General features: G+C 47.7%; 10 protein-coding genes, 1 long non-coding RNA gene and 5 pseudogenes across 17 annotated transcripts; 11 read left to right on the plus strand and 5 right to left on the minus strand.

The window, feature by feature from the left end:
- Window positions 1-6,265: 6,265 nt before the first annotated feature.
- On the plus strand, window positions 6,266-7,535 carry LOC129632281 (protein FAM32A-like; annotated as a pseudogene).
- Window positions 7,536-8,313: 778 nt separating this feature from the next.
- On the plus strand, window positions 8,314-12,537 carry LOC129632316 (zinc finger and SCAN domain-containing protein 5B-like). Its single transcript, XM_055553832.1, has 5 exons — window positions 8,314-8,400; window positions 8,868-9,335; window positions 9,625-9,831; window positions 10,769-10,922; window positions 11,296-12,537. The coding sequence occupies exons 2-5, from the start codon at window positions 8,958-8,960 to the stop codon at window positions 11,940-11,942; spliced, it is 1,386 nt and encodes a 461-aa protein (XP_055409807.1). The 5' UTR covers window positions 8,314-8,400; window positions 8,868-8,957; the 3' UTR covers window positions 11,943-12,537.
- Window positions 12,538-13,241: 704 nt separating this feature from the next.
- On the plus strand, window positions 13,242-41,697 carry LOC129630768 (putative zinc finger and SCAN domain-containing protein 5D). Its single transcript, XM_055551257.1, has 3 exons — window positions 13,242-13,376; window positions 39,392-39,542; window positions 39,905-41,697. Exons 1-3 carry the CDS (start codon window positions 13,242-13,244, stop codon window positions 40,627-40,629), a joined length of 1,011 nt encoding a protein of 336 aa, XP_055407232.1. The 3' UTR covers window positions 40,630-41,697.
- Window positions 13,762-15,889, plus strand: LOC129632326 (uncharacterized). The gene is made up of 3 exons (XR_008704465.1): window positions 13,762-13,879; window positions 15,273-15,422; window positions 15,694-15,889. It is a non-coding gene; the product is annotated as an uncharacterized LOC129632326 (long non-coding RNA).
- LOC129632269 (zinc finger and SCAN domain-containing protein 5B-like) lies at window positions 17,028-21,507 on the minus strand. Its single transcript, XM_055553781.1, has 5 exons — window positions 21,436-21,507; window positions 20,212-20,718; window positions 19,726-19,932; window positions 18,449-18,599; window positions 17,028-18,085 (listed from the first exon to the last, which is right to left on the minus strand). The coding sequence occupies exons 3-5, from the start codon at window positions 19,876-19,878 to the stop codon at window positions 17,628-17,630; spliced, it is 762 nt and encodes a 253-aa protein (XP_055409756.1). The 5' UTR covers window positions 19,879-19,932; window positions 20,212-20,718; window positions 21,436-21,507; the 3' UTR covers window positions 17,028-17,627.
- LOC129632250 (zinc finger and SCAN domain-containing protein 5B-like) lies at window positions 22,400-26,267 on the minus strand (annotated as a pseudogene).
- Window positions 27,643-29,598, minus strand: LOC129632290 (protein FAM32A-like). 2 transcript variants are annotated; one of them, XM_055553814.1, is made up of 2 exons: window positions 29,467-29,598; window positions 27,643-28,936 (listed from the first exon to the last, which is right to left on the minus strand). In XM_055553814.1, exon 2 carries the CDS (start codon window positions 28,918-28,920, stop codon window positions 28,573-28,575), a length of 348 nt encoding a protein of 115 aa, XP_055409789.1. In that variant the 5' UTR covers window positions 28,921-28,936; window positions 29,467-29,598; the 3' UTR covers window positions 27,643-28,572. The 2 variants fall into 2 exon arrangements, with proteins under 2 accessions (XP_055409789.1, XP_055409788.1); XM_055553813.1 differs by having other exon boundaries at window positions 27,643-28,966.
- Window positions 41,698-47,394: 5,697 nt separating the features above from the next.
- LOC129632291 (protein FAM32A-like) lies at window positions 47,395-49,354 on the plus strand (annotated as a pseudogene).
- A 1,374-nt stretch (window positions 49,355-50,728) lies between these two features.
- Window positions 50,729-54,272, plus strand: LOC129632244 (zinc finger and SCAN domain-containing protein 5B-like). Its single transcript, XM_055553750.1, has 4 exons — window positions 50,729-51,147; window positions 51,437-51,643; window positions 52,583-52,736; window positions 53,110-54,272. Exons 1-4 carry the CDS (start codon window positions 50,770-50,772, stop codon window positions 53,754-53,756), a joined length of 1,386 nt encoding a protein of 461 aa, XP_055409725.1. The 5' UTR covers window positions 50,729-50,769; the 3' UTR covers window positions 53,757-54,272.
- An 888-nt stretch (window positions 54,273-55,160) lies between these two features.
- LOC129632240 (zinc finger and SCAN domain-containing protein 5B-like) lies at window positions 55,161-59,702 on the plus strand. 4 transcript variants are annotated; one of them, XM_055553743.1, is made up of 5 exons: window positions 55,161-55,269; window positions 55,991-56,497; window positions 56,778-57,017; window positions 58,113-58,263; window positions 58,626-59,702. In XM_055553743.1, exons 2-5 carry the CDS (start codon window positions 56,153-56,155, stop codon window positions 59,270-59,272), a joined length of 1,383 nt encoding a protein of 460 aa, XP_055409718.1. In that variant the 5' UTR covers window positions 55,161-55,269; window positions 55,991-56,152; the 3' UTR covers window positions 59,273-59,702. The 4 variants fall into 4 exon arrangements, with proteins under 4 accessions (XP_055409718.1, XP_055409719.1, XP_055409720.1 ...); XM_055553744.1 differs by having other exon boundaries at window positions 56,778-56,984; XM_055553745.1 differs by having other exon boundaries at window positions 56,778-56,984; window positions 58,113-58,152.
- A 6,033-nt stretch (window positions 59,703-65,735) lies between these two features.
- On the plus strand, window positions 65,736-67,706 carry LOC129632276 (protein FAM32A-like; annotated as a pseudogene).
- Window positions 67,707-69,008: 1,302 nt separating this feature from the next.
- On the plus strand, window positions 69,009-72,903 carry LOC129632248 (zinc finger and SCAN domain-containing protein 5B-like). Its single transcript, XM_055553753.1, has 4 exons — window positions 69,009-69,510; window positions 69,800-70,006; window positions 70,944-71,097; window positions 71,471-72,903. The coding sequence occupies exons 1-4, from the start codon at window positions 69,133-69,135 to the stop codon at window positions 72,115-72,117; spliced, it is 1,386 nt and encodes a 461-aa protein (XP_055409728.1). The 5' UTR covers window positions 69,009-69,132; the 3' UTR covers window positions 72,118-72,903.
- A 934-nt stretch (window positions 72,904-73,837) lies between these two features.
- LOC129632231 (zinc finger and SCAN domain-containing protein 5C-like) lies at window positions 73,838-78,330 on the plus strand. 3 transcript variants are annotated; one of them, XM_055553725.1, is made up of 5 exons: window positions 73,838-73,913; window positions 74,632-75,138; window positions 75,418-75,624; window positions 76,750-76,900; window positions 77,264-78,330. In XM_055553725.1, exons 2-5 carry the CDS (start codon window positions 74,755-74,757, stop codon window positions 77,986-77,988), a joined length of 1,467 nt encoding a protein of 488 aa, XP_055409700.1. In that variant the 5' UTR covers window positions 73,838-73,913; window positions 74,632-74,754; the 3' UTR covers window positions 77,989-78,330. The 3 variants fall into 3 exon arrangements, with proteins under 3 accessions (XP_055409700.1, XP_055409702.1, XP_055409703.1); XM_055553727.1 differs by having other exon boundaries at window positions 76,750-76,789; XM_055553728.1 differs by having other exon boundaries at window positions 77,172-77,308.
- Window positions 78,331-83,733: 5,403 nt separating this feature from the next.
- On the minus strand, window positions 83,734-87,782 carry LOC129632237 (zinc finger and SCAN domain-containing protein 5B-like). The gene is made up of 4 exons (XM_055553732.1): window positions 87,329-87,782; window positions 86,833-87,039; window positions 85,739-85,892; window positions 83,734-85,365 (listed from the first exon to the last, which is right to left on the minus strand). Exons 1-4 carry the CDS (start codon window positions 87,704-87,706, stop codon window positions 84,719-84,721), a joined length of 1,386 nt encoding a protein of 461 aa, XP_055409707.1. The 5' UTR covers window positions 87,707-87,782; the 3' UTR covers window positions 83,734-84,718.
- Window positions 87,783-89,134: 1,352 nt separating this feature from the next.
- LOC129632296 (protein FAM32A-like) lies at window positions 89,135-91,064 on the minus strand. The gene is made up of 2 exons (XM_055553816.1): window positions 90,943-91,064; window positions 89,135-90,397 (listed from the first exon to the last, which is right to left on the minus strand). Exon 2 carries the CDS (start codon window positions 90,370-90,372, stop codon window positions 90,034-90,036), a length of 339 nt encoding a protein of 112 aa, XP_055409791.1. The 5' UTR covers window positions 90,373-90,397; window positions 90,943-91,064; the 3' UTR covers window positions 89,135-90,033.
- Window positions 91,065-94,299: 3,235 nt separating this feature from the next.
- On the plus strand, window positions 94,300-98,185 carry LOC129632247 (zinc finger and SCAN domain-containing protein 5B-like; annotated as a pseudogene).
- Window positions 98,186-124,681: the final 26,496 nt, after the last annotated feature.

Below are 124,681 nucleotides of genomic sequence, written 5' to 3' on the forward strand. Positions count from 1 at the left end.
TTCTTTTACACACATCCTTTTGAGTCTTCTGCTGAGCCCGTGTTTATCAAAGTAATGGGCCCTTATTCTGGAACTGCATTAAAGAGAGAGGGCCCTTTAAATTACAAAGAGAAAAAAGCAACATCAATGTCCAATGGTTCATGCAGCCTCCGGACCTGTGTGTTCACCAGGAGACCCACGTGGGCGAGAAGCCCTACAGCTGCCATCTCTGCCCCAAGAAGTTCCCCCACGACTCCACGCTGCAGGCTCACCAGAGGACCCACACCCAAGAGAAGCCTTTCTGCTGAGAGCACTGTGAAAAAGCTTTTGACCACAGTGGGAACCTCAGTGGTCACACTCTGGGCTCGAGCCCTACATGTGCCCCAAGTGTCACCTGCCTTCTGCTCCCTGGGGTGTCTCAAATCCCACCAGGAAACCCATTCGGAACCACTGGCCCAGGAATCTGCCCTCGGGTCCAAGTCCTTTCTGCTCCAAGAAGGAAATTCACAATGATTTGTCACTTCTGTAACACAAAAGGTGGATAACATGGGCAGAGCTTCGGAGGATTTTGGGTCCAGGGGCTTCCATTTACATGAATGAGGAGGATATTTGAGTGATGGCTTATCGTTCCCTTTGGATTTTGTGTTCTACTTTAGTATAGCCTGTTTCAATCCGTTTTTGCTTTCTTTTGTTATTCTTCTACTGAAAGCATGTCTCATTAGTTATCAGTACTTCATCATGAAACTGAGCCTACTGTTGACTGCCTTCCTGTTAGGCGGGACTTCACTGTAAAACTGCATGCTCCTGGCACAGAGGCCAGGTTGTCCAGTAGAATTTAAATTTCAAATAAACACATTTCTGTCAAAGAGTGTCTGCATAGTTTCTAAGACTTTTCTGCAGGGAATAGGTGATAGCCGTGGTTTTGCCCTCATGGCTGTTATTATGCTGAGATAGATTCACTCACTCCATACTTGTTCGGGGATTTCTTCCCGAGGTGTTTAGAAAAAGGAAGGCTTCCGAAAGTAATAGGTGTCATTCCTTTTTCCTATTGGTGTACAACTTCAACTCTTCAGAAAGGCTATTAGAAATCGGGTCTTCTCTCACCTTAGCTCATCAGCTGATTTTAGAAAAGCGTTTGGAGACTTTTCTCACAAGAACAGAAAAGACGAGAGGAGTCAAACCGATCTGGCTCCCACCACCATGTCTCTAACTCCGTCGAACCCTCCAGGCAGTGAGACCGAAAATTCACGAGATCATTAAAACCAAGCCGTTCACCCCAAAATGCAGTCCCCAAAGTCCAAAATCAATCAAATCCAAAAGGAAACCGAAGGATTTCCCGAGCGGTCCCGCGGTTGAGACTTAGCGGTCCAGCGGGTGATACTTGGCGCTCCCGCTACAGGCGGCGTGGTTTCCTTCCGCGCTCTGGGAACTGAGATCGCACTTGCCTCCCTGCTTGGCCAAAAACAGAACAAAAAAAAAATACACAGAATCTGTCACTAAATCACTATGGAGGCCTCCCAGTGCTCAGGAGCAACTAAGGCCGCGCAACACAAGCACCGAGCCTGGGAGCTGCCACTACTGAAGCCCAGAGCCCCGAGAGCCCGGGCTCCCCACGAGAGAGCTCACTGCAGTGAGAAGCCTGTGCCCGCGACTAGAGAGGAGCCCTGCGTCAGGAGCAGCAACAAAGACCCAGCACAGCCAGAATTAATGGATTTAAAAGAGAAAATACATACCGAGGCTGAGAAACTCCTATTGAGGAATCGTAGTGATGGAGTGAGATGCCGGGCGATAAAGCAACAGCCAGGCCTGTCCGTCTCCAAAGAACCACTGATTGTGTTGAGATCTGAAGACAGCCTGAGTGTGTCGGGGGAAGGACTTTCCAGACAGTGGAAGAAAACCCTAAAACTAGACTGCAAAACCAGTTGGGCTTGGTATGGTCAGGTGTGCAAGGTGGCTGGGGAGTGGAGGAGAAGGTAGAGAGTGTGAGGAGCACTGCTCTCCGAGGGTGTGAGAAAGGATTTGGATTTGCCAAGGGAAGATTTCATGCAAGGATGGGGACAATACAGGACACAAATGGTATGGACCCAAGAGAAGCAGAAGATATTAACAAGAGATGGCAAGAATACACAGAAGAACCGTACAAAAAAGATCTTCACGACCCAGATAATCCCGAAGGTGTGATCACTCACCTAGAGCCAGACATCCTGGAATGTGAAGTCAAGTGGGCCTGAAGAAGAATCACTATGAACAAACCTAGTGGAGGTGATGGAATTCCAGGTGAGCTATTTCAAATCCTCAGGCATGATGCTGTGAAAGTGTTGCACTCAACAAGTCAAGAAATTTGGAAAACTCAGCAGTGGCCACAGGACTGGAAAAGTTCAGTTTCCATTTCAATGCCATAGAATGCTCAAACTACTGCACAATTGCACTCATCTCACACGCTAGCTAAATAATGCTCAAAATTCTCCAAGCACTCTTCAACAGTACATCAACCATGAACTCTCAGATGTTCAAGCTGGATTTAGAAAAGGCAGAGGAACCAGAGATCAAATTTCCAACATCAATTAGATCATTGAAAAAGCAAGAGCATTCCAGAGAAACATCTACTTCTGCTTTATTGACTATGCCAAAGCCTTTGAGTGTGTGGATCACAAGAAACTGTGGAAAATTGTTGGACAGGAATACCAGACTTCCTGAGCTGCTTCCTGAGAAATCTGTATGCAGGTCAGGAAGCAACAGTTAGAACTGGACTTGGAACAAAGGACTGATTCCAAATCGGAAAGGAGTACGTCAAGGCTGTATATTGTCACCCTGCTTATGTAACTTATATGCAGAGTACATCATGAGACAAGCTGGGCTGGATGAAACACAAGCTGGAATCAAGATTTGCAGGAGAAATATCAATAACCACAGACACGCAGATGACACCGTCCTTATGGCAGAAGGTGAAGAAGAACCAAAGAGTCTCCTGATAAAAGTGAAGGAGAAGGGTTAAAAATTTGGCTTAAAACTCAGCATTCAGAAAACTAAGATCATGGCATCCGGTCCCATCCTTTCATGGCAAATAGATGAGGAAACAGTGGAAACAGTGAGAGAATTTATTTTCAGGGGTGGCGGTAGGGCTCCAAAATCACTGCAGATGGTGACTGCAGCCATGAAATTAAAAGACTCTGGCTCCTTGGAAGAAAAGTTATGACCAACCTAGACAGCATATTAAAAAACAGAGACATTACTTAGCCAACAAAGGTCCAGCTAGTCAAAGCTATGGTTTTTCCAGTAGTCGTGTATGGATGTGAGAGTTAGACTTAAAGAAAGCTGAGAGGCAAAAAACTGATGCATTTTAACCTTGGTGTTGGAGAAAACTCTAGGGTGTCCTTTGTACTGCAAGGAGATCCAACCAGTCCATTCTTAAGGAAATGAGTCCTGAATATTTATTGGAAGGACTGACGCTGAAGCTGAAACTCCAATACTTTGGCCACCTGATGCAAAGAACTGACTCATTTGAAAAGAGCCTGATGCTGGGAAAGATTGAAGGCAGGAGGGAAAGGGGACGACAGAGGATGAGATGGTTGGATGGCATCTCTGACTCAATAGACATGAGTTTGAGTAAACTCCGGGAGTTGGCGATGGACAGGGTGGCTTGACGTGCTGCCTTTCATGGGGTCTCAAAGAGTCGGACACGACTGAGCAACTGAACTGAACTGAACTGAACCCATAGATGCAAGAAGTAGATGAATGGATTGACAAGGGTAAGGGAGGAGGTGGGCAGAGAATGGGGAGGGACTTTTCATGATTCACATTTTGTTCTTGGGGTGATGAAAAGAGTTGGAAGTAGACAACATTGACAGCTGCACAAAATTGTGACCAAACTCGGTGGAAGAAGATCGTACACTTTATAAAAGAGTCAAAATTGTATGTTGTGTGTTTCATGACCATAACAAGTATGTGATCAGGAACTTGATTCTCTTTGGATCCTTTTGTGCGTCCCTTCCTTGGAGCTAATAAATACCCTAGTGACAGCAAGGACATGTTTTGGGTGGACAATCTGTGCTTAACATTTCCAACGTCACTATACTACATGGAATTCAGTGTTTAAATAGGCTTCCTCGTATTTTTTTTCCCCAGAAGAATGACTGAGAGCCTTGCCTGGTGGCTTGTCTTGACCGAATAATATAAAACCTGGCATTGCTGTTCATATCCATTTGAGGAGTCTCACACACTGTAAATTTCTTGAAAGTACAGCAAAGAACAACATAGTCCCAGACTACAGAAATCAAAATCTAGGGAGCCTTTCAGACATTTCAACATTTTTTTCCTGAAAAGGTGGATGTCAGAAGAATGATGGATGGACTAAGGTCCATTCAATATGAAAGAGTGTAGCAGTGAGGGAATGGTATTGGGTATTGGGATGAGGAATGTAGAGGAGATGGAAGGGTGGAATAAAATGAAACTAGTCCTGTTCATTTATCTTTTGCCCCCATTCTTCTGAACAGTGAATACATTGCTGAAGAAAGGTAGAGGAAATCCCTTTACATAGGGGTGAATTGTCATGGGCTTCTAGAAGCATGTGCTCAACATTTTGCTAGTAAATTCCTCAGTCACTATGGCTAAAGAATGTACATTTTTTGTGGGGTCATGGAATAGTCCTAGACCACTGTTATCAGAATCACCAGTGTCTGCACCACACCAAAGCGTACTTACTGAAAAGGCAGACTGCCACCCCAAAAGTGGCACATCCCCTGCACAACATTCCAGATTCTGACTTCGTCCGAGATCTTGACATGCGGAATTTTAAAAAGGGTTGTTTAGTCGCTGAGTTGTGTCCAACTCTGCTATTCCATGGCCCACCAGGTTCTTCTGTCCATCGAATTTTCCAGGCAAGAATACTGCAGTGCGTTGTCCATTTCCTTCTGCGAGAGATCTTCCGAACCCAGAGAGTGAACCCACGTCTCCTGCATTGGCAGGTAGATTCTTTACCACTGAGCCACCAGGGACGCATAGGCGAACCAAACTGGTTAAAACTTTCAGATACCTATGCTTTGACTCCTTCCAACTCTCCAGGTAAATGAGAAAAGTATATTCTAGACCAGGAAAATCAATCTTACTGCCAAAAAGTGCACAGGCTTCCCTGGTGGTAAAGAATCTGCCTGCAATGTGGGAGACCTGGCTTCGCTCCCTGGGTTGGGAAGATCACATGGAGAATGGAACGGCTACCCACTCCAGTCCTCTGGGGTGGAGAATTCATTGGACGGTATATCCACAGGGTCACAAAGAGCTGGACATGAATGAAAGACTTTCACTTTACTTCTTTCCCAGCTGAGCCACAAGGGAAGCCCAAGAACACTGAAGTGGGGAGCCTATCCCTTCCCCAGAAGAGATTCCTGACCCAGGAATTACTCCAGCATCTCCTGCATAGCAGGCACATTCTTTACCACCTGAGCTATCAGAGAAGTCTACCACAAAACCAACATGGAGGCCTCTTGGATAAATTGGGTTTATTCTGGTGGAGTGTCCATGTGAAACTGGATCCATGGATAAACTGGATTATCTAAAATGAGGTCATATAAATGGCTTGACCCGCCCTTACACAATCACTGTGCTGATGGGGTAACAAGTAGGGACCCTTGCCATTTCCCCCGGCTCTCTATAAATAGAGATGTTTCAGACCCAGACACGCACTGATAGCCAGTCATCGACTTGAGGAGGCTGAGGGCAAGAGGGCTCAAAGGAGGTAAGTGATGAGTGAGAACATCTAAGGAGAAGGTTTGGGAAGCAATACAGAAGGAGGTGGTGGGTTTCGGAAGGCGGGTTTTCTACTCACCTTGCATCAGCTCAAAGACCTTGTGAAAGCAGTGGATCTCCCTTAAAGGGTTGACTGCCGAGCTCTCTGTGAGGGGGGAAAAACGGACTTGAAACATGTAAAAGGAACTTTGGAAATATAACGGAACACGGATCCTTCGCTTGCATAAAAGACATTTTAATTAAGAGGTCTTTCAGGCTCCCCTTTCCTGCCTCCATCTGATTTATAGGTTTATAAATCACCCTGATTTATAGGGTGTTGCCACCCTCCATGCGGTGGTGTGGTGTGGTGCATTTATTCCACAAGGCTTTCTGAACCTTGGCCCCCTGGACTAAGCAGAGATGTTCATCTGTGTTCATTTGTGTTACCCCACACACAAAAACCTCTCGGATCTACAGAGGAGAACGATATCGTCCCAATTTCCATTTCAGAAAACCGACCCCGGACTTTTGTCCTTTTAGAAATCCGAATCCAAAAATGGGCAGCATGGACTCCTACGAGCAGGTCCAAAGGGACCCCTGAAGCTCAAAGGAGTCACAGAGCTTGACGTGACCAAGCGGAAGAAGAAAAAGGGCAGAGACAAGGCAAAACTCCTGGAAACGATGGGCAAAATCCAGAAGAACTAGGAGGAGGAGCTGAGGCACCACCTCGATAAGCGGACCCCAGACCAGGTGGCCTTTGAGAAGGTGCAGGAGAAGCGACAAATGGAGAGGATCCTGAAGAAAGCATCCAAAACCCACAAGCAGAGAGTGGAGGACTTCAACAGACACCTGGACATGCTCACGGAGCACTATGACATTCCTAAAGTCAGCTGGAACAAGAAGCCGCCCCACTCAGGAGATGGAGTGTTGTCCAGGGGAAGCAGGAAGCAGAGTTGGGGTCATCTCTGGAGCCTTTGGAAACATTCTTTTACACACATCCTTTTGAGTCTTCTGCTGAGCCCGTGCTTATCAAAGTAATGGGCCCTTATACTGGAACTGCATTTAAGAGAGATGGCCCTTTAACTCTAAATTAAAAAAAAAAAAAAGTGTAACATCCATGTCCAATGGTTCATGCAGCCACCAGATCTGTGTGTTCACGAGGAGACCCACATGGGCAAGAAGCCCTACAGCAGTGATCTCTGCCCCAATAAGTTCCCCCACGACTCTATGCTGCATGCTCACCAGAGGGCCCACACCCAAGACAAGCCTTTCTGCTGTGAGCACTGTGAAAAAGCTTTCAATCACCATGGGAACCTCAGTGGCCACACTCTGGTCTTGAGCCCTACATGTGCCCCGAGTGTCACTGGCCTTCTGCTCCCTGGGGTCTCTCAAATCCCACCAGGAAACCCATTCGGAACCACTGACCCAGGACCCTGCCCGTCGGGTCCAAGTCCTTTCTGCTCCAAGAAGGAAATTCACAATGATTTGTCACTTCTGTAACACAAAGGGTGGATGACATGTGAAGAGCTTCGGAGGATATTCGGTCCGGGGGGGTTAAATTTATATGAATGTGGAGGATATTTGAGTGATGGCTTATTTTTCCCTTTGGATTTTGTTTTCTACTTTAGTGTAGCCTGTTTCAATAAGTTTTTGCTTTCTTTTGTTATTCTTCTACTGAAATCATGTCTCATTAGTTATCAGTACTTCATCATGAAACTGAGCCTGTTGACTGCCTTCCTGTTAGGCGGGACTTCACTGTAAAACTGCATGTCCCTGGCACAGAGGCCAGGCTCTCCAGTGGAATTTAAATTTCAAATAAACACATTTCTGTCAAAGAGTGTCTGAGTAGTTTCTAAGACTTTTCTACAGGGAATAGGTGATAGCCGTGGTTTTGCCTAAATGGCTGTTACTATGCTGAGATAGATTGACTAACTCCATACTTGTTCGGGGATTTCTTCCCGAGGTGTTTCGAACAGGAAGTCTTCTGAAAGAGAAAGGTGTCATTCTTCTTTCCTATAGGTGTACAACTTCTACTCTTCAAAAAGGCTACTTAGAAATCGGGTTTTCTCACACCTTAGCTCATCAGCTGATTTTAGAAAAGCCTTTGAAGCCTTATCTCACAAGAACAGAAAAGACGAGAGGAGTCAAACTGATCTGGCTCCCACCACCATGTCTCTGACTCCGTCAAACCCTCCAGGCAGCGAGAACAAAAATTCACGAGATCATTGAAACCAGTTCGTTCATCGCAAAATGCATTCCCGAAGTCCAAAATCAACGAAATCCAAAAGGAAACCGAGGGATTTCCCGCGCGCCCAGCGGGTGAGACTCAGCGCTCCCGCGGCAGGCGCCGTGGTGTCCTTCCGCCGTCTGGGAACTAAGATGGCACCTGCCTCCCTGCTTGGCCAAAAACAGAACAACAACAAAAATACACAGAATCTGTCGCTAAATCACTATGGAGGCCTCTTTAGCAAATCGTGGTTCTCCTGAGCGAGTTTCCGTGGGCAATCGAATCCCTGTGATTAAGTAAAGAGGGATTATCTAGAACGTTTCGCCCCGCCCTCACCGAATCCATGCGCCGATCGGGTAACAGGCCGAGAGGGCCGGCGTTTCTCCAGCGCGAAAGAGAGACGTGTCTCCGCCAGCCGAGTTGGAGAGCGAGTCCCCAACTGAGGAGGACCGAGGCGAGAAGGCTTCAAGGAGGTAATTGATGGGAAGTGTCTAAAGAGAACGCTAGAGAGTCAGGGCCCGTGGAAGTGGGTTTCAGTAAGTCCTGGCTTTCTGTTCCCCTTGCATTCGCTCAGAGACCGTGTGAAATCCACCGATCTCCTCCGGCCACACATAAACCGTGGTTCATTTGTGGAATCTTCTGTGAGATGAGATTGTTTCCACACTCCATGGTGGCCTGTGGGGTGGTTCATTTTTTCAACAAGGGCTTTTAAGCACCGCCCTGTGGACAGTTGTGACCACACAGTTTCTTGTAGTATAAGATGGATGGCGGAGGAGTAAGAGAATGGATTCTTGTCCCTGGTGTGAAATTCTGAGGCGGGAATACTGCCCAGTATTGGGATGAGGGATGGTAGGGTGGATGAAAATAAAACTAATTGGCTGCATTCTTTTTTCTTTTTTGCCCCCTATTTCTGAACACTGAATCTATTCCTGAGGAAAAGCAAGAGGAAATTCCTTTCGATCGGGGTCAGTTGGGCACGGACTTCTAGAAGCATTTGCCCAGAGTCCTACTGAAAAGCTCTACAGTCGGTATGGCTGAGAACCAGACAAGGGGTCGTGGCCCCGTCGCGGACAGCCCCGGAGCAGAGTCGCCGGCGTCTGCGCCAGGCCAAGACACCCGAAGGGAAAACCGCGACTCAGACCTGGAAGAGTTGCGCGTCCGCTTCAGAACGTTTAGCAGCTCGGACGAATCCGACCCCATCAAGGCTCTGAGGAGGCTCCGTGAACTCTGCGGGCTGTGGCTGAGGCCGGATCTTCACACCAAGGAGGAGATGGTGGACAGGCTGGTGCTGGAGCAGTTCGTGATGTGCATGCCGCCTGAGATCCAGGTCTTAGTCAAGAGTAGTGGTACCGAGACTTGTAAGGATCTGGAGGAGGTGCTGAGAAAGAAGCAGAAACTGAAGAAATGGGTGAGTAGGACCCTAGTGACCCTGTGAGACAGGGAACGGTGGGATGAGGGGCTGGGAGGTGGGAGATGAAGCAGAAGGATCAGAGGGCTTGGCTCTAAATCAGGGATTCCCAGAGGGGTGAGCACTTGCCTGTGGCATCACTGGAGATGTTTCTGTTGATCCTCACTTGGAGGGTGTTGGTCTTTCAAATGTCATTCCCAGGAGGTGGGCTCCTAGGGTGGGATACGCAATGAATACCTTTTTGGATCTTGTGAAGGGAGACTGATCCTATCTGAATTTTTCCTCACAGGCTGTAGTGCGTGTCCAAGGCGAGGATGTTTTGATGCCCGTCTCGGGTGTTGAGATGTTAGGATCTGAGGTCAGTGAGGGGCACAGTGAGGGAGACCGAGCCAGGGAGCCCCAGCCTACAGTCAGTGTCATCCCTCCAGACGAGGGCCAGCAGGAAAGCCAAGATGGGCAGCATCTGCCAGGAGCCAAGGACCTGTCGAGGGGGCAGGTGAGTGTGATGTCCTGACCTCCAGTCTGGGAGCAGGTAGAAGGGGGTCGGGTGGGGGTGGCTGCGGAAGTAATTGGGAGAACTGGGCAAAGGACAGGAATGGACCCACTGCCTCCAGGAATTCCCATGGATGCATTCCGTTCCCGGCATTTTCCAGCCAGTGTGAGAATGAAGACAATCCATCTTTCATAGTCCTTCACCATGAAAGCTTGTGGCCCTAAGCATGAGGGCAGAGGAGTCCTGTTTCCACAGGATGGTGCTGGGTCAGTTCATCAGGCATAAGTGCACTCACAGCGGTTTCACCCATGATGGATTTCATCAGAGGCACTTAATATTGGGGGATATTGTAAACACCTTGAATTGCATAACAAGTTCCCCGTTGGAGTCATTTTCCCCCTCAGATTTTGGAGTATGTCTGGAGAGAGTGGATTTTTTTGAAATGTGAATCGGGGGAGGAGATGCCACTGATTTCTCATTAATGGAGCTATATAGTATAGAACAGAGCTATATAGTATAACAGCTATACTGCTTGTCATCTTATTATGCCCCAGGCCACCTTCCATGACAAAGACAAATCCAGGCAAGGTATCAACAAGTGGTGAAGTCAGGAGCCCTAGAGCCAGAATCCTCTGCTTTCAGATTCAGGGCCTGGAGACTGTGAGATGAGGTGGAGAGATAGGTGCAAAGATAATTGGCAGTGCCAGCTGTGAAGTCTGGACTTTTGCCAGAGGTGGTCGGTATAGATCAAGGACTGACATGGGAATCAGAAGAGGATTGCCAATCAGGGTGATGGGAAGCAGTCAGGACATATCTCCCAAACTGATATTCAGAAAGCTGGAGTGTGAGATCAGGGTACGAGGTGGGTGGGGAAAGAGGAGACAGAGCTTGCCGTGGGCTAAGGCAGTGGGATTGACTCTGCTTGGTTGCCCTTTGTCAGGGCCAGAAAGCTCTCCCGCCAGAGACCATTCCTGAAAGAGGTGAACTGGAGGGTCAGACGCCCTCCAAGGAGTACTTGGTGAAGGACCTGCTGGAAGACACAGGAGTGACAAGAACCCTTTCATCTCAAGAGCCTGAACTTCTGCAGGATCATGGTGAGTATTAAAAACTTGGAGACTACAGGAAGTACTGCCTGCCTCCACTGATGTCCAGGAAGGGATACCCAGGATTTCCATCCCTTGGTGTTGTGGCATAGGAGTTGGGTCTTCAATGCCAACCTTCTCCATCGTCAACGTTCCAGAGTGTTTCATCAGCTAGACCCTTAGGTACTTTCGATGCTGTGAAGACTGTAGCCAAGATTAGGGATGGTTCCAATAAGACTGGCACCATGGAAAATGCTCCTTGATAAATATGTTGCTGAGTCTCTTCTTTCAGAAGATTCTGGGAGGGCAGGGAGAGAGGGGAGAGTCCCTAGGAAGGAAGTGATACTTCAAATGTGGCTCTGAACCCTTTCCTCTTGTGTTCCAGAGAGAGACGTTTCCACTCCAAGTGGATCCAGACGAGGTCCTCTGAAGAATCACAGACGTAACAAAAGGAAGCGGGAGAGCAGTCCCACTTGCCAAGACGTGGGTCAAGAGGCAGCCACGTGTTTGGACCAAGGAGAGTTCTCAGGACAGCTTGGGTCCCATTCTATTCGTTCCTCTGGCACCGTTGGACCCACCAGTCTTCCTGAGGGAGCAGAAACCCCGGGACGGGCACCCTCTGAATGCAAGGTGTGCAAAAAGAGCTTTCCTTGTCAATCTCAGCTTACCTTGCACCAGAGGACACACACAGGAGAGAGGCCCTTTCAATGCGACATCTGTGCCAGAGGGTTCATACAGCCTTCAGACCTGCGGGTCCACCAGCGGATCCACACTGGCGAGAAGCCCTACAGCTGTGATGTCTGCCTCAGGAAGTTCGCCCACAACTCCACGCTGCGCACTCACAAGAGGACCCACACCCAGGAGAAGCCTTTCCGCTGTGAGCAGTGTGACAGAGCTTTTTGCCACCGAGGGAACCTCAATGTTCACCGACGCACCCACTCTGGGCTCAAGCCCTACGTGTGCCCCGAGTGTCACACAGCCTTCCGTCAGCTGGGGACTTTCAAACGCCAACGGAAAATCCATTCCAGATGACTGGCTCAGGACCCTGCCCTCAGGTCCAGGTCTTTTCTGTTTTAATGAGAAAATTGAGAATGATTTGTCACCTGTGTGATACAAAGTGGGATGACAGGGGAAGGGCTTAGGAGGATCGTGGAACCCTGTGGGGTTCCACTCGCGTAAATTAGGATATTTGTGTGAATTAAGGTACTTGAGTGATGACATTTTTCCCTTTGGATTTTGTTTTCTACTTTGCTATAGACTATAGTTTTCTTTTTCATTTGTGTATTTTCAGTTGGAGGAGAATTGCCTTACGATGTTAAACTCTGGTTTTCTTACATGTTTTCGCTTTGTGTTGTTCTTTTTCTTCCAATGAAGCTGTGTCTCACTGGTTGTCATTACCTCATCATCAGAGTGAGGCTACTGCTGATTGCCTTCTTGTCAGGTGTGATTTCCTTTTAAAATAGGATGCTCCTAGCAGGATGGCTAGATTAAATACAGGATCACCAGTGAAATTTAAATTTCAAATAAACAAACACATTTTGATCAAAGAGCTGTGTGTTTTCTCTTCTAAGACTTTGCTACAGGTAGGTGATAGCCATAGTTTTTTCAATGTGGCCATTATTATGTTGAGATATGTTCCCCTTATACTAGTTTGGATACTGCTTCCTTAGGTATTTAGATAAAGAAGGCTTCTTAAATTGATAAGTGTCATTCTTTTCCCCTCCTGCTGCTGCTGCTGCTAAGTCGATTCAGTCGTGTCCGACTCTGTGCGACCCCATAGACGGCAGCCCACCAGGCTCCCCCATGCCTGGGATTCTCCAGGCAAGAACACTGGAGTGGGTTGCCATTTCCTTCTCCAATGCATGAAAGGAAAAAGTAGGAGTGAAGTCGCTCGGCAGTGTCTGACTCTTAGCGACCCCATGGACTGTAGCCCACCAGGCTCCTCCATCCAGTCCCTAGACTACTAAACAGTGACTTTAATGCTGAGGGAAAGCAGAGGAAATTCATTTCCATAGGCGTCAACTGGGCACCCACTTCTAGAAGCATTTGCTCAGAGTCCTACTGGAAATTTCCTCCATCAATACGCCTGAGGACCAGACATTTTTTCCGGGTTGTGGACATATCACATACAGCCCTGGGGCAGAGTCACTGGCATCCGTGCCGTCCCAGGACACACTCATGGAAGACTCAGACTGTGACCAGGAAACCTGGCACGTCCGGTTCAGAACATTTAGCAGCTCAGAGGAGTCCGACCCCGTTGAGGATCTGAGGAGACTCCGTGAACTCTGCCATCTGTAGCTGAGGCTGGATCTTCACACCAAGGAGCAGATGATGGACAGGCTGGTGCTGGAGCAGTACATGTTCTGCATGCCCCTGGAGTGCCAGGTCCTGCTCAAAGAAAGTGGGGTGCAGAGTTGCAAAGCCCTGGAGGACGTGCTGAGAAATAAGCAGAAACCCAAGAAGTGGGTGAGTAGGACCTTAATGATGGGTGTAGGAGGAGGAGACAATTGCAAGCTGCAGGAATCACAAGATAGGACCTGTGGGTTTGGATTTGTATCAGTGATTCCCAAACAGGTGAGAGAAGTTCACAGTTGGGCAATTTGGGAGATTCTTTGGTTGTCTCAACTCGAAGGCTGTCGATCTTTTACACCAAATGGGAGCTTCTATCGTCAATGCCATTGGATGCCTGAGAGCTACATTCCAGGTCTTATAGAGACTGATCTTGATTGATTTCTCCCCTCACAAACCATAGTCTGCATAAAAGGGCAGAATATCTTGTGTGCGATCCAGACATTGAGATGTTTGAAGCCAAGGCCAGTGACATGGGTGATCAGAGAGGCCCATGCGGGGAGCCCCAACCCCCCACAAAGGTCATACCTCCAGAGCATGGCCAGGAGGGAATCCAAGAGCTGCAGAATCTGGAAGGAGCCACGGACCTGTCTCGGGAGCAAGTGAGAGCATGGAAACAGGTAGAAGGGAGTCAGGTGGGTGTGGCTGTTTGAGGAATGGGGAGGTTCGGCAAAGGACAGGAATGGACGCATTGCTTCCAGGAATTCCAGTGGATGCAATCAGTTCCTAAGCATTTTTTCTAGTCAGTGTGAGAATGAAGCTAATCCATCTTTGTCCCTCTGCCATGAAAGCCTCTAGTCTTAGGAGTGGGGAGAAAGGAATCCTGTCTTCCTGACATGATGCTAGGTTCAGTTTGCTGCAGGTAAATGCACTGACAGCTGATTTACCCACGGCCACTTTGCCCAAGGGCACGTCATATTTCAGAATATGATCACTCCTTGCAACTGAAGGAGTGACTGCAAAGTGGACTCATTTTGCCCCCTAGTAGACATTGGGCTTCCCTGGAGGCTCAGATGGTGAAGAATCTGCTGACAATGCAGGAGACCTGGGTTCGATCCCTGGGCCAGGAAAATCCCCTGGAGAAGGGAATGGCTACCGACTCCAGTGTTCTTGCCTGGAGCATCCCATGAACAGAGGAACCTGGCGGCTAAAGTCCCTGGGGTTGCAAAGTGTCAGACATGACTGAACGACTAACACTTTCACTTTCGGACATTGAAGAATGAATGGAAGACAGTTGATTTGTTCAAATAAGGTTGGGTATGGGCTGCTGCTGCTGCTGCTGGTAAGTCGGTTCAGTCGTGTCCAACTCTGTGTGACTCTATAGCCGGCAGCCCACCAGGCCCCACTGTCCCTGGGATTCTCAAGGTAAGAACACTGGAGTGGGTTGCCATTTCCTTCTCCAATGCATGAAAGTGAAAAGTAAAAGTGAAGTCGCTCAGTCATGTCGAACTCTTCATTATCCCATTGACCGAGCCTACCAGGCTCCTCTGTCCATGGGATTCTCCAGGCAAGAGTACTGGAGTGCTATTGCCTACTCCGTGGGTATGGGCAGGAGATACTACTGACTTTCATGGAGTAGAGACCAAGAATACTGGTCATCAATTTCCTATGTACCGGGTAACCACCATTACAAAGATGCATGCATGCAAAGTCTCCAACAATGATGGAGTCAAGTGAGCTAGACCTAGAGTTCTTTACTTCCAGAGCCAGGGTCAGGCAGAAGCGGGTATGATTTGGAGAGACCTATGCATAGAGAAGTCCGAGTGCCAGTGTGATGTCCTGATTTGATTGCAAGATACGGTCTGAATAGATCCAGGACAGTCTTGGGTATCAGGAGATGATTATCAATCAGGGTGATGGGCGGACCAGAAGAAGTCAGGGCATATGCCCTAAAATGACATGAAGAAAGCTGGAGTCTTAGATCACGATACGAGGCAGATGGGGAAACAGGAAACAGTTTTCCATGGACTGAGGTAGAAGGCTTATTGACTCTGCTTGTTTGTCCCTTGTCAGGGCCAGAGAGCTCTCCCGCCAGAGACTGTTCCTGAAACAGGTGAGCTGGAGGGTCAGACGCCCAGGGAGAACTTGGAAAGGACCTGCTGGAAGACAGGGGAGAAACAAAAACGCTTCCGTCTCAAGCACCTGAACTTCTGAAAGGTCCTGGTGAGTATTCAAAACCATGAAATTCAGCAGAGTTAGTGACTCCGTCCTATGGTGGCATGCAGCTGGGTAGCCAGCATCACCATGCTTGGATGGGTGGGGTGGAGATCATTGTCCAGTGCCAACCTTCTCTGTCATCAACGTCCCAGAGCCCCACAGTCCAAGCTCTTAGCTTGGTTGCTTGATGGGAACTTCTCAGCCAACATCAGGGTTCCTGTGAGGCTGGCAGCACAGAAAATGCTCCTTGTTAAGTGTGGTTCTGAATCTCTTTCAGTGGATTCTGGGAGCGTAGATAATCCCTAAGCTGTGATCACTCACCTAGAGCCAGACATCCTGGAATGTGAAGTCAAGAGGGCCTTAGGAAGAATCACTATGAACAAAGCTAGTGGAGGTGATGGAATTCCAGTTGAACTATTTCAAATCCTCAGACACGATGCTGTGAAAGCTTTGCCCTCAGTGAGTCAGCAAATTTGGAAAACTCAGCAGTGGCCACAGTGCCCCGCCCTCCACAGTTGTTGGAGAAGCAAATGCCAACCCAGTCCAGTACTCTTGCCTGGAAAATGCCATGGACGGTGGAGCCTAGTAGGCTACAGTCCACAGGGTCGCAAAGAGTTGGACATGACTGAGCAACTTCACTTTCACTTTCAACAGTTGCCGGCATCGAAAATAAAGCTAACTTTCCTTTCCCCCAACCTGGCCTCTGTATTGGCTTTTAAGTGCGAGCAGCCAGACACCAATATCTATTACAATATCATCCTTGAGTTTGCCGCCCCCAACAAATTCCCAGGCTAATTAATAGAAGAAAACGCTGATTCTTTAAAAAGAAATACTTCATTTTCTCCATTCTGCTCCAAATGACCTCTCTTCATTTCTGCTGGAGGAGAGCCAGGTGGGATGAAAGAATGCTACCTTGAAGAATCTTTTCAAGCACAGACACCCTAGAATCTCAGTGTTCAAAAGAGCATTAATATTACATTACCTAACAGTTCATAATTCCAAAAGAATACAGTTACTTTAAATGCTCGAGTGGATGCTCAGTCGCTTCAGTCATGTCCGACTCTTTGCAACCCAACAGACCACAGCCTGCCAGGCTCCCCTGTCCATGGGATTCTCCAGGCAAAATACTGGAGTGGGTTACCATTCCCTTCTCCAGGGAATCTTCCTGATGAGGGGATCGAACCTGGGTCTTCTAGGCTGCAGGTGGATTGTTTACTGCTGAGCTACTGGGGAAGCCTTACAGAGGGTCGATATTCCACATAATAATGGCATGTAACAAACCGCTGCTATCATCTACTCCATATAAAGACTTTGGGGATAGGGTGGGATGATTTGGGAGAATGGCACTGACACATGTATAATATCATATATGAAACGAGTCGCCAGTCCAGGTTCAATGCACGATACTGGATGCTTGGGGCTGGTGCACTGGGACGACCCAGAGGGATGGGACAGGGAGGGAGGAGGGAGGAGGGTTCAGGATGGGGAACATGTGTATACCTGTGGCAGATTCATGTTGATACATGGCAAAAACAATACAAGATAGTAAAGTTAAAAAATAAAATAAAGAAAAAAAAATCTTTGAAGGGGAAATACACAGGACACTTGTTCGACAGAAATGTCTTTGTTTATTAGAAATTTAAATTTCACTGGTGATCCTCTTTTTCATCTAGACACTCTGCTAGGAGCATCCTATTTTACGATGAAATCTTCCCTAATGGGGGGACAATCAGCAGTGACCTCAGTTTCACAAAGAAGAAAACTAACGAGACCTGCATTCACTGAAAGAAGAACAACACAAAGCCAAAACTTATCACCAAAACACAGGCTACACTAAAGTAGAAATCAAATTCTGAAGGGAAAGAATTCACACCTAATTCATGTGAATGGAACCCCATCGGGTTCCAGTATGATCGTAAGTTCTTCACATGTCACCCTTTCATTGTATCACATAAGTGACAAATAATCCCGAATTTCTTTCTCGGAGCAGAAGGCACTTGGACCTGAGGGCAGGGTCCTGAGCCAGTCATCTGGAATGGATTTTCCGGTGGCGTTTGAAAGTCCCCAGCTGACGGAAGGCTGTGTGACACTCGGGGCACACGTAGGGCTTGAGCCCAGAGTGGGTGCGACGGTGAACACTGAGGTTCCCTCGGTGGCTGAAGCTCTGTCACACTGCTCATAGCGGAAAGGCTTCTCCTGGGTGTGGGTCCTCTAGTGAGCGCACAGCGTGGAGTTGTGGGTGAACTTCTTGAGGCAGAGATCACAGCTGTAGGGCTTCTCGCCAGTGTGGATCCGCTCGTGAACCCGCAGATCTGAAAGCTGTATGAACACTTTGGCACAGATGTCGCATTGAAAGGGCCTCTCTCCTGTGTGTGTCCTCTGGTGCAGGCTAAGCTGAGACTGATAAGGAAAGCTCCTTTTGCACACCCTGCATTCAGAGGGTGCCCGTGGGGGTTTCTGCTCCCTCAGGAAGACTGGTGGGTCCCACGGTGCCAGATGCACCAACAAATGGGACCCACGCTGTCCTGAGAACTCTCCTGGGTCCAAACACGTGGCTGCTTCTTGACCCACATCTTGGCAAGTGGGACTGCTCTCCCATTTCCTTTTGACATGTCTGCGATTCTTTACAGGACCTCGTCTGGATCCACTCATAGTGGAAACGTCTCCCTCTGGAACACAGGAAGAAAGGGTTCAGGAGACACATTTTAAATATCAGTTTCTTCTTGAGGATTCGTCTCTCTCCCTATGCTCCCAGAATCCCCTGAAAGAAATTCAGCACCACACTTAACAAGGAACATTTTCTGTGCTGCTGGCCTCACTGGAAACCTGATGTTGGCTGAGAAGTTCCCATCAAGCAACCAAGCTAAGAGCTTGGACTGTGGGACAGTGGAACGTTGATGATGGAGAAGGTTGGCACTGGACAATGATCTCCACCCCACCCATCCAAGCATGGTGATGCTGGCTACCCAGCCCCATGCCACCATAGGAGGGAGTCACTAACTCTGCTGAATTCCACGGTTTTGAATACTCACCAGGACCCTTCAGAAGTTCAGGTTCTTGAGATTGAAGGGTTTTTGTCTCTCCCCTGTCTTCCAGCAGGTCCTTCTCCAAGTTCTCCCTGGGCGTCTGACCCTCCAGCTCACCTGTTTCAGGAACAGTCTCTGGCGGGAGAGCTCTCTGGTCCTGACAAGGGACAAACAAGCAGAGTCAAAGCCATTTACCCTAGTCCATGGAAAACTGTTTCATGTTTCCAATTCTTCCTCATACCTTGATCTAAGACTCCAGCTTTCTTCATGTCATTTTAGGAGATATGCCCTGACTTCTTCTGGTCCACCCCATCACCCTGATTGATAATCATCTCCTGATACTCAAGGCTGTCCTGGATCTATACAGACTGTATCTGGCAATCCAATCAGGACATCACAGTTGGCACTCTGACTTCTCTATGCATACGTCTCTCCAAATCATACCCACTCCTGCCTGCCCTTGACTCTGGAAGTAAAGAACTCTAGGTCCAGCTCTCTTGACTCCATCACTGTTGGAGACTTTGCCTGGATGAATCTTTGCAATGGTGGTTACGCAGTAGATAGGAAGATGGCGACCACAATTCTTGGTCTCTACTCCATGCAAGTCAATAGCATCCCCTGCCTATACCCAACCTTATTCGAAGAAATCAACTGTCTTCCATTCATTCTTCAATGTCTGAAAGGGAAAGTGTTAGTCGCTCAGTCGTGTCTGACTCTCTGCAAACCCATGGACTATAGCTGCCAGGTTCCTCTGTTCATGGGATTCTCCAGGCAAGAACACTAGAGTGGGTAGCCATTCCCTTCTCCTGGGGATCTTCCTGACCCAGGCATCGAACCCAGGTCTCATGCATTGTTGGCAGATTCTTCACCATATGAACCACCAGGGAAGCCCAATGTCTACTGGGGGGCAAAATGAGTCCAATTTCGAGTCACTCCTTCAGTTGCAAGGAATGATCATATTCTGAAATATGACATGCCCTTGGGCAAAGTGGCCGTGGGTAAATCAGCTGTCAGTGCATTTACCTGCAGCAAATTGAACCTAGCATCATGTCAGGAAGACAGGATTCCCTTCTTCCCACTCCTAAGACTAGAAGCTTTCATAGGAGAGGGACAGAGATGGATTATCTTCATTCTCACACTGATTAGAAAAAATGCCTACGAACGGAATGCATCCACGGGAATTCCTGGAAGCAATGGGTCCATTCCTGTCCTCTGTCAAATCTCCCCATTCCTCCAGCAGCCACACCCACCTGAGTCTCTTCTACCTGCTTCCACTTTCTCACCTGCTCCGTAGATAGGTTCATGGCTCCTGGCAGATTCTGCAGCTCTTGGCTTCCTTCCTGGCCATCTTCTGGAGGTATGACCCTTGAGGGTGGTTCGGGCTCCGCGCATGGGTCTCTCTCATCATCCATGTCACCGGCCTTGGCTTCAGTCATCTCAATGTCGGGATCATGCACGGGATATTTCTGTCCTTGTATGCAGACTATGGTCTGTGAGGGGAGAAATCAATCAAGATCAGTCTCTATAAACCTGGAATGTAGCTTTCAGGCACCCAATGGCATTGACAATAGAAGCTCCCGTTTGGTGTAAAAGGTCGACATCCTTCAAGTTGAGACAGCCAAAAGTATCTCCCAAATTGCCCAACTGTGAACTTCTCTCTCCTGTTTGGGAACCACTGATACAGAGCCAAACCCGCAGGTCCTATCTTGTGATCCCTGCAGCTTGCACGTGTCTCCTCCTCCCACACCCATCACTAAGGTCCTACTCACCCACTACTTGGGTTTCTGCTTATTTCTCAGCACGTCCTCCAGGGCTTTGCAACTCTGCACTTCACTTTCTTTGAGCAGGACCTGGCACTCCAGGGGCATGCAGATCATGAACTGCTCCAGCACCAGCCTGTCCATCATCTGCTCCTTGGTGTGAAGATCTGGCCTCAGCCACAGATGGCAGAGTTCACGGAGTCTCCTCAGATCCTTGACCGGGTCGGACTCCTCTGAGCTGCTAAATGTTCTGAACCGGACGTGCCAGGTTTCCTGGTCACAGTCTGAGTCTTCCATGAGTGTGTCTTGGGGTGGCACGGATGCCGGTGACTCTGCCCCAGGGCTGTCTGTCATGTGTCCAGAACCCTGAAAAAATGGCTGGTCCTCAGCCATATTGATGGAGGAAATTTCCAGTAGGACTCTGAGCAAATGCTTCTAGAAGTGGGTGCCCAGTTGAAGCCTATGGAAATAGATTTCCTCTGCTTTTCCTCAGCATTAAAGTCACTGGTGAGCAGTCTAGGGAGACAAAAAAAAAAGAGAAACAATGGTTTCACTTTTTTCCACCCTTCTGTCTCCCCTACATCCCATATATTGGACACCATTGCTCAACTCATTCAATATTTCATAAAACTGTCTGGTCAGAAATGACCATAGGGCTTCCTTGGTGGTCCAGTGGCTAAGAATCTGCCTGCCAATGCAGGGGGACATGGGTTTGATCCCTGATATGGGAAGACCCCGCCTGCCTCGAAGCCTGTGCACCACAACTCTTGAGCCTGAGAGGGGCAACTACTGAACCCAAGCTGTAGACTCCCAGCTCTGCCACGGGAGAAGCCACCACAATGAGAAGCCCATACCCCTCAGCTAGAGAGTAGTCCCCACTAGCTACGACTAGAGAAAGCCCTCAGAGCAAAGAAGACCCAGCCCAGGAAAAATCAAGGAATTAAAAAACTTAAAACTAATAATAAACATATATGTAGTTTTTAAATGGCCATAGGGTGCTGCTCAGAAAGCCCTGAAGAAAACGAGCCACCTCACAGCAACATGTGTGGAAACATTTTTCTCCCCTGGCAGAAGACCTGGATTAACCATTGTTAACGTGGGGTTAGAGGAAGATCTCCTGTCACAAGGTCTCCCAGCTAATGTAAGATGAAAAGAAAGCAACATCTTTCTGAAACCCACCCGTGTGTCCTGATTTCTAGCCATCCTCCTTGGACGTGCCCACTCATCACTTACCCCTTCCAGGTCTCTTGCCTTCAGCCTCCTCAGGTCAGGCACTGGCTCTCAAAGTGTGTCTGGAGCTGAAATGTCTGTATTTATAGAGACTTGGGTGAAACTCCAGGGGTTGCAGGCCATAACCTCATCATCCCAGTGATTGGATAAAGGGCATGGAAGGAACAACTTTGCCTAATCTGGGTAGATTCCATTTCCTGTGGAGACTCCAACAGGACTAACCATTAAAGAGGCCACCATATTGGTTTGGCAGTAAACTTTCTCTAATGTATTTTATTTACTTTAGAGTTCATGGATGGCATTTCTTGGGGAAACAGATTGATTTTCCTGATCTAATGAATTTTTTCTCTCTGCTTGGAGACTGTGAAGCAGTCCAATAATTGTAATCCGATGGTTGTAATCAAATTGGGTTACCTAATCTTGTTTCTTTTCTCCTGAAATAAGTAATCAAAGACTTTTGTCTAAAATCAGCTGATGAGATCAACTGTAAGAAACCATTTCAGAGAGGCATCACAGAAACCAGAGGTTGTACACCAGTAGGGAAAAAGAGGAGAAGGCAATGGCACCCCACTCCAGTGCTCTTGCCAGAAAAATCCCATGGATGGAGGAGCCTGGTGGGCTACAGTCCATGGGGTCGCTAAGAGTCAGACACTACCAAGCGACTTCACTCCCACTTTTCCCTTTCATGCATTGGAGAAGGAAATGGCAACCCACTCCAGTGTTCTTGCCTGGAGAATCCCAGGGACAGGGGAGCCTGGTGAGCGGCCATCTATGGGATCTCACAATGTCAGACATGATTGGAGCAACTTAGCAGCAGTTAGCAGCAGCAGGGGAAAAGAATGACACTTATCAATTTAAGAAGCCTTCTTTTTCTAAATACCTAAGGAAGCAGTATCCAAACTAAACTAGTACAAAGGGAACATATCTCAACATAATAATGGCCACATAGACAAAACCATGGCTATCACCTACTGTAGCAAAGTCTTAGAAGAGAAAACACACAGCTCTTTGATAGAAATGTGTTTGTTTATTTGAAATTTAAATTACACTGGTGAACCTGTATTTAATCTAGCCATCCTGCTGCTGCTGCTAAGTCGCGTCAGTCGTGTCCGACTCTGTGAGGCCCCATAGATGGCAGCCCACCAGGCTGCCCCATCACTGGGATTCTCCAGGCAAGAACACTGGAGTGGGTTGCCATTTCCTTCTCCAATGCATGAAAGGGAAAAGTGAAAGTGAAGTCGCTCAGTCGTATCTGAGTCTTAGCGACCCCATGGACTGTAGCCCACCAGGCTCCTCCATCCATGGGATTTTCCAGGCAAGAGTACTGGAGTGGAGTGCCATTGCCTTCTCCAGCTGTCCTGCTAGGAGAATCCATTTTACAAGGAAATCACACCTGACAAGTAGGCAATCAGCACTAGCCTCACTCTGATGATGAGGTAATGATAACCAGTGAGACACAGCTTCATTGGAAGAACAAGAAAAGCACAAAGCAAAAACATGTAAGAAAACCAGAGTCTAACATCATAAGGCAATTCTCCTCCAACTGAAAATACACAAATGAAAATGAAAACTATAGTCTATAGCAATGTAGAAAACAAAATCCAAAGGGAAAAATAAGTCATAACCCAAATATCCTAATTCACTCAAATATCCTAATTCACGTGAGGGCCCTGGGTTCCACGATCCTCCTATGCCCTTCCCCTGTCATCCACACTTTGTATCACACAGGTGACAAATCATTCTCAATTTTCTTATTAAAACAGAAAAGACCTGGACCTGAGGGCAGGGTCCTGAGCCAGTCATCTGGAATGGATTTTCCGTTGGCGTTTGAAAGTCCCCAGCTGACGGAAGGCTGTGTGACACTCGGGGCACACGTAGGGCTTGAGCCCAGAGTGGGTGCGTCGGTGAACATTGAGGTTCCCTCGGTGGCTGAAAGCTCTGTCACACTGCTCACAGCGGAAAGGCTTCTCCTGGGTGTGGGTCCTCTTGTGAGTGCGCAGCGTGGAGTTGTGGGCGAACTTCCTGAGGCAGACATCACAGCTGTAGGGCTTCTCGCTAGTGTGGATCCGCTGGTGAACCCGCAGGTCTGAAGGCTGTATGAACCCTCTGGCACAGATGTCGCATTGAAAGGGTCTCTCTCCTGTGTGTGTCCTCTGGTGCAAGGTAAGCTGAGATTGACAAGGAAAGCTCTTTTTGCACACCTTGCATTCAGAGGGTGCCCGTCCCGGGGTTTCTGCTCCCTCAGGAAGACTGGTGGGTCCAACGGTGCCAGATGAACGAATAGAATGGGACCCAAGCTGTCCTGAGAACTCTCCTTGGTCCAAACACGTGGCTGCCTCTTGACCCACGTCTTGGCAAGTGGGACTGCTCTCCCGCTTCCTTTTGTTACGTCTGTGATTCTTCAGAGGACCTCGTCTGGATGCACTTGCAGTGGAAACGTCTCTCTCTGGAACACAAGAGGAAAGGGTTCAAGGGCCACATTTGAAGTATCACTTCCTTCCTAGGGACTCTCACCTCTCTCCCTGCCCTCCCAGAATCTTCTGAAAGAAGAGACTCAGCAACATATTTATCAAGGAGCATTTTCCATGGTGCCAGTCTTATTGGAACCATCCCTAATCTTGGCTACAGTCTTCACAGCATCGAAAGTACCTAAGGGTCTAGCTGATGAAACACTCTGGAACGTTGACGATGGAGAAGGTTGGCATTGAAGACCCAACTCCTATGCCACAACACCAAGGGATGGAAATCCTGGGTATCCCTTCCTGGACATCAGTGGAGGCAGGCAGTACTTCCTGTAGTCTCCAAGTTTTTAATACTCACCACGATCCTGCAGAAGTTGAGGCTCTTGAGATGAAAGGGTTCTTCTCACTCCTGTGTCTTCGCGCAGGTCCTTCACCAAGTACTCCTTGGAGGGCGTCTGACCCTCCAGTTCACCTCTTTCAGGAATGGTCTCTGGCGGGAGAGCTTTCTGGCCCTGACAAAGGGCAACCAAGCAGAGTCAATCCCACTGCCTTAGCCCACGGCAAGCTCTGTCTCCTCTTTCCCCACCCACCTCGTACCCTGATCTCACACTCCAGCTTTCTGAATATCAGTTTGGGAGATATGTCCTGACTGCTTCCCATCACCCTGATTGACAATCCTCTTCTGATTCCCATGTCTGTCCTTGATCTATACTGACCACCTCTGGCAAAAGTCCAGACTTCACAGCTGGCACTGCCAATTATCTTTGCACCTATCTCTCCACCTCATCTCACAGTCTCCAGGCCCTGAATCTGAAAGCAGAGGATTCTGGCTCTAGGGCTCCTGACTTCACCACTTGTTGATACCTTGCCTGGATTTGTCTTTGTCATGGAAGGTGGCCTGGGGCATAATAAGATGATAAGCAGTATAGCTGTTATACTATAGAGCTCTGTTCTATACTATATAGCTCTATTCATGAGAAATCAGTAGCATCTCCTCCCCCCGATTCACATTTCAAAAAAATCCACTCTCTCCAGACATACTCCAAAATCTGATGGGGAAAATGACTCCAACGGGGAACTTGTTATGCAATTCAAGGTGTTTACAATATCCCCCAATATTAAGTGCCTCTGATGAAATCCATCATGGGTGAAACCACTGTGAGTGCACTTATGCCTGATGAACTGACCCAGCACCATCCTGTGGAAACAGGACTCCTCTGCCCTCATGCTTAGGGCCACAAGCTTTCATGGTGAAGGACTATGAAAGATGGATTGTCTTCATTCTCACACTGGCTGGAAAATGCCGGGAACGGAATGCATCCATGGGAATTCCTGGAGGCAGAGGGTCCATTCCTGTCCTTTGCCCAGTTCTCCCAATTACTTCCGCAGCCACCCCCACCCGACCCCCTTCTACCTGCTCCCAGACTGAAGGTCAGGACATCACACTCACCTGCCCCCTCGACAGGCCCTTGGCTCCTGGCAGATGCTGCCCGTCTTGGCTTTCCTGCTGGCCCTCGTCTGGAGGGATGACACTGACTGTAGGCTGGGGCTCCCTGGCTCGGTCTCCCTCACTGTGCCCCTCACTGACCTCAGATCCTAACATCTCAACACCCGAGACGGGCATCAAAACATCCTCGCCTTGGACACGCACTACAGCCTGTGAGGAAAAATTCAAATAGGATCAGTCTCCCCTCACAAGATCCAAAAAGGTATTCATTGCGTATCCCACCCTAGGAGCCCACCTCCTGGGAATGACATTTGAAAGACCAACACCCTCCAAGTGAGGATCAACAGAAACATCTCCAGTGATGCCACAGGCAAGTGCTCACCCCTCTGGGAATCCCTGATTTAGAGCCAAGCCCTCTGATCCTTCTGCTTCATCTCCCAGCTCCCAGCCCCTCATCCCACCGTTCCCTGTCTCACAGGGTCACTAGGGTCCTACTCACCCATTTCGTCAGTTTCTTCTTCTTTATCAGCACCTCCTCCAGATCCTTACAAGTCTCGGCACCACTACTTTTGACTAAGACCTGGATCTCAGGCGGCACGCACATCACGAACTGCTCCAGCACCAGCCTGTCCACCATCTCCTCCTTGGTGTGAAGATCCGGCCTCAGCCACAGCCCGCAGAGTTCACGGAGCCTCCTCAGAGCCTTGATGGGGTCGGATTCGACCGAGCTGATAAACGTTCTGAAGCGAACGCGCAACTCTTCCAGTCGGAGTCGCGGTTTTCCCTTCGGGTGTCTTGGCCTGGCGCAGACGCCGGCGACTCTGCTCCGGGGCTGTCCGCGACGGGGCCACGACCCCTTGTCTGGTTCTCAGCCATACCGACTGTAGAGCTTTTCAGTAGGACTCTGGGCAAATGCTTCTAGAAGTCCGTGCCCAACTGACCCCGATCGAAAGGAATTTCCTCTTGCTTTTCCTCAGGAATAGATTCAGTGTTCAGAAATAGGGGGCAAAAAAGAAAAAAGAATGCAGCCAATTAGTTTTATTTTCATCCACCCTACCATCCCTCATCCCAATACTGGGCAGTATTCCCGCCTCAGAATTTCACACCAGGGACAAGAATCCATTCTCTTACTCCTCCGACATCCATCTTATACTACAAGAAACTGTGTGGTCACAACTGTCCACAGGGCGGTGCTTAAAAGCCCTTGTTGAAAAAAATGAACCACCCCACAGGCCACCATGGAGTGTGGAAACAATCTCATCTCACAGAAGATTCCACAAATGAACCACGGTTTATGTGTGGCCGGAGGCAGATCGGTGGATTTCACACGGTCTCTGAGCGAATGCAAGGGGAACAGAAAGCCAGGACTTACTGAAACCCACTTCCACGGGCCCTGACTCTCTAGCGATCTCTTTAGACACTTCCCATCAATTACCTCCTTGAAGCCTTCTCGCCTCGGTCCTCCTCAGTTGGGGACTCGCTCTCCAACTCGGCTGGCGGAGACACGTCTCTCTTTCGCGCTGGAGAAACGCCGGCCCTCTCGGCCTGTTACCCGATAGGCGCATGGATTCGGTGAGGGCGGGGCGAAACGTTCTAGATAATCCCTCTTTACTTAATCACAGGGATTCGATTGCCCACGGAAACTCGCTCAGGAGAACCACGATTTGCTAAAGAGGCCTCCATAGTGATTTAGCGACAGGTTCTGTGTATTTTTGTTGTTGTTCTGTTTTTGGCCAAGCAGGGAGGCAGGTGCCATCTTAGTTCCCAGACGGCGGAAGGACACCACGGCGCCTGCCGCGGGAGCGCTGAGTCTCACCCGCTGGGCGCGCGGGAAATCCCTCCATTTCCTTTTGGATTTCATTGATTTTGGACTTTGGGAATTGCATTTTGCGATGAAAGAACTGGTTTCAATGATCTCGTGAATTTTTGGTCTCGCTGCCTGGAGGGTCTGACGGAGTCAGAGACATGGTGGTGGGAGCCAGATCGGTTTGACTCCTCTGGTCTTTTCTGTTCATGTGAGATAAGGCTTCAAAGGCTTTTCTAAAATCAGCTGATGAGCTAAGGTGTGAGAAAACCCGATTTCTAAGTAGCCTTTTTGAAGAGTAGAAGTTGTACACCTATAGGAAAGAAGAATGACACCTTTCTCTTTCAGAAGACTTCCTGTTCGAAACACCTCGGGAAGAAATCCTCGAACAAGTATGGAGTGAGTCAATCTATCTCAGCATAGTAACAGCGATGTAGGCAAAACCACGGCTATTACCTATTCCCTGTAGAAAAGTCTTAGAAACTACTCAGACACTCTTTGACAGAAATGTGTTTATTTGAAATTTAAATTCCACTGGAGAGCCTGGCCTCTGTGCCAGGGACATGCAGTTTTACAGTGAAGTCCGGCCTGACAGGAAGGCAGTCAACAGGCTCAGTTTCATGATGAAGTACTGTTAACTAATGAGACATGATTTCAGTAGAAGAATAACAAAAGAAAGCAAAAACTTATTGAAACAGGCTACACTAAAGTAGAAAACAAAATCCAAAGGGAAAAATAAGCCATCACTCAAATATCCTCCACATTCATATAAATTTAACCCCCCCGGACCGAATATCCTCCGAAGCTCTTCACATGTCATCCACCCTTTGTGTTACAGAAGTGACAAATCATTGTGAATTTCCTTCTTGGAGTAGAAAGGACTTGGACCCGACGGGCAGGGTCCTGGGTCAGTGTTTCCGAATGGGTTTCCTGGTGGGATTTCAGAGACCCCAGGGAGAAGAAGGCCAGTGACACTCGGGGCACACGTAGAGCTCGAGACCAGACTGTGACCACTCAGGTTCCCACTGTGGTTGAAACCTTTTTCACAGTGCTCACAGTAGAAAGGCGTCTCTTGGGTGTGGGCCCTCTGGTGAGCATGCAGCATAGAGTCGTGGGGGAACTTATTGGGGCAGAGATCACTGCTGTAGGGCTTCTTACCCATGTGGGTCTCCTGGTGAACACACAGGTCTGGTGGCTGCATGAACCATTGGACATGGATGTTACACTTTTTTTTTTTTAATTTAGAGTTAAAGGGCCATCTCTCTTAAATGCAGTTCCAGTATAAGGGCCCATTACTTTGATAAGCATGGCCTCAGCAGAAGACTGAAAAGGATGTGTGTAAAAGAATGTTTCCAAAGGCTCCAGAGATGACCCCAACTCTGCTTCCTGCTTCCCCTGGACAATACTCCATCTCCTGGGCGGGGCGGCTACTTGGTCCAGCTGACTTTAGGAATGTCATAGTGCTCCTTGAGCGTGTCCAGGTGTCTGTTGAAGTCCTGCACTCTCTGCTTGTGGGTTTTGGATGCTTTCTTCAGGATCCTCTCCATTTGTCGCTTCTCCTGCACCTTCTCAAAGGCCACCTGGGCTGGGGTCCGCTTGTCGAGGTGGTGCCTCAGCTCCTCCTCCTGGTTCTTCTGGATTTTGCCCATCGTTTCCAGGAGCTTTGCTTTGTCTCTGCCCTTTTTCTTCTTCCGCTTGGTCACGTCAAGCTCTGTGACTCCTTTGAGCTTCAGGGGTCCCTTTTGGACCTGCTCATAGGAGTCCATGCTGCCCATTTTTGGATTCGGATTTCTAAAAGGACAAAAGTCCGGGGTCGGTTTTCTGAAATGGAAATTGGGACAATATCGTTCTCCTCTGTAGATCCGAGAGGTTTTTGTGTGTGGGGTAACACAAATGAACACAGATGAACATTTCTGCTTAGTCCAGGGGGCCAAGGTTCAGAAAGCCTTGTGAAATAAATGCACCACACCGCACCACCGCATGGAGGGTGGCAACACCCTATAAATCAGGGTGATTTATAAACCTATAAATCAGATGGAGGCAGGAAAGGGGAGCCTGAAAGACCTCTTAATTAAAATGTCTTTTATGCAAGCGAAGGATCCGTGTTCCGTTATATTTCCAAAGTTCCTTTTACATGTTTCAAGTCCGTTTTTCCCCCCTCACAGAGAGCTCGGCAGTCAACCGTTTAAGGGAGATCCACTGCTTTCACAAGGTCTTTGAGCTGATGCAAGGTGAGTAGAAAACCCGCCTTCCGAAACCCACCACCTCCTTCTGTATTGCTTCCCAAACCTTCTCCTTAGATGTTCTCACTCATCACTTACCTCCTTTGAGCCCTCTTGCCCTCAGCCTCCTCAAGTCGATGACTGGCTATCAGTGCGTGTCTGGGTCTGAAACATCTCTATTTATAGAGAGCCGGGGGAAATGGCAAGGGTCCCTGCTTGTTACCCCATCAGCACAGTGATTGTGTAAGGGCGGGTCAAGCCATTTATATGACCTCATTTTAGATAATCCAGTTTATCCATGGATCCAGTTTCACACGGACACTCCACCAGAATAAACCCAATTTATCCAAGAGGCCTCCATGTTGGTTTTGTGGTAGACTTCTCTGATAGCTCAGGTGGTAAAGAATGTGCCTGCTATGCAGGAGATGCTGGAGTAATTCCTGGGTCAGGAATCTCTTCTGGGGAAGGGATAGGCTCCCCACTTCAGTGTTCTTGGGCTTCCCTTGTGGCTCAGCTGGGAAAGAAGTAAAGTGAAAGTCTTTCATTCATGTCCAGCTCTTTGTGACCCTGTGGATATACCGTCCAATGAATTCTCCACCCCAGAGGACTGGAGTGGGTAGCCGTTCCATTCTCCAAGGGATCTTCCCAACCCAGGGAGCGAAGCCAGGTCTCCCACATTGCAGGCAGATTCTTTACCACCAGGGAAGCCTGTGCACTTTTTGGCAGTAAGATTGATTTTCCTGGTCTAGAATATACTTTTCTCATTTACCTGGAGAGTTGGAAGGAGTCAAAGCATAGGTATCTGAAAGTTTTAACCAGTTTGGTTCGCCTATGCGTCCCTGGTGGCTCAGTGGTAAAGAATCTACCTGCCAATGCAGGAGACGTGGGTTCACTCTCTGGGTTCGGAAGATCTCTCGCAGAAGGAAATGGACAACGCACTGCAGTATTCTTGCCTGGAAAATTCGATGGACAGAAGAACCTGGTGGGCCATGGAATAGCAGAGTTGGACACAACTCAGCGACTAAACAACCCTTTTTAAAATTCCGCATGTCAAGATCTCGGACGAAGTCAGAATCTGGAATGTTGTGCAGGGGATGTGCCACTTTTGGGGTGGCAGTCTGCCTTTTCAGTAAGTACGCTTTGGTGTGGTGCAGACACTGGTGATTCTGATAACAGTGGTCTAGGACTATTCCATGACCCCACAAAAAATGTACATTCTTTAGCCATAGTGACTGAGGAATTTACTAGCAAAATGTTGAGCACATGCTTCTAGAAGCCCATGACAATTCACCCCTATGTAAAGGGATTTCCTCTACCTTTCTTCAGCAATGTATTCACTGTTGAGAAGAATGGGGGCAAAAGATAAATGAACAGGACTAGTTTCATTTTATTCCACCCTTCCATCTCCTCTACATTCCTCATCCCAATACCCAATACCATTCCCTCACTGCTACACTCTTTCATATTGAATGGACCTTAGTCCATCCATCATTCTTCTGACATCCACCTTTTCAGGAAAAAAATGTTGAAATGTCTGAAAGGCTCCCTAGATTTTGATTTCTGTAGTCTGGGACTATGTTGTTCTTTGCTGTACTTTCAAGAAATTTACAGTGTGTGAGACTCCTCAAATGGATATGAACAGCAATGCCAGGTTTTATATTATTCAGTCAAGACAAGCCACCAGGCAAGGCTCTCAGTCATTCTTCTGGGGAAAAAAAATACGAGGAAGCCTATTTAAACACTGAATTCCATGTAGTATAGTGACGTTGGAAATGTTAAGCACAGATTGTCCACCCAAAACATGTCCTTGCTGTCACTAGGGTATTTATTAGCTCCAAGGAAGGGACGCACAAAAGGATCCAAAGAGAATCAAGTTCCTGATCACATACTTGTTATGGTCATGAAACACACAACATACAATTTTGACTCTTTTATAAAGTGTACGATCTTCTTCCACCGAGTTTGGTCACAATTTTGTGCAGCTGTCAATGTTGTCTACTTCCAACTCTTTTCATCACCCCAAGAACAAAATGTGAATCATGAAAAGTCCCTCCCCATTCTCTGCCCACCTCCTCCCTTACCCTTGTCAATCCATTCATCTACTTCTTGCATCTATGGGTTCAGTTCAGTTCAGTTCAGTTGCTCAGTCGTGTCCGACTCTTTGAGACCCCATGAAAGGCAGCACGTCAAGCCACCCTGTCCATCGCCAACTCCCGGAGTTTACTCAAACTCATGTCTATTGAGTCAGAGATGCCATCCAACCATCTCATCCTCTGTCGTCCCCTTTCCCTCCTGCCTTCAATCTTTCCCAGCATCAGGCTCTTTTCAAATGAGTCAGTTCTTTGCATCAGGTGGCCAAAGTATTGGAGTTTCAGCTTCAGCGTCAGTCCTTCCAATAAATATTCAGGACTCATTTCCTTAAGAATGGACTGGTTGGATCTCCTTGCAGTACAAAGGACACCCTAGAGTTTTCTCCAACACCAAGGTTAAAATGCATCAGTTTTTTGCCTCTCAGCTTTCTTTAAGTCTAACTCTCACATCCATACACGACTACTGGAAAAACCATAGCTTTGACTAGCTGGACCTTTGTTGGCTAAGTAATGTCTCTGTTTTTTAATATGCTGTCTAGGTTGGTCATAACTTTTCTTCCAAGGAGCCAGAGTCTTTTAATTTCATGGCTGCAGTCACCATCTGCAGTGATTTTGGAGCCCTACCGCCACCCCTGAAAATAAATTCTCTCACTGTTTCCACTGTTTCCTCATCTATTTGCCATGAAAGGATGGGACCGGATGCCATGATCTTAGTTTTCTGAATGCTGAGTTTTAAGCCAAATTTTTAACCCTTCTCCTTCACTTTTATCAGGAGACTCTTTGGTTCTTCTTCACTTTCTGCCATAAGGACGGTGTCATCTGCGTGTCTGTGGTTATTGATATTTCTCCTGCAAATCTTGATTCCAGCTTGTGTTTCATCCAGCCCAGCTTGTCTCATGATGTACTCTGCATATAAGTTACATAAGCAGGGTGACAATATACAGCCTTGACGTACTCCTTTCCGATTTGGAATCAGTCCTTTGTTCCAAGTCCAGTTCTAACTGTTGCTTCCTGACCTGCATACAGATTTCTCAGGAAGCAGCTCAGGAAGTCTGGTATTCCTGTCCAACAATTTTCCACAGTTTCTTGTGATCCACACAGTCAAAGGCTTTGGCATAGTCAATAAAGCAGAAGTAGATGTTTCTCTGGAATGCTCTTGCTTTTTCAATGATCCAATTGATGTTGGAAATTTGATCTCTGGTTCCTCTGCCTTTTCTAAATCCAGCTTGAACATCTGAGAGTTCATGGTTGATGTACTGTTGAAGAGTGCTTGGAGAATTTTGAGCATTATTTAGCTAGCGTGTGAGATGAGTGCAATTGTGCAGTAGTTTGAGCATTCTATGGCATTGAAATGGAAACTGAGCTTTTCCAGTCCTGTGGCCACTGCTGAGTTTTCCAAATTTCTTGACTTATTGAATGCAACACTTTCACAGCATCATGCCTGAGGATTTGAAATAGCTCACCTGGAATTCCATCACCTCCACTAGGTTTGTTCATAGTGATTCTTCCTCAGGCCCACTTGACTTCACATTCCAGGATGTCTGGCTCTAGGTGAGTGATCACACCTTCGGGATTATCTGGGTCGTGAAGATCTTTTTTGTACGGTTCTTCTGTGTATTCTTGCCATCTCTTGTTAATATCTTCTGCTTCTCTTGGGTCCATACCATTTGTGTCCTGTATTGTCCCCATCCTTGCATGAAATCTTCCCTTGGCAAATCCAAATCCTTTCTCACACCCTCGGAGGGCAGTGCTCCTCACACTCTCTACCTTCTCCTCCACTCCACAGCCACCTTGCACACCTGACCATACCAAGCCCAACTGGTTTTGCAGTCTAGTTTTAGGGTTTTCTTCCACTGTCTGGAAAGTCCTTCCCCCGACACGCTCAGCCTATCTTCAGATCTCAACACAATCAGTGGTTCTTTGGAGACGGACAGGCCTGGCTGTTGCTTTATCGCCCGGCATCTCACTCCATCACTACGATTCCTCAATAGGAGTTTCTCAGCCTCGGTATGTATTTTCTCTTTTAAATCCATTAATTCTGGCTGTGCTGGGTCTTTGTTGCTGCTCGTGACGCAGGGCTCCTCTCTCGTCACGGGCACAGGCTTCTCACTGCAGTGAGCTCTCTCGTGGGGAGCCCGGGCTCTCGGGGCTCTGGGCTTCAGTAGTGGCAGCTCCCAGGCTCGGTGCTTGTGTTGCACGGCCTTAGTTGCTCCTGAGCACTGGGAGGCCTCCATAGTGATTTAGTGACAGATTCTGTGTATTTTTTTTTGTTCTGTTTTTGGCCAAGCAGGGAGGCAAGTGCGATCTCAGTTCCCAGAGCGCGGAAGGAAACCACGCCGCCTGTAGCGGGAGCGCCAAGTATCACCCGCTGGACCGCTCGGGAAATCCCTCGGTTTCCTTTTGGATTTGATTGATTTTGGACTTTGGGGACTGCATTTTGGGGTGAACGGCTTGGTTTCAATGATCTCGTGAATTTTCGGTCTCACTGCCTGGAGGGTTCGACGGAGTTAGAGACATGGTGGTGGGAGCCAGATCGGTTTGACTCCTCTCGTCTTTTCTGTTCTTGTGAGAAAAGTCTCCAAACGCTTTTCTAAAATCAGCTGATGAGCTAAGGTGAGAGAAGACCTGATTTCTAATAGCCTTTCTGAAGAGTTGAAGTTGTACACCAATAGGAAAAAGGAATGACACCTATTACTTTCGGAAGCCTTCCTTTTTCTAAACACCTCGGGAAGAAATCCCCGAACAAGTATGGAGTGAGTGAATCTATCTCAGCATAATAACAGCCATGAGGGCAAAACCACGGCTATCACCTATTCCCTGCAGAAAAGTCTTAGAAACTATGCAGACACTCTTTGACAGAAATGTGTTTATTTGAAATTTAAATTCTACTGGACAACCTGGCCTCTGTGCCAGGAGCATGCAGTTTTACAGTGAAGTCCCGCCTAATAGGAAGGCAGTCAACAGTAGGCTCAGTTTCATGATGAAGTACTGATAACTAATGAGACATGCTTTCAGTAGAAGAATAACAAAAGAAAGCAAAAACAGATTGAAACAGGCTATACTAAAGTAGAACACAAAATCCAAAGGGAACGATAAGCCATCACTCAAATATCCTCCTCATTCATGTAAATGGAAGCCCCTGGACCCAAAATCCTCCGAAGCTCTGCCCATGTTATCCACCCTTTGTGTTACAGAAGTGACAAATCATTGTGAATTTCCTTCTTGGAGCAGAAAGGACTTGGACCCGAGGGCAGATTCCTGGGCCAGTGGTTCCGAATGGGTTTCCTGGTGGGATTTGAGACACCCCAGGGAGCAGAAGGCAGGTGACACTCGGGGCACATGTAGGGCTCGAGCCCAGAGTGTGACCACTGAGGTTCCCACTGTGGTCAAAAGCTTTTTCACAGTGCTCTCAGCAGAAAGGCTTCTCTTGGGTGTGGGTCCTCTGGTGAGCATGCAGCGTAGAGTCGTGGGGGAACTTCTTGGGGCAGAGATGGCAGCTGTAGGGCTTCTCGCCCACGTGGGTCTCCTGGCGAACACACAGGTCCGGAGGCTGCATGAACCATTGGACATTGATGTTGCTTTTTTCTCTTTGTAATTTAAAGGGCCCTCTCTCTTTAATGCAGTTCCAGAATAAGGGCCCATTACTTTGATAAGCACGGGCTCAGCAGAAGACTCAAAAGGATGTGTGTAAAAGAATGTTTCCAAAGGCTTCAGAGATGACTGCAACTCTGCTTCCTGCTTCCCTTGGACAAAACTCCATCTCCTGGGTGGGGCGGCTACCTGGTCCAGCTGACTTTAGGAATGTCATAGTGCTCCGTGAGCGTGTCCAGGTGTCTGTTGAAGTCCTCCACTCTCTGCTTGTGGGTTTTGGATGCTTTCTTCAGGATCCTCTCCATTTGTCGCTTCTCCTGCACCTTTTCAAAGGCCACCTGGGCTGGGGTCCGCTTGTCGAGGTGGCGCCTCAGCTCCTCCTGATTCTTGCGGATTCTTCCCGTCGTTTCCAGGAGTTTTGCAGCAGCAGCAGCAGCAGCAGCAGGATGGCTAGTTTAAATACAGGTTCACCACTGTAATTTAAATTTCAAATAAACAAACACATTTCTATTAAACAGCTGTGTGTTTTCTCTTCTAAGACTTTGCTACAGGTAGGTGATAGTCATGGTTTTGTCTATGTGGCCATTAGTATGTTGAGATATGTTCCCTTTCTACACGTTTGGATAGTGCTTCCTTAGGTATTTAGAAAAAGAAGGCTTCTTAAATTGATAAGTGTCATTCTTTTCCCTTGCTGCTGCTAACTGCTGCTAAGTCACTCCAGTCGTGTCTGAAATTGTGCGACCCCATAGATGGCCGCCCACCAGGCTCCCCTGTCCCTGGGATTCTCCAGGCAAGAACACTGGAGTGGGTTGCCATTTCCTTCTCCAGTGCATGAAAGGGAAATGTGAAAGTGAACTCGCACAGTCATGTCCGACTCATAGCGACCCCATGGACTGTAGCCCTCCAGGCTCCTCCATCCATGGGATTTTCCTGGCAAGAGCACTGGAGCGTGGCGCCATTGACTTCTCATCTTTTCCCTACTGGTGTACAACCTCTGGTTTATGTGATGCCTCTCTGAAATGGTTTCTTACAGTTGATCTCATCAGCTGATTTTAGACAAAATCTTTGATGACTTATTTCATGAGAAAGAAACAAGATTAGGCAACCCAATTTGATTACAACCATCGGATTACAATTATTGGACTGCCTCACAGTCTCCAAGCAGAAAAAATTTATTAGATCAGGAAAATCAATCTGTTTCCCCAAGAAATGCCATCCATGAAGTCTACAGTAAACAAAATACATTACAGAAAGTTTACTGCCAAACCAATATCGTGGCCTCTTTAATGGTTCTTCCTGTTGGAGTCTCCACAGGAAATGGAGTCTACCCAGATTATCCAAAGTGGTTCCTTCCATGCCCTTTATCGAATCACTGGGATGATGAGGTTATGGCCAGAAATTCCTGGAGATTCACCCAACTCTCTATAAATACAGACATTTCAGCTCCAGACACACTTTGAGAGCCAGTGCCTGACCTGAGGAGGCTGAAGGCAAGGGACCTGGAAGGGGTAAGCGGTGAGTGGGCACGTCCAAGGAGGATGGCTAGAAATCAGGACACACGGGTGGGTTTCAGAAAGGTCTCACTTTCTGTTCATCCTACATTAGCTAGGAGACCTTGTGACAGGAGATCTTACTCTAACCCCACGTTAACAACGGTTAATCCAGGTCTTCTGCGAGGGGAGAAGAATGTTTACACTAATGTTGCTTTGAGGTGGCTCGTTTTCTTCAAGGGTTTCTGAGCAGCACCCTATGGCCTTTTAAAAACTACATATATGTTTATTATTAGTTTTAAGTTTTTTAATTCCTTGATTTTGGCTGGGCTGGGTCTTCTTTGCTCTGAGGGCTTTCTCTAGCCGTAGCTAGTGGGGACTACTCTCTAGCTGAGGGGTATGGGCTTCTCATTGTGGTGGCTTCTCCCGTGGCAGAGCTGGGAGTCTACAGCTCGGGTTCAGTAGTTGCCCCTCTCAGGCTCAAGAGTTGTGGTGCACAGGCTTCGAGGCAGGCGGGGTCTTCCCATATCAGGGATCAAACCCATGTCCCCCTGCATTGGCAGGCAGATTCCTAGCCACTGGACCACCAAGGAAGCCCTATGGTCATTTCTGACCAGACAGTTTTATGAAATATTGAATGAGTCGGGGAATGGTGTTCAATATTGGGATGTAGGGGAGACAGAAGGGTGGGAAAAAATGAAACCCATTTGTTTCTCTTTTTTTTGTCTCCCTAGACTGCTAACCAGTGACTTTAATGCTGAGGAAAAGCAGAGGAAATCCATTTCCATAGGCGTCAACTGGGCACCCACTTCTAGAAGCATTTGCTCAGAGTCCTACTGGAAATTTCCTCCATCAATATGGCTGAGGACCAGCCATTTTTTCAGGGTTGTGGACACATGACAGACAGTCCTGGGGCAGAGTCACCGGCATCCGTGCCACCCCAAGACACACTCATGGAAGACTCAGACTGTGACCAGGAAACCTGGCACGTCCGGTTCAGAACATTTAGCAGCTCAGAGGAGTCCGACCCCGTCGAGGATCTGAGGAGACTCCGTGAACTCTGCTATCTGTGGCTGAGGCCAGATCTTCACACCAAGGAGCAGATGATGGACAGGCTGGTGCTGGAGCAGTTCATGATCTGCATGCCTCTGGAGTGCCAGGTCCTGCTCAAAGAAAGTGGGGTGCAGAGTTGCAAAGCCCTGGAGGACGTGCTGAGAAATAAGCAGAAACCCAAGTAGTGGGTGAGTAGGACCTTAGTGATGGGTGTGGGAGGAGGAGACACGTGCAAGCTGCAGGGATCACAAGATAGGACCTGCGGGTTTGGCTCTGTATCAGTGGTTCCCAAACAGGTGAGAGAAGTTCACAATTGGGCAATTTGGGAGATACTTCTGACTGTCTCAACTCGAAGGATGTAGATCTTTTACACCAAACGGGAGCTTCTATTGTCAATGCCATTGGATGCCTGAAAGCTACATTCCAGGCCTTATACAGACTGATCTTGATGATTTCTCCCCTCATAGACCATAGTCTGCATACAAGGGCAGAAATATCTTGTACATGATCCCAATATTGAGATGGTTGAAGCCAAGGCCGGTGACATGGACGATGAGAGAGACCCGTGGGAGGAGCCCCAAACCCCCGTTAGGGTCATATCTCCAGAGGATAGCCAGGAAGGAAGCCAAGAGCTGCAGAATCTGCCAGGACCCACGAACCTGTCTAGGGAGCAGGTGAGAGCCTGTAAGCAGGTAGAAGAGAGGCAGGTTGGTGTGGCTGCTGGAGTAATGGGGAGATTTGGCAAAGAACAGGAATGGACCCAATGCTTCCAGGAATTCCCACGGATGCATTCAGTTCCTAGGCTTTTTTTTCTAATCAGTGTGATAAAGAAGATAATCCATCTCTGTCCCTCTGCTATGAAAGCTTCTAGTCTTAGGACTGGGGAGAAGGGAATCCTGTCTTCCTTATATGATGCTAGGTTCAATTTGCTGCAGGTAAATGCACTGACAGCTGATTTACCCAAGGCCACTTTGCCCAAGAACACGTCATATTTCAGAATATGATCATTCCTTGCAACTGATGGAGTGACTCGAAATTGGACTCATTTTGCCCCCCAGTAGACATTGGGCTTCCCTGGTGGTTCATATGGTGAAGAATCTGCCGACAATTCAGGATACCTGGGTTCGATGCCTGGGTCAGGAAGATCCCCTGGAGAAGGGAATGACTACCCACTCTAGTGTTCTTGCCTGGAGAATCCCATGAACAGAGGAATCTGGCAGCTATAGTCCATGGGTTTGCAGAGAGTCAGACACGACTGAGCGACTAACACTTTCCCTTTCAGACATTGAAGAATGAATGGAAGACAGTTGATTTGTTCAAATAAGGTTGGGTATAGGCAGCAGATGCTATTGACTTGCATGGAGTAGAGACCAAGAATACTGGTCATCAGCTTCCTATGTACTGGGTAACCACCATCGCAAAGTTGCATCCAGGCAAAGTCTCCAACAGTGATGGAGTCAAGAGAGCTGGACCTAGAGTTCTTTACTTCCAGAGTCAGGGGCAGGAAGGAATGGGTATGATTTGGAGAGACCTATGCATAGAGAAGTCAGAGTGCCAACTGTGATGTCCTGATTGGATTGCAATATACGGTCTGAATAGATCCAGGACAGTCTGAGTTTCAGCAGATGATTATCAATCAGGGTGATGGGGTGGACCACAAGAAGTCAGGGCATATCCCCTACAATGACATGAAGAAAGTTGGAGTCTTAGATCAAGATACGAGGGAGATGGGGAAACAGGAAACAGTTTTCCATGGACTAAGGTAAATGGCTTTGACTCTGCTTGTTTGTCCCTTGTCAGGACCAGAGAGCTCTCTCACCAGAGACTGTTCCTGAAACAGGTGAGCTGGAGGGTCAGACGCCCAGGGAGAACTTGGAGAAGGACCTGCTGGAAGACAGGGGAGAGACAAAAACCCTTCAATCTCAAGAACCTGAACTGCTGAAGGGTCCTGGTGAGTATTCAAAACCGTGGAATTCAGCAGAGTTAGTGACTCCCTCCTATGGTGGCATGGGGCTGGGTAGCCAGCATCACCATCCTTGGATGGGTGGGTGGAGATCATTGTCCAGTGCCAACCTTCTCCATCATCAACGTTCCAGTGTCCCACAGTCCAAGCTCTTAGCTTGGTTGCTTGATGGGAACTTCTCAGCCAACATCAGAGTTCCAGTGAGGCCAGCCACACAGAAAATGCTCCTTGCTAAATGTGGTGCTGAATTTCTCTCAGCAGATTCTGGGAGCATAGAGAGACAGAAGAATCCTCAAGAAGAAACTGATATTTAAAATGTGTCTCCTGAACCCTTTCTTCCTGTGTTCCAGAGGGAGACGTTTCCACTATGAGTGGATCCAGACGAGGTCCTGTAAAGAATCGCAGACATGTCAAAAGGAAATGGGACCGCAGTCCGACTTGCCAAGACGTGCGTCAAGAAGCAGCCACGTGTTTGGACCAAGGAGAGTTCTCAGGACAGCTTGGGTCCCGTTCTGTTGGTTCATCTGGGACCGTGGGACCCACCAATCTTCCTGAGGGACCAGAAACCCCGGGACAGCACCCTCTGAATGCAGGGTGTGCAAAAAGAGCTTTCCTTATCAATCTCAGCTTACCCTGCACCAGAGGACACACACAGCAGAGAGGCCCATTCAATGCGACATCTGTGCCAAAGGGTTCATACAATTTTCAGATCTGCGGGTTCACGAGCGGATCCACACTGGTGAGAAGCCCTACAGCTGTGATCTCTGCCTCAAGAAGTTCACCCAGGACTCCACCCTGCGCGCTCACAAGAGGACCCACACCCAGGAGAAGCCTTTCTGCTGTGAGCAGTGTGACAGAGCTTTCGGCCACCGAGGGAACCTCAACGTTCACCGACGCACCCACTCTGGGCTCAAGCCCTACGTGTGCCCCGAGTGTCACACAGCCTTCCGTCAGCTGGGGACTTTCAGACGCCACCAGAAAATCCATTCCAGATGACTGGCTCAGGACCCTGCCCTCAAGTCCCAGAAGGAAATTCGGGATTATTTGTCAGTTATGTGATACAAAGAAAGGGTGACATTTGAAGAACTTACGATCATACTGGAACCCGATGGGGTTCCATTCACTTGAATTTGGTGAATATTTGAGTGACGACTTATCTTTCCCTTCAGATTTTGTTCTCTACTTTAGTGTAGCCTGTGTTTGTGATAAGTTTCATCTTTGTGTTGTTCTTCTTCAGTGAATGCAGGTCTCATTAGTTTTCAGTACTTCTTCGTGAAATTGAGGTCACTGCTGATTGTCCCCCCCTCCATTAGGGAAGATTTAATTGTACAGTAGGATGCTCTTAGCAGAGTGGCCAGATGAAAAATAGGATCACCAGTGAAATTTAAATTTCAAATAAACAAAGACATTTCTGTCAAATAAGTGTCCTGTGTATTTCCCCTTTCTAGATTTTTTCTTGTTATTTTATATTTTAACTTTACAGTATGTATTGGTTTTGCCATATATCAACATGAATCCACCACAGGTATACACGTTGTCCCATCCTGAACCCTCTTCCCTCCTCCTTCACTGTACCATCCCTCTGGGTCATCCCAGTGCACCAGCCCCAAGCATCCACTATCATGCATCAAACCTGGACTGGCTACTTTTTCATATATGATATTATACATGTTTCAATGCCATTCTCCCAAATCATCCCACCCCATCCCCAAGGTTTTTTTTATATGGAGTAGGTGATAGCTGCGGTTTGTTACATGCCCATTATTATGTGGAGATATCATCCCTCTGTAAGGCTTCCCCAGTGACTCAGCGGTAAAGAATCTGCCTGCAGCACAGAAGACCCAGGTTCGATCCCTTCATCAGGAAGATCCCCTGGAGAAGGGAATGGCAACCCACTCCAGAATTCTTGCCTGGAGAATCCCATGGACAGAGGAGCCTGGCAGGCTATGGTCTGTTGGGTTGCAACGAGTTGGACACGACTGAGGTGACTAAGCACCCACTCGCGCATTTAAAGTACCTGTATTCTTTTGGAATTATGAACTGTTAGGTAATGTAGTATTAATGCCCATTTGAACATTGAGATTCTAGGGTGTCTCAGCTAGAAAAGATTCTTCAAGGTAGCACTCTTTCATCCCACTTGACTGTCCTCCAGCAGAAATGAAGAGAGGTCATTTGGAGCAGAATGGAGTAAATAAAAGTATTTCTTTTCAAAGAATCAGCATTTTGTTCTATTAATTAGCCTGGGAATTTGCTGGGGGAGGCAAACTCAAGGATGATATTGTAATAGATATTGGTGTCTGGCTGCTCCACTTAAAAGCCAATGCAGAGGCCAGGTTGGGGGGAAGGAATGTTAGCTTTATTCTGGATGCCAGCAACTGTTGAAAGTGAAAGTGAAGTCGCTCAGTCATGTCCAACTCTTTGCAACCCCGTGGACTGTAGCCTACCTGGGTCCTCCGCCCATGGCATTTTCCTGGCAAGAGTACTGGACTGGGTTGCCATTTCCTTATCTAACAACTGTGGAGGCGGGGCAGACGTCTGTCCAATGGCTGACTCCCCCCACCTCCCACCCCAGACAATTAATGAGCAACAGCTTTTATAGATGGAGGGCGGGGGCTACAGGCAGAAACAGCGCAGTCAGCTCTGACAATCATCTTGAAACTGGTCATCACTGGTCTGATCAGTGTCATCTTGATTGTTGTCAATACAGTTAACCTTCAGGTCCAGGGTACATTTGTTTTCATTTCTTGGGTCAATTCTCAGAATTGTGTCTGCTTCTCTCATGGTTTCCCAGGAGGCTCAGTGGTAAAGAATCCGCCTGCCAAATCAGGAGACGTGATTTTGCTCCCTCGGTGGGGAAGATCCCCGAGAGAAGAGAATGGCAACTCACTGCAGTATTCTTGCCTGGAGAATCCCAAGGATGGAGGAACCTGGTTGGCTACAGTCCATGGGGTCAGAAAGAGCCACTTCACTTTCTTTCACTTTGCAACTCCATGCACTGCAGCACTCCAGGCTTCCCTGTCTTTCACTGTCTCCCAGGAGTTTGCTAGAACTCGTGTCCATTGAGTCAGTGATGCCATCCAACCATCTCATCCTCTGTCGCCTCCTTCTATCTCAAAGGATGTTAACTTACAGGCCCAAGATGGAGGCAACTAATTCAAAGAAGCAATATAGAATATAAAGCCTGGGTCTCTTCAGAAACAGGGGTATTAGAACCATTATCGAAGAATCAACACAAGAAATTAATACAATGAAATATGAATAAGACTTCAAAACACAGACCCAGTTAAGTACTAGTTAAGAAAAGCGAATAACAGGGCATCCCTGGGGGCTCGGAGGTAAAGGCTGTGCCTGCCAATGAGAGGACACGAGTTCCATCCCTGACCCGAGAAGGTCCCAGGGCTCAGGAGCAACTAAGGCCATGCGACACAACCACCGAGCCTGGGAGCCGCCACTCCTGAAGCCCAGAGCCCCGAGAGCCCGGGCTCCACACAAGAGAGGTCACTGCAGCGAGAAGCCTGTGCCCCACGACTGGAGAGGAGCCCTGCGTCCTGAGCAGCAACAAAGACCCAGCACAGCCAAAAATGAATGGATTTAAAAATAAAATACATACCAACGCTGAGAAACTGCTATTGAGGAAACGTGGTGATGGAGTGAGATGCCGGGTGATAAAGGAACAGGCCTGTCCGTCTCCAAAGACCACTGATTGTGTGGAGATCTGAAGACAGCCTGAGGGTGTCAGGGGAAGGACTTTCCAGACAGCAGAGTAAAACCCTACAAACTAGACCGCAAAGCCAGTTGGGCTTGGTGTGGTCAGGTGTGCCAGGTGGCTGGGGTTGGAGGAGAGGTAGAGAGTGTCAGGAGTTGTGCCCTCTGAGGGTTTGAGAAAGGATTTGGATTTGCCAAGGGAAGATTTCATGCAAGGATGGGCACAATAAAGGACAGAAATGGTATGGACCCAAGAGAAGCAGAAGATATTAAGAAGAGGTGCCAAGAATACACAGAACTACACTAAAAAGATCTTCATGACCCAGATAATCCCGAAGGTGTGATAACTCACCTAGAGCCAGACATCCTGAAATGTGAAGTCAAGTGGGCCTTAGGAGGAATCACTATGAACAAAGCTAGTGGACGTGATGGAATTCCAGTTGAGCTATTTCAAATCCTCAGACATGATTTTGTGAAAGTGTTGCCCTCAGTGAGTCAGCAAATTTGGAAAACTCAGCAGTGGCCACAGGACTGGAAAAGGTCAGTTATCATTCCAATCCCAAAGAAAGGCAATGCCAAAGAATGTTAAAACTACTGCACAATTGCACTCATCTCACATGCTGGCAAAATAATGCTCAAAATTCTCCAAGCTGGTCTTCAACAGTACATGAACCATGAACTTTCAGATGTTCAAGCTGGATTTAAAAAAGGCAGAGGAACCAGAGATCAAATTGCCAACATCAATTGGATCATTGAAAAAGCAAGAGCGTTCCAGAGAAATATCTACTTCTGCTTTATTGACTATGCCAAAGCCTTTGTCCGTGTGGATCAGAAGAAACTGTGAAAAATTGTTAGACAGGAATACCAGACTTCCTGAGCTGCCTCCTGAGAAATCTGTATGCAGGTCAGGAAGCAACAGTTAGAACTGGACTTGGCACAATGGACTGATTCCAAATTGGGAAAGGAGTACATCAAGACTGTATACTGTCACCCTGCTTATGTAACTTATATGCAGAGTACATCATGAGACAAGCTGGGCTGGATGAAACACAAGCTGGAATCAAGATTTGCAGGAGAAATATCAATAACCTCAGATACACAGATGACACGACACTTTTGGCAGAAAGCAAAGAAGAGCCAAGGAGTCCCTTGATGAAAGTGAAAGATGAGAGTGGAAAAGTTGGCTTAAAATTCAACATTCAGGAAACTAAGATCATGGCATCCAGTCCCATCCCTTCATGGCAAATAGATGGGGAAACAGTGGAAACAGTGAGATAATTTATTTTTGGGGCGGGGGAGCTCCAAACTCACTGCAGATGGTGACTACAGCCATGAAATTAAGACTCTTGCTCCCTGGAAAGAAGTTATGACCAATCTCGACAGTGCAGTAAAAAACAGAGACATTACTTGGCCAACAAAGGTCCAGCTAGTCAAAGCTATGGTTTTTCCAGTAGTCATGTATGGATGTGAGAGTTGGACTTAAAGAAAGCTGAGAGGCAAGAAACTGATGCTTTTGAACCTTGGTGTTGGGGAAGACTCTTGAGTGTCCTTTGGGCTGCAAGGGGATCCAACCAGTCCATCTTAAAGGAAATCAGTCCTGAATATCATTGGAAAATATTTCAGCTGAAGCTGAAACTCCAATTCTTTGGCCACCTGATGCAAAGAACTGACTCATTTGAAAAGACCCTGATGCTGGGAAAGATGGAAGGCAGGAGGGGAAGGGGATGACAGAGGATGAGATGGTTGGATCGCATCTCTGACTCAATGGATGTCAGTTTGAGTAAACTCCGGGAGCTGCTGATGGACAGGGTGGCCTGACGTGCTGCATTTCATGCCGTCTCAAAGAGTTGGACACGACTGAGCGACTGAACTGAACTGACCTGAACTGAACCCATAGATGCAAGAAGTAGATGAACGGATTGCCAAGGGTAAGGGGGGAAGTGGGCAGAGAATGGGGAGGGACTTTTCATGATTCACATTTTGTTCTTGGGGTGATGAGAAAGCTTGGAAGTAGACAACATTGACAGCTGCACAACATTGTGAACGAACTTGATGGAACAAGATCCTACACTTTAGAAAAGAGTCAAAATTGTATGTTGTGTGTTTCATGACCATAACAAGTATGTAATCAGGAACTTGATTCTCTTTGGATCCTTTTGTGTGTCCCTTCCTTGGAGCAAATAAATACCCTGGTGACAGCAAGTAAATGTTTTGTGTGGACAATCTGTGCTTAATGTTTCCAACGTCACTATACTACATAGAATTCAGTGTTTAAATAAGCTTCCTCGTATTTTTTTTCCCCAGAAGAATCATGACGGAGAGCCTTGCCTGGTGGCTTGTCTTGACCGAATCATATAAAACCTGTCATTGCTGTTCATGTCCATTTGAGGAGTCTCACACACTGTAAATTTCTTGAAAGTACAGCAAAGGACAACATAGTCCCAGATGACAGAATCAAAATCTAGGGAGCCGTTCAGACATTTCAACCTTTTTTTCCCATAAAGGTGGATGTCAGAAGAATGATGGATGGACTAAGGTCCATTCAATATGAAAGATTGTACCAGTGAGAGAATGGTATTGGGTATTGGGGTGAGGAATATAGAGGAGATGGAAGGGTAGAATAAAATGGAACTAGTTCTGTTCATTTATCTTTTGCCCCCATTCTTCTGAACAGTGAATACATTGCTGATGAAAGGTAGAGGAAAACCCTTTACATAGGGGTGAATTTGTCATGGGCTTCTAGAAGCATGTGCTCAACATTTTGCTAGTAAATTCCTCAGTCACTATGGCTAAAGAATGTACATTTTTTGTGGGGTCATGGAATAGTCCTAGACAGGCTGTAATCAGAACCTCTGGTGTCTGTGCCGCACCAGAGTGTACTTACTGAAAAGCCAGACTGTGACCCCAAAAGTGGCACGTTCCCTGCAGAACATTCCAGATTCAGACTTCGTCCGAGATCTTTACATGTGGAATTTTAAAAAGGGTTGTTTAGTCGCTGAGTTGTGTCCAACTCTGCTATTCCATGGCCCACCAGGTTCTTCTGTCCATCGAATTTTCCAGGCAAGATTACTGCAGTGTGTTGTCCATTTCCTTCTGTGAGAGATCTTCTGAACCCAGAGAGTGAACCCATGTCTTCTGCATTGGCAGGTAGATTCTTTACCACTGAGCCACCAGGGACGCATAGGCGAACCAAACTGGTTAAAATTTTCAGATACCTATGCTTTGACTCCTTCCAACTCTCCAGGTAAATGAGAAAAGTATTTGCTAGATCAGGAAAACCAGTCTTACCTCCAAAAAGTGCACGGGCTTCCCTGGTGGTACGAGACAGCAAAAGAGACACTGATGTATAGATCAGTCTTATGGACTCTGTGGGAGAGGGAGAGGGTGGGGAGATTTGGGAGAATGGCATTGAAACATGTATAATATCATGTATGAAACGAGTCACCAGTTCAGGTTCGATGCACGATACTGGATGCTTGGGGCTGGTGCACTGGGATGACTCAGAGGGAGGGTGTGGCGAGGGAGGAGGGAGGAGGGTTCGGGATGGGGAACACAGGTATACCTGTGGCGGATTCATTTCGATATTTGGCAAAACTAATACAATATTGTAAAGTTTAAAAATAAAATAAAATTAAACTAGAAAAAAAAATAAATTAAAAAAAAAAAAAAAAAAAAGAATCTGCCTGCAATGCGGGAGACCTGGCTTCACTCCCTGGGTTGGGAAGATCCCTCAAAGAAGGGAACGGCTACCCACTCCAGTCTTCTGGTCCGGAGAATTCCATGGACTGTATATCCATGGGGTCACAAAGGCTCGGACAGCTAAAAGATTTTCACTTTACTTCTTTCCCAGCTGAGCCACAAGGGAAGCCCAAGAACACTGGAGTGGGTAGCCTATCCCTTCTCCAGCAGATCTTCCTGACCCAGGAATTACTCTAGCATCTCCTGCATTGCAGGAGGATTCTTTACCCCCTGACCTATCAGAGAAGTCTACCACAAAACCAATATGGAGGCCTCTTTGATATACTGTGTTTTTTTTCTGGTGGAGTGTCCGTGTGAAACTGGATCCATGGATAAATTGGATTATCTAAAATGAGGTCATATAAATGACTTGACCCGCCCTTACACAATCGCTGTGCTGATGGGGTAACAAGCAGGGACCCTTGCCGTTTCCCCCGTCTCTATAAATAGAGAGTTTCAGCCCCAGACACACCTTGATAGCCAGTCACTGACTTGAGGAGGCTTAGGGCAAGAGGGCTCAATGGAGGTAAGTGATGAGTGAGAACGTCTAAGGAGAAGGTTTGGGAATCAGTACAGAAGGAGGTGGTGGGTTTCAGAAGGCTGGGTTTTCTACTCACCTTGCATCAGCTCAAAGGCCTTGTGAAAGCAGTGGATCTCCCTTAAACTCCACATTAACTACGGTTGGGTGCTGAGCTCTCTGTGAGGGGGAAACACGGACTTGAAACATGTAAATGGAACTTTGGAAATATAGTGGAACACGGATTCTTCTCTTGCAGAAAAGACATTTAAATAAGAGGTCTTTCAGGTTCCCCCTCCTGCCTCCATCTGATTTATAGGTTTATACATCACCCTGATTTATAGGTGTTGCCAGCCTCCATGCTATGGTGTGGTGTGCTGCATTTCTTCCTCAAGGCTTTCTGAACCTTGGCCCCCTGGGCTAAGCAGACATGTTCGTCTGTGTTCATTTGTGTTAACACGCACAGAGAGACCCTCTCAGATCTACAATACAGAACGATATTGTCCCAATTTCCATTTGAGAAACCTGATGCCCCCTGACTTTTGTCCATTTAGAAATCCGAATCCAAAGATGGGCAGCATGGACGCCTACGAGCAGGTCCAAAAGGGACCCCGGAAGCTGCAAGGAGTCACCGAACTTGGCGTGACCAAGCGGAAGGAGAAAAAGGACAGAGACAAGGCAAAACTCCTGGAAACGATGGGAAAAATCCAGAAGAACCAGGAGGAGGAGCTGAGGCGCCACCTCGACAAGCACACTCCAGCCTAGGTGGCCTTTGAGAAGGTGCAGGAGAAGCACAAATGGAGAGGATGCTGAAGAAAGCATCCAAAACTCACTAGCAGAGAGTGGAGGACTTCAACAGACACCTGGACACGCTCACGGAGCATTATGACATTCCTAAAGTCAGCTGGACCAAGTAGCCGCCCCACCCAGGAGATGGAGTATTGTCCAGGGGAAGCAGGAAGCAGAGTTAGGGTCATCTCTGGAGCCTTTGGAAACATTCTTTTACACATATTCTGTGAGTCTTCTGCTGAGCCCGTGCTTATCAAAGTAATGGGCCTTTATTCTGGAAGCGCATTAAACAGAGACGGCCCTTTAAATTACAAAGAGAAAAAAGCAACTTCCATGTCCAGTGGTTCATGCAGCCTCGGGACCTGTGTGTTCACCAGGAGACCCACTGGGCGAAAAGCCCTACGGCTGCGATCTCTGCCCCTAGAAGTTCCCTCACGATGCCACGCTTCACGGTTACCAGAGGACCCACACCCAAGAGAAGCCTTTCTGCTGTGAGCACTGTGAAAAAGCTTTCGACCACAGTGGGAACCTCAGTGGACACACTCTGGGCTCGAGCCCTACATGTGCCCCGAGTGTCACCGGTCTTCTGCTCCCTGAGGTCTGTCAAATCCCACCAGGAAACCCATTCCGAACCACTGGCCCAGGACCCTGCCCTCGGGCCAAGTCCTTTCTGCTTCAAGAAGGAAATTCACAATGATTTGTCACTTCTGTAACACAAAGGGTGGATGACATGGGAAGAGCTTCGGAGGATATTGGTCCAGGGGGTTCCATTTACATGAATGAGGAGGATATTTGAGTGATGGCTTATCGTTCCCTTTGGATTTTGTTTTCTACTTCAGTGTACCCTGTTTCAAAAAGTTTTTACTTTCTTTTGTTATTCTTTTACTGAAAGCATGTCTCATTGGTTATCACTATTTCATCATGAAACTGAGCCTACTGTTGACTGCCTTCCTGTTAGGCAGGACTTCTCTGTAAACCTGCAGGACCTGGCAAAGAGGCCAAGGTCTCCAGTGGAATTTAAATTTCAAATAAACACATTTCTGTCAAATGTGTCTCATAGTTTCTAAGACTTTTCTACAGGGAATAGGTGATGGCCGTGGTTTTGCCTACATGGCTGTTATGCTGAGGTAGATTCACTCACTCCATACTTGTTCAGGTATTTCTTCCCGACTTGTTTCGAAAAAGGAAGGCTTCTGAAAGTGATAGGGGTCATTCTTCTTTCCTATTGGTGTACAACTTCTACTCTTCAAAAAGGCTACTTAGAAATCGGGTCTGCTCACACCTTAGCTCATCAGCTGATTTTAGAAAAGCCTTTGAAGACTTATCTCACAAGAACAGAAAAGACGAGAGGAGTCAAACCGATCTGGTTCCCACCACCATGTCTCGGACACTGTCAAACCCTCCAGGCAGTGAGACCAAAAATTCACGAGATCATTGAAACCAGTCCGTTAACCCCAAAGTGCAGTCCCCAAAGTCCAAAATCAATCAAATCCAAAAGGAAATGGAGGGATTTCCCGCGCGGCCCAGTGGGTGAGACTCAGCGCTCCCGCTGCAGGCGCCGTGGTTTCCTTCCGCGGTCTGGGAACTGAGACCGCACCTGCCTCCCTGCTTGGTCAAAAACGGAACAAACAAAATACACAGAACCTGTCGCTAAATCACTATGGAGGCCTCTTTAGCAAATCGTGGTTCTCCTGAGCCAGTTTCCGTGGGCAATCGAATCCCTGTGATTAAGTAAAGAGGGATTATCTAGAACGTTTCGCCCCGCCCTCACCGAATCCATGCGCCGATCGGGTAACAGGCCGAGAGGGCCGGCGTTTCTCCAGCGCGAAAGAGAGACGTGTCTCCGCCAGCCGAGTTGGAGAGCGAGTCCCCAACTGAGGAGGACCGAGGCGAGAAGGCTTCAAGGAGGTAATTGATGGGAAGTGTCTAAAGAGAACGCTAGAGAGTCAGGGCCCGTGGAAGTGGGTTTCAGTAAGTCCTGGCTTTCTGTTCCCCTTGCATTCGCTCAGAGACCGTGTGAAATCCACCGATCTGCCTCCGGCCACACATAAACCGTGGTTCATTTGTGGAATCTTCTGTGAGATGAGATTGTTTCCACACTCCATGGTGTCGTGTGGGGTGTTCATTTTTTTCAAAAAGGGCTTTTAAGCACCGCCCTGTGGACAGTTGTGACCACACAGTTTCTTGTAGTATAAGATGGATGTCGGAGGAGGAAGAGAATGGATTCTTGTCCCTGGTGTGAAATTCTGAGGCGGGAATACTGCCCAGTATTGGGATGAGGGATGGTAGGGTGGATGAAAATAAAACTAATTGGCTGCATTCTTTTTTCTTTTTTGCCCCCTATTTCTGAACACTGAATCTATTCCTGAGGAAAAGCAAGAGGAAATTCCTTTCGATCGGGGTCAGTTGGGCACGGACTTCTAGAAGCATTTGCCCAGAGTCCTACTGAAAAGCTCTACAGTCGGCATGGCTGAGAACCAGACAAGGGGTCGTGGCCCCGTCGCGGACAGCCCCGGAGCAGAGTCGCCGGCGTCTGCGCCAGGCCAAGACACCCGAAGGGAAAACCGCGACTCCGACCTGGAAGAGTTGCGCGTCCGCTTCAGAACGTTTAGCAGCTCGGACGAATCCGACCCCATGAAGGCTCTGAGGAGGCTCCGTGAACTCTGCGGGCTGTGGCTGAGGCCGGATCTTCACACCAAGGAGGAGATGGTGGACAGGCTGGTGCTGGAGCAGTTCGTGATGTGCATGCCGCCTGAGATCCAGGTCTTAGTCAAAAGTAGTGGTGCCGAGACTTGTAAGGATCTGGAGGAGGTGCTGAGAAAGAAGCAGAAACTGAAGAAATGGGTGAGTAGGACCCTAGTGACCCTGTGAGACAGGGAACGGTGGGATGAGGGGCTGGGAGCTGGGAGATGAAGCAGAAGGATCAGAGGGCTTGTCTCTAAATCAGGGATTCCCAGAGGGGTGAGCACTTGCCTGTGGCATCACTGGATATGTTTCTGTTGATCCTCACTTGGAGGGTGTTGGTCTTTCAAATGTCATTCCCAGGAGGTGGGCTCCTAGGGTGGGATACGCAATGAATACCTTTTTGGATCTTGTGAAGGGAGACTCATCCTATCTGAATTTTTCCTCACAGGCTGTAGTGCGTGTCCAAGGCGAGGATGTTTTGATGCCCGTCTCGGGTGTTGAGATGTTAGGATCTGAGGTCAGTGAGGGGCACAGTGAGGGAGACCGAGCCAGGGAGCCCCAGCCTACAGTCAGTGTCATCCCTCCAGACAAGGGCCAGCAGGAAAGCCAAGATGGGCAGCATCTGCCAGGAGCCAAGGACCTGTCGAGGGGGCAGGTGAGTGTGATGTCCTGACCTCCAGTCTGGGAGCAGGTAGAAGGGGGTCGGGTGGGGGTGGCTGCGGAAGTAATTGGGAGAACTGGACAAAGGACAGGAATGGACCCTCTGCCTCCAGGAATTCCCATGGATGCATTCCGTTCCCGGCTGTTTTCCATCCAGTGTGAGAATGAAAACAATCCATCTTTCATAGTCCTTCACCATGAAAGTTTGTGGCCCTAAGCATGAGGGCAGAGGAGTCCTGTTTCCACAGATTGGTGCTGGTTCAGTTCATCAGGCATAAGTGCACTCACAGTGGTTTCACCCATGATGGATTTCATCAGAGGCACTTAATATTGGGGGATATTGTAAACACCTTGAATTGCATAGCAAGTTCCCCGTTGGAGTCATTTTTCCCCTCAGATATTGGAGTATGTCTGGAGAGAGTGGATTTTTTTGAAATGTGAATCGGGGGAGGAGATGCTACTGATTTCTCATGAATAGAGCTATATAGTATAAAACAGAGCTATATAGTATAACAGCTATACTGCTTATCATCTTATTATACCCCAGGCCACCTTCCATGATGAAGAGAAATCCAGGCAAGGTATCAACAAGTGGTGAAGTCAGGAGCCCTAGAGCCAGAATCCTCTGCTTTCAGATTCAGGGCCTGGAGACTGTGAGATGAGGTGGAGAGATAGGTGCAAAGATAATTGGCAGTGCCAGCTGTGAAGTCTGGACTTGTTTGCCAGAGGTGGTCGGTATAGATCAAGGACAGACATGGGAATCAGAAGAGGATTGCCAATCAGGGTGATGGGAAGCAGTCAGGGCATCTCCCCCAAACTGATATTCAGAAAGCTGGAGTGTGAGATCAGGGTACGAGGCAGGTGGGGAAAGAGGAGACAGAGCTTTCGTGGGCTAAGGCAGTGGGATTGACTCTGCTTGGTTGCCCCTTGTCAGGACCAGAAAGCTCTCCCACCAGAGACCATTCCTGAAACAGGTGAACTGCAGGGTCAGACGCCCTCCAAGGAGAACTTGGAGAAGGACCTGCGGGAAGACAGAGGAGTGACAAGAACCCTTTTGTCTCAAGAGCCTGAACTTCTGCAGAATCGTGGTGAGTATTAAAAACTTGGAGACCACAGGAGGTACTGACTGCCTCCATTCATGTCCAGGAAGGGGTACCCAGCATTTCCATCCCTTGTTGTTGTGGGGTAGGAGTTGGTTCCCCAATGCCAACCTTCTCCATCGTCAACATTCCAGAGTGTTTCATCAGCTAGACTCTTAGGTAGTTTGGTTGCTAGGAAGTCTGTAGCCAAGATTATGGATGGTTCCAATGAGGCCGGCACCATGGAAAATGCTCCTTGATAAATATGGTGCTGAATGTCTTCTTTCAGCAGATTCTGGGAGGGCAGAGAGAGAGGAGAGTGTCCCCTGGAAGGAATTCATACTTCAAAGGTGGCTCTGAACCCTTTCCTCTTGTGTTCCAGAGAGAGATGTTTTCACTCCGAGTGGATCCAGACGAGGTCCTCTGAAGAATCGCAGACATGTGAAAAGGAAGCGGGAGAGCAGTCCCACTTGCCAAGACGTGGGTCAAGAGGCAGCCACGTGTCTGGACCAAGGAGAGTTCTCAGGACAGTTTGGGTCCCATTCCTTTGGTGCATTTGGCACCATTCGACCCACCAGTCTTCCTGAGGGAGCAGAAACCCTGGGACGGGCACCCTCTGAATGCAGGGTGTGCAAAAAGAGCTTTCCTTATCAATCTCAGCTTACCCTGCACCAGAGGACACACACAGGACAGAGGCCCTTTCAATGTGACATCTGTGCCAAAGGGTTCATACAGCCTTCAGACCTGCGGGTTCACCAGCGGATCCACACTGGCGAGAAGCCCTACAGCTGTGATCTCTGCCTCAAGAAGTTCACCCACGACTCCACGCTGTGCACTCACAAGAGGACCCACACCCAGGAGAAGCCTTTCCGCTGTGAGCACTATGACAGAGCTTTCGGCCACCAAGGGAACCTCAACGTTCACCGACGCACCCACTCTGGGCTCAAGCCCTACGTGTGCCCCGAGTGTCACACAGCCTTCCGTCAGCTGGGGACTTTCAAACGCCACCGGAAAATCCATTCCAGATGACTGGCTCAGGACCCTGCCCTCAGGTCCAGGTCTTTTCTGTTTTAATGAGAAAATTGAGAATGATTTGTCACCTGTGTGATACAAAGTGTGGATGACAGGGGAAGGGCTTAGGAGGATCGTGGAACCCAGTGGGGTTCCACTCGCGTAAATTAGGATATTTGTGTGAATTAGGATACTTGAGTGATGACATTTTTCCCTTTGGATTTTGTTTTCTACTTTGCTATAGACTATAGTTTTCTTTTTCATTTGTGTATTTTCAGTTGGAGGAGAATTGCCTTACGATGTTAGACTCTGGTTTTCTTACATGTTTTCGCTTTGTGTTGTTCTTGTTCTTCCAATGAAGCTGTGTCTCACTGGTTATCAGTACCTCATCATCAGAGTGAGGCTACTGCTGATTGCCTTCTTGTCAGGTGTGCTTTCCTTTTAAAATAGGATGCTCCTAGCAGGATGGCTAGATTAAATACAGGATCACCAATGAAATTTAAATTTCAAATAAACAAACACATTTCTATCAAAGAGCTGTGTGTTTTCTCTTCTAAGACTTTGCTACAGGTAGGTGATAGCCATAGTTTTTTCAATGTGGCCATTATTATGTTGAGATATGTTCCCCTTATACTAGTTTGGATACTGCTTCCTTAGGTATTTAGAAACAGAAGGCTTCTTAAATTGATAAGTGTCATTCTTTTCCCCTCCTGCTGCTGCTGCTGCTAAGTCACTTCAGTCGTGTCCAACTCTGTGCAATCCCATAGACGGCAGCCCACCAGGCTCCCCCATCCCTGGGATTCTCCAGGCAAGAACACTGGAGTGGGTTGCCATTTCCTTCTCCAATGCATGAAAGGGAAAAGTGGGAGTGAAGTCGCTTGGTAGTGTCTGACTCTTAGCGACCCCATGGACTGTAGCCCACCAGGCTCCTCCATCCATGGGATTTTCCAGGCAAGAGTACTGGAGTGGGGTGCCATTGCCTTCTTCTCTTTTTCCCTGCTTGTGTACAACCTCTGGTTTCTGTGATGGCTCTCTGAAATGGCTTCTTACAGTTGATCTCGTCAGCTGATTTTAGACAAAAGTCTTTGATGACTTAATTCATGAGAAAAGAAACAAGATTGGGTAACCCAATTTGATTACAACCATCGGATTACAATTATTGGACTGCTTCATAGTCTCCAAGCAGAGAAAAAATTCATTAGATCAGGAAAATCAATCTGTTTCCCCAAGAAATGCCATCCATGAAGTCTAAAGTAAATAAAATACATTAGAGAAAGTTTACTGCCAAATCAATATGGTGGCCTCTTTAATGGTTCTTCCTGTTGGAGTCTCCACAGGAAATGGAATCTACCCAGATTATCCAAAGTGGTTCCTTCCATGCCCTTTATCCAATCACTGGGATGATGAGTTTATGGCCAGAAATCCCTGGAGTTTCACCCAACTCTCTATAAATACAGACATTTCAGCTCCAGACACACTTTGAGAGCCAGTGCCTGACCTGAGGAGGCTGAAGGCAAAGGACCTGGAAGGGGTAAGCGATGAGTGGGCACGTCCAAGGAGGATGCCTAGAAATCAGGACACACGGGTGGGTTTCAGAAAGGTCTCGCTTTCTGTTCATCCTACATTAGCTGGGAGACCTTGTGACAGGAGATCTTCCTCTAACCCCACGTTAACAATGGTTAATCCATCTCTTCTTCGAGGGGAGAAGAATGTTTCCACACATGTTGCTGTGAGGTGGCTCGTTTTCTTCAAGGGTTTCTGAACGGCACCCTATGGCCATTTAAAAACTACATATATGTTTATTATTAGTTTTAAGTTTTTTAATTCCTTCATTTTGGCTGGGCTGGGTCTTCTTTGCTGTGAGGGCTTTCTCTAGTCGTAGCTAGTGGGGACTACTCTCTAGCTGAGGGGTATGGGCTTCTCATTGTGTTGGCTTCTCCCGTGGCAGAGCTGGGAGTCTACAGCTCGGGTTCAGTAGTTGCCCCTCTCAGGCTCAAGAGTTGTGGTGCACAGGCTTCGAGGCAGGCGGGGTCTTCCCATATCAGGGATCAAACCCATGTCCCCCTGCATTGGCAGGCAGATTCTTATCCACTGGACCACCAAGGAAGCCCTATGGTCATTTCTGACCAGACAGTTTTATGAAATATTGAATGAGTCGAGTAATGGTGTCCAATATTGGGATGTATGGGAGACAGAAGGGTGGAAAAAAATGTAACCCATTTGTTTCTCTTTTTTTTTTTTTGTCTCCCTAGACTGCTAACCAGTGACTTTAATGCTGAAGAAAAGCAAAGTAAATCCATTTCCATAGGTTTCAACTGGGCACCCACTTCTAGAAGCATTTGCTCAGAGTCCTTCTGGAAATTTCCTCCATCAATACGGCTGAGGACCAGCCATTTTCTCAGGGTTGTGGACACATGACAGACAGCCCTGGGGCAGAGTCACCGGCATCCGTGCCACCCCAAGACACACTCATGGAAGACTCAGACTGTGACCAGGAAACCTGGCACGTCCGGTTCAGAACATTTAGCAGCTCAGAGGAGTCCGACCCCGTCGAGGATCTGAGGAGACTCCGTGAACTCTGCCATCTGTGGCTGAGGCCAGATCTTCATACCAAGGAGCAGATGATGGACAGGCTGGTGCTGGAGCAGTTCATGATCTGCATGCCCCTGGAGTGCCAGGTCCTGCTCAAAGAAAGTGGGGTGCAGAGTTGCAAAGCCCTGGAGGACGTGCTGAGAAATAAGCAGAAACCCAAGAACTGGGTGAGTAGGACATTAGTGATGGGTGTGGGAGGAGGAGACACGTGCAAGCTTCAGGGATCGCAAGATAGGATCTCTGGGTTTGGCTCTGTATCAGTGGTTCCCAAACAGGTGAGAGAAGTTCACAATTGGGCAATTTGGGAGATACTTCTGACTGTCTCAACTCGAAGGATGTAGATCTTTTACACCAAACGGGAGCTTCTATTGTCAATGCCATTGGATGCCTGAAAACTACATTCCAGGCCTTATAGAGACTGATCTTGATTGATTTCTCCCTTCACAGACCATAGTCTGCATACAAGGGCAGAAATATCTCGTGCGTGATCACAATATTGAGATGGTTGAAGCAAAGGCCAGTGACATGGACAATGAGAGAGACCCATGTGGGGAGCCCCAACCGCCCTCAAGGGTCATACCTCCAGAGGATAGCCAGGAAGGAAGCCAAGAGGTGCAGAATCTGCCAGGAGCCATGAACCTTTCTAGGGAGCAGGTGAGAGTGTGTAAGCAGGTAGAAGAGAGTCAGGTGGGTGTGGCTGCTGGAGAAATGGGGAGATTTGGCAAAGGACAGGAATGGACCCATTGCTTCCAGGAATTCCCGTGGATGCATTCAGTTCCTAGGCATTTTTTCTAATCAGTGTGAGAGTGAGGATAATCCATCTCTGTCCCTCTGCTATGAAAGCTTCTAGTCTTAGGAGTGGGGAGAAGGGAATCCTGTCTTCCTTATATGATGCTAGGTTCAATTTGCTGCAGGTAAATGCACTGACAGCTGATTTACCCACGGCCACCTTGCCCAAGGGCACGTCATATTTCAGAATATGATCATTCCTTGCAACTGATGGAGTGACTCGAAATTGGACTCATTTTGCCCCACAGTAGACATTGGGCTTCCCTGGTGGCTCAGATGGTGAAGAATCTGCCAACCATGCATGAGACCTGGGTTCGATGCCTGGGTCAGGAAGATCCCCTGGAGAAGGGAATGGCTACCCACTCTAGTGTTCTTGCCTGGAGAATCCCATGAACAGAGGAATCTGGCAGCTATAGTCCATGGGTTTGCAGAGAGTCAGACACGACTGAGCGACTAACACTTTCCCTTTCAGACATTGAAGGATGAATCGAAGACAGTTGATTTGTTCAAATAAGGTTGGGTATAGGCAGCGGATGCTATTGACTTGCATGGAGTAGAGACCAAGAATACTGGTCATCATCTTCCTATGTACTGCGTAACCACCATCGCAAAGATGCATCCAGGCAAAGTCTCCAACAGTGATGGAGTCAAGAGAGCTGGACTTAGAGTTCTTTACTTCCAGAGTCAAGGGCAGGCAGGAGTGGGTATGATTTGGAGAGAGACCTACGCATAGAGAAGTCAGAGTGCCAACTGTGATGTCCTGATTTGATTGCCGGATACAGTCTGTATAGATCCAGGACAGCCTTGAGTATCAGGAGATGATTATCAATCAGGATGATGGGGTGGACCAGAAGAAGTCAGGGCATATCCCCTAAAACGACATGAAGAAAGTTGGAGTCTTAGATCAAGATATGAGGCAGATGGGGAAACTGCAAACAGTTTTCCATGGACTAAGGTAAATGGCTTTGACTCTGCTTGTTTGTCCCTTGTCAGGACCAGAGAGCTCTCCCGCCAGAGACTGTTCCTGAAACAGGTGAGCTGGAGGGTCAGACGCCCAGAGAGAACATGGAGAAGAACCTGCTGGAAGACAGGGGAGAGACAAAATCCCTTCAATTTCAAGAACCTGAACTTCTGAAGGGTCCTGGTGAGTATTCAAAACCGTGGAATTCAGCAGAGTTAGTGACTCCCTCCTATGGTGGCATGGGGCTGGGTAGCCAGCATCACCATCCTTGGATGGGGCGGTGGAGATCATTGTCCAGTGCCAACCTTCTCCATCATCAACGTTCCAGTGTCCCACAGTCCAAGCTCTTAGCTTGGTTGCTTGATGGGAACTTCTCTGCCAACATCAGGTTTCCAGTGAGGCCAGCAGCACAGAAAATGTTCCTTGTTAAATGTGGTGCTGAATTTCTTTCAGCAGATTCTGGGAGCATAGAGAGAGAGAAGAATCCTCAAGAAGAAACTGATCTTTAAAATGTGTCTCCTGAACCCTTTCTTCCTGTGTTCCAGAGGGAGACGTTTCCACTACGACTGGATCCAGAGGGGGTCCTCTAAAGAATCGCAGACATGTCAAAATGAAACGGGAGAGCAGTCCCACTTGCCAAGACGTGCGTCAAGAAGCAGCCACGTGTTTGGACCAAGGAGAGTTCTCAGGACAGCATGGGTTCCATTCTGTTGGTGCATCTGGCACCTTGGGACCCACCAGTCTTCCTGAGGGAGCAGAAACCCCAGGACGGGCACCCTCTGAATGCAGGGTGTGCAAAAAGAGCTTTCCTTATCAGTCTCAGCTTACCCTGCACCAGAGGACACACACAGGAGAGAGGCCCTTTCAGTGCGACATCTGTGCCAAAGGGTTCATACAGCTTTCAGATCTGCGGGTTCATGAGCGGATCCACACTGGCGAGAAGCCCTACAGCTGTGATCTCTGCCTCAAGAAGTTCACCCACGACTCCACGCTGCGCACTCACAAGAGGACCCACACCCAGGAGAAGCCTTTCCGCTGTGAGCAGTGTGACAGAGCTTTCGGCCACCGAGGGAACCTCAACGTTCACCGACGCACCCACTCTGGGCTCAAGCCCTACGTGTGCCCCGAGTGTCACACAGCCTTCCGTCAGCTGGGGACTTTCAAACGCCACCGGAAAATCCATTCCAGATGACTGGCTCAGGACCCTGCCCTCAGGTTCAAGTGCCTTCTGCTCCGTGAAGGAAATTCGGGATTATTTGTCACTTATATGATACAAACAAAGGGTGACATGTGAAGAACTTACGATCATACTGGAACCCGATGAGGTTCCATTGACATGAATTTGGTGAATATTTGAGTGATGACTTATCTTTCCCTTCAGATTTTGTTCTCTACTTTAGTGTAGCCTGTGTTTTTGTGATAAGTTTTCGCTTTGTGGTGTTCTTCAGTGAATGCAGGTCTCATTAGTTTTCAGTCCTTCTTCGTGAAAGTGAGGTCACTGCTGATTGTGCCCCCATTGGGGAAGATTTAATTGTACAATAGGATGCTCCTAGCAGAGTGGCCAGATGAAAAAGAGCATTAACAGTGAAATTTAAATTTCTAATAAACAAAGAGATTTCTGTCAATAAGTGTACTGTGTATTTCCCTTCCAAGATTTTTTTCTTATTATTTTAATTTTTAAGTTTACAATCTTGTACTGGTTTTGCCATATATCAACATGAATCCACCACAGGTATACATGTGTTCCCCATCCTGAACCCTCCTCCCTCCTCCCTCCCTGTCCCATCCCTCTGGGTCGTCCCAGTGCACCAGTCCCAAGCATCCACTATCGTGCATCGAACCTGGACTGGAGACTTGTTTCCCATATGATATTATACATGTTTCAATGCCATTCCCCCAAATCATCCCACCTATACCCAAGATTTTTTATATGGAGTAGATGATACCTGTGGTCTGTTACATGGCCATTATTATGTGGAGATATCATCCCTCTGTAAGGCTTCCCCAGTGGCTCAGTGGTAAAAAATCCACCTGCAGCACAGAAGACCCAGGTTTGATCCCTTCATCAGGAAGATCCCCTGGAGAAGGGAATGGCAACTCACTCCAGTACTCTTGCCTGGAGAATCCCATGGGCAGAGGAGCCTGGCAGGCTATGCTCTGCATGACTGAAGCGACTGAGCACCCACTCAAGCATTAAAGCAACTGTATGCTTTTCGAATCATGAACTGTTAGGTAATGTAGTATTAATGCCCATTTGAACACTGAGATTCTAAGGTGTCTCAGCTTGAAAAGATTCTTCAAGGTAGCACTCTTTCATCCCACCTGGCTCTCCTCCAGCAGAAATGAAGAGAGGTCCTTTACAGCAGAATGGAGATAATAAACTATTTCTTTTCAAAGAATCAGCGTTTTCTTCTATTAATTAGCCTGGGAATTTGTTGGGGGTGGCAAACTCAAGGATGATATTGTAATAGATATTGGTGTCCGGCTGCTCCACTTAAAAGCAAATACAGAGGCCAGGTTGGGGGAAAGTAAAGTTAGCTTTATTCTGGATGCCAGCAACTGTTGAAAGTGAAAGTGAAGTCCCTCAGTCATGTCCAGCTCTTTGTGACCCCGTGGACTGTAGCCTCCCAGGCTCCTCCGTCCATGGTATTTTCCTGGCAAGAGTACTGGACTGAATTGCCATTTCCTTCTCCAACAACTGTGGAGGTGGGGCACACGGCTGTCCAATGGCTGACTCCCCCCACCTCCCACCCCAGACAATTAATGAGCAACAGCTTTTATAGATGGAGGGCGGGGGCTACAGGCAGAAACAGCGCAGTCAGCTCTGACAATCATCTTGAAACTGGTCATCACTGGTCTGATCAGTGTCATCTTGATTGTTGTCAATACAGTTAACCTTCAGGTCCAGGGTACATTTGTTTTCATTTCTTGGGTCAATTCTCAGAATTGTGTCAGCTTCTCTCATGGTTTCCCAGGAGGCTCATTGGTAAAGAATCTGCCTGCCAACTCAGGAGACGTGGGTTTGCTCCCTCCGTGGGGAAGATCCCCGAGAGAAGGGAATGGCAACCCACTGCACTATTCTTGCCTGGAGAATCCCATGGACGGAGGAACCTGGTTGGCTACAGTCCATGGGGTCACAAAGAGCCACTTCACTTTCTTTCACTTTGCAACTCCATGCACTGCAGCACTCCAGGCTTCCCTGTCCTTCACTATCTCCCAGGAGTTTGCTCAAACTCGTGTCCATTGAGTCGGTGATGGCATCCAACCACTTCATCCTCTGTCGCCTCCTTCTATCTCAAAGGATGTTAACTTACAGGCCCAAGATGGAGGCAACTAATTCAAAGAAGCAATATAGAATAAAAAGCCTGGGCCTCTTCAGAAACAGTGGTATTAGAAACATTATCGAAGAATCAACACAAGAAATTAATACGATGCGATATGAATAAGACTTCAAAACACAGACCCCGTTAAGTACTAGTTAAGAAACGTGAATAACAGGGCATCCCTGGGGGCTCGGAGCTAAAGGCTGTGCCTGCCAATGAGAGGACACGACTTCCATCCCTGATCCAAGAAGATCCCAGGGCTCAGGAGCAACTAAGGCCACGCAACACAACCACCGAGCCTGGGAGCCGCCACTCCTGAAGCCCAGAGCCCCGAGAGCCCGGGCTCCCAACAATAGAGGTCACTGCAGCGAGAAGCCTGTGCCCGCGACGGGAGAGGAGCCCTGCGTCCCGAGCAACAACAAAGATCCAGCAAAGCCAGAATTAATGGATTTAAACAATAAAATACATACCGGGGCTGAGAAACTGCCATTGAGGAATCGTAGCGATGGAGTGAGATGCTGGGCGATAAAGCAACAGCCAGGCCTGTCCGTCTCCAAAGAACCACTGATTGTGTGGAGATCGGAAGACAGCCTGAGGATGTCGGGGGAAGGACTTTCCAGACGGCGGAGGAAAACCCTAAAACCAGACTGCAAAGCGATTTGGGCTTGGTGTGGTCAGGTGTGCCAGGTGGCTGGGGAGTGGAGGAGAAGGTAGAGAGTGTCAGGAGTTGTGCCCTCTGAGGGTGTGAGAAAGGATTTGGATTTGCCAAGGGAATATTTCATGCAAGGATGGGCACAATAAAGGACAGAACTGGTATGGACCCAAGACAAGCAGAAGAAATTAAGAAGAGGTGCCAAGAATACACAGAACTACACAAAAAAGATCTTCACGACCCAGATAATCCCGAAGGTGTGATCACTCACCTAGAGCCAGACATCCTGGAATGTGAAGTCAAGTGGGCCTTAGGAAGAATCACTATGAACAAAGCTAGTGGACGTGATGGAATTCCAGTTGAGCTATTTCAAATCCTCAGGCATAATGCTGTGAGAGTGTTGCACTCAATAAGTCAGTAAATTTGGAAAACTCAGCAGTGGCCACAGGACTGGAAAAGGTCAGTTTCCATTTCAATCCCATAGAATGTTCAAACTACTGCACAATTGCACTCATCTCACACGCTAGCTAAATAATGCTCAAAATTCTCCAAGCACTCTTCAACAGTACATCAACCATGAACTCTCAGATGTTCAAGCTGGATTTAGAAAAGGCAGAGGAACCAGAGATCAAATTTCCAACATCAATTGGATTATTGAAAAAGCAAGAGCATTCCAGAGAAACATCTACTTCTGCTTTATTGACTATGCCAAAGCCTTTGACTGTGTGGATCACAAGAAACTGTGGAAAATTGTTGGACAGGAATACCAGACTTCCTGAGCTGCCTCCTGAGAAATCTGTATGCAGGACAGGAAGCAACAGTTAGAACTGGACTTGGAACAAAGGACTGATTCCAAATCAGAAAGGAGTACGTCAAGGCTGTATATTGTCACCCTGCTTATGTAACTTATATGCAGAGTACATCATGAGACAAGCTGGGCTGGATGAAACACAAGCTGGAATCAAGATTTGCAGGAGAAATATCAATAACCTCAGACATGCAGATGACACCATCCTTATGGCAGAAAGCGAAGAAGAACCAAAGAGTCTCCTGATAAATGTGAAGGAGGAGGCTTAAAAATTTGGATTAAAACTCAGCATTCAGAAAACTAAGATCATGGCATCCGGTCCCATCCTTTCATGGCAAATAGATGAGGAAACAGTGGAAACAGTGAGAGAATTTATTTTCAGGGGCGGCGGTAGGGCTCCAAAATCACTGCAGATGGTGATTGCAGCCATGAAATTAAAAGACTCTGGCCCCTTGGAAGAAAAGTTATGACCAACCTAGACAGCATCTTAACAAACAGAGAAATTACTTAGCCAACAAAGGTCCAGCTAGTCAAAGCTATGGTTTTTCCAATAGTCATGTATGGATGTGAGAGCTGGACTTAGAGCTGAGAGGTGAAAAACTGATGCTTTTGAACCCTGGTGTTGGAGAAGACTGTTGAGTGTCCTTTGTACTGCAAGGAGATCCAACCAGTCCATCTTAAAGGAAATCAGTCCTGAATATTCATTGGAAGGACTGACGCTGAAGCTGAAACTCCAATACTTTGGCCACCTGATGAAAAGAACTGACACATTTGAAAAGACCCTGATGCTGGGCAAGATTGAAGGCAGGAGGGGAAGGGGACGACAGAGGATGAGATGCTTGGATGGCATCTCTGACTCAATGGATATGAGTTTGAGTAAACTCCGGGAGTTGGCGATGGACAGGGTGGCCTGATGTGCTGCGTTTCATGGGGCCTCAAAGAGTCTGACACGACTGAGCTACTGAACTGAACTGAACTGAACCCATAGATGCAAGAAGTAGATGAATGGATTGACAAGGGTAAGGGAGGAGGTGGGCAGAGAATGGGGAGGGACTTTTCATGATTCACATTTTGTTCTTGGGGTGATGAAAAGAGTTGGAAGTAGACAACATTGACAGCTGCACAAAACTGTGACCGAACTCGGTGGAAGAAGATCGTACACTTTATAAAAGAGTCAAAATTGTATGTTGTGTGTTTCATGACCATAACAAGTATGTGATCAGGAACTTGATTCTCTTTGGATCCTTTTGAGTGTCCGTTCCTTGGAGCTAATAAATACCCTGGTGACAGCAAGTAAATGTTTTGTGTGGACAATCTGTGCTTAACATTTCCAACGTCCCTGTACTACATGGAATTCAGTGCTTAAATAGTCTTCCTCATATTTTTATTCCCCAGAAGAATCACGACTGAGAGCCTTGCCTGGTGGCTTCTTTTGACTGAACAATATAAAACCTGGCATTGCTGTTCATATCCATTTGAGGAGTCTCACACACTGCAAATTTCTTGAAAGTACAGCAAAGAACAACATAGTCCCAGACTACAGAAGTCAAAATCTAGGGAGACTTTCAGACATTTCAAAGTTTATTTCCCGAAAAGGTGGATGTCAGAAGAATGATGGATGGACTAATGTCCATTCAATATGAAAGATTGTAGCAGTGAGGGAATGCTATTGGGTATTGGGATGAGGAATGTAGAGGAGATGGAAGGGTGGAATAAAATGAAACTAGTCCTGTTCATTTATCTTTTGCCCCCATTCTTCTGAACAGTGAATACATTGCTGATGAAAGGTAGAGGAAATCCCTTTACATAGGGGTGAATTGTCATGGGCTTCTAGAAGCATGTGCTCAACATTTTGCTAGTAAATTCCTCAGTCACTATGGCTAAAGAATGTACATTTTTTGTGGGGTCATGGAATAGTCCTAGACCACTGTTATCAGAATCACCAGTGTCTGCACCACACCAAAGCGTACTTACTGAAAAGGCAGACTGCCACCCCAAAAGTGGCACATCCCCTGCACAACATTCCAGATTCTGACTTCGTCCGAGATCTTGACATGCGGAATTTTAAAAAGGGTTGTTTAGTCGCTGAGTTGTGTCCAACTCTGTTATTCCATGGCCCACCAGGTTCTTCTGTCCATCGAATTTTCCAGGCAACAATACTGCAGTACGTTGTCCATTTCCTTCTGCAAGACATCTTCGGAACCCAGGGAGTGAACCCACGTCTCCTGCATTGGCAGGTAGATTCTTTACCACTGAGCCACCAGGGACGCATAGGTGAACCAAACTGGTTAAAACTTTCAAATACCTATGCTTTGACTCCTTCCAACTCTCCAGGTAAATGACAAAAGTATATTCCAGACCAGGAAAATCAATCTTACTGCCAAAAAGTGCACGGGCTTCCCTGGTGGTAAAGAATCTGCCTGCAATGTGGGAGACCTGGCTTCGCTCCCTGGGTTGGGAAGATCCCTTGGAGAAGGGAACAGCTACCCACTCCAGTCTTCTGGCGTGGAGAATTCCATGGACGGTATATCCACAGAGTCACAAAGAGCTGGACATGACTGAAAGAGTTTCACTTTACTTCTTTCCCAGCTGAGCCACAAGGGAAGCCCAAGAACACTGAAGTGGGGAGCCTATCCCTTCCCCAGCAGATCTTCCTGACCCTGGAATTACTCCAGCGTCTCCTGCATTGCAGGCACATTCTTTACCACCTGAGCTATCAGAGAAGTCTACCACAAAACCAACATGGAGGCCTCTTGGATAAATTGGGTTTTTTCTGGTGGAGTGTCCGTGTGAAACTGGATCCATGGATAAACTGGATTATCTAAAATGAGGTCATATAAATGGCTTGACCCGTCCTTACACAATCACTGTGCTGATGGGGTAACAAGCAGGGACCCTTGCCATTTCCCCCAGCTCTCTATAAATAGAGATGTTTCAGCCCCAGACACGCACTGATAGCCAGTCATCGACTTGAGGAGGCTGAGGGCAAGAGGGCTCAAAGGAGGTAAGTGATGAGTGAGAACGTCTAAGGAGAAGGTTTGGGAAGCAATACAGAAGGAGGTGGTGGGTTTCGGAAGGCGGGTTTTCTACTCACCTTGCATCAGCTCAAAGACCTTGTGAAAGCAGTGGATCTCCCTTAAACTCCGTATTAACTATGGTTGACTGCCGAGCTCTCTGTGAGGGGGGAAGAACGGACTTGAAACATGTAAAAGGAACTTTGGAAATATAACGGAACACGGATCCTTCGCTTGCATAAAAGACATTTTAATTAAGAGGTCTTTCAGGCTCCCCTTTCCTGCCTCCATCTGATTTATAGGTTTATAAATCACCCTGATTTATAGGGTGTTGCCACCCTCCATGCGGTGGTGTGGTGTGGTGCATTTATTCCACAAGGCTTTCTGAACCTTGGCCCCCTGGACTAAGCAGAGATATTCATCTGTGTTCATTTGTGTTACCCCACACACAAAAACCTCTCGGATCTACAGAGGAGAACGATATTGTCCCAATTTCCATTTCAGAAAACCGACCCCGGACTTTTGTCCTTTTAGAAATCCGAATCCAAAAATGGGCAGCATGGACTCCTACGAGCAGGTCCAAAAGGGACCCCTGAAGCTCAAAGGAGTCACAGAGCTTGACGTGACCAAGCGGAAGAAGAAAAAGGGCAGAGACAAAGCAAAACTCCTGGAAACGATGGGCAAAATCCAGAAGAACTAGGAGGAGGAGCTGAGGCACCACCTCGATAAGCGGACCCCAGACCAGGTGGCCTTTGAGAAGGTGCAGGAGAAGCGACAAATGGAGAGGATCCTGAAGAAAGCATCCAAAACCCACAAGCAGAGAGCGGAGGACTTCAACAGACACCTGGACATGCTCACGGAGCACTATGACATTCCTAAAGTCAGCTGGAACAAGAAGCCGCCCCACTCAGGAGATGGAGTGTTGTCCAGGGGAAGCAGGAAGCAGAGTTGGGGTCATCTCTGGAGCCTTTGGAAACATTCTTTTACACACATCCTTTTGAGTCTTCTGCTGAGCCCGTGCTTATCAAAGTAATGGGCCCTTATACTGGAACTGCATTTAAGAGAGATGGCCCTTTAACTCTAAATTAAAAAAAAAAAAAGTGTAACATCCATGTCCAATGGTTCATGCAGCCACCAGATCTGTGTGTTCACCAGGAGACCCACATGGGCAAGAAGCCCTACAGCAGTGATCTCTGCCCCAATAAGTTCCCCCACGACTCTATGCTGCATGCTCACCAGAGGGCCCACACCCAAGAGAAGCCTTTCTGCTGTGAGCACTGTGAAAAAGCTTTCAATCACCGGGGGAACCTCAGTGGCCACACTCTGGTCTTGAGCCCTACATGTGCCCCGAGTGTCACTGGCCTTCTGCTCCCTGGGGTCTCTCAAATCCCACCAGGAAACCCATTCGGAACCACTGACCCAGGACCCTGCCCGTCGGGTCCAAGTCCTTTCTGCTCCAAGAAGGAAATTCACAATGATTTGTCACTTCTCTAACACAAAGGGTGGATGACATGTGAAGAGCTTCGGAGGATCTTCGGTCCGGGGGGGTTAAATTTATATGAATGTGGAGGATATTTGAGTGATGGCTTATTTTTCCCTTTGGATTTTGTTTTCTACTTTAGTGTAGCCTGTTTCAATAAGTTTTTGCTTTCTTTTGTTATTCTTCTACTGAAATCATGTCTCATTAGTTATCAGTACTTCATCATGAAACTGAGCCTGTTGACTGCCTTCCTGTTAGGCGGGACTTCACTGTAAAACTGCATGTCCCTGGCACAGAGGCCAGGCTCTCCAGTGGAATTTAAATTTCAAATAAACACATTTCTGTCAAAGAGTGTCTGAGTAGTTTCTAAGACTTTTCTACAGGGAATAGGTGATAGCCGTGGTTTTGCCTACATCGCTGTTACTATGCTGAGATAGATTGACTCACTCCATACTTGTTCGGGGACTTCTTCCCGAGGTGTTTCGAACAGGAAGTCTTCTGAAAGAGAAAGGTGTCATTCTTCTTTCCTATAGGTGTACAACTTCTACTCTTCAAAAAGGCTACTTAGAAATCGGGTTTTCTCACACCTTAGCTCATCAGCTGATTTTAGAAAAGCCTTTTAAGCCTTATCTCACATGAACAGAGAAGACCAGAGGAGTCAAACCGATCTGGCTCCCACCACCATGTCTCTGACTCCGTCAAACCCTCAGGCAGTGAGACCAAAAATTCACGAGATCATTAAAATCAGTCCGTTCATCACAAAATGCAATCCCCGAAGTCCAAAATCAATGAAATCCAAAAGGAAACCGAGGGATTTCCCGCGCGGCCCAGCGGGTGAGACTCAGCGCTCCCGCGGCAGGCGGCGTGGTGTCCTTCCGCGGTCTGGGAACTAAGATGGCACCTGCCTCCCTGCTTGGCCAAAAACAGAACAACATCAAAAATACACAGAACCTGTCGCTAAATCACTATGGAGGCCTCTTTAGTAAATCGTGGATTCTCCTGAGCGAGTTTCCGTGGGCAATCGAATCCCTGTGATTAAGTAAAGAGGGATTATCTAGAACGTTTCGCCCCGCCCTCACCGAATCCATGCGCCGATCGGGTAACAGGCCGAGAGGGCCGGCGTTTCTCCAGCGCGAAAGAGAGACGTGTCTCCGCCAGCCGAGTTTGAGAGCGAGTCCCCAACTGAGGAGGACCGAGGCGAGAAGGCTTCAAGGAGGTAATTGATGGGAAGTGTCTAAAGAGAACGCTAGAGAGTCAGGGCCCGTGGAAGTGGGTTTCAGTAAGTCCTGGCTTTCTGTTCCCCTTGCATTCGCTCAGAGACCGTGTGAAATCCACCGATCTGCCTCCAGCCACACATAAACCGTGGTTCATTTGTGGAATCTTCTGTGAGATGAGATTGTTTCCACACTCCATGGTGGCCTGTGGGGTGGTTCATTTTTTTCAAAAAGGGCTTTTAAGCACCGCCCTGTGGACAGTTGTGACCACACAGTTTCTTGTAGTATAAGATGGATGGCGGAGGAGAAAGAGAATGGATTCTTGTCCCTGGTGTGAAATTCTGAGGGGGGAATACTGCCCAGTATTGGGATGAGGGATGGTAGGGTGGATGAAAATAAAACTAATTGGCTGCATTCTTTTTTCTTTTTTGCCCCCTATTTCTGAACACTGAATCTATTCCTGAGGAAAAGCAAGAGGAAATTCCTTTCGATCGGGGTCAGTTGGGCACCGACTTCTAGAAGCATTTGCCCAGAGTCCTACTGAAAAGCTCTACAGTCGGTATGGCTGAGAACCAGACAAGGGGTCGTGGCCCCGTCGCGGACAGCCCCGGAGCAGAGTCGCCGGCGTCTGCGCCAGGCCAAGACACCCGAAGGGAAAACCCCGCCTCAGACCTGGAAGAGTTGCGCGTTCGCTTCAGAACGTTTAGCATCTCGGACGAATCCGACCCCATGAAGGCTCTGAGGAGGCTCCATGAACTCTGCGGGCTGTGGCTGAGGCCGGATCTTCGCACCAAGGAGGAGATGGTGGACAGGCTGGTGCTGGAGCAGTTCGTGATGTGCATGCCGCCTGAGATCCAGGTCTTAGTCAAAAGTAGTGGTGCCGAGACTTGTAAGGATCTGGAGAAGGTGCTGAGAAAGAAGCAGAAACTGACGAAATGGGTGAGTAGGACCCTAGTGACCCTGTGAGACAGGGAACGGTGGGATGAGGGGCTGGGAGCTGGGAGATGAAGCAGAAGGATCAGAGGGCTTGGCTCTAAATCAGGGATTCCCAGAGGGGTGAGCACTTGCCTGTGGCATCACTGGAGATGTTTCTGTTGATCCTCACTTGGAGGGTGTTGGTCTTTCAAATGTCATTCCCAGGAGGTGGGCTCCTAGGGTGGGATACACAATGAATACCTTTTTGGATCTTGTGAAGGGAGACTGATCCTATGTGAATTTTTCCTCACAGGCTGTAGTGCGTGTCCAAGGCGAGGATGTTTTGATGCCCGTCTCGGGTGTTGAGATGTTAGGATCTGAGGTCAGTGAGGGGCACAGTGAGGGAGACCGAGCCAGGGAGCCCCAGCCTACAGTCAGTGTCATCCCTCCAGATGAGGGCCAGCAGGAAAGCCAAGACGGGCAGCATCTGCCAGGAGCCAAGGACCTGTCGAGGGGGCAGGTGAGTGTGATGTCCTGACCTGCAGTCTGGGAGCAGGTAGAAGAGGGTCGGGTGGGGGTGGCTGCAGAAGTAATTGGGAGAACTGGACAAAGGACAGGAATGGACCCTCTGCCTCCAGGAATTCCCATGGATGCATTCCGTTCCAGCCATTTTCCAGCCAGTGTGAGAATGAAGACAGTCCATCTTTCATAGTCCTTCACCATGAAAGCTTGTGGCCCTAAGCATGAGGGCAGAGGAGTCCTGTTTCCACAGGATGGTGCTGGGTCAGTTCATCAGGCATAAGTGCACTCACAGCGGTTTCACCCATGATGCATTTCGTCGGAGGCACTTAATATTGGGGGATATTGTAAACACCTTGAATTGCACAACAAGTTCCCCGTTGGAGTCATTTTCCCCATCAGATATTGGAGTATGTCTGGAGAGAGTGGATTTTTTTGAAATGTGAATCGGGGGAGGAGATGCCACTGATTTCTCATGAATAGAGCTATATAGTATAGAACAGAGCTATATAGTATAACAGCTATACTGCTTATCATCTTATTATGCCCCAGGCCACCTTCCATGACAAAGACAAATCCAGGCAAGGTATCAACAAGTGGTGAAGTCAGGAGCCCTAGAGCCAGAATCCTCTGCTTTCAGATTCAGGGCCTGGAGACTGTGAGATGAGGTGGAGAGATAGGTGCAAAGATAATTGGCAGTGCCAGCTGTGAAGTCTGGACTTTTGCCAGAGGTGGTCAGTATAGATCAAGGACTGACATAGGAATCAGAAGAGGATTGCCAATCAGGGTGATGGGAAGCAGTCAGGACATATCTCCCAAACTGATATTCAGAAAGCTGGAGTGTGAGATCAGGGTACGAGGCAGGTGGGGAAAGAGGAGACAGAGCTTGCCGTGGGCTAAGGCAGTGGGATTGACTCTGCTTGGTTGCCCTTTGTCAGGGCCAGAAAGCTCTCCCGCCAGAGACCATTCCTGAAAGAGGTGAACTAGAGGGTCAGACGCCCTCCAAGGAGTACTTGGTGAAGGACCTGCTGGAAGACACAGGAGTGACAAGAACCCTTTCGTCTCAAGAGCCTCAACTTCTGCAGGATCATGGTGAGTATTAAAAACTTGGAGACTACAGGAAGTACTGCCTGCCTCCACTGATGTCCAGGAAGGGATACCCAGGATTTCCATCCCTTGGTGTTGTGGCATAGGAGTTGGGTCTTCAATGCCAACCTTCTCCATCGTCAACGTTCCAGAGTGTTTCATCAGCTAGACCCTTAGGTAGTTTCGATGCTGTGAAGACTGTAGCCAAGATTAGGGATGGTTCCAATAAGACTGGCACCATGGAAAATGCTCCTTAATAAATATGTTGCTGAGTCTCTTCTTTCAGAAGATTCTGGGAGGGCAGGGAGAGAGGGGAGAGTCCCTAGGAAGGAAGTGATACTTCAAATGTGGCTCTGAACCCTTTCCTCTTGTGTTCCAGAGAGAGACGTTTCCACTGCAAGTGGATCCAGACGAGGTCCTCTGAAGAATCACAGACGTAACAAAAGGAAGCGGGAGAGCAGTCCCACTTGCCAAGACGTGGGTCAAGAGGCAGCCACGTGTTTGGACCAAGGAGAGTTCTCAGGACAGCTTGGGTCCCATTCTATTCGTTCATCTGGCACCGTTGGACCCACCAGTCTTCCTGAGGGAGCAGAAACCCCGGGACGGGCACCCTCTGAATGCAAGGTGTGCAAAAAGAGCTTTCCTTGTCAATCTCAGCTTACCTTGCACCAGAGGACACACACAGGAGAGAGGCCCTTTCAATGCGACATCTGTGCCAGAGGGTTCATACAGCCTTCAGACCTGCGGGTTCACCAGCGGATCCACACTGGCGAGAAGCCCTACAGCTGTGATGTCTGCCTCAGGAAGTTCGCCCACAACTCCACGCTGCGCACTCACAAGAGGTCCCACACCCAGGAGAAGCCTTTCCGCTGTGAGCAGTGTGACAGAGCTTTTTGCCACCGAGGGAACCTCAATGTTCACCGACGCACCCACTCTGGGCTCAAGCCCTACGTGTGCCCCGAGTGTCACACAGCCTTCCGTCAGCTGGGGACTTTCAAACGCCACCGGAAAATCCATTCCAGATGACTGGCTCAGGACCCTGCCCTCAGGTCCAGGTCTTTTCTGTTTTAATGAGAAAATTGAGAATGATTTGTCACCTGTGTGATACAAAGTGTGGATGACAAGGGAAGGGCATAGGAGGATCGTGGAACCCAGGGTTCCCTCACGTGAATTAGGATATTTGAGTGAATTAGGATATTTGGGTTATGACTTATTTTTCCCTTTGGATTTTGTTTTCTACATTGCTATAGACTATAGTTTTCATTTTCATTTGTGTATTTTCAATTGGAGGAGAATTGCCTTACGATGTTAGACTCTGGTTTTCTTACATGTTTTTGCTTTGTGCTTTTCTTGTTCTTCCAATGAAGCTGTGTCTCACTGGTTATCATTACCTCATCATCAGAGTGAGGCTACTGCTGATTGCCTACTTGTCAGGTGTGATTTCCTTGTAAAATGGATTCTCCTAGCAGGACAGCTGGAGAAGGCAATGGCACTCCACTCCAGTACTCTTGCCTGGAAAATCCCATGGATGGAGGAGCCTGGTGGGCTACAGTCCATGGGGTCGCTAAGACTCAGATACGACTGAGCGACTTCACTTTCACTTTTCACTTTCATGCATTGGAGAAGGAAATGGCAACCCACTCCAGTGTTCTTGCCTGGAGAATCCCAGTAATGGGGCAGCCTGGTGGGCTGCCATCTATGGGGCCTCACAGAGTCGGACACGACTGAAGCGACTTAGCAGCAGCAGCAGGATGGCTAGATTAAATACAGGTTCACCAGTGTAATTTAAATTTCAAATAAACAAACACATTTCTATCAAAGAGCTATGTGTTTTCTCTTCTAAGACTTTGCTACAGTAGGTGATAGCCATGGTTTTGTCTATGTGGCCATTATTATGTTGAGATATGTTCCCTTTGTACTAGTTTAGTTTGGATACTGCTTCCTTAGGTATTTAGAAAAAGAAGGCTTCTTAAATTAATAAGTGTCATTCTTTTCCCCTGCTGCTGCTAACTGCTGCTAAGTTGCTCCAGTCATGTCTGACATTGTGAGACCCCATAGATGGCCGCTCACCAGGCTCCCCTGTCCCTGGGATTCTCCAGGCAAGAACACTGGAGTGGGTTGCCATTTCCTTCTCCAATGCATGAAAGGGAAAAGTGGGAGTGAAGTCGCTTGGTAGTGTCTGACTCTTAGCGACCCCATGGACTGTAGCCCACCAGGCTCCTCCATCCATGGGATTTTCCTGGCAAGAGCACTGGAGTGGGGTGCCATTGCCTTCTCCTCTTTTTCCCTACTGGTGTACAACCTCTGGTTTCTGTGATGCCTCTCTGAAATGGTTTCTTACAGTTGATCTCATCAGCTGATTTTAGACAAAAGTCTTTGATGACTGAATTCATAAGAAAAGAAACAAGATTGGGTAACCCAATTTGATTACAACCATCAGATTACAATTATTGGACTGCTTCACAGTCTCCAAGCAGAGAAAAAATTCATTAGATCAGGAAAATCAATCTGTTTCCCCAAGAAATGCCATCCATGAAGTCTAAAGTAAATAAAATACATTAGAGAAAGTTTACTGCCAAACCAATATGGTGGCCTCTTTAATGGTTAGTCCTGTTGGAGTCTCCACAGGAAATGGAATCTACCCGGATTATCCAAAGTGGTTCCTTCCATGCCCTTTATCCAATCACTGGGATGATGAGGTTATGGCCAGAAACCCCTGGAGTTTCACCCAACTCTCTATAAATACAGACATTTCAGCTCCAGACACAATTTAAGAGCCAGTGCCTGACCTGAGGAGGCTGAAGGCAAGAGACCTGGAAGGGGTAAGTGATGAGTGGGTACTTCCAAGGAGGATGGCTAGAAATCAGGACACACGGGTGGGTTTCAGAAAGATGTTGCTTTCTGTTCATCTTACATTAGCTGGGAGACCTTGTGACAGGAGATCTTCCTCTAACCCCACGTTAACAATGGTTAATCCATCTCTTCTTCGAGGGGAGAAGAATGTTTCCACACATATTGCTGTGAGGTGGCTCGTTTTCTTCAGGGCTTTCTGAGCGGCACCCTATGGCCATTTAAAAACTACATATATGTTTATTATTAGTTTTAAGTTTTTTAATTCCTTGATTTTGGCTGGGCTGGGTCTTCTTTGCTGTGAGGGCTTTCTCTAGTCGTAGCTAGCGGGGACTACTCTCTAGCTGAGGGGTATGGGCTTCTCATTGTGGTGGCTTCTCCCGTGGCAGAGCTGGGAGTCTACAGCTCGGGTTCAGTAGTTGCCCCTCTCAGGCTCAAGAGTTGTGGTGCACAGGCTTCGAGGCAGGCGGGGTCTTCCCATATCAGGGATCAAACCCATGTCCCCCTGCATTGGCAGGCAGATTCTTATCCACTGGACCACCAAGGAAGCCCTATGGTCTTTTCGGACCAGACAGTTTTATGAAATATTGAATGAGTCGAGCAATGGTGTCCAATATATGGGATGTAGGTGAGACAGAAGGGTGGAAAAAAATGTAACCATTGTTTCTCTTTTTTTTTTTGTCTCCCTAGACTGCTAACCAGTGACTTTAATGCTGAGGAAAAGCTGAGGAAATCTATTTCCATAGGCTTCAACTGGGCACCCACTTCTAGAAGCATTTGCTCAGAGTCCTACTGGAAATTTCCTCCATCAATATGGCTGAGGACCAGCCATTTTTTCAGGGTTGTGGACACATGACAGACAGCCCTGGGGCAGAGTCACCGGCATCCGTGCCACCCCAAGACACACTCATGGAAGACTCAGACTGTGACCAGGAAATCTGGCACGTCTGGTTCAGAACATTTAGCAGCTCAGAGGAGTCCGACCCATTCGAGGATCTGAGGAGACTCCGTGAACTCTGCCATCTGTGGCTGAGGCCGGATCTTCACACCAAGGAGCAGATGATGGACAGGCTGGTGCTGGAGCAGTTCATGATCTGCATGCCCCTGGAGTGCCAGGTCCTGCTCAAAGAAAGTGAAGTGCAGAGTTGCAAAGCCCTGGAGGACGTGCTGAGAAATAAGCAGAAACCCAAGAACTGGGTGAGTAGGACCTTAGTGATGGGTGTGGGAGGAGGAGACACGTGCAAGCTTCAGGGATAACAAGATAGGACCTGCGGGTTTGGCTCTGTATCAGTGGTTCCCAAACAGGTGAGAGAAGTTCACAGTTGGGCAATTTGGGAGATACTCTTGGCTGTCTCAACTTGAAGGATGTTGACCTTTTACACCAAACATGAGCTTCTATTGTCAATGCCATTGGGTGCCTGAAAGCTACATTCCAGGTTTATAGAGACTGATCTTGATTGATTTCTCCCCTCACAGACCATAGTCTGCATACAAGGGCAGAAATATCCCGTGCGTGGTCCTGACATTGAGATGAATGAAGCCAAGGCCGGTGACATGGACGATGAGAGAGACCCATGCGGGGAGCCCGAACCGCCCTCAAGGGTCATACCTCCAGAAGATGGCCAGGAAGGAAGCCAAGAGCTGCAGAATCTGCCAGGAGCCATGAACCTATCTAGGGAGCAGGTGAGAGAGTGGAAGCAGGTAGAAGAGACTCAGGTGGGTGTGGCTGCTGGAGGAATGGGGAGATTTGACAGAGGACAGGAATGGACCCATTGCTTCCAGGAATTCCCGTGGATGCATTCCGTTCCTAGGCATTTTTTCTAATCAGTGTGAGAATGAAGATAATCCATCTCTGTCCCTCTGCTATGAAAGCTTCTAGTCTTAGGAGTGGGAAGAAGGGAATCCTGTCTTCCTTATATGATGCTAGGTTCAATTTGCTGCAGGTAAATGCACTGACAGCTGATTTACCCAAGGCCACTTTGCCCAAGGGCATGTCATATTTCAGAATATGATCATTCCTTGCAACTGAAGGAGTGACTCGAAATTGGACTCATTTTGCCCCCCAGTAGACATTGGGCTTCCCTGGTGGTTCATGTGGTGAAGAATCTGCTGACAATGCAGGAGACCTGGGTTCGATGCCTGGGTCAGGAAGATCCCCAGGAGAAGGGAATGGCTACCCACTCTAGTGTTCTTGCCTGGAGAATCCCATGAACAGAGGAACCTGGACACTATAGTCCATGGGTTTGCAGAGAGTCAGACACGACTGAGCGACTAACACTTTCCCCTTCAGACATTGAAGAATGAATGGAAGACAGTTGATTTGTTCAAATAAGGTTGGGTATAGGCAGGGGATGCTATTGACTTGCATGGAGTAGAGACCAAGAATTGTGGTCGTCATCTTCCTATCTACTGCGTAACCACCATTGCAAAGATGCATCCAGGCAAAGTCTCCAACAGTGATGGAGTCAAGAGAGCTGGACCTAGAGTTCTTACTTCCAGAGTCAAGGGCAGGCAGGAGTGGGTATGATTTGGAGAGACCTATGCATAGAGAAGTCAGAGTGCCAACTGTGATGTCCTGATTTGATTGCCGGATACAGTCTGTATAGATCCAGGACAGCCTTGAGTATCAGGAGATGATTATCAGTCAGGGTGATGGGGTGGACCAGAAGAAGGCAGGGCATATCCCCTAAAATGACATGAAGAAAGCTGGAGTCTTAGATCAAGATACGAGGGAGAATTGTAAACAGGAAACAGTTTTCCATGGACTAGGGTAAATGGCTTTGACTCTGCTTGTTTGTCCCTTGTCAGGACCAGAGAGCTCTCCCGCCAGAGACTGTTCCTGAAACAGGTGAGCTGGAGGGTCAGACGCCCAGGGAGAACTTGGAGAAGGACCTGCTGGAAGACAGGGGAGAGACAAAAACCCTTCAATCTCAAGAACCTGAACTTCTGAAGGGTCCTGGTGAGTATTCAAAACCGTGGAATTCAGCAGAGTTAGTGACTCCCTCCTATGGTGGCATGGGGCTGGGTAGCCAGCATCACCATGCTTGGATGGGTGGGGTGGAGATCATTGTCCAGTGCCAACCTTCTCCATCATCAACGTTCCACTGTCCCACAGTCCAAGCTCTTAGCTTGGTTGCTTGATGGGAACTTCTCTGCCAACATCAGGTTTCCAGTGAGGCCAGCAGCACAGAAAATGTTCCTTGTTAAATGTGGTACTGAATTTCTTTCAGGGGATTCTGGGAGCATAGAGAGACAGAAGAATCCTCAAGAAGAAACTGATATTTAAAATGTGTCTCCTGAACCCTTTCTTCCTGTGTTCCAGAGGGAGACGTTTCCACTATGAGTGGATCCAGACGAGGTCCTGTAAAGAATTGCAGACATGTCAAAAGGAAACGGGACAGTAGTCCGACTTGCCAAGACGTGGGTCAAGAAGCAGCCACGTGTTTGGACCCAGGAGAGTTCTCAGGACAGCGTGGGTCCCATTTGTTGGTGCATCTGGCACCGTGGGACCCACCAGTCTTCCTGAGGGAGCAGAAACCCCGGGACGGGCACCCTCTGAATGCAGGGTGTGCCAAAAGAGCTTTCCTTATCAATCTCAGCTTACCCTGCACCAGAGGACACACACAGGACAGAGGCCTTTTCAGTGCGACATCTGTGCCAAAGTGTTCATACAGCTTTCAGATCTGCAGGTTTATGAGCAGATCCACACTGACAAGAAGCCCTACAGCTGTGATCTCTGCCTCAAGAAGTTCACCCAGGACTCCACGCTGTGCGCTCACAAGAGGACCCACACCCAGGAGAAGCCTTTCCGCTGTGAGCAGTGTGACAGAGCTTTCGGCCACCGAGGGAACCTCAGTGTTCACCGACGCACCCACTCTGGGCTCAAGCCCTACGTGTGCCCCGAGTGTCATGGTGCCTTCTGTCAGCTGGGGACTTTCAAACGCCACCGGAAAATCCATTCCAGATGACTGGCTCAGGACCCTGCCCTCAGGTCCAAGTGCCTTCTGCTCCGTGAAGGAAATTCGGGATTATTTGTCACTTATGTGATACAAACAAAGGGTGACATGTGAAGAACTTACGATCATACTGGAACCCGATGGGGTTCCATTCACATGAATTAGGTGTGAATTCTTTCCCTTCAGAATTTGTGTTCTACTTTAGTGTAGCCTGTGTTTTTGTGATAAGTTTTGGCTTTGTGTTGTTCTTCTTTCAGTGAATGCAGGTCTCATTAGTTTTCTTCTTTGTGAAACTGAGGTCACTGCTGATTGTCGCCCCATTAGGGAAGATTTCATCATAAAATAGGATGCTCCTAGCAGAGTGTCTAGATGAAAAAGAGGATCACCAGTGAAATTTAAATTTCTAATAAACAAAGACATTTTTGTCAAATAAGTGTCCTGTGTATTTCCCCTTCAAAGATTTTTTTTCTTTATTTTATTTTTTAACTTTACTATCTTGTATTGTTTTTGCCATGTATCAACATGAATCTGCCAGAGGTATACACATTTTCCCCATCCTGAACCCTCCTCCCTCCTCCCTCCCTGTCCCATCCCTCTGGGTCGTCCCAGTGCACCAGCCCCAAGCATCCAGTATCGTGCATCGAACCTGGACTGGTGACTCGTTTCATACATGATATTATACATGTGTCAGTGCCATTCTCCCAAATCATCCCACCCTATCCCCAAAGCTTTTATATGGAGTAGATGATAGCAGCGGTTTGTTCCATGCCCATTATTATGTGGAAATATCGACCCTCTGTAAGGCTTCCCCAGTGGCTCAGCGGTAAACAATCCACCTGCAGCCTAGAAGACCCAGGTTCGATCCCCTCATCAGGAAGATTCCCTGGAGAAGGGAATGGTAACCCACTCCAGTATTTTGCCTGGAGAATCCCATGGACAGGGGAGCCTGGCAGGCTGTGGTCTGTTGGGTTGCAAAGAGTCGGACATGACTGAAGCGACTGAGCATCCACTCGAGCATTTAAAGTAACTGTATTCTTTTGGAATTATGAACTGTTAGGTAATGTAATATTAATGCCCTTTTGAACACTGAGATTCTAGGGTGTCTGTGCTTGAAAAGATTCTTCAAGGTAGCATTCTTTCATCCCACCTGGCTCTCCTCCAGCAGAAATGAAGAGAGGTCATTTGGAGCAGAATGGAGAAAATAAAGTATTTCTTTTTAAAGAATCAGCGTTTTCTTCTATTAATTAGCCTGGGAATTTGTTGGGGGCGGCAAACTCAAGGATGATATTGTAATAGATATTGGTGTCTGGCTGCTTGCACTTAAAAGCCAATACAGAGGCCAGGTTGGGGGAAAGGAAAGTTAGCTTTATTTTCGATGCCAGCAACTGTTGAAAGTGAAAGTGAAGTTGCTCAGTCATGTCCAACTCTTTGCGACCTGTAGACTGTAGCCTACTAGGCTCCTCCGTCCATGGCATTTTCCAGGCAAGAGTACTGGACTGGGTTGCCATTTCCTTCTCCAACATCTGTGGAGGGCGGGGCACTGTGGCCACTGCTGAGTTTTCCAAATTTGCTGACTCACTGAGGGCAACACTTTCACAGCATCATGTCTGAGGATTTGAAATAGCTCAACTGGAATTCCATGACCTCCACTAGCTTTGTTCATAGTGATTCTTCCTAAGGCCCTCTTGACTTCACATTCCAGGATGCCTGGCTCTAGGTGAGTGATCACAGCTTAGGGATTATCTACGCTCCCAGAATCCACTGAAAGAGATTCAGAACCACACTTAACAAGGAGCATTTTCTGTGCTGCCAGCCTCACAGGAACCCTGATGTTAGCTGAGAAGTTCCCATCAAGCAACCAAGCTAAGAGCTTGGACTGTGGGGCTCTGGAACGTTGATGACAGAGAAGGTTGGCACTGGACAATGATCTCCACCCCACCCATCCAAGCATGGTGATGCTGGCTACCCAGCTGCATGCCACCATAGGAGGGAGTCACTAACTCTGCTGAAGTCCACTGTTTTGAATACTCACCAGGACCTTTCAGAAGTTCAGGTGCTTGAGACGGAAGCGTTTTTGTTTCTCCCCTGTCTTCCAGCAGGTCCTTTCCAAGTTCTCCCTGGGCGTCTGACCCTCCAGCTCACCTGTTTCAGGAACAGTCTCTGGCGGGAGAGCTCTCTGGCCCTGACAAGGGACAAACAAGCAGAGTCAATAACCCTTCTACCTCAGTCCATGGAAAACTGTTTCCTGTTTCCCCATCTGCCTCGTATCGTGATCTAAGACTCCAGCTTTCTTCATGTCATTTTAGGGGATATGCCCTGACTTCTTCTGGTCCACCCATCACCCTGATTGATAATCATCTCCTGATACCCAAGACTGTCCTGGATCTATTCAGACCGTATCTTGCAATCAAATCAGGACATCACACTGGCACTCGGACTTCTCTATGCATAGGTCTCTCCAAATCATACCCGCTTCTGCCTGACCCTGGCTCTGGAAGTAATGAACTCTAGGTCTAGCTCACTTGACTCCATCATTGTTGGAGACTTTGCATGCATGCATCTTTGCAATGGTGGTTACCCGGTACATAGGAAAATGATGACCAGTATTCTTGGTCTCTACTCCATGCAAGTCAGTAGTATCCCCTGCCCATACCCACGGAGTAGGCAATAGCACTCCAGTACTCTTGCCTGGAGAATCCCATGGACAGAGGAGCCTGGTAGGCTCGGTCAATGGGATAATGAAGAGTTCGACATGACTGAGCGACTTCACTTTTACTTTTCACTTTCATGCATTGGAGAAGGAAATGGCAACCCACTCCAGTGTTCTTACCTTGAGAATCCCAGGGACAGTGGGGCCTGGCGGGCTGCCGGCTACAGAGTCACACAGAGTCGGACACGACTGAATCGACTTAGCAGCAACAGCAGCAGCAGCAGCAAGAGCCCATAACCAACCTTATTTGAACAAATCAACTGTCTTCCATTCATTCTTCAATGTCCGAAAGTGAAAGTGTTAGTCGTTCAGTCATGTCTGACACTTTGCAACCCCATGGACTATAGCCGCCAGGTTCCTCTGTTCATGGGATTCTCCAGGCAAGAACACTGGAGTCGGTAGCCATTCCCTTCTCCAGGGGATTTTCCTGGCCCAGGGATCGAACCCAGGTCTCCTGCATTGTCAGCAGATTCTTCACCATCTGAGCCTCCAGGGAAGCCCAATGTCTACTAGGGGGCAAAATGAGTCCAATTTCGAGTCACTCCTTCAGTTGCAAGGAATGATCATATTCTGAAATATGACGTGCCCTTGGGCAAAGTGGCCGTGGGTAAATCAGCTGTCAGTGCATTTACCTGCAGCAAACTGAACCTAGCATCATGTCAGGAAGACAGGATTCCTTTCTCCCCACTCCTAAGACTAGAGGCTTTCATGGCAGAGGGACAAAGATGGATTAGCTTCATTCTCACACTGACTAGAAAAAATGCTTAGGAACTGATTGCATCCACTGGAATTCCTGGAAGCAATGCGTCCATTCCTGTCCTTTGCCGAACCTCCCCATTCCTCAAACAGCCACACCCACCTGACTCCCTTCTATCTGTTTCCATGCTCTCACTTGCTCCCGAGACAGGTCCGTGGCTCCTTCCAGATTCTGCAGCTCTTGGATTCCCTCCTGGCCATCCTCTGGAGGTATGATCTTTGTGGGGGGTTGGGGCTCCCCGCATGGGCCTCTCTGATCATCCATGTCACTGGCCTTGGCTTCAGCCATCTCAATGTCTGGATCGCGCACAGGATATTCTGCCCTTGTATGCAGACTATGGTTTGTGAGGGGAGAAATCAATCAAGATCAGTCTCTATAAGACCTGGAATGTAGCTCTCAGGCATCCAATGGCATTGACGATAGAAGCTCCCATTTGGTGTAAAAGATCGACAGCCTTCGAGTTGAGACAACCAAAGAATCTCCCAAATTGCACAACTGTGAACTTCTCTCACCTGTTTGGGAATCACTGATACAAATCCAAACCCACAGGTCCTATCTTGTGATTCCTGCAGCTTGCAATTGTCTCCTCCTCCTACACCCATCATTAAGGTCCTACTCACCCAGTTCTTGGGTTTCTGCTTATTTCTCAGCACGTCCTCCAGGGCTTTGCAACTCTGCACCCCACTTTCTTTGAGCAGGACCTGGCACTCCAGGGGCATGGAGATCATGAACTGCTCCAGCATCAGCCTGTCCATCATCTGCTCCTTGGTGTGAAGATCCAGCCTCAGCTACAGATGGCAGAGTTCACAGAGTCTCCTCAGATCCTCAACGGGGTCGGACTCCTCTGAGCTGCTAAATGTTCTGAACCGGACATGCCAGGTTTCCTGGTCACAGTCTGAGTCTTCCATGAGTGTGTCCTGGGGTGGCACGGACGCCAGTGACTCTGCCCCAGGGCTGTCTGTGATGTGTCCACAACCCGGAAAAAATGTCTGGTCCTCAGGCGTATTGATGGAGGAAATTTCCAGTAGGACTCTGAGCAAATGCTTCTAGAAGTGGGTGCCCAGTTGACGCCTATGGAAATGAATTTCCTCTGCTTTCCCTCAGCATTAAAGTCACTGTTTAGTAGTCTAGGGAGACAAAGAAAAAAAGAAACAAATGGGTTTCATTTTGTTCCACCCTTCTGTCTCCCCTACATCCCAATATTGGATACCATTGCCTGACTCATTCAATATTTCATAAAACTGTCTGGTCAGAAATGACCATAGGGCTTCCTTGGTTGTCCAGTGGCTAAGAATCTGCTTGCCAATGCAGGGGGACATGGGTTTGATCCCTGATACGGGAAGATGCCACCTGCCTCTAACCCTCTGCACCACAACTCTTGACCTGAGAGGGGCGACTACTGAACCCGAGCTCTAGACACCCGGCTCTGCCACGGGAGAAGCCACCACAATGAGAAGCCCCTACCCCTCAGCTAGAGAGTAGTCCTCACTAGCTACAACTAGAGAAAGCCCTCACAGCAAAGAAGACCCAGCCCAGCCAAAATCAAGGAATTAAAAACCTTAAAACTAATAATAAATACATAGGTAGTTTTTAAATGGCCATAGGGTCGCCGCTCAGAAACCCTTGAAGAAAACCAGCCACCTCACAGCCACATGTGTGGAAACATTCTTCTCCCCTTGCAGAAGAGCTCGATTAACCATTGTTAACGTGGGGTTAGAGGAAGATCTCCTGTCACAAGGTCTCCCAGCTAATGTAAGATGAACAGAAAGCAACATCTTTCTGAAACCCACCCATGTGTCCTGATTTCTAGCCATCCTCCTTGGACATGCCCACTCACCGCTTACCCCTTCCAAGTCCTTTGCCTTCAGCCTCCTCAGGTCAGGCACTGGCTCTCAAAGTGTGTCTGGAGCTGAAATGTCTGTGTTTATAGAGACTTGGGTGAAACTCCAGGGATTTCTGGCCATAACCACATCATCCCACTGATAGGCTAAAGGGCATGGAAGGAACCACTTTGGATAATCTGGGTAGATTCCATTTCCTGTGGAGACTCCAACAGGAAGAACCATTAAAGAGGCCACCATATTGGTTTGGCAGGAACCTTTCTCTAATGTATTTTATTTACTTTAGACTTCATGGATGGCATTTCTTGGGGAAACAGATTGATTTTCCTGATCTAATGAATTTTTTCTCTGCTTGGAGACTATGAAGCAGTCCAACAATTGTAATCCAATGGTTGTAATCAAATTGGGTTACCCAATCTTGTTTCTTTTCTCATGAATTCAGTCATCAAAGACTTTTGTCTAAAATCAGCTGACGAGATCAACTGTAAGAAGCCATTTCAGAGAGCCGTCACAGAAACCAGAGGTTGTACACGAGTAGGGAAAAAGAGAAGAAGGCAATGGCACCCCACTCCAGTACTCTTGCCTGGAAAATCCCATGGATGGAGGAGCCTGGTGGGCTACAGTCCATGGGGTCGCTAAGAGTCAGACACTACCGAGCGACTTCACTCCCGCTTTTCCCTTTCATGCATTGGAGAAGGAAATGGCAACCCACTCCAGTGTTCTTGCCTGGAGAATCCCAGGGATGGGGGAGCCTGGCGGGCTTCCGTCTATGGGGTCGCACAGAGTCGGACATGACTGAAGCGACGCAGCAGCAGCAGCAGGAGGGGAAAAGAATGACACTTATCAATTTAAGAAGCCTTCTGTTTCTAAATACCTAAGGAAGCAGTATCCAAACTAGTATAAGGGGAACATATCTCAACATAATAATGGCCACATTGAAAAAACTATGGCTATCACCTACCTGTAGCAAAGTCTTAGAAGAGAAAACACACAGCTCTTTGATAAAAATGTGTTTGTTTATTTGACATTTAAATTTCACTGGTATTCCTGTATTTAATCTAGCCATCCTGCTAGGAGCATCCTATTTTAAAAGGAAAGCACACCTGACAAGAAGGCAATCAGCAGTAGCCTCACTCTGATGATGAGGTACTGATAACCAGTGAGACACAGCTTCATTGGAAGAACAAGAACAACACAAAGCGAAAACATGTAAGAAAACCAGAGTCTAACATCGTAAGGCATTTCTCCTCCAATTGAAAATACACAAATGAAAAAGAAAACTATAGTCTATAGTAAAGTAGAAAACAAAATCCAAAGGGAAAAATGTCATCACTCAAGTATCCTAATTCACACAAATATCCTAATTTACGTGAGTGGAACCCCACTGGGTTCCACGATCCTCCTAAGCCCTTCCCCTGTCATCCACACTTTGAATCACACAGGTGACAAATCATTCTCAATTTTCTCATTAAAACAGAAAAGACCTGGACCTGAGGGCAGGGTCCTGAGCCAGTCATCTGGAATGGATTTTCCGGTGGCGTTTGAAAGTCTCCAGCTGACGGAAGGCTCTGTGACACTCGGGGCACACGTAGGGCTTGAGCCCAGAGTGGGTGCGTTGGTGAACGTTGAGGTTCCCTTGGTGGCCGAAAGTTCTGTCACACTGCTCACAGCGGAAAGGCTTCTCCTGGGTGTGGGTCCTCTTGTGAGCGCGCAGCGTGGAGTTGTGGGTGAACTTCTTGAGGCAGATACCACAGCTGTAGGGCTTCTCACCAGTGTGGATCCGCTGGTGAACCCGCAGGTCTGAAGGCTGTATGAACCCTTTGGCACAGATGTCACATTGAAAGGGCCTCTGTCCTGTGTGTGTCCTCTGGTGCAGGGTAAGCTGAGATTGATAAGGAAAGCTCTTTTTGCACACCCTGCATTCAGAGGGTGCCCGTCCCGGGGTTTCTGCTCCCTCAGGAAGACTGGTGGGTTGCATGGTGCCAAATGCACCAAAGGGATGGGACCCAAACTGTCCTGAGAACTCTCCTTGGTCCAAACTCGTGGCTGCCTCTTGACGCTCGTCTTGGCAAGTGGGACTGCTCTCCCGCTTCCTTTTCACATGTCTGCGATTCTTCAGAGGACCTCGTCTGGATCCACTCGGAGTGAAAACATCTCTCTCTGGAACACAAGAGGAAAGGGTTCAGAGCCACATTTGAAGTATGACTTCCTTCCGGGGGACTCTCTCCTCTCTCTCTACCCTCCCAGAATCTGCTGAAAGAAGAGATTCAGCACCATATTTATCAAGGAGCATTTTCCATGGTGCCGGCCTCATTGGAACCATCCATAATCTTGGCTACAGACTTCCTAGCAACCAAACTACCTAAGAGTCTAGTTGATGAAACACTCTGGAACGTTGACGATGGAGAAGGTTGGCATTGGAGAACCAACTCCTACCCCACAACAACAAGGGATGGAAATGCTGGGTACCCCTTCCTGGACATGAATGGAGGCAGTCAGTACCTCCTGTGGTCTCCAAGTTTTTAATACTCACCACGATTCTGCAGAAGTTCAGGCTCTTGAGACAAAAGGGTTCTTGTCACTCCTGTGTCTTCCCGCAGGTCCTTCTCCAAGTTCTCCTTGGAGGGCGTCTGACCCTCCAGTTCACCTCTTTCAGGAAAGGTCTCTGGCGGGAGAGCTTTCTGGTCCTGACAAGGGGCAACCAAGCAGAGTCAATCCCACTGCCTTAGCCCACAGCAAGCTCTGTCTCCTCTTTCCCCACCCGCCTCGTACCCTGATCTCACACTCCAGCTTTCTGAATATCAGTTTGGGGGAGAAGCCCTGACTGCTTCCCATCACCACGATAGGCAATCCTCTTCTGATTCCCATGTCAGTCCTTGATCTATACGGACCACCTCTGGCAAACAAGTCCAGACTTCACAGCTGGCACTACCAATTATCTTTGCACCTATCTCTCCACCTCATCTCACAGTCTCCAGGCCCTGAATCTGAAAGCAGAGGATTCTGGCTCTAGGGCTCCTGACTTCACCACTTGTTGATACCTTGCCTGGATTTGTCTTCATCATGGAAGGTGGCCTGGGGCATAATAAGATGACAAGCAGTACAGCTGTTATACTATATAGCTCTGTTCTATACTATATAGCTCTATTCATGAGAAATCAGTAGCATCTCCTCCCCCGATTCACATTTCAAAAAAATCCACTGTCTCCAGACATACTCCAAAATCTGAGGGGGAAAATGACTCCAACGGGGAACTTGTTATGCAATTCAAGGTGTTTACAATATCCCCCAATATTAAGAGCCTCCGACGAAATCCATCATGGGTGAAACCGCTGTGAGTGCGTTTACCCCTGATGAACTAATCCAGCACCATCCCATGGAAACAGGACTCCTCTGCTCTCATGCTTAGGGCCACAAGCTTTCATATTGAAGGACTATGAAAGATGGACTGTCTTCATTCTCACACTGGATGGAAAACGGCCGGGAACGGAATGCATCCATGGGAATTCCTGGAGGCAGAGGGTCCATTCCTGTCCTTTGCCCAGTTCTCCCAATTACTTCTGCAGCCACCCCCACCCGACCCTCTTCTACCTGCTCCCAGACTGCAGGTCAGGACATCACACTCACCTGCCCCCTCGACAGGTCCTTGGCTCCTGGCAGATGCTGCCCATCTTGGCTTTCGTGCTGGCCCTCGTCTGGAGGGACGACACTGACTGTAGGCTGGGGCTCCCTGGCTCGGTCTCCCTCACTGTGCCCCTCACTGACCTCAGATCCTAACATCTCAACACCCGAGACGGGCATCAAAACATCCTCGCCTTGGACACGCACTACAGCCTGTGAGGAAAAATTCACATAGGATCAGTCTCCCTTCACAAGATCCAAAAAGGTATTCATTGCGTATCCCACCCTAGGAGCCCACCTCCTGGGAATGACATTTGAAAGACCAACACCCTCCAAGTGAGGATCAACAGAAACATCTCCAGTGATGCCACAGGCAAGTGCTCACCCCTCTGGGAATCCCTGATTTAGAGCCAAGCCCTCTGATCCTTCTGCTTCACCTCCCAGCTCCCAGCCCCTCATCCCACCGTTCCCTGTCTCACAGGGTCACTAGGGTCCTACTCACCCATTTCGTCAGTTTCTGCTTCTTTCTCAGCACCTTCTCCAGATCCTTACAAGTCTCGGCACCACTACTTTTGACTAAGACCTGGATCTCAGGCGGCATGCACATCACGAACTGCTCCAGCACCAGCCTGTCCACCATCTCCTCCTTGGTGTGAAGATCCGGCCTCAGCCACAGCCCGCAGAGTTCACGGAGCCTCCTCAGAGCCTTGATGGGGTCGGATTCGTCCGAGCTGCTAAACGTTCTGAAGCGGACGCGCAACTCTTCCAGGTCGGAGTCGCGGTTTTCCCTTCGGGTGTCTTGGCCTGGCGCAGACGCCGGCGACTCTGCTCCGGGGCTGTCCGCGACGGGGCCACGACCCCTTGTCTGGTTCTCAGCCATACCGACTGTAGAGCTTTTCAGTAGGACTCTGGGCAAATGCTTCTAGAAGTCCGTGCCCAACTGACGCCGATCGAAAGGAATTTCCTCTTGCTTTTCCTCAGGAATAGATTCAGTGTTCAGAAATAGGGGGCAAAAAAGAAAAAAGAATGCAGCCAATTAGTTTTATTTTCATCCACCCTACCATCCCTCATCCCAATACTGGGCAGTATTCCCCCCTCAGAATTTCACACCAGGGACAAGAATCCATTCTCTTCCTCCTCCGCCATCCATCTTATACTACAAGAAACTGTGTGGTCACAACTGTCCACAGGGCGGTGCTTAAAAACCCTTGTTGAAAAAATGATCCACCCCACAGGCCACCATGGAGTGTGGAAACAATCTCATCTCACAGAAGATTCCACAAATGAACCACGGTTTATGTGTGGCCGGAGGAGATCGGTGGATTTCACACGGTCTCTGAGCGAATGCAAGGGGAACAGAAAGCCAGGACTTACTGAAACCCACTTCCACGGGCCCTGACTCTCTGGCGTTCTCTTTAGACACTTCCCATCAATTACCTCCTTGAAGCCTTCTCGCCTGGGTCCTCCTCAGTTGGGGACTCGCTCTCCAACTCGGCTGGCGGAGACACGTCTCTCTTTCGCGCTGGAGAAACGCCGGCCCTCTCGGCCTGTTACCCGATCGGCGCATGGATTCGCTGAGGGCGGGGCGAAACGTTCTAGATAATCCCTCTTTACTTAATCACAGGGATTCGATTGCCCACGGAAACTCGCTCAGGAGAACCACGATTTGCTAAAGAGGCCTCCATAGTGATTTAGCGACAGGTTCTGTGTATTTTTGATGTTGTTCTGTTTTTGGCCAAGCAGGGAGGCAGGTGCCATCTTAGTTCCCACACGGCGGAAGGACACCACGCCGCCTGCCGCGGGAGCGCTGAGTCTCACCCGCTGGGCGCGCGGGAAATCCCTCGGTTTCCTTTTGGATTTCATTGATTTTGGACTTTGGGAAATGCATTTTGCGATGAACGGACTGGTTTCAATGATCTCGTCAATTTTTGGTCTCGCTGCCTGGAGGGTTTGACGCAGTCATAGACATGATGGTTGGATCCAGATCGGTTTGACTCCTGTCTTCTTTCTGTTCTTGTCAGATAAGTCTTCAAAGGCTTTTCTAAAATCAGCTGATGAGCTAAGGTGTGACAAAACCTGATTCTAAGTAGCCTTTTTGAAGAGTAGAAGTTGTACACCAATAGGAAAAAAGAATGACACCTATCTCTTTTGGAAGCTTTCCTTTTTCGAAACACCTCGGGAAGAAATCCCCGAAAAAGTATTGCGTGAGTCAATCTATCTCAGCATAGTGATAGCCAAGTAGGCAAAACCACGGCCACCACCTATTCCCTGTAGAAAAGTCTTAGAAAATATGCAGACACTCTTTGACAGAAATGTGTTTATTTAAATTTAAATTCCACGGCAGAGCCTGGCCACTGTGCCAGGAACATGCAGTTTTACAGTGAAGTCCCGCCTAACAGGAAGGCAGTCAACAGTATGCTCATTTTTATGATGAAGTTAGGATAACTAATGAGACACGCTTTCAGTAAAAGAATAACAAAAGAAAGCAAAAACTTATTGAAACACACTGTACTAAATAGAACACAAAATCCAAATGGAAAAATAAGCCATCACTCAAATATCCTCCTCATTCATGTAAATGGAAGCCCCTGGACCCAATATCCTCCGAAGCTCTTCCCATGTCATCCACCCTTTGTGTTGCAGAAGTGACAAATCATTATGAATTTCCTACTTGGACTCGAGGGCAGGGTCCTGGGCCAGTGTTTCAGAATGGGTTTCCTGAGGGGGTTTGAGACACCCCAGGGATAGAAGGCAGGTGACACTCGGGGCACATGTAGGGCTCGAGCCCAGAGTGTGACCACTGAGGTTCCCACTGTGGTTGAAAGCTTTTCACAGTGTTCACAGCAGAAAGGCTTCTCTTAGGTGTGGGTCCTCTGGTGAGCGTGCAGCGTGGAGTCGTGGGGGAACTTCTTGGGGCAGAGATGGCAGCCGTAGGGCTTCTCGCCCACGTGGGCCTCCTGGTGAACACAGGGGTCTGGAGGCTGCATGAACCATTGCGCATTGATGTTGCTTTTTTCTTTTTTTAATTTAAACTGCCGTCTCTCTTAAATGCAGTTCCAGAATAAGAGCCCATTACTTTGATAAGCACGAGCTCAGCAGAAGACTCTAAAGGATGTGTGTAAAAGAATGTTTCCAAAGGCTCCAGAGATGATCCCAACTCTGCTTCCTGCTTCCCCTGGACAATACTCCATCTCCTGGGTGGGGTGGCTACTTGGTCCAGCTGACTTTAGGAATGTCATAGTGCTCCGTGAGCATGTCCAGGTGTCTGTTGAAGTCCTCCACTCTCTGCTTGTGGGTTTTGGATGCTTTCTTCAGGATCCTCTCCATTTGTCGCTTCTCCTGCACCTTCTCAAAGGCCACCTGGGCTGGGGTCCACTTGTCGAGGTGGCACCTCAGCTCCTCCTCCTGGTTCCTCTGGATTTTCCCCATTGTTTCCAGGAGTTTTGCCTTGTCTGTGTCCTTTTTCTTCTTCCACTTGGTCATGCCAAGCTCTGTGACTCCTTTCAGCTTCAGGGGTCCCTTTTGGACCTGCTTGTAGGCGTCCATGCTGTCCTTCTTTGCATTCGGATTTCTAAATGGACAAAAGTGGGGGGGTCAGTTTCTCAAATGGAAATTGGGACAATATCGTTCTCCTGTGTAGATCCGAGAGGTTCCCTCTGTGTGGGTTAACACCAATGAACACAGACAAACATCTCTGCTTAGCCCAGGGGGCCAGGGTTCAGAAAGCCTTGAGGAATAAATGCAGCACACCACACCACAGCATGGAGGGTGGCAACACCCTATAAATCAAGGTGATTTATAAACCTATAAATCAGATGGAGGCAGGAGGGGGGAACCTGAAAGACCTCTTATTTAAAATTTCTTTTCTGCAAGAGAAGGATCTGTGTTCCATTATAGTTCCCAAGTTCCATTTACATGTTTCAAGTCCATTCTTCCCCCCCACAGAGAGCTCAGCAGTCAACTGTAGTTAATATGTAGTTTAAGGGAGATCCACAGCTTTCACAAGATCTTTGAGCTGATGCAAGGTGAGTAGAACACCCAGCCTTCCAAAACCCACCACCTCCTTCTGTATTGATTCCCAAACCTTCTCCTTAGACGTTCTCAGTCATCACTTACCTCCTTTGAGCCCTCTTGCCCTCAGCCTCCTCAAGTCGGTGACTGGCTATCAGAATGAGTCTGGAGCGGAAACATCTCTATTTATAGAGAGCCTGGGGAAATGGCAAGGGTCCCTGCTTGTTAGCCCATCAGCACAGAGATTGTGCAAGGGTGGTTCAAGCCATTTATATGACCTCATTTTAGATAATCCAATTTATCCAAGGATCCAGTTTCACACGGACACTCCACCAGAAAAAAAAAAAAAAAAAAACACAGTTTATCAAAGAGTACTCCATGTTGGTTTTCTGGTAGACTTCTTTGAGAGCTCAGGTGGTAAAGAATCCACCTGCAATGCAGGAGATGCTGTAGTAATTTCTGGGTCAGGAAGATCTGCTGGAGAAGGGATAGGGTATTCACTCCAGTATTCTTGGGCTTCCCTTGTGGCTCAGCTGGGAAAGAAGTAAAGTGAAAATCTTTCAGTCATGTCCGACCCTTTGTGACCCCGTGGATATACAGTCCATGGAATTCTCCTCGCCAGAAGACTGGAGTCAGTAGCTGTTCCCTCCTCCAAGGGATCTGCCCAACCCAGGGAGCAAAGCCAGGTCTCCCGCATTGCAGGCAGATTCTTTACCACCAGGGAAGCCCGTGCACTTTTTGGTAGTAAGATTGATTTTCCTGGTCTATCAAATACTTTTCTCATTTACCTGGAGACTTGGAAGGCCTCAAAGCATAGGTATCTGAAAGTTTTAACTACTTTGGTTAGTGGCCGAAGAAGAAAAAGGACATAGACAAGGCAAAACTCCTGGAAACGATGGGAAAAATCCAGAAGAACTAGGAGGAGGAGCTGAGGCGCCACCTCGGTAAGCGGACCCCAGCCCAGGTGGCCTTTGAGAAGGTGCAGGAGAAGTGACAAATGGAGAGGATCCTGAAGAAAGCATCCAAAACCCACAAGCAGAGAGTGGAGGACTTCAGCAGACACCTGGACACGCTCACGGAGCACTATGACATTCCTAAAGTCAGCTGGACCAAGTAGCCGCCCCACCAGGAGATAGAGTATTGTCCAGGGGAAGCAGGAAGCAGAGTTGGGGTCATCTCTGGAGCCTTTGGAAACATTCTTTTACACACATCCTTTAGAGTCTTCTGCTGAGCTCGTGCTTATCAAAGTAATGGGCCCTTATTCTGGAACTGCATTAAAGAGAGAGGGCCCTTTAAATTACAAAGAGAAAAAAGCAACATCCATGTCCAATGGTTCATGCAGCCTCCGGACCTCTGTGTTCACCAGGAGACCCACATGGGCAAGTAGCCCTACAGCAGTGATCTCTGCCCGAAGAAGTTCCACCACGACTCCACACTGCAGGCTCACCAGAGGACCCACACCCAAGAGAAGCCTTTCTGCTGTGAGCACTGTGAAAAAGCTTTCAACCACAGTGGGAACCTCAATGGTCACACTCTGGGCTCGAGCCCTACATGTGCCCCGAGTGTCACCAGCCTTCTGCTCCCTGGGGTCTGTCAAATCCCCCCAGGAAACCCATTCCGAACCACTGGCCCAGGACCCTGCCCTCGGGTCCAAGTCCTTTCTGCTTCAAGAAGGAAATTCACAATGATTTGTCACTTCTGCAACACAAAGGGTGGATGACATGGGAAGAGCTTCGGAGGATATTGGGTCCAGGGGCTTCCATTTACATGAATGAGGAGGATATTTGAGTGATGGCTTATTTTTCCCTTTGGATTTTGTTTTCTACTTTAGTGTAACCTGTTTCAACCCGTTTTTGCTTTCTTTTGTTATTCTTCTACTGAAAGCATGTCTCATTAGTTATCAGTATTTCATCATGAAACTGAGCCTACTGTTGACTGCCTTCCTGTTAGGCGGGACTTCACTGTAAAACTGCATGCTCCTGGCACAGAGGCCTGGCTCTCCAGTGGAATTTAAATTTCAAATAAATACATTTCTGTCAAATGTGTCTGCATATTTTCTAAGACTTTTGTACAGGGAATAGGTGATAGCCGTGGTTTTGCCTACATGGCCGTTATTATGCTGAGATAGATTCACTCAGTCCATACTTGTTCAGGTATTTCTTCCCGACTTGTTTCGAAAAAGGAAGGCTTCCGGAAGTGATAGGTGTCATTCTTTTTTCCTATTGGTGTACAACTTCTAGTCTTCAAAAAGGCTACTTAGAAATCGGGTCTTCTCACACCTTAGCTCATCCGCTGATTTTAGAAAAGCCTTTTAAGACTTATCTCACAAGAACAGAAAAGACGAGAGGAGTCAAACCCATCTGGTTCCCACCACCATGTCTCTGACTCCGTCAAACCCTCCAGGCAGTGAGACCAAAAATTCACGAGATCATTAAAACCAGTCCGTTCACCCCAAAATGCAGCCCCCAAAGTCAAGATCAATGAAATCCAAAAGGAAACCGAGGGATTTCCCGAGCGGTCCAGCGGGTGAGACTTAGCCTCCCGCTGCAGGCCGTATGGTTTACTTCCTCGGCCTGAGAACTGAGATCGCACCTGCCTCCCTGCTTCGCCAAAAACAGAACAAAACAAATACACAGAATCTGTCGCTAAATCACTATGGAGGCCTCTTTAGTAAATCGTGGTTTCTCTTGAGCGAGTTTCCATAGACAATCGAATCCCTGTGATTAAGTAAAGGGGGATTATCTAGAATGTTTCACCCCGCCCTTAACCAATCCATGCGCGGATTGGGTAACAGGCCGAGAGGGCCGGCATTTCTTCCAGGTCTATAGAGAGACGTTTCTTCCCCGCCGAGATTGAGAGCAAGTCCCCAACTGAGGAGGACCGAGGCGAGAAGGCTTCAAGGAGGTAATTGATGGGAAATGTCTAAAGAGAACGCTAGAGAGTCAGGGCCCGTGGAAGTGGGTTTCAGTAAGTCCTGGCTTTCTGTTCCCCTTGCATTCGTTCAGAGACCGTGTGAAATCCACCCATCTCCCTCCGGCCACACATAAACTGTGCTTCATTTGTGGAATCTTCTGTGAGATGAGATTGTTTCCACACTCCATGGTGTCGTGTGGTGTGGTTCATTTTTTCAACAAGGGCTTTTAAGCACTGCCCTGTGGAGATTTTTGACCACACAGTTTCTTGTACTATAAGATGGATGTTGGAGGAGTAAGAGAATGGATTCTTATCCCTGGTGTGAAATTCTGAGGGGGGAATACTGCCCAGTATTGGGATGAGGGATGGTAGGGTGGATGAAAATAAAACTAATTGGCTGCATTCGTTTTTCTTTTTTGCCCCCTATTTCTGAATACTGAATCTCTTCCTGAGGAAAAGCAAGAGGAAATTCCTTTCCATCGGGGTCAGTTGGGCACGGACTTCTAGAAGCATTTGCCCAGAGTCCTACTGAAAAGCTCTACAGTCGGTATGGCTGAGAACCAGACAAGGGGTCGTGGCCCCGTCGCGGACAGCCCCGGAGCAGAGTCGCCAGCGTCTGCGCCAGGCCAAGACACCCGAAGGGAAAACCGCGACTCAGACCTGGAAGAGTTGCGCATCCGCTTCAGAACGTTTAGCATCTCGGACGAATCCGACCCGATCAAGTCTCTGAGGAGCCTCCGTGAACTCTGCGGGCTGTGGCTGAGGCCGGATCTTCACACCAAGGAGGAGATGGTGGACAGGCTGGTGCTGGAACAGTTCGTGAAGTGCATGCCGCCTGAGATCCAGGTCTTAGTCAAAAGTAGTGGTGCCAAGACTTGTAAGGACCTGGAGGAGGTGCTGAGAAAGAAGCAGAAACTGAAGAAATGGGTGAGTAGGACCCTAGTGACCCTGTGAGACAGGGAACGGTGGGATGGTGGCTCCAAGCCAGGAAATGAGGCAAAAGGACCAGAGGGCTTGTCTCTAAATCAGTGATTCGCACACTTGCTTTGAGCACTAGCCCGTGGCATCACTGGAGATGTGTCTGCTGGTCCTCACTTTGAGGGTGTTGGTCTTTCAAATGTCATTCCCAGGAGGTGGGCTCCAGGGTGGGATACACAATGAATACCTTTTTGGATCTTGTGAAGGGAGACTAATCCTATTTGAATTTTTCCTCACAGGCTGTAGTGCGTGTCCAAGGCGAGGATGTTTTGATGCCCGTCTCGGGTGTTGAGATGTTAGGATCTGAGGTCAGTGAGGGGCACAGTGAGGGAGACCGAGCCAGGGAGCCCCGCCTACAGTCAGTGTCATCCCTCCAGACGAGGGCCAGCAGGAAAGCCAAGATGGGCAGCATCTGCCAGGAGCCAAGGACCTGTCGAGGGGGCAGGTGAGTGTGATGTCCTGACCTCCAGTCTGGGAGCAGGTAGAAGGGGGTCGGGTGGGGGTGGCTGCGGAAGTAATTGGGAGAACTGGGCAAAGGACAGGAATGGACCCTCTGCCTCCAGGAATTCCCATGGATGCATTCCGTTCCCGGCATTTTCCAGCCAGTGTGAGAATGAAGACAATCCATCTTTCATAGTCCTTCACCATGAAAGCTTGTGGCCCTAAGCATGAGGGCAGAGGAGTCCTGTTTCCACGAGACGGTGCTGGCTCAGTTCAGGGGTAAATGCACTCACAGCTCTTTTGCCATGATGGATTTCGTCAGAGGCACTTAATATTGGGGGATATTGTACATTGAATTGAATATAGAATTGAATAAAAAATACCCAGTTGGAGTCGTTTTCGCCCCCAGAAGATATTGGAGTATGCCTGGAGAGAGTGGATTTTTTTGAAATGTGAATTGGGGAGGAGATGCTACCGATTTCTCATGAATACAGACTAGCTATACTGCTTATCATCTTATTATGCCCCAGGCCACCTTCCATGACGAAGACAAATCCAGGCAAGGTATCAGCAAGTGGTGAAGTCAGAAGCCCTAGAGCCAGAGTCCTGTGCTTTCAGATTCAGGGCCTGGAGAATGTGAGATGAGGTGGAGAGATAGGTGCAAAGACAATTGGCAGTGCCAGCTGTGAAGTCTGGACTTTTGCCAGAGGTGGTCAGTATAGATCAAGGACAGACATGGGAATCAGAAGAGGATTGCCTATCAGGGTGATGGGAAGCAGTCAGGGCATCTCCCCCAGACTGATATTCAGAAAGCTGGAGTCTTAGATCAGGATACAAGAGGGTGGGGAAAGAGGAGACAGAGCTTGCCGTGGGCTAAGGCAGTGGGATTGACTCTGCTTGGTTGCCCTTTGTCAGGGCCAGAAAGCTCTCCCGCCAGAGCGCATTCCTGAAAGAGGTGAACTGGAGGATCAGACGCCCTCCAAGGAGAACTTGGTGAAGGACCTGCTGGAAGACACAGGAGTGACAAGAACCTTTTCGTCTCAAGATCCTGAACTTCTGCAGGATCGTGGTGAGTATTAAAAACTTGGAGACCACAGGAGGTACTGACTGCCTCCACTGATGTCCAGGAAGGGGTACCCAGCATTTCCATCCCTTGGTGTTGGGGGGTGTGAGTTGGTTCTCCAATGCCAACCTTCTCCATCGTCAATGTTCCAGAGTGTTTCATCAGCTAGACTCTTAGGTAGTTTGCTTAATGGGAAGTCTGTAGCCAAGATTAGGGATGGTTCCAATGAGGCTGGCACCATGGAAAATGCTCCTTGATAAATATGGTGCTGAATCTCTTCTTTCAGCAGATTTTGAGAGGGCAGAGAGAGAGGGGAGAGTCCCCAGGAAGGTGTGATACTTCAAATGTGGCTCCTGAAGCCTTTCCTCTTGTGTTCCAGAGGGACACGTTTCCACTCCAAGTGGATCCCGACAAGGTCCTCTGAAGAACTGCAGACATGTCAAACGGAAACAGGACAGCAGTCTCACTTGCCAAGACGTGGGTCAAGAAGCAGCCACGTGTTTGGATAAGGAGAGTTCTCAGGACAGCTTGGATCCCATTCTGTTGGTTCATCTGGCACCGTGGGACCCACCAGTCTTCCTGAGGGAGCAGAAACCCTGGGACAGGCACCCTCTGAATGCAGGGTGTGCCAAAAGAGCTTTCCTTATCAATCTCAGCTTATCCTGCACCAGAGGACTCACACAGGAGAGAGGCCCTTTCAATGCAACATCTGTGCCAGAGGGTTCATGCAGCTTTCAGATCTGCAGGTTCACCAGCGGATCCACACTGGCGAGAAGCCCTACAGTTGTGATATCTGCCTCAAGAAGTTCACTCATGACTTCATGCTGTGCGCTCACAAGAGGACCCACACCCAGGAGAAGCCTTTCCGCTGTCAGCACTGTGACAGAGCTTTCTGCCACCGAGGGAAGCTCATCGTTCATTGACACACCCACTATAGGATCAAGCCCTACGTGTGCCCCGAGTGCCACATTGCCTTCCGTCAGCTGGGGACTTTCAAACGCCCCCAGAAAATCCATTCCAAATGATTCCCCCAGGACCCCACCATCAGGTCCAAGTGCCATCTGCTCCTAGAAGGAAATTCTGAATTATTTGTCCATTATGTGATACAATGAAAGTGTAACATGTGAAGAAGTTACCATCATACTGGAACCCGATGGGATTCCATTCACATGAATTAGGTGAATATTTGAGTGAGGACTTATCTTTCCCTTCAGATTTTGTTCTCTACTTTAGTGTAGCCTGTGTTTTTGTGATAAGTTTTGGCTTTGTGTTGTTCTTCTTCCAGTGAATGCAGGTCTCATTAGTTTTCAGTACTTCTTCATGAAAATGACTGAGGTCACTGCTGATTGTCCCCCCATTAGGGACAATGAGGGGATGCTCCTAGCAGAGTGTCCAGATGAAAAAGAGGATCACCAGTGAAATTTAAAAATCAAATAAACACAGACATTTTTGTCAAGTTAGTGTCCTGTGTATTTCCTCTTCCAAGATTTTTTTATATGGAGTAGATGTTAGCTGCGGTTTGTTACATGGCCATTATTATGTGGAGATATCTTCCCTCTGTAAGGCTTCCCCAGTGGCTCAGTGGTAAAGAATCCACCTGCAACACAGAAGACCCAGGTTCAATCCCTTCATCAGGAAGATCCCCTGGAGAAGGGAATGGCAACCCACTCCAGTATTCTTGCCTGGAGAATCCCATGGACAGAGGAGCCTGGCAGGCTACAGTCCATGGGGTCACAAAGAGTCGGACATGACTGAAGCAACTGAGCACCCACGTCTTCCCTCTGTACTTGTTTGGATATTTCTTCCCTAGTTATATAGAAAAAGGAAGACTTCCAAAACTGATAGGTGTCATTCTTTGGCCCTACGGCATTACAACCTCTGATTTTCTAAATGCTTACTCCAAAGTAGATTCTTTTCATACTGTAGCTTTTAAGCTGATTTTAGAAAGTTCTTTTGAGCTGTATTTACATAAGAAAAAATAGCTATGTAACCCAACAACTATCATATCTCTATTCTCTTACTCCTGTGAACTCTTCAGGCAAATGAAAAAAAAAATTTCACTAAACCAGGAATACCAATCCATTTGCCCCCCAAAATGCAATCCATAAAAGACTCAAGTACAATAAATGAAGTCCTCCACAAAACCAATATGGAGGCCTCTTTAATAAGTCATGGTTCTTCTGGTGTAGTTTCCATGGAAAATGAATCCCCCTGGCTTACCTAAAACAGTTCATTCTCCAATATTAACCAAGTCACTCCACTTGTGGGGTAACAGGCAGGGGCCCCTGAAATTTCCCCCAGCACCATATAAATAGAGACATTTCATCTCCTGGCACAGTTTGAGAGCCAGTCCCTGACTTGGGAACACTTAGGGCAAGAGGGTGCAATGGAGAAAATGTCAAGTGGGGACATGTGAAGAGACTGCTTGGAGGTCAGGACAGATGGACGTGGGTTTCAGAAGGGTTTGGTTTTCCATGCTACGGTCGTTAGTTTGAGACCTTGTGAAAACAACTGATCTCCACAGATCCCTATATTAACTGTGGTTGGTTGTCGAACTGTTCTATGACATGAGAAGAACTTGTCACCCAGTTGAACCTGAAAACCCCAAACACTAATTGTAAAATATACATGCATCCCAATGTTCAGAGCAGCAGTATTTACAGTAGCCGAGACATGCATGCAATGCAAGTGTCCATCAGCAGAGGAATGAAGATGTGGAATGTGTATACAATGGAATATTACTCAGTCATAAAAAAGAATGAAATTTTGCCACTGGCAGCAACATAGATGGACCTGGGGGGCATTATGCTTAGTAAAGTAAGTCAGAGAAAAGCAAATGTTGCATAATATTATTGATACTTCTATGTGTAATCTTAAAAAAAATGGCTAATACCACAGAGACTTCCCAGTGGCTGAGACTCAGAGCTCCCAATGCAGAGGCACCTGGTTAGATTCCTGGTCAGGGAACTAGATCCTGCCTGCCAAAACTAAGACTCAGAGCAGCTGAACAAATAAATATTTTTAAAATTAATTAATTAATTAAAAATACAAAAGCTAGTGAATATAACAAAAAGCAGGCTCACAGATACAGAGAACTAACTAGTGGGTGACTAGTGATGAGAGGAAGGTGGGGGAATGGAAGGCAGAGACTATTGGGTACAATAGGATACAAGGGTACAATAGGATACAAGGATGTTGTGTACAACATGGGGAATAGAGCCCGTATGTATTAGATATCGAATATCTAGCCATTGTCATTCATTTAATGTAACAGTAAATGAAGTGAAAAGTGAAAGTAAAAGTCACTCAGTCGTGTCTGACTCTTTGCAATCCCATGGGAATAGTCCATGGAATTCTCTAGGTCAGAATACTGGAATGGGTAGCCTTTTCCTTCTCCAGGGGATCTTCCCAACTCAGAGATCGAACCTAGGTCTCCCACGTTGCAGGCAGGTTCTTCACCAGCTGAGCCACCAGGGAAGCCCAAGAATACTGGAGTGGGTAGCCTATCCCTTCTCCAGCACCATCTTCCCAACCCAGGAATCGAACTGGGGTCTCCTACATTGCAAGTGGATTCTTTACCAACTGAGCTAGCCATAAGTGACAATTAACTCTTCTTTGCAAGCTTGGAACATTTCTCTTGAAATCATCCAGCCAGCAGAAGGCAGGGGTATCATTTCTGTACATTCTTGCCAAACTGGATATTGTACTTTTTGCCTCCAGAGGCACAAATATAAGGCCATTTTTTTAAGGATTTATTTATTTTGGTTGTGGTGGGTCTTCGTTGCTGCACATGGGCTATCTCTAGTTGATGGGCTTCCCTGTTGGTACAGTGGATCAGAATCCGCCTGCCAGCACAGGCAACACTGGTCCGAGCCCTGGTCCAGGAAGATCCCACAAGCCCGAGTACAACTACTGAGCCTGTGTGCCTAGAGCCCACGCTTGCAACAAGAGAAGCCACAGCCAGAAATACACAAAAAGTTAATTAGTTAAATAATTATTGTAAAGACAGAGAGAGACCAGAGACTGAGGACTCTGGATGCAACACCAAGATCTGATCCAATGGACAAGTGACCCAGTGGACAAGTGAGCACCGAGTGTGGATATCCTGAGCGGTGCCCTTGAGACAAATATCAAATGACTACTTTGTACATCTGAAACTAATATTATATTGTAAGCCAACTATCCTTCAGTAAAAAATAAAATGAAAAAATAAAAATCACCAGTGCTTCAAGTGGGGAAATGTTTTGCTAACCGATGCCCCAAGGAATGAGTATCTGTTTCAAATACATAAATCTTTCTGCTGTTAGTGCAGGCAGGAATTTGATCCTTTGTATAATATGGCACATGATCTGCCATTCTTTTCTTTTACTAGAATGCTATGTTCGAATTTTATCATGAAATATTTTATTATTCTGTAAATCATTACTAACCCCAAAGTATTATAGAGGTGAAATTCTGATTACTATAATGACAATCTTTTTTGGGGGGCCACCCCACAACGCATATGGGACCTTCACTCCATGACCAGGGATTGAACCCGGAGCCCTTGCACCGGAAGGCGAAGTCTTAACCACTGGGCTGCCAGGGAAGTCCCTGCTGTAGTTTCTTGTGTGCATGTGCCCTTTCTCTTTCAAGGTGAACTTCAGAACCTACTTAGTAAATTCTATGTTTTATTTATTTATTTATTTTTGCTCTGAACCTTACTTTTATTTTTTTTAATTTTATTTTATTTTTAAACTTTAATATTGTATTAGTTTTGTCAAATATCGAAATGAATCCATTTTGATATTTGGCAAAACTAATACAATTATGTAAAGTTTAAAAATAAAAAAAAAAAAAATAAATAAATAAAAAAAGAGAGAAACAAACAAACAAAAAAGAAATGAATCCGCCACAGGTATACCTGTGTTCCCCATCCTGGGCCCTCCTCCCTCCTCCCTCCCCATACCCTCCCTCTGGGTCGTCCCAGTGCACCAGCCCCAATCATCCAGTATCTTGCATCGAACCTGGACTGGCGACTCGTTTCATACATGATATTATACATGTTTCAATGCCATTCTCCCAAATCTCCCCACCCTCTCCCTCTCCCACAGAGTCCATAAGACTGATCTATACATCAGTGTCTCTTTTCCTGTCTCGTACACAGGGTTATTGTTACCATCTTTCTAAATTCCATATATATGCGTTAGTATACTGTATTGGTGTTTTTCTTTCTGGCTTACTTCACTCTGTATAATAGGTTCCAGTTTCATCCACCTCATTAGAACTGATTCAAATGTATTCTTTTTAATGGCTGAGTAATACTCCATTGTGTATATGTACCACAGCTTTCTTATCCATTCATCTGCTGATGGACATCTAGGTTGCTTCCATGTCCTGGCTATTATAAACAGTGCTGCGATGAACATTGGGGTACACGTGTCTCTTTCCCTCCTGGTTTCCTCAGTGTGTATGCCCAGCAGTGAGATTTAAAAAATTCTATTTTTTAAAAACCCCGTTGGGACGTGTCTTTCTTTAGTTTGCCTAGTTTCTTTTGCTTCTGTTTACTTTTTGTTTACAACCACACCGTCAGCCCAGTACCCAGCCCATGTCATAAGCCCCATACATATTCACCGAAAGAGGGACTGTATAAAGTTATGGTGCATCTGCAGGATAGAAGAGTGTGTGGTACACAGAGCTTTATCTACTGCGCTGGCAAACTTTCTGTTACAAACTGATAGCTGGGAGAAAACGCAGGTTACCTAGCCGTAGGCAGGACGGGGCTCTGTTTGCATATTCGGTACGGGTGCAGGCAGGCGTGTGTGTGCAGGTGTGTGCACCTGGGCATGCGTATGAAACCCACACCACACTAAACAGGGCTACCATGAAAAGAATAAAGAAATGATGTGCACATTTCTCTGCATTCTTCAAGCTGCTATTGTTAGCAGCAGTAAAGACACTTCACTGTAGGTTAAAAAGCTTTTGTTGACTATATAGTGGTGAAAACCACTGCACAGAGTCATATCTAACCTATGATTCCAAGAGTGTCAAACTTGAGCCTAAGTCGGATCAGACACCAGCTGAGGACCTGGGGTGGTGAGCGGGGAAGAGGAATGGCTGATTGGACAGCCGGAGGAAAACTCTGCCCACAGAGAGTAAGTCATTCAACCAGGAACTCCCAATGCAAGGCAAATGAGTGTTAAACAAAACAAAAAAGGAAAAGAAAGAAACAGCGTCAACGCTCACAGGTGGGTGCTGCCTAATTACAGCCCAGAAGTCACTCTCCTTTCGCAATTTCAAAGTTTTAATTCCCTCTAATACGTTCAAATCTGTTTGTTCCCCTCCCTCTCTTGCTCGGAGGGTAAAGTTTCTTTTTCCCTTCGGTGTTCTGTCTGTCCCCGTGGCCTCAAAAATGAAGCTGTTTTTCTTAACCCTCCTGGAGATGGGTTGAATAATTGATCATAATTATGCAGCCTGGCAGGAAAGATGAAGAAAACAGCCTCACCTACTTCCAGGGTCCCTCCGAGGGTTGTTAAGGCAATTTTAATGAGTCCCAGAGTGTGATGCTCAACTTCTGCCTGTTGAGATGCTAAACTGGCATCAAAAAGTTCACTCTGAAGATCCGGAAAACATGACTTGCCAATTGTGAGCTGCCAGGCCGGGCTGCTTGGTTCAATGCTTATTAAAAAAAAAACAAAAAAAAAAAACAAAAAAAAAAAACAACAACTACAATCATTGCCTGTTTCTGATTTTGAAGCATCAATCCTAAAGGAAATCAACCCTCAGTATTCATTGGAAGGACTGATGCTAAAGCTCCAATACGTTGGCCACCTGATTGGAAGAACCGACTCATTGGAAAAGACCCTGGTGCTGGGAAAGATTGACAGGAGAAGGGGACAACAGAGGATGAGATTGTAAAATCGCAACGCTGACTCAATGGACATGAGTTTGAGCAAAGTCCAGGACACAGTGGAGGACAGAGGAGCCTGACATGCTACAGTCCATGGGGTTGCATGAGTGTCAAAGTCCAAGAGTCAGACACAACTTAGTCCCTGAACAACAACAACAATATATCATATTTTATGTTCCTCACATCGAGTGATATCGTATGGTATTTGTCTTTCTTGGTCTGGCTTACTTCACTTCGTGTGATCACCTATGGGTCCATCCACGCTGCTGCAGATCGCATTGTTTTGTCCTTTGCATGGCTGAGTAGTATTCCACTGTGTGTGTGTGTGTATGTGTGTATCTCACATCTTCTTTATCCATTCATTGAGACAAGCAGTCTTAATACTTAGTGTGTCTTTGTGTTTCCTATGTATGCATATATATATATATATATATATATATATATAACATAAACATACTTGTATGCATAACATATACATTATATATATATATATCTCCACAAATATGTATATACACAGACACACACATTACACACATGTCTTTTTTAAATGCAGGACAATTAGGAGGAGCAGCAAAGAGACTTAGACACAAGAGTGATGTGATCATGATTTCCTTTAAAAAGTCCACATAGCAGTTTCTAGGGACAGAGGGCCCTGGAGGCCTGGACCCGTGGGGAGCCCCCTGCCACGGCCCAGGCTGCCCCTCCTTGTGATGAGCATGCCCTGAGTTAGGCAGGGGTGGAGACAAGAGTCTGAGCAGCATTCAAAAGGGTGTCTCGAGGGCCTCTGCTGCAGATGGTGATAAAGAAAAGCAAGTCTAGAAAAGAAAAAGAAAAGAAGAATAATTTTAAAAAAAGAAAAGCAAGCCAGGGGCCCAAGGGGCTCCCCCTGAAGGCAAACTGGAGTTGAAGGACAGGTCCGAAGGAGGAACATAAGTGCCCATTTTTATCCTCTTTTTATTTTTATTCTATTACCAGTATTTTCTAATTTTCCTTGTTACGGCTTCTTAGACATACCCCTCATTTAAAACCGGGCATTTAGTTTCCAAATATATGGGGTTTTTAAAGTATCTTTGATATTAACTTCTCATTTCGATATTAATTTCTCATTTCAATGCTTTCTCCTCTGCAATTGCCCTCTGTGGTTTTCCAGTCTCCTAACTTTATCCAGGCTTTTGATGGGGAAGTCAAAGATGTCTCTTGGTAAATGTCACAATTTGCTTGAAGTAAGTGGGTTTTTTCAAACACCTTGATATTGATTTCTAACATAATTCCACAGTAATAAGAGGAAACGCCATGTATGACTGCAATGCCTGTAGACCATGAAATTTCTGTGCCTGCCCTTGTCCTTGGACGTGGCCCAGTGTCTCCTAGTTTACAGTCTATGGGAACTTGAATAGAATTTCTATCCTCCTGCTGTGTGAAAATTGTATAAATCTTAAATATGTCAAATTGGTTCATAATGCTTTTCAAGTCTACCATAGTCTACCTCTCTGTACATTCATTCTATTAATTTCTGAGAGTTTGATATTGAAACTTAAAAAAAAAACTTAATTTATCTAAACAATGGTAACAGATAGTGGAACTATATGTAATTTTGTTCTGTATTTTCCAAATCTTGTGTAAATGTATTATCATATTTTCATAATTTTAAAAAGAAAAAATAAAGACAAAAAGCCAAAAAAATTATATAATGGGGCGATATGTGACTTTGTTTTGTATTTCCCAAGTCTCCTGTAAACATGTTATCTTATTTTCATAACTGAAAAAAGAAAAGTGAAGACTGCCCATTTTCAGTGGTCAGTGAGCAGGTCGGTGGGACGGACGTCCAGGGAGATACCCATGGAGCCCATGGGTAGCTTGGTTTTGGGGTCTGGAGTAGACAGCGGGCTTGACCACTGTCTGCAGGGGGTTCACGAGCCCCAAGTAATGGAGAGGGTAGGTGGGGAGAGAGCCCCGTATCTGAGTGAGGTCCACAGGAAGGACTAAGCAGGGGAGGGGACCCAGGATACTGTCAGAAGCCACGGCAATCAGGACAGGGGTGAAGGAAGGGGGAAGCAACAGAGACATTCAGGGGCAGTGAGATGGTAGACTTCCAGCAAGGGGTGACTCATCAGGGCCAGCGGATCGTCTGGGAATGACTGCCAGGGCTGACCCCCACGTCCTCAAGAAAATTTATGGGGAGGTTACGGAACACTTGCTCCTGGGACGTGAGCTTCAGAGTCCCTCCAGTGCCTCCTGATCAAAGATGTGCAGAAACCAGACGCCCACTAGCCTCAGACGCCTGGAGACCTGGCCGTCTTCCACCCTGGATCTTCCCGCCCACCATGGCCACATCTTCCTAAGTGTGGGGGACTCTGCAAGCCTCTGGCACATTTGGAGAACTCTGCCACCCTTAGCGAGTCACGGGGGTGGAGTTTGGGGCAGTCAACCCCTCCTTTTCTATTAAAAGTCATTTCTACTAGAAGTTAAGTAAGCAAATATAAGTACACAAAAATAAATGTTCAGAATACCTTTTCCTAGTTTTTTTGTACTTGATTTGTGGTTTTGCAGAAATAAGAAATACTATGAGGACTCTTCCCTGGTGGCTCAGAGGGTAAAGAATTTGCCTGCAATGTGGGAGACCTGGGTTGGGAAGACCCCCTGGAGAAGGGAACGGCTACCCACTCCAGTATTCTTGCCTGGAGAATCCTATGGACACAGGAGCCTGGCGGGCTACAGTCCATGGGGTTGAAAAGAGCTGGACACAACTGAGCAACTTTCACTTTCATAAGGAACCTTGGGTCTTCCCTGGTGCTGCAGATGGTAAAGAATCTGCCTGCAATGCAGAAGACAGGGTTTCCCTGGTGGCTCAGTGGTAAAGAATATGCCTGCCAATGCAAGAGATGCAGGTTCGATCCCTGGGTCTGGAAGATCCCCTGGAGAAGGGCAAGGCAACCCTCTCCAGTATTCTTGCCCGGAGAATCCCATGGACAGAGGAGCCTGGTGGGCTAAAGTCCATGGGGTCGCAGAACCCGACACGACTTAGTGACTAACACTTTAGTGTGTATATGTCAGTCCCAATCTCTGAATTTATTCTTCCTCCCTTACTGTCTGGTAACCATAAGTTTGTTTTTTACAACTGTGATTCCATTTCTATTTTGTAGATAAATTCATTTGTATCATTTTTTTTTAGATTCCATATGTAAGTGATATTGTATGATATTTGTCTTTCTCTGTCTGAATTACTTCACTCAGGATGACAATCTCCTGCTCCATCCTGAAAGCCCTGTGGCCAAAACACAATTTTTTAAAAACTTATGCTTACAAAGCAGTGGTTGTTAAATAGTTGAAGGCTTGGAGAAATGATCAGTATACTGTGCGTGAAAGTAAAGGACTTTGAATACTTCATGCAGAAAACATTCTTTTTTTCTTTTTTTACCTTTTTTTTTTTTTTTTACTTTTTTTTTCCTGCCATGCGGCCTGTGAGATCTTAGTTCCTGACCAGGGATCCAACCCCTGGTCTCAGCAGTCAAAGTGTGGAGTCCTAACCACTGGACTGCCAGGGAATTCCCAAAAATCACTTCTTAAGAGATATATGGGTAACATATCATTTATTGTTGTTGCTGTTTACTCACTAAGTTGTATCTGACTTTTTGAGACTTCATGGACTGTAGCCCGCCAGGCTCCTCTGTCCATGGGATTCTCCAGGCAAGAATACTGGAGGGGGTTGCCATTTCCTTCTCCAGGGGATCTTCCTGACCCAGTGATCGAACCTGCGTCTCCTGCATTGGCAGGCATATTCTTCACCACTGAGCCACCAGGGAAGCCCTCAGAATATTTTGAAAACCCACTTATAGGTCACGGGTCCTACACAAACAGGAGATGGGAGTCATAGAATGACAAAGATCAGGCTCAGCATAAAATTATTCTAAAATGTGGTTTTAGGATAGATAAGCATGGACTTCGTTGGTGGTCCAGTGGCTAAGACTCTGAGCTCCCACTGTCGGGGACTCAAGTTCGATCCTTGCTTGGGGAACTAGATCCCACATGCCACAAGTAAGACCCCCAGACAGCTAAATCAGTTCAGTTCAGTCGTTCGGTCGTGTCCGACTCTTTGCGACCCCCATGGACTGTAGTACTCCAGGCTTCCCTGTCCACCACCAGCTCCTGGAGCTTGCTAAATAAAAATTTTTGAAAAGTACCCGATGCACTTAACTCTTATCCAGGTACCTAAAAAAAAAAAGATAAATAAGCAGACACCAGTGGGAAGAAGCAGTCTGTGTGCCCGCCCCTGGTGTCGTGGGCACAGAGCAGACATCTGTCAGCCTCCAGGCGGCTGGAGGGAGTGTATGGGCAGTTAACTTCGCCCTTGGAATCTGGGAGAACAGCGAGTGACCAGAGTCCCGTTGGTCCTGAAAGGAGCTCATCCACCCCAACCCCCAAGCCCACTGTCCACAAGTCAGGGCCCTCTCTGAAGATGTTCTTGCTGATTCTGCTTTTCCTGGGACTGGCAGACGCCTGCATCCCCCGGGAAGGTAAGCCCAGCTCCTCCTGCCATCTCCCCCTCCTCTGTTTCTTCTTACCACGGGCGGGGGCCTGGTGGCTGGCCTCAGAGAACTTCCTCGGGTCCAAGTCCAGGCTCCTTCCTGCTCCCTGTTTAGAAATTCTCAATTTCCCTTTCCTTGGTGGAGATGGAGGGGTGGGTGAGGTATCATGGCTCCTGCCCTTGGAGACACACAGACTTGTGTCTGAACCCTGGTTAAATCACGGACTTCTTAGGTGGTGTGGTAGTAAAAAGAATCCATCTGCCAAGGCTGGAGATGCCAGAAACTCGGGTTCAAACCCTGGGTCAAGAAGACTCCCCTGGAGGAGGAAATGGCAACCCACTCTAGTATTCTTGCCTGGGAAATCACATGGACAGAGGAGCCTGGCGGGCTACAGTCCATGGGGTCGCAACGAGTGGGACATAACTGAGCACTCACAACGGTCTGTGGCACCAGGGGTGGGAGTGACTGCCCCGCAGAAGTGGTGATAACCTGTCCTCGACACGCTTTATCAGAGATGGCGTGTTGGCGAGGTGTCTTACTACTTGTGATGTTAACTTTGATCACCAACCAGCTACTATTTTTGCCTTTATAATTGGTAGATAATCTGGCAGAGATCACTGGGAACTTTGCAGATATTCTATTCCTCCTCAAACTTTCCCCCCACGAATTGCAGCATCCATCTGTGGATCTTGTCTGCCAAAATGATTGCTGTAGTATTTGCACAATGGTGATTTTCTATTTCTCTTATTTCTGCTACATGTATCCGTTGGAATGCTTCTGTAAGGAAGACTCAATGCTTCTGTAAGGAAGAGTCAATGCTTCTGTTCTTTTTATTTATTCAAGTAATTATATCAATACGAATGCACAGATATTTATTTTAACAACAAAAAGTAACAGCTAATCTTTTGATGGGTGTAAGGGTGATGGCCGCAAGTTCTCATTTGGACATGCTAAGTGTGAAGAGCCTGTAAGTTGTGCAAGACCTCCATGGGTCACAGGTTCCATGAGAGCAGGGTTTGTGATGTCTTATTTTCTCCTGTACCAACATCTTGCTTCCCACCAGTGTTACAAATGCCTACAGAGCAGGAGTTGAGTCTAATTCTGCACCCCCATCATTGAGCACAGACCAGTGGCCAGTATATGTGGCTAGTGAATGTTGGATGGATGGATGATGCAGGAGAATGGATGGATGACGCGTGGATGATGGCTAGATGGATAAATTGATGGATGGCGAATGGTTGGATGGATGGATGGAAGGATAGATGGATGATGAATGAATGGAAGGATGGATGGATGACAAATGGATGATGGTTAAATGGTAAATTGAAGGATGGTGAATGGGTGGATGGAAGGATGGATGGATGGTGAATGGGTGGATGGAAGGATGGATGGATGACAAATGGATGATGGTTAAATGGTAAATTGAAGGATGGTAAATGGGTGGATGGGTGGATGGAAGGATGGATGGATGGCGAATGGGTGGATGGATGGATGGATGGAAGGATAGATGGATGATGGGTGGATGGAAGGATGGATGGATGGTGAATGGGTGGATGGAAGGATGGATGGATGGTGAATGGGTGGATGGAAGGATGGATGGATGACAAATGGATGATGGTTAAATGGTAAATTGAAGGATGGTAAATGGGTGGATGGGTGGATGGAAGGATGGATGGATGGCGAATGGGTGGATGGATGGATGGATGGAAGGATAGATGGATGATGGGTGGATGGAAGGATGGATGGATGGTGAATGGGTGGATGGAAGGATGGATGGATAGTGAATGGGTGGAAGGATGGAAGATGGATGGTGAATGGGTGGATAGAAGATGGATGGATGGTGAATGGGTGGATGGAAGGAAGGATGGATGGTGAATGGGTGGATGGAAGGATGGATGGATAATGAATGGATGGCAGGATGGACAGATGATGAATGGATGATGGTTAGATGGATAAATCAATGGATGGTGAACAAGTAAATGGATGGATAGATGGATAATGGGTGGCAAGAAGGATGTGTGGACTTAAGTAGCTTTACCGATAGACTGGATGGGTTAGTGCATCTCCAGCGACACTTTCAGCTCTGGGCTCCTTGGGCACTGCAGTGATCTGAGTCTAATGCTGAATTCTCTCCCTGCTCCCTTCTTCCTGTTCCTGCTGGGATCCGGATGGCCTAACACTTTCGCCTCCAGTTGCAACTGAAGAAAAAAGTAAGAACTGTGGACATCCCAAGTCTGTATTCCCATAGCCAGTTCCTCTCAGATTCATGTAGATTTTAGGACCCCTCTGGGGATTCTGGGGAAAAGTGAGCTTCGTCTTGGGGGCAAAAGCAAGCTATTGACATCTCGGTCTTCTAGTGATGCCTGCTGCCTAAAGCGCTGTTCGTTCATCCTTTTGTCTGACGGAGACAGGCTCAGTGGGTGAATGGAGAGCTCTTATCAGAAAGAAAGAATAGTTGGAATATTTTTACTAGAGTTATATTCTGACACACACACATATATAAATAAAATCTATCTGTAGGATTCATTTATAAAACTGTAATGCTAAAGAAGTGTCCTCCAAATTTACGGTTGCCAGAAGAAGAATGAGGGAAAGGGATAGTTAGGGGGTTTGGATGGACATGGACACACTGATGTATTTAAAATGGAGAACCAACAAGGACCTACTGTACAGCACAGAGAACTCTGCTCAGTGTCCCGTGGCAGCCTGGGTGGGAGCGGGGTTTGGGGGAGAATGGACACATGTATATGTATGCCTGAGTCCCTTCACTGTTTACCTGAAGCTATCACAACATTGTGGATTGGCTATACACCAATACAAAATTAAAAGTTTAAAAAAAAAAAGTAGAGTTCTCAACATCCTTGCCAAGAGTGTAACCGAGCTGTTTGATCTTTGTCTAACTGTACACGACAAACTACAAAAAAACAGTCTCTGATGAAATCCCTGCCCCTGTAAGAATAGGCTAGGCTAAATGAAGGAAGACCGAGCGCACACACACAGAGTGGCTCTTAGAACAAGACAAAGCTTCTCATGCTGGGGCCCCATCCTATCTCGGGCTTCCCTGGTGGCTCAGATGGTAAAGAATCCGCCTGCAATGCGGGAGACCTGGGTTGGATCCCTGGGTTGGCAAGATCCCCTGGAGAAGGGAAAGGCTACCCACTCCAGTATTCTGGCCTGGAAAAGTCCATGGGGTTGCAAAGAGTCGGACATGACTGAGTGACTTTCACTTTCAGATGAAGGAAGAAAGGCATGCATGCAGAAATCATCTGAGGTGGATAAATAACTGTTAATTCAAACTTCTCTCTTGCTTTTTTCTTCCATGTTGATCCCCTGACTCCTGGTCCTGTTGCCCTTTTCCAGTCAAATGTAAGTCTTATCTCCTTCTCCCTATGTAACTAGGGAGCCCTTCAACCAGAGGAGGAAGGGGGACAGGGGACAGGGGGGTGGCTGTGTGTCATTTTCGAGCTGGGCAGCTCACAGGATGCTCTCAATCTCAACGTGGCTCCAAACCCAGAGCCTACAGATCCCTGGGCCCAACCAGATGGACTTCGGGGAGGTCGACGAGCCTCTGTAATCTTGTGCAAAACTGGCTGTGAGAGACAGAATCTCGGTGGCTTTCTGGGAATATGGACCTCATAGCTTCAATTGGATTTTCAGTAGGACTTTGTGCTCTAATACGTACAACCGGACTGGACTGCATTGTGCGGATTCATTGGTGGGTTGTAGATGAGAGAAATAGGGTGCAGACTGGCCAAGGCTCCCTCCTTGCCAAGTATTAACCATCCTGGTCTCTGACTATCGGTTGTTATGGAGACCCTTGTCTGCCACCCTCTGGAGACTCGGGTGTAAGGGGGGATGGGTGGTTGGATGCCCCAGACCATGGTATCTCAGGGTTTCTTGACCTCTGGGGTAAATGTGTCTCTAAAGAGGCCTATGGGCTTCCCTGAGGGCTCAGGGGTAAAGAAAGACTTTGGTTCCATCCCTGGGTCGGGAAGATCCCCTGGAGAAGGAAATGGCAACCCACTCCAGCCTTCTTGCCTGGGGAATCTCATGGACAGAGGGGCCTGGCAGGCTACAGTCCATGGGATCGCAGAGTCCATGGGGTCGCAGACATGACTGAGTGACTGAGCACGACACACAAAGAGGTCTATGGCTCTTAGAACAAGGCACAGCTTCTCATTCTGGGTCCCCATCCTGTCCTGGGACCTGGGGGATGCAATGGGGTATAAAGGACGAATTAATGCATTTCACCTTCTCTCTGATCCCCGCCGGCCACCTTTGAACCTCTCCTTCCTGCTGTTTGCGCCGAGTCAACAGTGCTGAAAGGTGACATTTTTGTTCACTCTCTCTCCCTTTGGGCTCTGATTGCCCTTGGCTGATGGGGTAATTTTTGCCTGCCTTTCAAGGATCTTTCTTCTTGTGACTGTCCACAGCCCAGCTTCTAATCTAGAGACATAAAAAGTTGAGACTGGATATCTTGATGAACAGAAAATACTGCATCCCTCTCTCCTTCCCCTGTAAAAACTAGTTGATCAGAAATTGAGCACATTTCTGTGGTCCACTTGTGACTAAAGGAAAGCTATTTGGTTGTAGAGCTAAATTTAGGTCTATCTGAGATCTGTGGAGGAGGAAATGGCAACCCACTCCAGTATTCTTGCCTGGAGAATCCCATGGACAGAGGAGCCTGGTGGGCTACAGTCCATGGAGTCACAAAGAGTTGGACACGACTGAAGTGACTTAGCACACATAATTCTTCCTTCTTATGTCTCCATGCCCCTCACCATGGACATAAACGCAATCATCTCCATGTAAGCTTGTCATTATTATCAGTATATAGACAACTTAACCCCAACCCTGAGATGGATATTAACATACTCACCTTGTGGGTGAGGAAATAGAACTTTATAAAGGAAGCTGGAGAGATCTACGTTTGAATTTTTTCGCTTTCACTCATCCACTGTGTGGGGCTTCAAAAATTAATACAATATCTCAGAGCTTCAGCTATTCTCATTGACAACATGAGGACAATTCGCTAACCTGGGAGGGTTGGTGTGAAATCAGTATAAGGAAAGAGTGTTGGGCTTTTTTCTAGAGTCAGTGAAGAATAGTTTTTTTCTCTCTCTCCTACCTGGCTCAAGAATGGCACATGACTGTGTCCACCAGCCCCGCCCCCCACTCACTTAAACCTCCCTGAAATCAAACTCAAAGCCACTCCCAATAATCTCACCTAACCGCTCCCCGCACCCACAGTGGACTCTATTTCCACGTCTGTCCCAGCTCCCGGCATCTGATCTTACTTTTGGTTTTCTACTCATGGCTTCCTCTCCGTGGTCCCTGGTCTCACCGTTCTGTACCACGTCTGTATCCTCCACCACCGTGCCGACTCGGGATCGACTGCTCTCAGGAATCTTAGGTAAATACCTCACCACATTCAAGATGCCCTCGGACTGTGAACTTTGGGGGGGAAACTCTGAGCAAGATTTTCTGGGCATTTGACATATGTCTGGAGCCATGCTTGGGTGATGGAAACCCAAAGATGGATCACATATGCTCACTCTTTAGGAACTCAGAGACTGATGGAAAACAGACACACACAAAACCCAGAAATTAGATTAGAGACATCGATGTCTGCTAGTGGTGATGGAGCTGGAAAAGGGGATGATGGGAATAATGAGGAGACCCTAAGTCATGCCCGAGCTCTCACAGCCATACTTTCCAAAGAAGAGAGCTTCTTAAATCCGTTGCATGGGGGAAATCCACTAATTAGGTATATTTCCTTCTGTTGCATTTGCACATCTTTCGTTATGTCTTCTTCCCCAGGTATGATGAGCAGGCTGTCAGTGGATGGTAAGTGAGAATTTTGTCTTCTCTGGTGTTTCTCTTCTCTTGTCTAAAAGGTAATGCAGATTTATGGAGTCTTTTGCGTTTTTAGTTATTTATTTAAATTCAGTGTTTCATTTATTCATGTTTTCTTTCTTTATTTCGGAATAACCATCCAGACTGTATCTGATCACATTTTGTCTCTTAGAGTTTTAAGGTAATGGAAATTTTTATTAGTGTAGAATGAGAGCGCTAGAATTTTGCATGAGAAATATCATGCGGTAGATTGTTTTAAGTTATAAAAGATATATGCTCATGAGAAAAGTTGTAGGGACATAAAATGAGAGCCAAAATCTTCCTGTCTGTCCTATTCCCAGTTCTACTGTCTTGAAACAGCTGTCACTACTAGTCTCCTGTGTGTTCTTACAGGAAATACGCTTAGATACGTATATCTTCAACTTTCTGAGGTCATGACTCAAATGACTGGGCCAAAGAGCAGAGGTCTTTTAAATCTGGACAGAGGTTTAACAAATTTACAGTTCCCTAAGCTGCCTACAAGCATGCTAATTTTCCCACACCTTCAGCAACATGGGATAGCATCTAGCTTTCTGATTTTTCAAAATGGGATGGCTGAAAAAACTGGCCCCCATGTTCACAGGTAGAGAGACTGAACCCCAGCAGAAGTTCCTGCTATATCTACTACTATCCAGTCCAATGCCATCATTTATGTTTTCCAGTAAAGGACTGCACTTTAAAAGGACTTAGTGACTAAGCCACAGAGATCTCTTCAAGAAAATTGAAGATACCAAGGGAACATTTCATGCAAGGATGGGCACAATAAAGGACAGAAGTGTCAAGGACCTAACAGAAGGAGATGAGATTAAGAAGAGGTGGGAAGAATACACAGAACCATACAAAAAAAAAAGTCTTAATAACCGGGTAACCACAATGGTGTGGTCACTCACCTAGAGCCAGACATCCTAGATTGTGAAGTCAAGTGGGCCTTAAGAAGCATTGCTATGAAAAAAGCTAGTGGAGGTGCTGGAATTCCAGCTGAGCTATTTAAAGTAATAAAAGATGATGCTGTTAAAGTGTTGCACTCAATGTGCCAGAAAATTTGAAACACTCAGCAGTGGCCATAGGACTGGAAAAGGTCAGTTTTCATTCCAATCCCAAATAAGGGCAATGTCAAAGAATTTTCTAAGAAGATAACTGCAAAAATAGACATAATGAAACAATGGAAATAAGGTATTAATTGTAGCAATACTGATGACTGCTGAGGGTCTTAGTCTGAAGATGGTTCTCCCTTCAGTGGAAAGGAAGACCAGAGAACATTAGAGAGAGGTTCTGGACAAGTTAGCATCATTTTGAGACTTTTGAGAAGAAAGAGAATTGTAAAGTGAATTCGATATTAGATTCCATATTCCCACCATGTGACTCCAAAGGAGTGACAGTAAATCTGTGTCCACCTGAGACCTTTCCCTCCATCCCCAAGGGCTCCCATCCCAGTGCACAGGGCACGCCTGGATCTGGAGCTCCAGGGAGATGGAGACGGGAACTGGACTTCCAGGGGTAGATATGCCTGGTGTTTCAAGCCAGCTCTGTTCTTTACCAGCCTATGGGACCCTGGGGCAAGTCTGTTCTCTTCTTCCATAGAGTAGGGCTAGTAACCCATGCTATAAGGGGTGCTTCTTAATGTTATAATAAATTATAACATTTTATATGTTATAAAAAATACATGACGTTATAATTAAATCTAGGAAAAACTCAGGTACTAGGGAGCTGGTTGAAGTGGGCTCAGCTCCCTGCATCCCGTTTGTCCAGGGCTTCTGGAGTCCATAGCCCTCCTCACTGCTTTTGCTCTTTCAAAGATAACAGTTTCTCACTTCTCTCCTTTGGGCTGCTGAAGAGCTCTGTGTTTTCTCTGCGTTCCCATCAACCTGGAAGCAGAACCCTCCTTCACTGGTTCCCATGAGAAATCGGCTGAGACCTACGAGTAACGGGCCTCAATGAAATGAGAGCGTGCAGAAGAGCCAGAGCCCTGAGCACATAGATGGTCTTCTCCCATCTCTGCTCACTCTCTCTCTCCTCATCTCCCATTTTCCTTCTTCCCACACTGCCTGTGGAGTTCCAAGACCTTCTCCTTCTCACAAGCGGAATAACACAGGACTCCCTAACTCCTACCCTCGAAGAATCCTCTCCATTCAGAAATATCAGAGCTTTATGGGCCAAGACCTCCCTCCTTGGAAAACAGCCAGACTTCATAAATAGCGAAACACATTTCTTAGTCAACATACGACATGGCTATAAGGCAAAGATCAACGTCAGATAGACATTATTAGGTAAAAGAACCTAAAATAACCTCAGATCCAGAGTTGAGTGTGGATAAAGCCATATAGTCAGGGCTTCCCTGGTGGCTCAGTGGTAAAGAATCCGTCTGCCAATGCAGGAGACCCAGCTTCAATCCCTGGGTCGGGAAGATCCCCTGGAGGAGGGCAAGGCAACCCGCTCCAGTACTCTTGCCTGGAGAATCCCACCAACAGAGGAGCCTGGCAGGCTGCAGTCCATGGGGTCACAAAGAGTCAGACACGACTGAGCAACTAAACAGCAACTACAGAAGCCATAGTCATGGCTCACAGACCGGAAACCATCTGTAGAGACAGGAAAACTGACAGCCAGAAAGAGGCAGAGCTTCCGAGGCTAAGTGGTAACTAACAAAAATGTCATGCAGGACCTCCCCGGTGGTCCAGTGGTTAGTGAGACTTTGCCTTCCAATGCCAGGGGTGTGGGTTCCATCCCTGGTCAGGGACCTAAGGTCTCAAATGCCTCGAGGCCCAAAAGCCAAAACATAAAACAATATTGTAACAAATTCCATAGATTTAAAAAATGATCCACATCAAAACAAAATTCTTTAAAAACCTTTCACGGAGCATCTTGGAAAAGTCAGTACGTTTCAGGGCTCTGCTTGGATCAGTTGTTTTAAGCCTCATCACCCCTGTGAGACGGGTGAATCCCATTATAATCCAGAGTGACTCTGTGCGCCAAGGACATGCCTAGTTTCAGCATTAAAACTCTCCCACCCAGTGAACCCCTTTCAAGCCCCCCAAGCAGAACAATCTGTCGTCCCGTTATAATTGCACTTTTATGAGAAAACCAAGCCCTAGAGAGATGGGGTAAGTTACCCAAGTGCTGGGTCCAAGTCTTTCCCTGATCGCCCATCATTCTTAGGATGAAGCCCGAGGTCTTTAAAGTGACCCACAGGGCCGGGCATCATCTAACTCTGGACGTTCTTGTCCGCCGGTCATCTTCGCCTGCCGTGTCCCCTCAGCGGGTCTCTCTCCATCCTTCCGAAGCTCCAGACTCCTTCCCACCCAGGACTGTCCCACCGCCGGGAACGCATCTGTCTCTCCCTCCAAAGGCCTTCACCCGGCTAACCCCTCCTCATCTTTCAGGTGTCAGACTCAGTGACAGTTCCTCCAAGACGCCTTCCCTGGCACCCCCACAAGGTCAGCAGACGCCGCTCTCTAGCAGGTTCCGGCCGCACCCGGAAACCCTAGCCCTGCCCCGGATGGGTTTCTGACTCTCGAGGCCGCCTCTCTGGCCTCTGCTTGCTCACGCTCCCCGAGAGTAAGACCCTTCTCCTTTCGCTTTCCGTGCAGCCCGCACACCTTGCACACACTAGAGGCCCCACCGAAACTTGTTAGAGAGAGAGGCAATGCCCGAGCCCCCACCCGCCTCGTGTCCAGTAGCGCCTCTGCCTCTGTCTCCTCTGACCGGTCAGGGAGTCTCGTTTTGCAGTGTGCTTATTTCATGGTGTCTTAACGCTGATCTCTGTCTTCCCTCTGCACCTCTGTTGGAACCTGGCTGCCTGCACCCTCGCCTCCAGACAGGACAGAGGAAGAAAGTAAGTGCTTTTTCAATCCCAAGTCTGTGTCCTTGAGATGACATTCCCGTAACCCTCTCTGGGATTACAATTTGTTGTTCAGTTGCTCAGTGGTATCTGACTCTTCTGTGACCCCCTGTGGACTGCAGCCCACCAGGCTCCTCTGTCTGTGGGATTTCCTCATTAAAAATTCAGGGGAGGGGAATTCCCTCGTGGTCCAGGGGTTAGAAGGCTACTGGGTTTCAGCCTTGCTTGGGGAACTAAGATCCTGCATGTCCCACAGTGCAGCCAAAAACAAAACAAGCTGCAGTGGAAAAAAACAGTTGTGGGGGAGTGTTGGTGCGGGCCCTGGCATTTAGATATTGTTTTGGGGTCAAAAGCAAAACTGTTACAAATGGGCTGCAGTCGGGCTATGCTTGTAACATTTAACAACCGTTTCTGTGGGGAGAGGGTGGGGAGGGGAGCCCTGGTTTGCAACCACTGCCAATTTCTGTGGTGTAAATGCTTTAGCTCTGGGCTGATCTGAAGCCACTAATTAGGCTTGGCAGTGGCTTGCGAAAGTTTTGCAAATTTAGGGCCACTAATAAGGCTTGGCAGTGGCTTGCACAAGTTTTGCAAATTTAACAACCATCTCTTGAAAGCCAGCTCCGGCACAGCCCTGGGTCTCAGCGATGTTGCTCTCATTTGATGTGTAAATTGCTCCCATGAAAAAGGGCCTACCTTCCAGAAGGAAAAGTTTGGTGGTTCTTGGGAGAGAAAGGGGGCCATGCTCGTTAGAGAGCGGGGGCCACATTCTAAGGAAGACAGATGTATGCCCCCCAGGTCAGGTGAGCTGGCGAAGCACCTCTCTCTCCGATCTCTATTGTGCCTCCAGGGCAGGGTCTTGTCCACCGCTCACACCCATGACCTAGAAACCTGTCTAACACACAGGGGCTCTACTACTATTCTTGAAGCAAAAGAGAGCTCCCTTCTATGGCTGATGGATGTAATTTTTGCTAATGGGAAGGGATGGAGGAGAACCAACATTGGAGCATCTACCTCTATGATATACTGAATTCTCACCATGGCACTCTGTGCCAGATGGAACCCTAGTTTTAAGGCTCCCCAAACTGGGGCTTCCCTGGTGGCTCAGTGGTAAAGAACCTGCCTGCCAATGCAGGAGATGCGGGTTCAATCCCTGGTTTGGGAAGATCCCCTGGAGGAGGAAAGGGCAACCCTCTCTGGTACTATTTTTGCAGTGTTTTTGTGAGTCTATAATTAGTGCACAATAAAAGCTTACAAATAACTTGAAGAGTGTTGAATGAATGAATACAGGAATGTGCTGGGGGTGTGTGTGTATTTGATTCTACTCTCTCGCTCACTTTTTTCCATGTTGACCCTGTGATTTCTGGTCCTGCTGCACCTTCCAGTAAAAAGTGAGTTATTCTTCCTTTTCTGTGGTAATTCGGGTGTTTTCAGCCACTGAGACAAAAAAGTAAACAAAAAAGAGAAGGGAATCTTTGGATTGTTCTCACCTGGGGACCTGGGTTGAGAGAGACCCTCTGCTAACAGGGTCTCCATCTATCACTCTTGACTCTGAAGGGGGCTCAGACTGACCCACCGGGGTCCACAGGCCCCCTGAGACAGCACGGATAATTCCCAGAGTTTGTGGGAGGCAGGGGTGGGTCTGAGGCTGTATGTGTGACTGGGTGTGTGAGTGCACGGCCATCAAGGCCTCCAGATTTTAGCGGAAGCCGAGGACCACAGCCCCAGAACGCAAGAATGTACTGAGCTGTGTGTATTTGTGGAGAGGACAGTTGAATGAGGAGGAGCTCAAAACCCCGGCTTCCTCTTTGCTCAAGCTTCCTCCCTCCTGACCTCTCAGGAGAGAAAGGAGATAAAAGTGGGTCGGGGGATCTTCTTCTGAGGACCTGCCTCATCTCTGGGGGACCAACGCTCAAGGAAAATGGGTGTCTGGGGAGTCTGTCCACCTGGATAATCAGGGCTCCAAAGGAGGCAAGTGTAACGGAAGCAGGCAGAGTCCCCACCCTGGCCCCTGGCCACCCCATGAAATCTGGGGGCACCCTCATCCCACCGAGACGGGAGGGTCTCTCTGGAGGACCAGCAGGGTGGGATGAGCCAGGAAGAAGCCAGTCACACCTTCTTATCCTCTCCCTTTTCTGTTGATGCCCAATGGCTCCCGCTGGAATTTCTCCTCCCCACCGCCCGCACCTCGACAGTCCTGAAACGTGAGTTTCTTTTTTCACATTGTCCTCACGTCTGTCTTGTTCCCTTTCTTGTCTCTGCAATGGGGTCCCTTCCCAGCCATGGCCTCACTGATCAGAGAATCTTTCTGTTTTTTTTTATTAATCCGGGAACTGGAAAAAATGGCTGTATGACTTTCACTTTCTCAAAGGCGGGGTGTCTTATGAGAACCAAGCCCCTGGTCAAATCAGGGACATGGGCAATGTTCTTATGACGATGGTGATGACAGTAAGGAAAATTAGTTCAGGGTTTCCTGGGTGCTGGGCACGTTTAATATATTTTGTTGCATTTCCCCACCAGGTAGGCATTATTCACCTGACGTGTGTCAGGGGCCTACAACATGGTGATGGCAAATATGTGGAGCAGGCGTGACGGCTGCCCTTCCAGCCTGACTCTGATCCAGCGCCAGTTCTTCAAGCCACTAGTTGCTGTTGTTCAGTCGCTCAGTCGTGTCCCACTCTTTGTGACCCCATGGACTGTAGCCCGCCAGGCCCCTCTGTCCATGGGATCCTCCAGGCAAGAACACTGGAGTGAGTTGCCATTCACTTCCCCAGGGGATCTTCCTGACCCAGGGACAGAACCCGTGTCTCCTGCATTGGCAGGCGGACTCCTGATGACTGAGCCACCAGGGAAGCCACTTCAGCCACTAGATTTCCGCTCCAACCCACATGGTGGGGCTTCCAACACTCTCCCCTTCACGGCTCAGCACCGCCTCCCTGGGCTTTGTTCTCGTCTGCTCCCAGTCTCCCCACCTTCTGATTTTATGACTTTTTTTTTTTCCTTCTATGGTCTCATCTTTCACGGTCCCTTGGACTCAACACTCTGGACTTTGTCTGCAACCCTGAACGCCATCCTGCCTCCCGGACCACATTTTCTTCTGGATGGATGACATCAGAGATCCTAGGTAAATAATCTCACTCCATGCATGCCCCGAGATTTTGGCATGGGAAGTTTGTTTGGGAAAAGAAAATTCTTTTCTTTAAAAAGATTTATTTTTAGCTGTGCTGGGTCTTCGTGGCTGTGCGTGGTTTTCTCTAGTTGAGGGGAGTGCAGGCTACTCTCTAGAAGTGGTCTTGGGCTTCTCCTTGCAGTGGTCTTCTCGTGTTGTGGAGCAGGAACTCCAGGGCGTGGCTCAGTAGCTGTGGTTCCTGGGCTCCAGAACACAGGCTCAACAGTGGTGGTGCTTAGATGCTCCTAGGCATGTGGGATCTTCCTGGACCGGGGACCAAGCCTGTGTCTCTCCCGCGTTGGTAGGCAGATTCTTTACCACTGAGCCACCAAGGAAGCCTGGGAACTCTCCGTATGGGATAGGACCATGCAGGGCGGTGGAAAGCCAAAGATGAACCTCACATGCTTGTACCTCTAGATAAACCCCACACAGACTGATGAGGGGACAGGCAGATAGTTTTAAGGCCGTATGAACGTCCTGAGGGGGAACCAATGAGAAGATGTGAGAGGCAGCTCGGGGTGCGTTAGCTGCACTTGTTGGTCTAAGGGCACTTAGCATGCTGCCTTTGGCAATTCCATGTCTACGTTGTCTCCGCAGGTTTGCTGAGCCTCCAGGTGCTGAATGGTAAGTAGTGACCATGCTAATTGGCCCCACCATTTGCTTTTGCTCCTGGACACAAAAATATAGACTTCTCAGCTTTTCTTTTTTTTAATGTTGGAAGAGTCTTTAAATAGCATCAAACCTTACACTCTTGGGGGTTTTTTAAATTTCTTTTTCAATTTTTAATTGAAATCTTACACTCTTTATCATCATCATCTGAACATGATAAGTGTCTTTTTATTTTCATTCATCCAACAACAAATGCTAATTAATATTAGCCGCTCTGTGCTCAGTCCTGTTCTTGGTGTTAGAGACACAGTAAGGAACAGGTCAGAAATCTGCGTCCAGATAGAACTGATGAGAAGAGAAAGAACACGAATAAATAGAGAAATAGTGGGTTAGAAGCCTGTTGGATGCTAAGCCCTGTGAAGAACGCAGAGGAAGGGGGATGGGAAGGCAGGGCAGGACAGAGGGATACGTTTTTAAAAGGTGATCAGGGAAAGTGACTTTGAGCAAAGACTTGGAGGAGGTGAGGGAGGCAGTCATGAGCATATGTGGGTGAAGGGTGTTGCTGGCAGAGGGAACAGCAGGCGGACAGGCCACAAGGCCATGCAGTGTCTGAGACCAGGGACTGCTGGGGGCCGGGCGCATTCTCGCCTCTCCTTACCTGGGGCGCCCAGAACCGCTCTTTACGGTTCGGTCTCCATTCATTTCAGAATTTGTTGATGTTTTCTTTTCTTCCTTTTCCCCACTCCTCTTCCTTCCTTCCCTTCCTTCTTTGCCTCTTTCTCTTCCTCTTTTCAGAAGAATCAAGCGGCTGCAAGGAAGAAGGTAGGTGCACGGCATCACGCCTGTTCCATCGGCACGCCTGCGAGTTCCCTCGGTCTGCGTTAAGACAAAGCCTTAAAGAGACACAATTTCAGGTGGTCAAGGTCCGGGCTTCAGAACCTGAGAGGATGTCTTTCTGAGGGGCAGCCAAAGCCTTCAGACCACCCCGCCCCCTCGTACTGCCCACTGGTACCAAGGAGACCGAGCACACTGAGCCGTGACTGGGAAACGTCTTGGTTTTTCTCAGTCGCTTCTTCTGTTGATCGCTGAGGTCTAAAACGGTTCCTAGAGTTGAAGAAGGATGTTGAAATTGATCCCAGCACTGCCAAATAAATAAGTAATTAAAAAAAAAAGATTTGAGTACATTTCAAAGGGACAGCTAAAGACAATGAATAATTGATGCTTTCAAATCGTGCTGGAGAAGATTCTTGAGAGTCCCTCGGACAGCAGGGAGATCAAACGAGTCCATCTCCTATTCAGGAGATCAACCCTGAATATTCATCGGAAGGACTGATGCTGAAGCTGAAGCTCCAATACTTTCGCCATCTGGTGTGAAGACTCATTGGAAAAGACCTTGATGCTGGGAAAGATTGAGGGCAGGAGAAGGGGGCGGCAGAGGATGAGATGGTTGGATGGCATCATTGACTCAATGGACAAGAGTCTGCACAAACTCTGGGAGATAGTGAAGAACAAGGAAGCCTGGCGTGCTGCAGACCATGGGGTCACAAAGAGTCGGACACAACTTAGCAACGGAACAACGAGGATGAAGGGACAGAGAAAGGAATTACAACTACGCAGCAAATTCTCCAAGAAAAGGGGAGGGGGTGTGCCTTCCTGAAAGTTCAATTAAGGAGCTTTTTTTTTTCATTTTTCCCTTTACACTGGTAATGTTCTGGTTTTTGACTGGAGGGCCTGTAGTGAGGTGAGTTATACATGTCAAAAATGCAGAAATAGCAAAGCTAAAACCACAAGATCAGTAAAATAGTACAAAGGGAGAATTTATTGTGCAAGGAAGCATAGTTCTTAAACTGGGAGCTTTCAAATTCAAAACTGATATGAGATGCAAGGGCAGGGTGTTCCTCCCAGGGTGGCTTATAACGTGAAATTGAGGAAACTGTTTATGTTTTAAAATGATGGTTATTGCAATGGGGTTTCCTGAGGGCACAATGGTTGGTTAAAAGGGGACTATCTTCAATCATTTTGGGGAAGGTGATTTAAGTTCCTCTCATGATTATCAGAGACATTTAAAAGAAATGACTTAAATTTTGCTTATGTTCCTGAAAGAAGCTAGATTTAATTTAACATCCATGACTCACCTGGGTTCCTCCACTCTGGGAATTTTCAAGTGCCATCTCCTTTTTTAAAAAAATCTTATTAGTATTAGGGTTTTTTGTATGTAATATTAAAATGTAATGTAACACTTTCTTTAAAATTTAAACTGTGAAAAGAAAAGGGAAAGAATATTCAGCAAGTAAAACTGGGCTTGTGCCCCAGATGGGGTCTGGAATGAGGAGGTGACAGGGTCAGATCTGGTGTTAGATCCCTGTGGGCCCTAGTGGGAGCTGCTCTGGGAGAGAGGAGTGTGGAGTAGAAGGCTGGTGCAATGGCAATGAGGAGGAGATGTGGGACTGGTGCCTTGCAAATGGAGAGGGGAGATGGGGGCACCTGGTAGCAATGGACCACATTTCAATCCCAGGAGCAGGTGGATTGAGGGTGTGGGGTTCAGAGGGAGATCTGTGTGGACAGAGTTGCAGGAAAGGCAGGATGTCCACACAGGGGGGCGGCAGGCCTTCACGTTGGTCGTGTCCACTTGAATCTCCCCAGTGAAGTTCCTCCCAACGGCCACCACCCCCAAGAAGCCGCTGAAGAAGAAAACCGGATGGAATGGGCTGAGATGCGCCTACATGATGGTCACCTTCTTGTTCGTGTCCTACAATAAAGGAGACTGGGTAGGAAGAGCCGGGTTCCTAAAGGTGGAGAGGGAGGAGGAGAGAGTGGGAGCACGGAGGAACGGAGGGAGGAGCTGGGTACCTCGTGGGGCAGGAGGTGGGTGAACAGATGGAGGGAGGAGGGGGTGGGGGGAGCGCAGAGGAAGGGGAGGAGGAGCCGGGTATCCAAGGTGTGGGCAGGATGTCAGGGATGGCAGTGAAGATGGGGAGCGCCTTGCCGCACTTGTAGAAGGCGCAGTGCTAAGGGATTTGGGGTGAGAAACGAGGAATATGGAAGGGGTGAGGAGATGAGCCCCAGCCTTGTGCCCTTGCTTAGATGAGTGGTTCTTTGATGGGGGTGACTTTGCCATCCAGGGGACACTCAGCAGCGCCTGGAGACATTTCTGGTTGTCACGTCTCGGGGAGGAGGTGCCGCTGGCATCTGGTGGGTAGAGGCGAGGTGTGTGGCTTCCATAGGATGGCGCCCACAACTAAGGCTGACCTGGGTCAAAGTGCCAGGGGTGCTGAGGTTGCCCCAGGTTAGAGCATCGTGTCATTTACTGGGATGGAGTGAACTGGCTGGAGGATCGGGCAGTAAGAGGGGAGGCTGATAGATCAACCAGATCACGGATGTCACCCCCTCCCCCGGGTGGGGGGCGGAAAGGGAGGCAGGCAGGAAAGAAGAAAGGAGGCGTGGGGAGGGATAGAGGGAGAGTGGTAGAGGTGTCTCACCGATACCGTTTCTTTCCGCTTCCGGTTCCCCCGCTGCTTCAACCTCCCAA

The sequence above is a fragment of the Bubalus kerabau genome, chromosome 17 (genome assembly GCF_029407905.1).
Source record: "Bubalus kerabau isolate K-KA32 ecotype Philippines breed swamp buffalo chromosome 17, PCC_UOA_SB_1v2, whole genome shotgun sequence".
Classification (NCBI taxonomy): Eukaryota; Metazoa; Chordata; class Mammalia; order Artiodactyla; family Bovidae; genus Bubalus; species Bubalus kerabau.

What these genes read in the sequence shown, in the direction of transcription:
- LOC129632269 (XM_055553781.1), bottom strand. Translation starts at nt 19,878, where the DNA reads ATGACTGAAGCCAAGGCCGGTGACATGGATGATGAGAGAGACCCATGC. An exon ending in TGAACCTATCTACGGAGCAG is followed by an intron (nt 18,600 to 19,725) that starts GTGAGAAAGTGG and finishes GTCCCTTGTCAG; the next exon opens with GACCAGAGAGCTCTCCCGCC. An exon ending in TGAACTTCTGAAGGGTCCTG is followed by an intron (nt 18,086 to 18,448) that starts GTGAGTATTCAA and finishes CCTGTGTTCCAG; the next exon opens with AGGGAGACGTTTCCACTATG.
- LOC129630768 (XM_055551257.1), top strand. Translation starts at nt 13,242, where the DNA reads ATGGACAGGCTGGTGCTGGAGCAGTACATGTTCTGCATGCCCCTGGAG. An exon ending in AGCAGAAACCCAAGAAGTGG is followed by an intron (nt 13,377 to 39,391) that starts GTGAGTAGGACC and finishes GTCCCTTGTCAG; the next exon opens with GACCAGAGAGCTCTCTCACC. An exon ending in TGAACTGCTGAAGGGTCCTG is followed by an intron (nt 39,543 to 39,904) that starts GTGAGTATTCAA and finishes CCTGTGTTCCAG; the next exon opens with AGGGAGACGTTTCCACTATG.
- LOC129632316 (XM_055553832.1), top strand. Translation starts at nt 8,958, where the DNA reads ATGGCTGAGAACCAGACAAGGGGTCGTGGCCCCGTCGCGGACAGCCCC. An exon ending in AGCAGAAACTGAAGAAATGG is followed by an intron (nt 9,336 to 9,624) that starts GTGAGTAGGACC and finishes TTTTCCTCACAG; the next exon opens with GCTGTAGTGCGTGTCCAAGG. An exon ending in AGGACCTGTCGAGGGGGCAG is followed by an intron (nt 9,832 to 10,768) that starts GTGAGTGTGATG and finishes GCCCTTTGTCAG; the next exon opens with GGCCAGAAAGCTCTCCCGCC.
- LOC129632296 (XM_055553816.1), bottom strand. Translation starts at nt 90,372, where the DNA reads ATGGACGCCTACAAGCAGGTCCAAAAGGGACCCCTGAAGCTGAAAGGA.
- LOC129632244 (XM_055553750.1), top strand. Translation starts at nt 50,770, where the DNA reads ATGGCTGAGAACCAGACAAGGGGTCGTGGCCCCGTCGCGGACAGCCCC. An exon ending in AGGACCTGTCGAGGGGGCAG is followed by an intron (nt 51,644 to 52,582) that starts GTGAGTGTGATG and finishes GCCCCTTGTCAG; the next exon opens with GACCAGAAAGCTCTCCCACC. An exon ending in TGAACTTCTGCAGAATCGTG is followed by an intron (nt 52,737 to 53,109) that starts GTGAGTATTAAA and finishes CTTGTGTTCCAG; the next exon opens with AGAGAGATGTTTTCACTCCG.
- LOC129632290 (XM_055553814.1), bottom strand. Translation starts at nt 28,920, where the DNA reads ATGGGCAGCATGGACTCCTATGAGCAGGTCCAAAAGGGACCCCTGAAG.
- LOC129632237 (XM_055553732.1), bottom strand. Translation starts at nt 87,706, where the DNA reads ATGGCTGAGAACCAGACAAGGGGTCGTGGCCCCGTCGCGGACAGCCCC. An exon ending in AGCAGAAACTGACGAAATGG is followed by an intron (nt 87,040 to 87,328) that starts GTGAGTAGGACC and finishes TTTTCCTCACAG; the next exon opens with GCTGTAGTGCGTGTCCAAGG. An exon ending in TGAACTTCTGCAGAATCGTG is followed by an intron (nt 85,366 to 85,738) that starts GTGAGTATTAAA and finishes CTTGTGTTCCAG; the next exon opens with AGAGAGATGTTTTCACTCCG.
- LOC129632231 (XM_055553725.1), top strand. Translation starts at nt 74,755, where the DNA reads ATGGCTGAGGACCAGCCATTTTTTCAGGGTTGTGGACACATGACAGAC. An exon ending in TGAACCTATCTAGGGAGCAG is followed by an intron (nt 75,625 to 76,749) that starts GTGAGAGAGTGG and finishes GTCCCTTGTCAG; the next exon opens with GACCAGAGAGCTCTCCCGCC. An exon ending in TGAACTTCTGAAGGGTCCTG is followed by an intron (nt 76,901 to 77,263) that starts GTGAGTATTCAA and finishes CCTGTGTTCCAG; the next exon opens with AGGGAGACGTTTCCACTATG.
- LOC129632248 (XM_055553753.1), top strand. Translation starts at nt 69,133, where the DNA reads ATGGCTGAGAACCAGACAAGGGGTCGTGGCCCCGTCGCGGACAGCCCC. An exon ending in AGCAGAAACTGACGAAATGG is followed by an intron (nt 69,511 to 69,799) that starts GTGAGTAGGACC and finishes TTTTCCTCACAG; the next exon opens with GCTGTAGTGCGTGTCCAAGG. An exon ending in TCAACTTCTGCAGGATCATG is followed by an intron (nt 71,098 to 71,470) that starts GTGAGTATTAAA and finishes CTTGTGTTCCAG; the next exon opens with AGAGAGACGTTTCCACTGCA.
- LOC129632240 (XM_055553743.1), top strand. Translation starts at nt 56,153, where the DNA reads ATGACAGACAGCCCTGGGGCAGAGTCACCGGCATCCGTGCCACCCCAA. An exon ending in AGCAGGTAGAAGAGAGTCAG is followed by an intron (nt 57,018 to 58,112) that starts GTGGGTGTGGCT and finishes GTCCCTTGTCAG; the next exon opens with GACCAGAGAGCTCTCCCGCC. An exon ending in TGAACTTCTGAAGGGTCCTG is followed by an intron (nt 58,264 to 58,625) that starts GTGAGTATTCAA and finishes CCTGTGTTCCAG; the next exon opens with AGGGAGACGTTTCCACTACG.